At 46.2% G+C, this 128,968-nt stretch overlaps 2 protein-coding genes, 2 long non-coding RNA genes and 1 other non-coding gene across 5 annotated transcripts; 3 read left to right on the top strand and 2 right to left on the bottom strand.

Moving 5' to 3' along the window:
- Positions 1-10,099: 10,099 nt before the first annotated feature.
- On the top strand, positions 10,100-10,205 carry LOC142842754 (U6 spliceosomal RNA). The gene has a single exon (XR_012909435.1). It is a non-coding gene; the product is annotated as a U6 spliceosomal RNA (small nuclear RNA).
- A 23,660-nt stretch (positions 10,206-33,865) lies between these two features.
- On the top strand, positions 33,866-57,705 carry Nr2e1 (nuclear receptor subfamily 2 group E member 1). The gene is made up of 9 exons (XM_075944637.1): positions 33,866-34,027; positions 38,567-38,712; positions 42,047-42,134; positions 43,466-43,701; positions 44,848-44,994; positions 47,223-47,319; positions 47,707-47,856; positions 51,578-51,683; positions 56,319-57,705. The coding sequence occupies exons 1-9, from the start codon at positions 34,003-34,005 to the stop codon at positions 56,479-56,481; spliced, it is 1,158 nt and encodes a 385-aa protein (XP_075800752.1). The 5' UTR covers positions 33,866-34,002; the 3' UTR covers positions 56,482-57,705.
- A 2,891-nt stretch (positions 57,706-60,596) lies between these two features.
- Positions 60,597-63,183, bottom strand: LOC142842488 (uncharacterized). Its single transcript, XR_012909394.1, has 3 exons — positions 63,012-63,183; positions 61,871-62,011; positions 60,597-61,306 (listed from the first exon to the last, which is right to left on the bottom strand). It is a non-coding gene; the product is annotated as an uncharacterized LOC142842488 (long non-coding RNA).
- Positions 63,184-79,837: 16,654 nt separating this feature from the next.
- Positions 79,838-113,786, bottom strand: Snx3 (sorting nexin 3). Its single transcript, XM_075944641.1, has 4 exons — positions 113,373-113,786; positions 86,665-86,760; positions 82,940-83,064; positions 79,838-80,555 (listed from the first exon to the last, which is right to left on the bottom strand). The coding sequence occupies exons 1-4, from the start codon at positions 113,532-113,534 to the stop codon at positions 80,450-80,452; spliced, it is 489 nt and encodes a 162-aa protein (XP_075800756.1). The 5' UTR covers positions 113,535-113,786; the 3' UTR covers positions 79,838-80,449.
- A 1,200-nt stretch (positions 113,787-114,986) lies between these two features.
- On the top strand, positions 114,987-119,608 carry LOC142842489 (uncharacterized). The gene is made up of 3 exons (XR_012909395.1): positions 114,987-116,634; positions 118,550-118,830; positions 119,439-119,608. It is a non-coding gene; the product is annotated as an uncharacterized LOC142842489 (long non-coding RNA).
- Positions 119,609-128,968: the final 9,360 nt, after the last annotated feature.

A 128,968-nucleotide genomic window follows, 5' to 3' on the forward strand; every position in this document is an offset into this window, starting at 1 on the left:
ATGCAGTCACCATTGAGGACGGCCAGGCAGTAATTCAGGGCAGGAACTAGGGCAGAGACCCTGGAGGAAGACTGTCACTCACAAGTCCTCGGGGCTTGCTCATGGTTTCTGGTGCAGCCCAGGACCGCCCACCCCCACACTCAGGGTGGCACTGCCCACAGTGACCTGGGCCCTCTGTCATCTCTCGTTAATCAAGGAAATGCTCTACAAACTACAAACCTATGGGCGATCTGATGGCGGCATCTTCTCCACTGACGTTCTTTCCATTTGACTCTCGCCTCACAGGTACACACAGAATGATGTCTTGACTAAGTCTACACAAAATTAACCTTCCCAGTTCTCAGTCATGGCTTAGCTTCACAAATCCGAACTTGAATCCCCAGGGAGTTGTTGTGTTGTTTTTTTTTTGTTTGTTTGTTTTGTTTTGTTTTTAATGTACTTCACTCCAGTTCTGCTCCAGAAAGTCTCACATTCTCCTTCTGAGACAGAGCTCTCCTCAAGAAGATTTCAGGATGCCACCAAAAGACCAGACCTCAGCAAGCAAGGTTAGGGCAAAGAAGCTGCGTAGGCACTGTGAGTGGCTCAGCCCCGGAGTCCCTATCAACTATGAAGATCTCCCATTGGGCGAGGCATACATAGTTCAGAGGTAGCGCTCAATCCCTGGAACTGAAATAAATTGTCTGGCGCACACTCTTGTAGCTTCAGAACTTGGGAAGTAGGTCGTAAGGTCTGCATCAGCCTGGACCACATAGTGAGCTTGAAGCCAGGGCAACACAATGAAGCTGTCTCAAAAACCAATGGTGATGATGAAGATAAGTCGAATTCCTCAGAGAGCACACAGCTACTATCTGGGAAATGAAAAGGTTAAACCACAAACGCAAAACAGACTTGAAGTGGTTTTAAATGCTACTTTTTATTGTCAATTTTTAAATTGGCATTTTAAAAAGTAATAACAAAGGCAGTCAATCTATGCCCCCACTACCGAGACTGAAACCGTGCAGGCTTGACTGTCCAAATCAGAAATTCTAGACGAAAATGGTGAGAAAAGGGTGGAAAAAATTTATGGAAGGGGGTCATGTCTGTTTAGCCTCCATCAGGGACCCTGCATGAAGGGGTTGGCTGCCTCGCTGGGCTGCACCGGACAGGATAGGAGTCCGGGGAGGAGTGGCCACGGAGAGGGAAGGCCGGGCCCCCCACCGCGCCCAGCTCCGGGGAGCAGGCTGCAGGGCCTTGGCGGTCGCTGCACCCGCCTCCTCCCGCTCGGCCCGCTGGGCTCTCGGGTTCAATGAGGATTACCTCATGCTGCAAGTATGCGGGGCAGCCTGAGAATCAAAGCGGGCGCTGGGCGGCTGGTTAACTGCCCCGCGCCTGAAACCCATCCTTCCCGCCCCCTCCCGCGCCCTCTCCCCACCCCGGCCCGCTGCTTTTGGTACCATTAAGGGTAGCAGTCTGGGGGAGAGGAAAATCTGATCAAAACTGTGCGCCGCCACCGACAGATTTTCTATGGATTCTATAGAGGCCACCTGAATGATTTCCCTAATTAATGGATGACATCTTTGGCTGAAGGAGAGGCGATGGATTCGACTCTGTCTTCGTCTTTGTTAACCTTCTAATTAACTTTCGTAGGTCACCCAGGTCTCCCAAACCTAAAAAGTGAAGAGGCCCATTGTGCCGGGAGCAGTAAACTTACTTTTGCTGGTAGGGTACTTAAAAGGGAGACCGATTATAGCCTGAGAAAAATAACTCCATTTAAAAGCTTTGTGGCTGCAGAGAATACATAGGCCCCTCCCTCAGAAAATAATTGAAACACCTTTTATACCAATATTTCTATGCATAATAAAAACAAATTAGCAAAAACGCATCTAAATTCAGCAGCACTTTCAAGTTACCTTTTTTGGAATGTAAGTCTCGGCAAGCCAACAAAGGGGAGTTGGTTTTAGAGCGAAAACTGCAACTGCAGCAGCGCCCAGCTTTTATGAAGAGGGACAGCAAGACAGGCCAGCCAGGGGCTTGGGTACCTCGGAGTCACCTCCCCAGGAAAAGCTCTCAACATACCACCCTTGCAGAGGCTGCCTTCTGACTCGCCTGAGGGGCGCAAAGACGGTTTCAGCAGGATAGCTGCCGCTTTTTCTCCATAGGCTGAGACTGGGGGGGGGGGGGTTGAGCTTTTAGGATTTTGTTCTGTTCTTTTTGAGACAAGGTCTGTAGAGGGTGGCCTGGAATGCCGGGGCTCAAGACATCCTCCTGCCTCAGCCTCTCCGCGGCTGGGCGATGGCCGCGGCCACACAGCCTTCCCTGCAACAGGGTGGGCATCTGCTTCTCCTGACCCTCTTCCTCCTCCCAGCACTTTTCTATTCTGCAAGCTAAACACACACTCTACCACTGAACCACACTTCCCGCTGCCAGAAATAATTCTAAGGGTGTAAGTGAAGAGCAGACCACTCTGAGTGCCAGAAGGGAGGATGAACTGGAACTGTGAACGTCAGCAACCAAGGCAGGGTGGGGTGGGAGCCGGGAAGGGTGGAGGGGAGGCTCAGTGATAGAACACCAGCACACATGCGCAAGCCTCCTGTTTGATTTCCAGAGAGATCGAGAGACAGAGAAAGGAAGGAATCATTTTTTTCTGCACATGCCCCCAAATTTTATACGATTGAAATTCATGTCTAAAAGAATACCGAAGCCAAACCCAGTAACAAAAAGCTATCCTGGCTATTCTTCTTTCATTCTTCCCCCCTTCCCCCCAAGACAGGGTTTCTCTGTAGCTTTGGAACCTGTCCTGGAACTAGCTCTTGTAGACCAGGGTAGCCTCGAACTCACAGAGGCACCTGTCTCTGCCTCCCGAGTGCTGGGATTAAAGGCAGGCGCCACCACTGCCCTTTTCTATTTTTCTGTCTTATAAAATGGGAACATGGAGCATTGTCTCAGCGGTTGAGAACACTTGTTCTTACAGAGGACCCTGGTTTGGAGGACCTGGGTTTGGCTTCTAGCACCCAGAAGGTAGCTTACAACCGTTCATTATTCCAGTTCCAAGGGATCTGATGTTCTCTTCCGACCTTCAAGGGTACCAGGAATGCTTGCAGTACACAGACATGCAGACAGGCAGAACACCCACATGTGTAAAATAAAATAAATAAATTCAGAGAGAGAGAGAGAGAACATACAGGCTGGTGAGACTATTCAAGTAAAGGCACCAAACCTGGGCTAATTTTAGTCTTTGGAAGCCCCATGGTGGAAGAAGAGAAGCAAGCTCTGAACACTTTCATCTGACCACACACACACACACACACACGTACATACACACACTGTGCAATGTGTACACAGACAATTAAGAAATAAATGCGGCTGGGAAGTAGTGGCACATGCCTTTAATCTCAGCAGAGGCAGACAGATCTCTGTGAGTTCGAGGCCAGCCTGGTCTAAAGAGCAAGTTCCAGGACAGCCCAAAGTTACACAGAGAAACCATCTTGAACAAACAAACAAACAAACAAACAAACAACAGTCAATCAATCAAACAAACAAAAAGGAAGAAATAACTATTAATTTTTAAAAATTCTTTTACAAGCCAGGTAGTAGTGACAAGTGCCTTTAATCCCAGGGAGGCAGAGACAGGCAGATCTCTTTGAGTTTGAGGCCAGCCTGGTCCACAGAGTGAGTTCCAGGATGGCTAGGACAGAGAAATCCTGTCTCAGAAAACAAACAAACAAAGAAACCACTTGTACAATTAGGAACACACTCCTTTTGGAGTCCTGCCCACAAGCCTAGATATAAGGTGAGCGGCAACTTGAAGACCTCTCTTTTCTGGAAAATAGCGTCTGCCTTCATATGTTGCAATGGGAATTTAAAAGACTGTATAGTCCTATGGGTGGTTAGAATCCATTATCTGCCAAAATTCTGAATGCATACATTCAGGGCTAGGGGTTCAGCCTAATGTTAGAACACTAACTGTCGTGAAACCTTGGGTTCCATCAACGGCACTGGAGGAAAAGTACAACCTTTATTAAATTAGTTGTATTTTCACATGTTCAAAATATGATGTGCATTATTTATTCTTTGTAGCATAAAGGATCAAACACTAAATATCTACCAATAGGAGTTTGATGAAGAAAACCTAATACCTCAATAGACTGACTAAACCCAGGGTTGAGGGTACAGTTCAATGACAGAGTGTTAGTCTAGCTTATGTAGGACCCTTGATTCAATCCCAGCAGTAGATAAGTAATTAGATGAGGTAGATAGTAAGGAGGGAAGATGTTGACAATCTCAAGTTCAAGGGCAGCTTGAGCTACACAGCAAAAAAGCCTGTATCTAAATAGAAGAGGGATGAGGAGATGTCTCCAGGGGCAAAGTGCTTGCTGGTCAGGCATGAGGTGGGGTCCCTCCCCATTACCAGCATCAAGCAGGACACAGCAGTGCACATCTGTAATCCCAGGCTATTCTGCAAGCAAGAAGGCAGACACGAGACCTCCTGGAAGCTCTCTGGAGCAGCTGTCTTGCCTTATGCAGTAGTGAACCAGAGAACTTGCTTCAGGCAAAATGGAAGACAAGGACTGATGCCTAATGTTGTCATCAGACCTACACACACACACACACACACACACACACACACACACACACACCATGGCACCTATGTACCACACACATCACCTAACACACACATGTAATTTAAAGAATATAAATAATCCAGGCAGTGGTGGTGCACTCCTATAATCCCAGCACTCAGAGGCAGGCAGATCTCTGTGAGTTCAAGGCCAGCCTGGTCTACAGAGTGAGTTCCAGGACAACCAGGACTGTTTCACAGCAAAACCTTATCTCAAAAAACAAGACAAAACAAGAGGAATAAAAATAATATGAGGTTTCTCAGCCAGGCAGTGGAGGCACATGCCTGTAATCCCAGCACTTGGGAGGGAGAGGTAGGCGGATCTCTGTGGATTTGACACCATCCTGCTCTATAGAGCAAGTTCCAGGATTGTCAGGGTGACACAGGAAAATCCTGTCTCAAAACAAAACAAAACAAAATAAAAAAACAGAAAAGAAAGGGAGGAAGGAAGGTTTTCATCATCTATCACTTTGGGATAATTTCTAGTCTATTAAATGAATAAAAACAACAATAAGAGACCATGTGTAAAGAAAGCTGCCATGCATAGGCTGAGTTTGACATGAAATCCTCAAGATAGATGGGAATGGAGTGCCTGGAGAATCACTGTGAGAAGAAGGGGTCGCGGTAACTTGTGCATGTTTTGAATTTTATACTGTGCCAAAATATTTATTATTTAAAAATGGAACTATAAATTCAGAAGTACAAAAGAGAATGGCAAGCCTGGACAGATGGCTAAGAGAGCTACAGCTCTCTCAAAGAGCCACAGATCAGTTCCCAGAATTCACAGTAGCTGAAAGCCACCTGTGACTCTGCCTCCTTGGGCATCCATGTATACACACACTTGCACACATGCATGCACACTACACACACACACAATAAACCTTTAAAAAAGAGAACATGGCTACCAGTCTCCAATGCGTCTGTGCATAGCTCAGCACAATTCCAAGACAGCCCAGTCTAAGTACCTGTCAATTCCATATGTACAAGTAATTTGTATCAGATTTCTCAAAGTATGCCTAGACTAAGACTCCTGAAATGGAAGACACATAGTCATTTTTTTCTTTCAAATCTTCAACAATTTTGAGTGAAAACTAAACAATGCATTCTCTGATTTAATTGTTCAAAAATAAAAGTCAGCTAACCACTAAGGCCGCATCAATACGACAGTGACCACCTTCGTCAGCATGTGTGTGAGGCCAGGTGTTTTGGATTTTGGTGGGGGTGGGGAGTGGGGGTAAATGTGGCCTAGCATTGGAGACAGTTAAAGAGATGTATAAAAAAGAAGAAGAAGAAGAAGAATAGACATCAGTTAAGATCTTGTATTATGCAAATTCCTCTCACCCACAGGGGTCTGATTTACTTGTATCAATCATTCTGAGTGATTCACACTTCATGAGCTATCTTAAGTGATTGAACTAAACCTGGGAAAATATTATTTCCATCCTGTCCCTTCATCAAATCTGTCTGCCTAAATGGAGCTGGGAATTATTAGGTTGGGCCATAGGAAATTAGTGTTGTGTCAATCGTTCAGGGGAAGCAATTTTGAGATCCCACCCAATCTTTCCCTTCTCGTGATGCTGTAGCCTGTACTGAAGACACTGCCTGTTGCCGAGGCCAACATCCATTTCCCCTGCTCTGTTAGCAGAACTATCATTTGACTCCCGTTGAATTACTTCAGAATTAGGGAATTCCTATTTCTTTTGCCAAGGATTAGATCCAATTAGATCTGGGCATGTGTATAGTTCTTGGTCACTGGGATGTAAGAAAAGACCAGCCGAAGTTCCTAGGAGACATTGTCTGGTCCAGCTGGACTGACCAGAACTCCTGGAGCCATCTGACTACGACAGAGCAGTAAACACACAAGCAACATGTGCACAGTGAGGAGCTACAGCAAAGGGGGAACGTGGAGCTGGGTGATGCTGTGGGGCCTCTGCACCGAACAGCTCTGAAGCTGGACTTCTCCCCATGTCAAAGAAGGGGTTTCCTTGTTGTTTAAGCCACTTTGAGCTGTTTTTCTGTTACATTTGAAATGCCTGTGATTGGTCTGACAAATGTTTTCACCACACTGAGAGCAGTGTGAGTGATACCCGGGGAGTACGTGCAAAAAACCCTCCAGTGACTCCACAGCACTGCCCTGGTCAAGATTGTTCTAAGTCAGAAGAAGAAATGCCTCAGGGCTGGAGAGGTGACTGAGCAGGGTGGCTCACAACCATCGGCGACTCCAGCTCTGGGGAATCCAGGGCTCTCTTCTGACCTCCCTGGGTACTGGACACTCACACGACGCACAGGCTAAATACCCACATACATAAAATAAAATAAAGTAAGTCAAAGAAGAAAAACAAATGCCTCCTCGATGTCATTAGTCACTGGAAATGCAAATGACAGCCACATGAAACCCACTGTACTTCACATCCTGGCAACCCAGAAGACGGGCAAGAGCCAGTGTTGGCAACAGATGGCCATGCCTGTTCATGTGTCGTTCCTTAAAAATGGAAAATGGTGTGGCCATTTTGGAAATAGTTTGGCAGGTCCCCCAAAAAGGTAAACAAGGAGTTTTTCTGGAACCCAGTAGTATGCCCAAGAGAATTAAAAACCATATCCCAGAAACCCGTAAGAATGTTCAGTCAAGCCGGGCGGTGGTGGCACATGCCTATAATCCCAGCACTCGGGAGGCAGAGGCAGGCGGATCTCTGTGAGTCTATAAGAGCTAGTTCCAGGGCAGGCTCCAAAGCCACAGAGAAACTGTCCTAAGTGGTGAAATCATGCACAGAAGGACTGAAGATGGAATTCATCAGCAAAGCCTTGGACCACCACAGCAAAGCCTTAGGTTCAACCTTCAATGTTAATTTTCTTAAAAGTTGGGAACTAGGGGCTGGAGAGATGGCTTCTCATTAAGGGCTAATACCTCCCAGCACCCACACTGTCTGTAACCCCAGCTCCAGGGAATCCGGCACCCTCCTCTAGCTTCCAAGGGTATCTCCCCACCCCCAACACACACTCACACAGACACATAAGTAACACACACTCACACAGACACATAAGTAACACACAGCGGGGGAAAATGATTTGGGGCCAGGCATGATGGCCCCTTTCTTTAATCTCAGCACTCAGGAGGCAGAGGCAGGGGGATATCTGGGAGTCAGTCCAAAGCCACTCTGGTCTACACAGCAAATTTCAGGCCAGATAAGGCTATATAGAGAAACCCTGACTCAAAATAAAGTTTTTTAATGATTTTTTTTTAAGGTGCTACCTCCAAAGTTGGCTTGGTAGTTAGCAGTGGATGTAGCTTGGTTGCTGGAGTTCTTGCCTCGTGCGGAAGCAGCCCTGGGAGCAAACCCCAGCAGTGTGCACACTGGACGAGGTGGCACGTCCAGAAGAGAATAAAAGCAAGATACAGTCGAGAGCCAGCTTTTAAAAATAACTATGGGCAATTGGATAAATTTTTTTGTTTGTTTTTTTGGTGGCCATGGTCGTGTGTGCCTGCAATCCCAGCTTTCTGGGAGTCTGAGAGGGGAATTATTACTGAGTCCAGCTGGAACAACACAGTGAGACCCCATCTCAGAAAGAACAAATAAAGTTTAGCTTAGGGGGAAAGACCTTTCCTAGTGTATGCCAATCTCCCTGGGCTTTATCACAACACCACACACACACACTCACGCATGTACATACACATGCAAATATTTTTCCCTAATTTTATTTTCATGTGTGCAGTCATTTAAGCAAAACTGAACAAAACAATTCCATCCCTCAGCAGACTGTGTCTTCTAAGACTAATGTTCATCTCTGTCTTGGCACAAGCATCCTACACATTTCATAAGTTGTCTTTTTGTTTTGTTTTTCGAGACAGGGTTTCTCTGTGTAGCCCTGGCTGTCCTGTAGCCCTTGATAGACCAGGCTGGACTCAAACTCAAACAGCAGAGATCCACATGTCCCTGCTGGGACTAAAAGCCTGCCCCACGACAGCTCTTGTAGTCTTACACATTTTGTACAGTAAGTGAACGAATGGGCCCTGACATACCTTAACAAACATGGGCTTCGTCTCTAACGTGGGCCTGCATTCTCTTGTCTGTCATTTCCTCAGGGGTGGGAGTGGGAGTGGGGGGTCCACATACAACAGCTAAAGCCCTGCCCTGTTCCCAGCACACACGAGTCTGCAAGAGTCAGGCAAAGTGGTCCACACCCTGCATTCCAGCACTCATGAGGCAGAGACGGGTAGATCTCTGTGAGTCAGAGGCCAGCTTAACCTACATAGCAAGTTCCAGGCTAGCCAGGGCTACAGATCGAGATGACATCTCAAAACAAAACAGAAAACAATGAGTCGATAAAAGCTGGAACAGTCATTACTGTTTCACCTTGTTGTTATATCTGGGATCTTCTACCTACTCATCACAAGTGTCAGAAATCCTTAACCACCAGTCGGCAAGCATAGATATGGGCGATTGTTTTTTAAAAAAAAATCGACACTTGTAGGCTGGGCATGCTGACAAACGCCTTTAGTCCCAGGGCTTGGGAGGCAGAGGCAGACAGATGTCTCAGGGCTTGAGGCCATCCTGGCCTACATGTCAAGTTCCAACCAGACAGACACCCCCCGCCCATGTGTATGTACTTATTTTATTACACAATTTTTTATATGAATGAGTGTTTGCCTGCATGTATGTCTGTGCACCACTGGTGTGCATTACCCGTGGTGACCAGAAGGGGGCACTGGATTCTAGAACTGGAGATCAAAGGTTTGGAGCAGCTACTTGAGTGCTGGGAAATGAACCCCACTGCCCTGGGAAAGTGCCCAGTCTCTTTAGCCCCCCCCCCCCAGTCATCTCTCCAGCCCCAATTACTAGACAATTTTAAAAAGGTACTTTCAGATGCTGGAGAGGTGGCTCGGTGGTTAAGAGCACTGGCTGTTCTTCCAGAGGTCCTGAGTTCAATTCCTAGCAACCACATCCATCTGTAATGAGATCTGGCACCCTCTTCTGGCGTGCGGGCATACATGGAGGCAGAAAGTTGTATATATAATAAATAAATCTTTTTTTGAAAAAAAAAAGGTACTTTCAGATTTTGATGCAAAAAGGTTTAGAAGTTCAGATTCATCAGCCTGAAGATTTCTTAACAGTTTACATGCTTGTGAAAATACATAAACTATTGAATTTCAACTTTTATAAATAATTTAGTTTGAAGTATCATTTTTCCAAAGCCTACCTCTTTTTAATTACTTACTAAGTTTAAAATTCTGAAGTCTGGGCCAGTGGGACGACTTAGTGGGTAAAGACTTGATGCCTGGTGTCCCGAGCTTGGGCTCCAGGGCGTACATGGTAGAAAGGAGACAGGACCTTGCAGGAGAGCTGTGGCATGCATGTGGGGGGTGACACCTCCCACACACAAAATAAACGAATGAGTAAATGAATGAAGGAATGAATGGATTTTAAAAGTATTTAAAATTAAAATACTAAGGCCCTTAATGATGATGTACCTTAAGACATTGCTAATATTAAAAAACAGACTCAAGTGCTTGCTTCGGCAGCACATATACTAAAATTGGAACGATACAGAGATGATTAGCATGGCCCTGCACAAGGATGGCATGCAAATTCATGAAGCACTCCATATTTTTAATGTAACCCTTGTATGATTGTGATAGAACTTTGTCTAGATTTTAAAAATGGACTCAAGATACTTGCTATCACATCTGGATTGTAAACTACTAACTGAATAGTGAGACATCACTCATTTCAAATGTACTAACTGGCAGCAATTGATATAAAAATTAGTGAAAAACACAGATTATAAGGGAATCTTAAGAATAAAAATGAGATTAATTTCTTATAATAGTATTGACAATTCTGTTTGAACTCGAAACCAGCAGGACCACAAAATCTATAGGATTGGCTGATAAAAATCTTCAGGTTGGCTAACTCTAGTTCTTTTAATGTACAGTCACCTCTTAGTTCATGAGTCCTGTAACCTGGTTCCCTAACATGAGGCAGCCTGTGTTGGATAATCTCAGTTGTCCACTTGACACACATGGAAAGAAGGACTCTCAGTTGAGAAACCGACTCATCAGATTGGCTTGCGGGAGTGTCTGTGGAGCCTGTTCTTGGTTGCAGGTTGATGTAGGAGGGCCTAGCCCACTGTGGGCAGCAGCATCCTTAGGCAGGTGGGCCTAGGCTGTGTTAGAATGACAGCTAACGTGAGCCTGGGAGCAAGCCAGTAAGCAGCATTCTTTCGTGGTTTCTGGTGCTGTCTCAGCTTCAGATTCCTGTAACCAGTGAGATTAAAAAATGCATTTCCGCTCCAAGTTGTTTTTTATCAGAGTGGTAAATCACAGCAACACAGCAGGAGCTAACCAGAACACAGGCTCACATACTAACCGGAACACAGGCTCACATACTAACCAGAACACAGGCTAACATACTAACCAGAACACAGGCTCACATACTAACCGGAACACAGGTTCACATACTAACCAGAACACAGGCTCACATACTAACCGGAACACAGGCTCACATACTAACCGGAATCACATACTAACCGGAACACAGGCTCACATACTAACTGGAACACGGGCTCACATACTAACCGGAACACAGGCTCACATACTAACCGGAACACAGGCTCACATACTAACCAGAACACAGGCTCACATACTAAATGAAACATAGGCTCATATAACTAACTGGAACACGGGCTCACATACTAACCAGAACACAGGCTCACATACTAACCGGAACACAGGCTCACATATTAACCAGAACATAGGCTCATATAACTAACTGGAACACAGGCTCACATACTAACCGGAACACAGGCTCACATACTAACTGGAACACAGGCTCACATACTAACCGGAACACAGGCTCACATACTAACCGGAACACAGGCTCACATACTAACCGGAACACAGGCTCACATACTAACCGGAATCACATACTAACCGGAACACAGGCTCACATACTAACCGGAACACAGGCTCACATACTAACCGGAACACAGGCTCACATACTAACCGGAACACAGGCTCACATACTAACTGGAACACAGGCTCACATACTAACTGGAACACAGGCTCACATACTAACTGGAACACAGGCTCACATACTAACTGGAACACAGGCTCACATACTAACTGGAACACAGGCTCACATACTAACCGGAACACAGGCTCACATACTAACCGGAACACAGGCTCACATACTTAGATGGAAAGTGTCAACTTTACACACAGTAAGAGCCATGGCTCTCCACTGGTTATGGTGTCTGTGAGGCGAGCCCTTCTGTTTTGGCAACTGGGATGCAATAGCCTGGATAATGTGGCAAAGCAGACGTAACTCTACCTAAATCACTCGTGTTCTCCACTGTGTTAATTTACTGCAAGTCATTATGAGTCATCTGGGATGATAATTTGTATTTCTAGTGTTAGAATTAAGATGAAATCTTGTAGAGGTTTGGTCTTTTCCAATGTTAATGTCTCTTACATGTATATAGCATGCCACACACAAAAAACAAAGGGAAACTAAGAAGTTTAAATCAGCCAGAGGTTGGTGGCTCTCAGGAGGCAGAGACAGGCTGAGCTCTGTGAGTTTGAGGCCAGCCTGGTCTACAAAGTGAGTTCCAGGGCCATTACACAGAGAAACCCTTCTAAAAAAGGGAGTCAGTGGTTAAGAGCACTCACTGCTCTTCCAGAGGACCCAGGTTCAATTCCCAGCACCCACATGGCAGCTCGCAACTGTCTATAACTCCATTTGCAGGCGATCTGACACCCTCACACAGACATACATGCAGGCAAAATACCAATGCCCATACAATAAATAAATAAAGCACTTAAAAAACAAAAAAAAAGTTTAAATCAAAATAACAAGACAGATAACCAGTTAAAAGCTACTGAAAATTTGTTTCGGTGAAAATATTTACATGTTAAGAAGTAAAGCCCAAAACTGAATTTGAATAGTAGTAGATTTCATGCAAATAAAAATGGCTAAAAGTTTCAAACACTGTTAGCCGTCATTTTGCCCACTGTAACTCTCCATAGCCACACCCACTGATGATCCTACAAATGTACTGTGTTTGCGTGCAAACCTTTTTACCTTCATGGAAGGTAACACATACTGCAGGGCTCTGGATTGAGGCAATGGTTACATGGGGATAGGAAGACTGTACCCAAGGCCAAAGCACGGGCCCCACGATCCTCAGAGAAGAGCTTCGTCAGCAGGTACCCGGCTAGTGCGGCTTTGCAAAGGAAGTCCAGAGGGGACAGGACGATAAATTCTCTCTATGGCATGAATGGGCAGGACAGGACACCACAGTGCAGCGTGTCCCCCCAGCCACCACTTCTGGAGATGGGCAGGTCTGAGGGAGAGATAAGTAACCTTGAGGTGCGTTCTTCTAGGCTGGGGCCATTTGTGTCTCCAGCAGTTCTAGATCAGCTTGAGTCAGTGTCCCGCTCGCTCTTAGAGTGCCCACCAAAACGGGAGGATGAGCAGAGAGACCAGGAAATCTGTGATGTAATAGCGTCTATGTGTTCACGCCCTAACTGTCCCCTTCACCTCACTCTATGTGACAGAGAACAGAAAACAGAAATAAAAGGAATTTGCAGGGTTAGACATCACCCAGCAGGCAGTGCCTGCAGAGGCCAGAAGAGGTTGGCAGCTCCACTGGGCTGGAGTTCCAGAAGGTAGTAAGCCATTGTGTGGGTGATGGGAATCAAACCTGGGTCCCATGGAAGAGCTGTCAGTGCTGTTAACTGCAGAGCCCTCCAAACTCGAATTCACAGAGATCAGCCTGCCTCTGCCTCCTGTATTGGGATTACAGGTGCGGGCCACCACGCCTAGCCTCTAGAGTGATTCTGTAATGTTTGACTTGGTATACACGCAATTTTTGTGTACAGACGCACAAAATCATGTTCTGAAGATGAGCGTTGACCTTTGGATTTCTGCTACATGTTAGTATCTCTGCTAATCCAGGGGCCACCTGTTCTTTGTGACAGACACTAGAGAAGATCGTGAGCAGCATCCTCATAACCTCCCAGAGACCAGGGCAATGTCAGGCAGACCCCTCCTTTTTCTCCTCCTTCTCTTCTCCTGTTGCTTTTCCCCTAACCATTTAGAATTCTTTTTTACTTTCCAGCAAATGCCAATCTAAAGGAAGAAGATGAAGAGGAGGAAAAAGCAAGGAAGGAAGAACAGGAAAGAGAGAGAATGGAGAGAAAGCCAGTCAGGTCCTAGGAAGTCTTAACACGCCTCAACCAGCGGGTCAGTCAGCTGTCACTCAGACGGTACCGTTCCGTCCACGCTCTGCCTCTGCACCAGGAGCTGCCCACGTCGAGTCCCTGTTCCTGGTGAACAAGTCCTCTGACCTTTCAGGGGTCACTACGAAGTGTCACGGTTTTCACAAATGCACTCACCTCCTCTGGATTCTCAAAGAACAGCCAGCCTCTGTGACATCAATGAGGACTTGAAAGAAGTAACAGAAGTTGCCTGGCAACTACAGAGTGCGTGCGTGCGTGCGTGTGTGTGTGTGTGTGTGTGTGTGTGTGTGTGTGTGTGTAGGCCAGAGGTAACATCAGCTGCCTTTCCCAATTACTTTTTTGAGTCAGGGTCTTGCACTGAATCTTGAGCTCAGAGACTCAGCTAGCTGGCTAACAAGACCTAGGGTTCATTCATCTCCCTGAAGCTCTGGCTGTCCTGGAGTTCACTATTTAGACCAGGCTGGCCCAGAACTCACAGAGATCTGCCTGTGATAGGCACATATCTCTGCACCCAGCTTTTTAAGTGGGTGCTGGGATCCAAACTCAAGTTCTTGTGCTTCCGAGGCAGGGATATATATCACAGGCATCTTCTTAGCTCTGTGAGTGCATATGACTGCCAACCAACTGTAGTTTAAATTGGGAACATAAGTGTTTTTAACAAAATGTGCTATTTCAATACTTTGCATAACTTAAAATTTCCAAAATTTGTGAAAGTATCTAAATTCGTTACTACTTACTAAGTTTTGTTAACATGAAAAACGTTTTATTGTTCTTGTTTTTGATTTTTCTGTCCTGTGCTGGGAATTGAACTCAAGGCATTAGAGGTACTGGGCAAGGATTCCACCATTGAGCTAAACCTTCTGACTAAAAGCAAGGTTTTTTTTTTGTTTCTTAATTTGTTGAAATGGAAATAATTTATTTGGGTGTAATTTTATAAAACATAATGCCTAGCTTTTATAAAACATGCATAAGAAAATCCCTTTTATGTTTAAAGTTAAAGTTCCTCAATGTTCCAGGTCTTTGCTTTGTGAATTTAAAGACAACCCAGGATTTTAAAAGACCATTTATGAGAGAGTTATGGCCGAGAGACAGTTCAGCAGTTCAGAGCACTGACTGCTCTTGCAGAGAGGACCAGACTAGATTCCCAGCACCCACATGGCAGCTCACAGCCATCCTCCAGCTCCAGGCCATGAAGAGTTCTGACCTGCTTGAGCACTACGCACACGTGTGCTACACATCCATACATGGAGTCAAAACATTCACACACATAAATTAAATAAATATAAAAAATATATTGTATGGTTATTATAGAAAAGTTGAAAAGCACAGAAAAAGCATAAAGAAGAAAATGATTGATAATCCTACATCCAGACAACCATTGCTTATAGTTTCTTCCACCCCCTTGACTATATAGAAAGAAAAATTTTTTGGACATTGGGTATTGTGTTTTAAAGAAACGATTCAACTTTTTGTTTGCTTATTTCTGAGACAAGGTCTCACTATGGAATTTATCATGTAGAACAGGCTGGCCTTGAACTCACAGAAATCTGCCTGCCTCTATCCCCCAAGTGCTACAATGAAAAGGTTATATGTGTCTTGGTGTTTTCAGTGTTAGGCATACAGTCTGTGGCCTCACGCCTGGTTTTGTGGGACTAAGCAAGGATCCAGCCTACTTGTGGGATCTACACTAAAGACCAAGACACATGTAAGGGAAAGACACGGTTTTGCTATGCTATAGAATTCAAGGCCATTGTGTGTAGCTATCTATTTTCTCTTGCACTTCTGCAGGGAAGAGCACAGTGCATGACTTGCAGCTCATGAAACTGAAAGACCAGTCTGTCTATAAGGGGGTTGGGAGTGGGGCTGAGTTAACTGTTCTTACATTATTTATTTATTTTGCTCCCTTGTGTTGTATGTATGGGTGTGAATCTGTGGAGGTCAAAAGTCAAGGGCAACTCAGGGAAGAGTTCTTTCTTTCCACCCTGCAGGCTCCAGGACTCAAGCTGTCTTGGCAGCAAGTGTTTTCACCCAGGGAGCCTCCCGGGCTTCATTTTACTGGTATCGCTAAGCATTCTGTCCCTGACCACACTGTCCTTTTGTCATAAGAAATTGTGGCTCTGCCTTTGTTTCCAGCATCCCGGTCGGTTAAGGCAGCAATGGTCAAGCTAACTTTATGTGTCAGCTTGGCCAGGTTACAGTGCCCAGCTCTTTTACACTGAGGTGAATGTTTCTGGGAAGGTGCCCACAGACAGTGAAGCTAAGTCTCCAGGGTGGAGGGATATATCTTAAAGATGCGAATGGGACTACGGGGCTCTCGGCTTTGGAACTCACAAGTAGTGAACAAAGCACCTGTCTCTCCTTTCTTCTTGGTTTTCGAGACAGGGTTTCTCTGTAACAGCTCTGGCTGCCCTGGAACTCATTCTGTAGACCAGGCTGGCCTCGAACTCACAGAGATCCTTCTGCCTCTGCCTACTAAGTGCTGGAATTAAAGGTGTGTACCACCACCACCCGGCACAACTCCCATTTTTAAAGCAAGCAAAACATGAGGTGGCGATTACAGTTAGCTTACGCAAATGTAAGTGCAGCAAGGGAATACACCTGGCGTTACATCTTACCAAAATTGTTCTTGGCACTTATCACATTTGGTTACCACCTTTGGTCATGTAAAAAAAGAGCCAAGAATAACTTTTTTTAGGCATTTTCCTTTTCCCCAGAGATAGGGCACTTTTTTTTATGTTTTTGTTTTTAAATTTATCTACTTATCATAATTTATGCAATATTTTTAGAAGGCCCCCTTGTGGTAAGAACATCTTGTACTCTGCTCCATTTATAATTTACAGCAAGTTCACACCTCTTTTGCATAGGATCCTATGGTACCTCTGGATGCGGACAATAGTTGAACATTTAAAGAGGCTTTGAAGCAGAATGCCTTTGCGTAACAGGCTACCCTCCATGGTGTGGGCGAGTCTCATCCATTCAAGCCCTTGAGAGAAATGACTGACATATGACAGGAAATTAGAAGGGAAGCTGGGGAAAGGAAGAAGACTAGCAGAAAGTGAGGGGGGATGAGGAGGAAGGAGGAAAAAGATTTGGCACAGGGGAGGGGCAAGTGCGTCAACAGAAATGTTTCTTAACGACATCAAATACTGACTTTTTTTTGTCAAGTGTGATGGCACATGCTTACAATGCTAACACTTAGAATGGGGAGGATAAAGGACGGGGAGTACAAGACCAGTCTAGACCGTAAAGGAATACTCCCACCCCTCAACGAGGCATTATTTGATAGCAAATACAAGTGCTCTCCGCTTCATAAAACAAAATAGGAGCTCGTGAATGTTAGTGAGCAGGGTCAGCGAGAGGGCTCATTACACAGACTGTTTGTGGGGCAAGCCTGAGGACCTGGGTTGGAGTCCCAGAATCCATACAAAGGCAGAAGTGGAGATTTGACCCCACGAAGTTGTCCTCTGTTGTAATGAGGAGCAGTGGGCTGTGTTCTCACCCGAAATAATTACACGAAAACTGTATTCTTTTAAACACTGCCTGGCCCATTAGCTTCAGCCTCTTACTGGCGAATTCTCATATCTTGATTAACCTATTTCTAATAATCTGTGTAGCACCACGAGGAGGTGGCTTACCGGGAAGGATCTTAACCTGGGTCCATCTTGGAGAGGAGAGCTATAGTGTCTGCCTCACTGCCTTCTTCCCAGCATTCTGTTCTGTCTACTCCACCCACCTAAGGGCTGGCCTATCAAAGGCCAAGGAAGTTTTTTTATTAACCAATAAAATTAACACATTGACAGAAGACCCACCTACATCAGTCCTCTGACCTCTACAGTTACACCATAGTGTGGATAACCTCCCTACACACACTGATGATGATGAAGATAAAATTTAAAACCTTAGCAAGATGGGGCTGGAGAGATGACTCAGCAGTTAAGAGCAAATATTACTCTTCCAAAGGATTTGGGTTCAATTCCCAGCACCCACATGGCAGTTCACAAGCAACCCCTAACTCAAGTTTCAAGGGACACAAAGTCCTCTTCTGGCCTCTGAGGGCACCACACACATCTAGTATACATCTAAGCACACAGGCAAGTATTCATACATAGAAAAGAAAACAGTAGCAAGAAACAGTCTATAAGAAGCATTTCATCAGCTCTGAAGTGGGTCTAAATAACACTCCAGGAAGTAAAAATGTAAACAATCCAAGTTTAAGATGGGAGTTATTTTCCATTTAGACAGCAGAGAAAAATCAGTGAGCTGGAAGCCAGAATGCAGCTCAGAAGCAAAGAGTGTGAAAGCATCTTCCAGAAAGCAGTCTAGAAAGAGTTCAAAATGTGAAAGACGTTGAGCTTAATCTACTCAGAGCCAGGAAAGGCACATTCGAGAGATGTCTCCAGAGAGACAACAGCTGACACTTCAATGAAACCAGTCCATGGATCCAAGAGCCCAGGTCCACACCGAGCAGGGGACAGCGAGAAATGTTCACAGAGGACAAGGATTGTAAAAGTGGTATAGGAGGTCCTTCTGTATTTGTGTTGCTCATATTGGTTGCATAAGGAAACTGCCTTGGCCTTTTGACAGGGCAGCAGCTTAGGTAGGCAGGGAGACAGAATGGAATGCTGGGAGGAAGAAGGCAGTGTGGCAGAGGCCATGAAGCTCCTGTCTGAGACTGATGCTGGTTAGGATCTTTCCTGGTAAGCCACGACCTCGTGGTGCTAAATAGAGAGTTGGCCAAAAAGGGGCTAGATATAATGGGCCAGGCAGTAATTTAATTAATACAATTTCCATGTGGTTATTTCGGGAGTTAAGCTAGCCTGGCGACTGGGCAGCTGGGGGCCAGGCAGCCTGGGCAAAAAGCAGGCCCACTCCTCTTACAACATAAAAGTGCAGAACTCCCAAAGCGCAAGAACTCAGCACCTGTGTGTCCCGTGTGTGTGCAGAATAACATATAAATGATATAACATGATAATAAATAAAAATTAAGAAAAAAGAGTCAGATGTGGTGGTATGTGACTTTAAGCTCCACACTCATGAGGCAGAGGCAGGCAGATCTTTGAGGCCGGGCTGGTCTCTATAATGAGTTCTAGTGGCTAGCTATAAATGTAGCTGCCTCAATAAAAATAATTAATTAAATAATTAATGAGAGAGAGAGAGAGAGAGAGAGAGAGAGAGAGAGAGAGAGAGAGAAGAAAAATAAGAGTGGCTGCTGGTATGGCTCAAAAGATTAGCCCAAACATTACTAGAAATGAAAAAGAATTGTTACCTAATTCGCTAGAAAGATGCACAAATTTGATACTGTATGCGCCCTAAATCCTCTCCTTCTTGGGGTCTGAGAAAACAGTTCCTGTGCACTCAGAGCTGTATCAGAGCCTTACAACACGCCAAGCACAGGAAACAAGACCAGCGTTAGAGGAAATGAGAAAGATCCAGACTGCCATATGCAAAGGATGCTACTGGTCATGCAGAAAACCCCAACAAGGTAAATTGTTATGATCCATAAAGGAATTTGTCAATCAATATACATTTTCATACAGTAAAAAATTGTAATATTTAGAAAAATGCCATTATAATGGCAAAAATGTACTGTTTAAATCTAACAAAAGTTATATAACACTGGTATAGAGAAAAAAAATATATCTTGCTACAAAGCACCAAAGAAAGCCTTAACAAGATTGAATTGGAGTCAGGTGAGATGGTCTGTAAGTAAGGACTTGCCTCCAAGCCTGACAACCTGAATTTGCAGCACGAATTCTAATTGGTCTTAATAATAAAAACCCAGAGTCAGACATAGGGGCTAATCCTGACGATCAGGGAAGCAGAGAGGCCAAAGAGTTCTTTTATCTCTACCAAAGGGGTGATCCTGTCCTCAGACTGCATCTGTCTCTACCAAATCTGACTGCAATAGCTCCTATCTCCTCCCACCTTGTATTCCTCTCTCCACCCAGCCATACCCCTCCTGTCTCCACCTCCCTACTGCTGGTAGGGATGTGATCCTTTGTGTGAACTCTGTTTCTCTTTTAGACAGATTCAATCTTGCATAGCCCATGGTGGCCTTGAACTAACATAGCTCCCTCTACTTCAGTCTCCCAAACCCTGGGATTAAAGGTGTGTGCCCCCATTCCCTGTCCTTTAATGACTTAGCTCTGCACTCTAATTTCAGGCAAGTTTTATTTGTTAAAACACAAAATATCATTACATGAGTTTGATTCCTGAAGTCCACATGATGGGATTTGAGAATCAATTCCTGCAAATTGTCTTCTGACCTTCACACCCATGCCATGGCACACATGTGACACCCCCTAAATAAATATAATAATAATGATGATGATGATGAGGATGATGATGATGATGATGATGATGATGATAAAAGATGCAGTCAGTGTTCCTGGAAAGACACACCAACCCTATATACCACACACAAAACCAAGTCTAATTGGGGTGAAGACTTAAGGGTAGAAGGAAAAACTATAAAATTCAGTAAACAATTTAGGAGAACATTACTATACCCTCAAAATGAGTAGAATTTTTAAAACAAGACAAAAGCTGGCTATGGTGGTGCACACCTTTAGTCCCAGCATTCAGGAGGCAGGGACAGGTGGATCTCTGTGAGTTTGAGGCCAGCCTCATCTACATTGTGAGTTCCAGGATGGCCAGAGCTACATAGTCAAGCCCTGTTTCAAATAAAATAAAATAAAATAAATAAAAACAAGACAAAGATATCGATTCAGCAAGCAAAAGTTGAAAGATTCTATGAGACAGAAACAGGAGGAAAAGCAGCAGGAAGAAGAGAAGTATAGACGGGGACTGTGCTTCCGTTTCCCAAGTGCCCAGACCCAAATAAGCACACAGAAACTATAGTAATTGCAATATTCTTTAACCAATGGCTTAGGCATATTCCTACCTAACTCTTACATCTTAACCCATTTCAATTACTCTATGCATCACCACGAGGCTGTTGCTTACTGGTAATATTCTGGCATCTTTCTCCTTTAACAGCTACATGGCATCTCCTTGACTCTGCCCCCCCCCTTTCTGATTTCTCACCTGACTTTACTCTGTTAAGCCATTGGCTGAAACAGATTTGTTCATCAATCAATAAACACAACACATATACAGAAGGACATCTCACATCAGAGGAGCTGGAGGAGAACAAGAAGCATCAAGAAGAGGAGGAGTTGGAGAAGGAGGTGGACCAGGAAGGGGAAAAGGAGCTGGAGAAGGCAGAACCTCAGTGGGCACCAACAGTAAGGATTAATCAGTTGAGTCGTAGTCCCACGGAGGACATCTATTTATACAACAAAGAGAATGACCACACCACATGGTGGGAATTGCCACAGTTAACTTGATACCAATATTAAACCTCTTGGGAGGGAAGAAAACATAACCCACTGAAGACAACATAATGTTTGCTTTTTTATATAAAGGTGATTAAAAAGTAAACTTTACAGTATCTTAGGGATGTGTAAATGTAGTTATAATGCAAGCAACGGGTGATGTTGTCCCAAAGTGGCCTCAAGGTGGACAGTAACTTTCCCATTTTAACGTAACTACTAAATGTGAGCACACATTTCATTTCATTCTCCCCTCGCATTCTTTTATTTCATTACTTTAATTGTGCAGATATTCAGGAAGCATTTTATTGATTTGATACATCTCACTATCAAAGGCTAAATCTATGTGTTTTGTTTGTTTGTTTTTCTTAAATCTTATCTTATTTCCATGATTGTGTCTAGTGCCCCAAGGCTCCGACTGTCTCTGCTTTGCTTCTTGGAGGACTAGCTACTTGAAGCTTCACTCTTAGACCGGGGTGGAGCTCAGAGGTAGAAGGACTGAATACCTAAAAAGTGCAAGGCCTTGGAAATAGACTCCCCCATCCTCTCTCTTCCTCTTCCTCCTTTTGTTGGTCTTCAGATGGAGTCTCGTGTAGACTAAGCTGTTCTCAAACTCAGCGCTGAGGCTGAAGATGACTGCGAACTGATGGGCCTCCTGCCTCTACCTCCCAACAACTAAGATTGCAATCTGGTCACACAACCATGCGTCATTCTGGTGTTGGTTCAGTCTAGAGGACCTTGAGAGGCAGGCTTTCTTTGTGGTTTGTCACTGCAGTGTTCCAGATCTGGTACTGCGCTTGCCCCTCCCCTACCATTTCTGTACTTTTCTGGCAACCTGAGCCTGAGCTGCCAAGACCCACTTCTTCCTTGCCAGTGGGGTTCAGACCGTAAGGACCTTCTCTGCTCTAATGATGTCCACATTGAGTACCCCAAAATAATAACTTTTTCCTAAGAGACAAAGTACTTAAAATTTAGTTCGAAAGCAAGCAAAGGAGGGTTAGGGAGATGGCTCTGCTGTTAAGGGAAGGTGTTATGCCTGTCGTGATGGTTCACCCTTTAATCCCAGCACTCGGGAGGCAGAGACAGGCAGATCTTTAAATTAGAGGCCAACCTGGTCTATAGAGCAAATTCCAGGACAACCAGGGCTACACAGACAGCCATGTCTTGAAAACAAACAAAAAGAGCAGATCTGAGTTTGATTCCAGCACCCATGGTTCATAACTGCCTGTAACCCCAGCTCCAGACGGATCTGACACCTTTAGCCTTCACAGACACTGATATTCACAAGCACACAGATCCACACATATATACACCATTTTTAAAAATAAAAAATATGCTTAAAAGAAAAAAAGCAAATGGGGTCACAAGAAGGCCTGGTACCAGTATGTCAGTCACCCTTTGTGATGTTGAACCCCTCGAAACTCCCTTGCTCAGCAGACCTGCATCCATAACACTGATGTGAACCAGGATGCTGGGCGTTCTTAGAAGCTGTGGCCACGAGCCTCCCGCGAGAAGCCAGTCCACACTATCAACACACACATTACTTCCGTGTGGAGGCTCACCAGATGGGTTTGTTCTTACATCCCATAATTTATGATTGCAGGCTTTAACCCTCCTTCTATTTCTTTCTTTACTTTTTTTTGGGGGGGGGTGTTTCAAAACAGTCTTTCTCTGTGTAGCTTTGGTGCCTGTCCTAGAACTAGCTCTTGTAGATCAGGCTGGCCTCGAACTCACAGAGATCCACCTGCCTCTGCCTCCCGAGTGCTGGGATTAAAGGCATGTGTCACCACCACTCGGCCCCCTCCTTCTATTTCTCCTGGAGAGGAGACACTCACCATGGAGTGTTAAAGGTCAAATACTATATTAATTTTTGGCAGGAGTTAATAGCTTTCACAATAAGCTGAGATTCTCATCATTTGTTTGTTTGCACTTGCAAAAGGCACCAACAAACCAAAAGATAGTGTACTGAGAACTGGGGGAGGAAAACTGTTGACTCCCAAATTCCTCTTTCAGGAATTCAAAATACACAATAGTCGCAGCTGCTCTAGATCCCCACCAGAAATGAGCAGATAAGTTATCATTGAAATTCAAAGTTGTGACATCTTTAGATAAATATTTGTCCTTGATTTTTTACAGCCTCAGATTCAACAGAAATCTGGAAGGCTTCACTGTCTGGCCCGGAGAAGATCCTTTCAAACTGACAGCTGTAAAATGTGGCTGAGACAGAGCCTAGGCTGGATCTTGGCAGCAGATCTGCCCACCACTCCTGTTTTGGCACCACCAGGTCCAGGCCTTTTCCTCTCGCCACCTTCGCCTGTTCCTGATGATCCCTTTACCCCTTAATACCACGGACTTGGTACCTGTTATCAGAATTGCTCTCCTCCTATGCCCACCTGGAGTAGTGCCAAGCTGCTAGCCAGATGTCTTAAGAAGGGTGCCGCAGGAAAAGACTTCTGTTAAAGACTTTTAAGCTCAAAAGTCACTGTAGGGCAGACTGCTCCCCGCAGGCACAAGAGCAGAAGCAATTCCCTCAAATAATCTCTCTTCCCTCTTGTTAGCTGTTGTCTTCAGCCCTCGATCCAACTGGCCACTTCCCTCAGACAACACAGGTAGCTCCTGCCCAGCTAGAAGTCAGTTCTGGCTGAGGAATGAGGCCTTTGCCTCTTGAGCAGGTGTCTTGTAGGACACGCCCACCTTCACACACCGCAGAGGCCAGCAAGCTGAGGAGAGCAGCCACGGTTAAAAGAATTTTCCCCTCATCTCAGTGACAGCCAAAGAGGCCTCTGCACCCCTCCCTGATCTCTCATCCTGAGAGGGGAGGAGACAGAGAACCCAGTCCTGGGCTATCCTCTGCCTGCTGTGTTCAGACCATGGACAATGTTGAGTCTGTAATTTATGTTTGTTTTAAATCATTTTCACTTCCCCAAGTATGTGTCTACAGAGGAATTAGGTATCTTCTCCCTCATGTCACTCTTTCCGGTCCATGTCATCGGTTACAGGGGGTTACTGATTTTCCCATTCAACCTCCCAGCTACCTCACCCCAACTCTCTCTCTCTCTCTCTCTCTCTCTCTCTCTCTCTCTCTCTCTCTCTCTCTCTCTCTCTCTCTCCTCCCCTCCTGCCTTGCTCTCTCTGTTAGACAATGCTCTCAGTAGCTCAGGCTGGCTTCGAACTCTCAGTGTGCTGTCTGCAGCCCTGTCAACAGACAAGTCTATAGCCCTGTGGTACCAGACCTCACATTAAAGGCTAAGGCCCCCTCTGTCCTCCAGTCAGGAACATAGTGGCTGCTCAATACAGAAGCTACAAGAGTGATCAAATCTGCCAGGTCTGGAGCACTAATTGGGGCGTTTCTCCCTGTGTCGCCCAAGTCACCTTCCTGGACTCCTCCCCATCCTGGGGGCCGCTCCTCATCAGGGTCAATGCCGCTACCCCACGCCTTTCCTCAACCACTCTCAAGACCCCGCGCTTGTGTCCCACCCCGCCTGGTGGGTGTGGCAGGGAGGCTGCACCACCCTTGTGTCCAGAGGCAGAGGCGCCAGGAGGGCCCGGGACAGGGTCCTGGGCAGCCACACCCACGTCCCCCTCCATCCTTGGTCCCCTTCCCTTCAGGGTCTCAATCCCCTGAGACCCCTTTCCTCTTCCTCCCAGGATCCACATCCCTTGATCCTTTAGAGTTCCGGTCCCTCTGTGGTCCCCTCAGAGCTCCTGCTCCTTAGAGGTCCCCATCCCTCTAGGGTGCCCATACTTTAGGAGTCCTCGTCTTTTAAGGGTTTCTGTCCCTCCTGGGTACTGTTCCTCTGGGATTCCCCACCCCAGTCCCGGTTCCTCCAGGATCCCCGTCCTTCCACCCTGGTCCCCCATCTCTCCAGCACACACCCCCCAACCTCACCCCTTACCCCATGCAAGAGCTCAGCAGAGAGAAGCGGGTGAAGAATCTCGGCGGCCGCCCCCTCCCCCGCCTTATAAAAAAGAAATTGACTTTTGTTTGGAGTTTGTGAAAAGTGGGGCTCGGGGCCCAGTCAATGGGGCGCCCCGCGGCGCGGGCTGAGTGGGGCTGGAGCGCCGCGCTCCGCCGCGGCCCCAATTAATCCGCCCTTTGTGCGGCCCGCGCCGCCCCCGGCGCTCAGCCCGCGGCATTGTTCGGCCGCGCCGGCCGCGGGATTTACCCTTTTCAAACAGCGGGTTTTGTCCAGCGCAGTTCGAGCGGAAGTTTCTCACTGACAATTTGCCCCAAATAGATAGATTTGTCAGCAGCGACCTTCGGGAAGGAAGCAAAAAGCCACCGGCCTGAAGGTTGGGCCCCCAGACCAGGACTCGCCGCCCCACCCGGGACCCCGCGCACCCGCGCCGCGCTTTTACCCATCTGTGAAATGGGGCAGCGTGCGAGCCGGTGGTCCAGACATCGGCTCCGCGGGCGCCCGTCACCTGGTTTCCTCTCTTTCCCGACCCTACTTCTGCAACTGAAGGCCAAAGCACCAGCCAGGCCTCCCAGCCACCGCGCCGCAGCCGGAAAGGTGGGTCACGCTGACGTGCTCAGAGGGTGCACGTGCGGCCCCTCTTCTTCCCTTCTTAACAGAGATGTCAACCGAGTTAAGTCACAGGTGGTGCCTTTGTAATACCGGCTATTGTCTCCTCATAAGTCAAGATAGAAAACGCTTTGTACTGCTCAGCCATGATCTGCAGCTCTCAACTTGGGAGTCAGCCTGTTAGATTCCCCCACCCCCACCCCCCAGAGACTTGCTTCTACCCAATGACCTTACTTAATAAGCAAATTTTAAGTGAGGCTAACACGCTGTTGATGAGAAGAATAGTTACTGATTTCTTCACTTAATGACGAGCTCGAGTCTTAAAATGCACACCCCACAGATCTGCGAGTGCTCCAAAGACCTGAGCTGTGCTAATTCGATGGCCCCATTTGCTCATTTTCTATCTCGCCGTGAAAAATGCAGGCGTGGGGGTCTCCACAGTATGTTTCCACTGTACCCAAGCGATTTTTTTCCTCCCTTCCAGAAAATTTCTTACTTGTTGCACATGAGAGAAAAATTGAAACGGGGGAAAAAAAAATCTGTTTTTTGTTTATCCAGCAGGTGAATACACGCTTCAGCACCATGCGGAGGAAGCCCTAGGTGGTCTCAACAACATTTCAGCGGTTAAGAGCTACAATTTAGAGACGCTGACAATAAGCACACAGTGTCAACAGTATTTAAACAAACATCCCAGACAACAGAATAATGGTTATTAACAATGATGTTTGAGCTCCTGACAAATTTCCTATGACTGTCTGCAACTCAGCAGCTGCAAGCCACCCCTCAGTCCCCCCAACCGGGGAAAAAAAAACCTAACCTGTTTCAGTGCATCATTTTAACATCTCATTAGCAGTCCTGTGTTCCAGAAACAGCCCCTTTGAGTGCATCCCAAGTGAACTGCTTAGCAGAAGCCATGGAGCCAGCGGTAAGGATGTCTTCCATGCCCAGAAGACTGTAAGCAGTCTGCTGACACCGAGATGCACAGCCTGAGCTCCACCCTGCTCGCACTAGCTCGGGTGTTTTCAAAACTGGTTAAAAACTGTGCTGCTGCACTGGAGCACACACCTCATGGAGTTTGAAGAGACTAAAGGAAACAAAATAGCAAAATAAGATTATCTTGTATAATTTCTTTCTCCCTCTTCCAAATACTAAATTTAAAATTCATTTTAGCTCAGTGGCAGAGGATGCTAGGCCCTGAGCTTGAACGCCAGCATGGCAATCCATCGACAGAAGCAACTTTAATGAAGACAGCATTTTTAGAGTGGATTCATTCCTTGTACACCCCACATATACATATGATTTGAGCCTCAATTTAACTAAAGCAACTGGAAATGCCTGAAGTATAGAATACTGGCTAAGTACACATTACTGTAACTAAGCATAAATTCAGGAAATAAATTCTAAGTACCTTCATTGTTTTCACTATTCTTTTGCATAGTTATTTAGTATATCCACTTAGCACTAAAAGATACACAAAACAGTCAAGAACCTTAAGGGAACCTGAACATTTGTGTCCTGTCTTGCAGAGATACAAGTGAATTGTATGTGGTGAGGGTGAGCATGGAGAAACTGTTTCAAATATTCCACTAGTTAGTATTCTGGTCTGATAGAAACGTTAGACTTTTCAAATCATTGCTTCACCTACCCCAAATTCCGTGTCCATTTCACATGAATTTTCCAGACAGAGGAGAAGGTCTTGCAACCTCAGTTCTTGCATTGCGAACTCCTGTACCTGAAAGGCCAAATCCTGTGCTCCCAGCAAGCAATCATCGCATGCCCTGAAGCATGAGATCTGATTACCCCTATCATCATCTTGGCTCTCCTAGATACAGATGTTATTAATGGCTGTAGTTTAGCCAGCCCTTTTTTAAAGCGCAGCTGCAGCGTTTGACTTGGGGACCTCCTGGGAACCCCACTGGTTGACTCCTCTGAAAGCACTTGGGTTTGGGGGAAGGGAGAGGATTGGGGAGGTTTGTTTTGTTTTGGAGAGTGGATTTTTTTTTGTTTTTTTTTTTTGTTGTTGTTGTTGCCGTTTTTTTTTAACAGACTTCTTTAAATAGCCACAGTGTCTCTTTGTAAGTGATGTAGATAATGAAATTACTGAGGATAACAGAGTGCTGTATGAACTGTGTCTCTTGGAAACAAAGCATTCTAGGGTGTTGGATGTCTCACTGAGATTGATATTAAAGACTGTAAATATTCTCCAATGTGTTAGCCACATTTCAATCAAGCTGCCAGTTTTAACATAACAGTTGTTTCTGTTAGTCCTGAAATGTGGTTTTTGTTTTTGTTGTTTTTGTTTTTTAGCTAAGACTCTCAGTTTGTCAACCCTCATTGGTCAGATTTGGTGATTAATTGCTTATTCTAATCATTGGCCTCTTCAGAATATCCATGAATAGTACCTTTCAGTGTTTCTCTTGTAGATTATCACATCAGTCCATCCACATGACAGAAAAAGACCTGACTAGCCCTTAGGACCCAGCACATTGCTAGTAGAGAGGGAATTTGAAGGAAAGTGCGAAGCTGAGATTGCAGAAACACTGCACCATGCCTTCAGGACGCACAGGACACTCTCCTACTTCCCAGGGGGCTTCAGTGGGGACTGAGTGAAGCTGTTTTAATTGGAGGCTCTAGAAACCTTCCTGAAGGATGAGGGGTGGCTTCCCGCTGTGGAATGGGTGTTCCAGAAGCATCACGAGATCTGGATTCTTGGGTGGTCTGTGTTTTCAGATGCGTGACTGAGGGCAGAGTTTGTCTTTTGAAGGGCTCCAGTTCCCTCATCAGTGAAATGAAGGAGAGCAACGTTTTTTTCTGATTTGCATGCTCTGAGAGTCTGGGGTGCAAGAAAACCAAACTGACTGAGTGAATCTTAGGAAATGGAGAGGCTGAAGAAGGATGGAGAGCTGGTCTCTCTCTAGATGTGGAGCAACCTTTGGGCTTCTCTAGTCAGTCTTTAATCTCAGAGAGTCAAACTCTGCTGAGGTTTGGGGACCTTGAGCCTGTTTCTATACCTTTTCACCCAGCTCTGTCCCATTGTGGGGCTTTGTGACTCCCACCAAACAGGCTCGCTTATACAGCCCACCTTTCTAAGTCCTATTGGAGCTAGGCTGACAGCAGGCAGGTGCTTCTATTGTATTGTTAGTGCAAGGTGCAGTGAGACTCGAGATGAGTTTCTTTTTAACTGACTCTAGAACTGAATTTCTTCTACCAAGTGGTGTGTGTGTGTGTGTGCATGCAGAGACAGGATTTGTTTGTTAAGGGGATGGGGCTGTCACACATAGACCAGTTACATGCTTCTTCCCATTAGTGTAAAGTGAAGGACAGTTCTTAACACTGTTCTAGATGAGAAAAAGTCTGCAACTCAGTGCTCATTGTATTCTGGGGGAGCTGAGGTTGCTTTCTGGATCGGTCTCAGTCTTTCTTTTTGAGTAGAGCTCGCAGCCAAGCAAAGTGTGAAGAGGCTGGAGAAAGAATCAAAGAACCAGAAGCAAGCCTGGCAACAGTTCTCTCAGCCTGCCACTTAGCCAAACCTTACTGTGTACCTGCTGGTTGCTGGGCTCTGCCCCATGACCCCACCCCCTGGGCAAGCCACAGTCAGGAGCTGACTATCAATACAACTTAGAAGTTGGTGAAGAACACAAGTCTCCTTCATGCAAACAAACATCCAGATAAGAGGGAAAGGGCTCAGAGTTCCCCACCAACTTCAACAGATCTGCTTGCTGGGGAAGTCACCTTTCTCTGCTCTATAGGTCCTTTTCATTTAGAAGCATGGAAGAGGGGCAGGATGGGAAAGAGTGGCTCCATGGGGGAGGGGGGAGCCAGCGAATGCCAGCATTGGCATCACATCCAGAGGGCCCCAGGGCTCAGGAAATCTTCTCACCTGCTCTCCTGCAGCCTTGTTAGCAGGAATTGAAGCCCTGCTTTAAGGTGGCTGGATGGCTCTCTTCAGGAGGAAAGAGCTGCAAGAGGACCAGTCCAGAGGCTGCATATTCAGAGCACGCACTGAAGCTGAGGGCAGTTTTCCAGGGTCCCTGTGTAACCCACGGTGCTACTCGCTGATTGAGGCACCCTTTTATATCTTTTCAGAATCTCCTGCATTTATCTAATTCTAAAAACCATTTTAAAAAATACTGTTAGCCCGGCGATGGTGGCGCACGCCTTTAATCCCAGCACTCGGGAGGCAGAGGCAGGTGGATCTCTGTGAGTTGGAGACCAGCCTGGTCTACAGAGCTAGTTCCAGGACAGGCTCCAAAGCCACAGAGAAACCCTGTCTCGAAAAAGAAAAAAAAATACTGTTTGTATGGATGAATGCTTGACCTTGCATGTATGTGGGCACCACAGGCATGTCTGGTGCCTGTGGAGGCCAGAAGAGGGCGTCAGATCCCCTGGGACTGGAGTTACAGATGGTTGTGAGCTTCCAGGTGCCACTGAGAACTCAAACCCAGATCCTCTGAAAGAGCAACAAGCATTCTTAACCGCTGAGCCAACCCCCAGACCCCTAACATCATTTTTGATGGGTCTGTTTCCCACAATCTCTTTGAGTAAGAAAGGGGCCACGCTATTAATCTCCTATGGAGGGTGCTCATATTTGATGAATCAGGTGAACTGGTGGTTGCTCCCTCTTATTTTTTTCTCCTGAACCAAATGCAACCATCTGGCAATGAAATGTTGCAAGTTCCAGCTTAGTGGAGAGCAGCAGGCTCATGATGTGTGAGGGAGGGAGCAGAGCGTAGATGGTGGTCCACGCCTTTAGTGGTGGCTTGGGGAAGGGGCTGGCAGAGGCAGGCAGATCTCTGTGAGGTTAGCCTGCTCTACACAGTGAGTTATAGCACAGTTTGGGATACCTATGGCTCTTCCCCTTTGCCAACCTGTAAACTTATCTTTGTCTCCGTTAAAGATGTTTCTGAGATGAGTGATTCATCTTAAGAGCCTCAAAGGGGAAATTCTTGTAAGTGAGAGTTAAGCAAAGTCCCAACCCTTTTTTATAAATCCCAATCTGGAGGCCAGAGAGGTTTAGCCACTTGCTCAAGGTTACACAGCTAGTTGGGGCAGGGTCTGAATTCCTACCTCCCGGTTTCCTTGCAATGCCTGGAGCAGGTTCCCCCCCCCCCCCGGGAAATCTGCCAATGACTCCTTTCTTTCCCACATTCTGAGGCACCTCCTATGAGGCGGGCAGCGCGTTGAGGCCAGTGGATGGGAAATGAAGTCAGTCTTTGCTCTACTAAAGGTTTTTTTCTTTGAGCTGTGTCCCAATTAGCTCCAGATTTCCGCAGTTTAGAGCCAGGGTCCCTGTGGCCTTCAGCCGGTTGGCGTGAACAGAGGCCAGGCGGCCTTTGGGCTCCCGGCTTCTCTGCCGATCTGGGGGTTGAATCTCAGACCCGCCAGTCTATTCTGGAGCTAGTTGCTGCCTTTACCACCAAACCAATCATGCCAGAAAGTCATCACTATGATTTCAGAACTGTATTGTGAATTATGCAAAGCGCGCGGATAATTGCAGTCGGACGCCCAGAACACAGAACGCATATGCGGCGGGGTGGGCAGCCCCTATGGTGTTTGCCAGAATTGAATCATTCTCTCTGTGTGGGGTGGGGGTGGGGGTGCACCCTTGCCTGTTTAGCGGGTTTCTTGGCACCTAGTTCGATCAAGAGTTAGTGCCTGCAGAAAGAACATCCCAGTTTTGGTTGGGGGACAATTTTGACGAGCTTGGGGATATTTTCTCACAAGTTTTGATGTCTTTAATGAGTCACCAGGCTCCTGTTTCATGCAAGAGAGGTCCTTTGAAATCCAGGGCAGTATGTCCTTCTACCTCCCAGCCTGGACACCTGAAACCCCCTAGCTCTCCTCCGGCCCACACACCCTTAAACTTCTCCCTGAAGACAGACCCGGATCTAGTCCCCATCACCATTTGCCCTCATCTTTGCCCGTGACAAATTAGTTCCACTTGAAGTTCTTTGTCCTTGACCAAGCGCCCCCCTTCTGCCACCACATCCCGATGGTGCTGTTGGCGGCAGCAACAATTGGATTTCTGGCGAGAGCTAGACCCGACGACCCAAAGCCGAGCCTGGCACCCTGTCTCTAGCCGAAATGCCTTTCCCCTCTGGGCACCGAGTTCGAGTTTAAGCTGTACTGAGAGCAAGGTTGGCTGGCAGCCCAATTGGCTATCAAGGGGAGGGGGAAGCAATTTTCTCTTCTGTCACCTAAAAATGCCCACCATACCCTAATCTCGTCCGAGTTTGTAAGACCATAGAGGAGAGATGGCACGGGAAACCGTCACCCGCCTCTCTGTTGTTCCGGGTGGCCGGCCCCGGTGCCAGGTGACTGCTGTGTGTGGTGCGCAGGGTCTCTTGCCTGGGGGCTCGGGCAGCTGGGGAAAGTTGCGATCACGTGCTGCGGCCGGCGCCCCTAGCGCACAGCTCTTGTGGGCTGGGACCCGAGCCGTGGACCTGCAGCGCCAGGCGGGCACTCGGGGGACGCCACTAGGCACTGCAAGCACACTGCGGCCGTGTGGACAGGGAGCTGCGGCGGGGGTGGCCAGCGCCCTGTGGGAGAGAGGACCACTACTCCCCTCCCCCACAATTCTGTTGCATAGCCAGAGGCGTGACCTCTGACCCCTGGCCGGGCCCACGCCCTGAGAAGAGGCTGGCAAGCTCTTGTTCGACAAGTTCAAGCTGCCGAGGGAGCTTAAATAGAATTAATCTCTTAGAGAACGGAGATCACCGCTCCCTCGGCGCGCGCTGTCCCCGCGCCGCTCCACGACCAGGACGCCAGAGAGCTCTGGAATTCCAGAAAGATGATCGGGGTCGGGAGGAAGGTGGCGGAGCTTTCCGGAGTCTCCAGGCCTACAGGGGGAAGCCAGCGATGCCCGCTGGGGACCAACCGCTGGGGGAAAGGCTTCGCCACCCTGCAGCTCCCGTACACATAATGGAGGCAAGAGGACTCCGCCAGCTCCGGGTGGGCCGGTTTTGCTTGCAAGAAGCTGGCGAAGCCCTCCCGGAGCCCAAACCCGTCACGCCAAGACCGAGGGACCGCAAGACCCCAGCCCAGGCCCTAAGTCCGCATCCTCAGCTCTGGCTTTCCATAGATAGTTGCAAAATGAATAAATCACTCACCTCGGGCCAGATCCAAGTTTTACCCAACAGAAGGGGCGCGGTACCAACAATGAACCAACTCACATGACCATGTCCGGGCGCGCACAATCACACACAGACACAGCCACCCAATTTCTTCCACGAATCTATCTGTCTGGCACTCTGGAGAGAGGGGGGAAAGCGTTTTGAGAGAGACCCGTCACCCCTCCCCTTCTCCCTTGCCGTGAAATATAAAAATTCATTTTTATTGTAAGAGCGGCACCGTCCTCACCATCACGCACGCACCGAGCCGTATTCACACTCTAACTCGTCAGCTTCCAGAGCGCCTGCATTTTCTTGGGAAGCCGCTTGGAGGTTCATTAATATCATTAGCATTTAACCCCCTCCCTCTTCCCATCTCCTCCCCGCACATGGCTGACGTCAGACCCCGCCAGGAGTTGGGGGAAAAGCTAAGTGGGCCAGGGACGCCCTATTCCCCTCCCCGCGGCTGCCTGTCAGAGCGCTTCTGGAGATATTACCCGAGACCCGGCCCGCCGCGGCAGGCACAAAGTCACAGGGTAATGAACTTCGGGGACCCTTCGCTGCTGCGTGTGCGGCTGTCCCCGGAAACTCGGACCTGGCCACCTCTTCCCTTGGAAGATCTCCCAGCCATCTAGTTTCCCCTCTCGGCGTCCGGGTTCCGGCAGCGCGGAGCTCATCCGCCTCTGAGACCGCGACTGTGGTTTTCGGCTTTCCCGTTGAAGATCAGCGGTCTGTAGAGATCTACTCCTGGGCACGCCTGTGTGGAGGGAGAGATTGGAAACTGAGTAACAGGAATGGGGAAAGACAGGCATCTCGCTCTTTTCGCTCCGTAGGAAAACCGTTTCCGTGTCTCCATCTCCATCCTTCAGCATTCCCCTCGTGCTGTCCTCCCTCTCCAGCCCGCCTGTCCATCTCTCCATCTGTCCGTTCAAGTCCGTGTCCATAACAAGCCGCATCCCTAGCAGTGGCGGTTTTGCTAGAGCCGGGAAGAAACTTAAGGATGCTTCCATTTCCACTGTGGAACGAATTCTGATCGCCCGGAGAGCAGGGCGGCGCGCAACCAATAGCCACCTGTCCCGTCCGGGAGCCTTGCAGGCTGGAGGGCGGCTGGAGAGCCGCGGCGCCCGGCGGCGACGTGGGCGCTGCGGGCCGGGACACCGGAGGTGCCCACCAACCGCTGCGCCCCGGGACCGCCAGCATGAGCAAGCCCGCCGGATCAACAAGTGGGTACCTCTCCGGCAGCCGCGGGGGTCCCGGCGCGTGGCCTGGGGAGGGCAGGCTGGGAGGCCGGGGAGGTCCTTCCCGGAGCTCTGTGAATTTGAGCCCCAGCTTGGGACTCTGTGTCCGTTGGCCTAGCTCCCCTCAGACTGTTGCTTTGGAGCGTTTCGAGAAGCTGAGAGAGCAATTTTGTTGCTTCTGTATGCTTGCTTTCCCCGGTCTCCCCGGCGTGTGGGGAAGGTTGCGACCCTTTGCAGCCCACCGGTCCAGCGAGTGGTTTCTATTTAGCTGCCAGGTGCTGAGGGTGGGAGGGGTGAGGCGGGGGCGGGAACTGGGCCGCAGCTCCAGGCGACCGCACAACAACGCTGCTGCTCAAAACTCGAAGCTCCAGAGCGCAAAAGCAACTCTGCAAAGCGGATTTTGAGTGGAATGCTTTGCACCCCGTTTCTAGCTATTTAAAATAATCCTGCAAAACTGGGAAGCAGAAACCATTTAAAAGTCACATTTTTCTTAATCCTAAATCCGCGTAGGTCATAACTGGGGAATGTAAAGTATGGCGAGCTACTCTAGCAAAGAAAGGACCAAATCCCTAATCCCAAGGACTTTCCGAGCGGGAGCCCAGCACCCGCAGAAGTCCGCGGCCTGCTCACTCGGGACTCTTCTTCCCTTCCTTCCACTCCCTCTCGGGTGGAACCTTCAGCTGCGGCAGCTGACCTCTGCCGACTTCCCGAGACAAGACAGGAGTGCAAGGCTACTCGCACGGGCTAGCGCATTTGCGGGCACAGAATCTGCGGACCCTGGGGGAAGCGTAGGCCCGAGCGAGCCGGCCTTGGGAAGGAGTCTACAGGGTGCTCCAATCTCCCGGCGGCTTTTCAGTTCCCGCCTTCCGCGAGCGGGAGGCTGTGAGTTGTAAGGTCTGTGCGGAGTACCCACGCACCCTGGACCTCTGCAGGCATCCGTGTTGTTTTCTCCTATAGTATTTTTGGCGCTCTCCGTGAGTTCCTTCCCGCCTCCTCCCCCCCTTCACTCGCCCTCATTGTCCCGAGTCTTTGAAAAGTTGGGAGAGTCCTAGCTACTTCTGAGGACTGGTAATGAAGTCTCACTTAGGATGGATGCAATTCCGGCCTCCACCTCCCTACCCCGTAAGAAGTAGGGTGTGTTTTCATTTTGTGCGTTTGTTTTGGTTTGAGTGCTGAGTTAAAAAATTAGAATAAAGCGAACGTCAACAAACCGAGAATAAAGGAAACGCTCAGAGCTAGAGCCTGGAGAAGGACCCTTATTCACAGTCACAGGGCACAGCCGACTCGTGCAGGACCGCGGTTCTCATTAGTTTCGGCCTATCCGTGCCCTAGCTGTTCGGATTTCTGGGAAGTCGTACAGGCTCCAAAAGAAAAAAAAATTAAAAAAAAAATTTTCTGGCTGTGTGCTTTCCCCAAGGGAAGCAGAAGAAGGAGGCCATTCCCGTTGCATTATAAAAACTATCCATTGCAAAAAATGAAGTGGAAGGGCCTGGGCTGGCCTCTTGACACGTTCACCCTGGAACAGCTTAGCATAGGTAACAGCTTAACAGGAAAGATCTTTGGGACTTTTGCTCTTTTAAAGCGCGAAGCTTCCAAAGAACTTGAAAAGGTGGGACTTAGGAGATGAGGAGAGTGGGCGCGAATCTCAGCTTCCAGGTCTTCACCGGACTCTGTAAGCTAGACAGACGCAGGCAGACTACCCGAATTGGGGGATCAGAGTGGGCACTTGTTGTACGAGGACGCTTTCTAAGGAGTTTTCTAACTTGCTAAGCCCGAGTTTGATCTTGAAGGCCTCGAGGGCTCGGTAGAAGTGGCTCTCAGGGAAAGGTGATAAGTCCCTGGCACTCTCGCCGCTTCACCTAGGAGGTTTTCTGACCGTGGCTGCGGCTAGCAGGAACCTAAGGCCCTGTGGCCCAGGCTGTGAGAGTCTGCTGGCTGCGGGGCGGGCGGGTCTGGACCCTGCGGGGCAGGGAGGTCTTCGTCTTAGCGCGGCTGGAGAGCAGAGCGTTATCACCGGGATCCCCGCCTGGGTGGTAACAAGACCCTGGCCAGTCACCCTTGCAGTTCAGACTAACTTCTTTCAACAGCCTCTGATGGTAATTACAGTAATCGAAGCTGCCATATATCTTTAGGCAATTATGACACACAAAAAGCCCTGAGGGGACCCCCTGGGGAGGGAAGTTAAGAACCGTTTTCCAGCCTCAGGAAACTCGGCTTGACTCACGTCTGAGCTCGCTCTGCTTGCTAAAAGAGAGGAGCTTTGCAGCCATCAACCAGCTTGTCTGTGACCCCAAGTCACCTTAACGTGGCTGGGTGGCGGAGTTTGAGGCGTCGACCTTCCGTGCCCTGGAATTTTCGCTTCTCTCCCTTCCGTGCTCCGCCCCAGTCCAGCTCCCTGTTTCTCCTCTGCTGGGGCTGGGAAGTCATCCTTAAACAAGGCCGACCAGCAAGACCAAATGGTGACAGTCGAGCATCCTGACCGATAAGCCAGTAAAGGGTCACCCACCCGGCGCTGGTCTTCCTGCCCCACTTGGGTTCTCTAGAAATAAATGACCTTAGCCTCCAGTCTGGATGGGAAGCCTGGCAAGAGGGCCCACCACTGCTTTCTCCATGGGCTCATTTGTCATCAGCGTCAGTGCGACGGGGAAGAGGAGAGCAGCTGGGGCGACAGTGCTACTGAACCCTTAGCACGGACCCCAGGCGACCAGAGCGTCAGGGTTATGCCGAAAGACGTGAGCCCCTCGTTGACTGTTTTCAGAGGGAGTGCTGAGCAGCAGAGGTTCAGCAGACCGAGGTTCAGGCGCGACTGTGACTTGTTTGGGGGAGTAGTGACAGGCCCCAGGGGGTGGAGGACAAGACCCACGCTTGGTTCTCTTCAGCCTCTCCCTCCCCCAACAATCTCCGTTCTTGCCCTGCGGTAGAAGGGGCGCCGAAGCGGTGGCCGCAACGCCGAATGCCTCCCCCGCCAGCCTTTGTCGCCGTCCGAATTCCCATGCTACTCTTTTTGACGGGTCACTGGTGGCTCTATAGGCAGGTGCTGCGGCGGGGTTGTAATTACCCCGGCTGAGCCGGGTCCTCACCGACCTCCCCCTGCCGGGTCCCCCGCACTGCCCCCCCCCCACCTGAGGTTGTGGCCAGGGCTACGCGAACAAGCCCGCCCAGGCACCTCGGGATCCCGGAGTCAGTTCCTACCCTGGGCCGCCTCCCGGCCTCGGCAGACAGAGCCCTCACTTCCCCAACTCTGCTGGCTCAGTGCTTCCCACTGCCTCCTCTCCTGCCCCCAATCTGGATGCTCCAGGAGCGGTTGCCGGGTTCCCACGAGGGCCAAGACAGTCAGGACCCGGACTGGGAATGCCTTTGACCCGTGTCGATGGGAATAATTGTTATTAACTATTTTTAAATGATGTTAACACTTTTTTACAAATATTCCCTTTGTTTTCGGAAGAATTTCTACATCAGTAAATTGCTTCAGGCACTTGTTGGACTGAAACCTGATAAAACACACACACACACACACACACACACACACACCTTCCTATTTTCCTCTACCTAACGCCCCTCTCAGAGCTGAGGCCTCACCAGGCTTGGAGAGTCCAAACATAGTTCTTCGGTGGGGGGTAGCAATCCCAGAAAAATTGAAGCCATTCCAAAAAAAAAAAAAAAGCAACAAGCCCCCTTCCTCCAGCAGCAGAAGACTCAGAGGAAGATGCACCCAGGACAAGGGAGGAGGGAGGAGAGACCAGTGTTCAGAGGGAAAGGACTTGGGGGTAGAAGAAGCATAGGTGACCCCCCCCAGCTACCCCATCTGGAGAGCCACAAATCGGGTAGCTCTTACTCCCAGACCGGTGGTTACTTCCCTCCCCCCTCAACTTATTCCCTAAAAGAAATACTTTCTCAAATGGGAAGCACTAAGCATTTTTCCATAGGTAAAGAGAAAGTTGGGCAATTACCACTACCCTTATTATCATTAATAATCTGAAGATTAGCATCACAATAATAACCCTAATAATAACAACCGCTGGGCTCAGCTCAGAGAAAACTCGATTGCCTTCCAGCTGCCATCCCCAGTTCCAGCCGTGTTTGTTTTTCTTCTTTTTCTCCCTTTTACATTTCAAGTTTGTCTCCTTGCGCGCTCACTAACAACTTTTTTTCCTACTAAATGCAAGAACGAAGGAGGGAGGCGGCCAAACTTTCGGCGGAGCAGAAGGCAGCAGCGGGCCGAGCTGCTGCCCGGGCCTGCTGTAATCTTTTATTCCAAAATGGGTCTCGGCGATTAGAGGAGACCCAAATACATGTAGCGGTGCATGAATAATGCTCATTGTAGGAAGCTGACACTTGCTCGAGGAAAAAAAGTTTGGCTATAAAATCTCTTCATTATTTGCTTTTACCGCAGCTCCGCTGCTAATCCGCTCAGAGGTCAGATTGCTTAGCATCTCTCTCCCCCTCTCCCCTTTCCTCCCTCTCCTCCTCCCCGTGCTCCCTCTCACCCTTTCCCTCTCTTTTTGGTCTTTCCTGCGGTTTCAGGCCGCATTTTAGATATCCCCTGCAAAGTGTGTGGTGACCGCAGCTCCGGGAAGCACTACGGGGTCTACGCTTGCGATGGCTGCTCTGGGTTCTTCAAGAGGAGCATCCGAAGGAATAGGACCTATGTCTGCAAGTCCGGAAACCAGGTACTCCCTGGGGTTGAGCTGACCGGCTCCCCTTTGTGCCCCATCCCATCCCACCCCATTTCCTCTGAATTCCCTGACCTGGGTCCTCTTTCCTCCTCCCCACCTCAGCTTTGGGTGGCCCTTTGGCTCTGAAAAGGCCACATAAGGTTAAGGGAAGCAGATGAGTTTACAGAGGAAAGTCAGAGCTCCCACGGTTTTCCTACACTTTTTTTTTTAATTCCTTGGTCACATTTTGACTTTGAGTAAAGAGACCTTGCCCGCACTCAGTCTGAAAAGCCTGTATGAAGATCTCAAGGAATTTTAGAATCTAATGCCCAAGTAGCAAGCAGAAGAAAGGGCCCATTAGGTTGCCTGCCCACCCTCCACTCCATCCTTAGCAGCATCCTCGGATAGTGCATCTGAGCCAGGGTCACCACTATCTTTAGCTAAGGCCTCAAAGTGAATACTGGGTACTTGAAAGCCATGTGCTTGCAGATGGGGGGGGGCTGCTCTGGCATGGGCAGGTGTAAGGGCTGAGCACCTGCGTGGCTCAGAAAAGTGCAGGGTGGCAGAAAGAGAAGGCTCAGAGGAAGTTAGGAGCCCATCAAGTTCTCCTCACTCTTCCCTTGTCTACTCACAAGATGAGTTGGGAGTTGTGTTTCAGTCTGGTCCAGGCTGAACTAGCTCACAGACACAGGGCTGTTATGGTATGAACTGAGCCCACCTATAGCTTCCAACCAGAGCTAACAGAAACCACCTGTGACTCCATTCCCAGCTCGGTGGCTCATGGCAACCCAGGAGATCAGCCTGCTGGTCCCACACTTTGCTCATTCTCTGCAGAGGCATGTAGTACTAAGATGCCCAAGAGTGTCCTAGTCAGGGGACAGTCTCTGGCAACCGAATGATGAGAAATACCCACTAATTGTGTATAGGATACATATCAGCTCACGTAGCCCTCCGGTGCTGGAGAGTTACAGTTGCTCAACTGGAATGTCTGCTCTTAGCCATTTCTGATAGGTTTTGATTGGCAGAACACACAAGAAGGCATATGCATTCAGATAAGTTGTTGTGACCTCTGCACCCCTGTTACCTGCTTTCTTGGGTTCTCAGTGTCTAGCTCATTAATGTGACATTATGCACATGCTCCATAGGTATGAGATTCTGTGGAGCAACAGATTTGAACGGGGATCTACTTAGATGGCTGTTGTTTGTCTTGACCCAGCTTAGGGTGGCCTGAAACTCTTGATCTTCTTGCCTCAACCTCAGGTTTGGGTCACCACACCAGGCCATATTGTCTTATACTTGTATGCAACAGACAGAATTGGGAAATCTTTTTGCTTTTTAAGGAGATGGCTATCAATTCAGAGACATTTGTATCAGTTCAAAGAGCTTGCAAAGTGGTGATAGCAAATCTATCTGTTCTGTGTAACCTCCGTGGTGAAAAGAATACAGGAGTCAAACGGAGGCTCCCTCCCTCTGTCTCCCTGGCCCCAGGTACTTATATACATTGGATGTGATTTGAAAACCCACTTGAGGCATTTTGTTTTTACATGTTTGTCATAATGCTGGAGAAGACATCATTCCAATTGGGTATTCAACTGCATCTAATAATAAATAATTTGAAACTCTTAACCATGAATTATTTTGCTGCTGGCCAAATATGCTCTAATTTTCTCCCAGGTACTACAAATTCATGTACTTCTTCTCTTGCTCTAAGACTAAGTGAAGACCATTCCATTTTCTTATTAACAGCAATGCTGACATTTAGAACTCATTATGGACTTCCATCTACCTTCACTTTAAACAAATTGGCACGTCTTGCGTTGGTTTGGTTGGATGTGTATGCATGCTGGGTATGTACTATGAATTACATCCCAGCCACCCAAGTCAACCTGTTTTTAATTGCACAAAGAAGACTGTATGAAACCGTGTGTTCTCGCGTGTCATTTTCCTTACAGATATTTCAGGGAGGAAATGCACTCATTCCTATTTCAGTGTTTATGAATATTTAAAATTAGAAAGCAAAATAAGAATCCTTTTCTGTGTATAAAACACTTACGCAGAAGGCTAGGAGTGTCACTTGGTTGAGGGATGCTTGACCAGCCCTGGTTCTATCCTCAGCTCTTCCAAACAAAAACTCATACACATGATGTATCTGTAGATATTCTCCCTCAGTAAAGACACAAACAAACACTGAAAGAAGCATTGTCTGAACTGGCCATAATGGCAGGGCAAAGCAGGAGGGTCACAAATTTAAGACCAGTCAGTTCATTAAGACAGTAAAGTCCAGGTCATCCTAACTATAGCATGGGAAGACTCTGTTTCCAATCCCTGCCATTTGAGGATGCAGCTCAGTGGTCAACACAGGCTGCTGCCAACCTCTGCACTAAATAAGGAAGGGGGAGCCTTATCTGTCAATGCTTTTTTTCTTCTTCAAGACAGAGTCTCACTATGTAGTGCTGACTAACCCGGAACTCACAGAGATCCACCTGCCTCTACCTCCTCAGTGCTGGGATTAAAGGTGTGCACCACCACACCCAAATAGGGGCATTTACCTTTTTACTCTGCAGAAAATCACATTAGACATTTGATTGCTTATTCCTGTGAGATAAATATTTGTAAAGCAGCAACTATCTTTTTTCTACCCATTATCTTGTTAGTTACTGCCTGTATATAATCTTTTGTTAGGTGGTGTCTCCCTAAGTCCGCCTGAGTTTTTCTCAGGCCCCCACACTCTCTCTGCAGGCCTTGTCCTTCTAAACATCCTGGCTGCTGACTCATTCCAAGAATGGCTTCTGCCAGGGACCAAGGCTCAGGGTTGGCTCAGCTTTGTGGTTGTGTAAGAACGGCTTAACTACAAAAGCAAAGGAAAGGACATAGGGCAGAGAAGAATGAGTAGTGGAGGTTTATCTGTCAGAGCAATGGGCTCACTCAGAAGATGGCACCAGGCTTAGCCTACAGGCAGAGGCCACTTCTTGCAGAGCTCAGGACCCGGTCGCTGTCTCCGGTCCTGAAAATCATCCCCCACCCCCCACCCCCACCCCCACCCCCCGCAGCTGTTTCTTTCTTTTGCTTCTTAGTCCCAGCAAGATCTTGGAAGTCAGGAATGACCATTCTCTTTGACCAACTCTCTGAGGTCAAGAACTGGTCTTCTTGTCCCAACCCTGGGGATCCCAAGCGCCTTGCTTACCTGGCCCTGCCAGTGCTCAAGGCTTTCCCATTTCACTGGGTCTGAACCTCCGTGCTGGGTCGGTGGCTGGCCAGAGTCCCCACGCTGGGCCTCCCCACTCCAGGACCTGGTTCCTGTGCCCACCTAAGGGCCCTGGGGTCTCTGACTGCCTGTGATCTGTTCCAGGGAGGATGCCCGGTGGACAAGACACACAGAAACCAGTGCAGGGCGTGTCGACTAAAGAAGTGTTTGGAAGTCAACATGAACAAAGATGGTAATCAGTACATGTCTTTATTCTTCTAATGTTGATTGAGTAGTAAGTAAATTATATGTACAGCAAATAGACGGCACTCCTATGCATGTAAATCATTTCCCCGGCAGATCTCTTCTCTCCAGATGCTGGAAAATGGCCTCAGGCTGTCAGTTGTAGGCCCCCTGAGACTCAGCAGCAGTCCCCAGCTGACCTAACTGTAGCCCAAGTCCCAGGCCCAGACGGGGAAACCTGTGCCCCAAATCACACTAAGGGAGTGTTAGAGGGCAGGCATCCGAACTCAGGTGCATATTTCCTGCCTAGGCTCCAAACCCCATTTGCAGTCTTTAGTAACTTTTTAAGGTCTCACAGTCGCTGAAGTCTTTCTGGAACTCTCCAAGCTCAGAGACAGGAAAACGGGAGATTTCCAGTCCTCATTGGCAAATTCAGTATGGCCAGTGAGCTGGCCCTAAGCATCTCAAGAGTCTATGCTTGGTGGACAAGAAGAGAGAAAAGAGGCTAGAGAGGCAGGATGACACACCCTTTAAGGGTGAAGTCAACACCCCGTTTCTCTGAGGCCCAAATTCGACCCAGACCTGGGTCTTCCAGAAGTTCAGGGCCCAGAAAGTGGTCCAAACTGTACTTCCCGCCTTTTCCCGGGTCATAACTTGGCAAGAGCACCCGGGGACTGGGGGAAGGTGGAAGAGAGCCTGGGGACACCATGCAGAGTGAGCCTTGCGGTGGGGACCTGCTTGAGGGGGAGCCTGTCTGGAGTGCACCCTCTCCCGCCCCTGCTGTGGAAGCAGGAGGGAGCATCCAACCTGTTGAACTTGTGTGTTGACAAGTTGTCACGCTCTGCGGAGGAAGATTACCCTGAATTAATTTGTTTGTTTAAACTGGTGGTGGTAATTGTCACATCTCCCTTGCCTTCCTCCGGCATACTCTCCCTTCCATCCCCCAGGGTTTGTGGGCTCCGGTCCTTTCTCTTTGGGCCTTGGAAGCCACAAAACCATTTGTGGGGGAGAATTGCGGACCTGGTTGTGAGTGGTGCTCCCTTTTTTGGTAATGGGAGGAGGGCAGCTTTTTCTTCCAGAGGCCCATAGGATGCCTGGTTTCCCTGGGAATCCCTGGGTGGGGAGGACCGCTGAGCATCTTCCTGACTCTTGTCCATCTCAGACCCCTGCTTCCCACCTGTATCGGGGAAATCGTGCCTAAGTGCCCTGAACCACGAACCCTCTCTTGCTCCTGAGTGACCTTGAGGGGCCCAGACGGGACGATGGAGGGGCAGCTGGGTGGCATCCAAGTGTCAGCGTGCCTGTGATCCCAGGCCTGTGCCCATGTGCTTGTCTCTGTAGCGGTGCAGCACGAGCGGGGGCCTCGGACGTCCACCATCCGCAAACAGGTGGCCCTCTACTTCCGTGGACACAAGGAAGACAACGGGGCCGCTGCACACTTCCCCTCTGCAGCGCTGCCAGCTCCCGCTTTCTTCACTGCAGTCACGCAGCTGGAGCCGCACGGTCTGGAGTTGGCCGCAGTGTCTGCCACCCCCGAACGGCAGACCCTCGTGAGCCTGGCTCAGCCCACACCCAAGGTTAGTGGCTTTGCGGGGTCCAAAGAAACTCCTTTTTGAGGAAAGGGAGGTGGAGTAGATACGCTCTGTTCAGAGCTGAGACGCGGCCAGGAAAAGGTGGGGGCAACTGACGTTTAGTGCACAGTAGACCACCCTCGGAGCAGCGACAAATGCGCGCTCCCGAGAACGCGGGGTGGATGTCAGAAACCTGCACCTTTAGGGAACTCTAAACCGGTTGGTGAGTGGAACTGTCTAATCCGAGTGCAGCCTTAGATGCCCCCACAGGCCGGAACCAACTAGAACACTAGTTCCTCACCTGGGGGAAGGAGCCTCCCAAGGCGCCCTGGGGTCTATAATATAAGAGAGAAAAATGCAGAAATCACTGTTAGGAGGGCTGTTTTATTTTTTCCCCGGTGCTGCCTGCCCACTTTTAAACCACTCCCAGGACTGGCCCTACCAGCAGAGACACGCCTGAAGTACCTGGGAAGGCTGCCACCTAAGGACTGCACTCCAGGCCTCGAGTTGATCCCTCCCAAGGCCCCCACTGAAGGAGAACCCAGGATTTCCCCCAGAGGAGGCCAGCTGCAGCTTCACACTGCAGGGGAGCCAGACACCTGGGCACATACACACGCACAATATTTAATATCGCTTTCTTACCCTTGATGTGTATAATAAGCTCTGGAAAGTAGTGTTATGAATATGTTGTCAGTTATGAATGGGAATGCTCTGTGAATGATTAAGATGTCTAATTGAAATATTTCCATAATATACTAATCCTTTCTAAAAATACTCATATGCATATTTGTGTTTGGGATGCCTATTAATTTATACTTTTTTCACATCTATTTTTATTTACACAAATGCAAGCAGTTCTTGTCTAAATTGGGAGCCAGGCCTGGTACTTGGCTCAGTCCAAGGGAAATTTACAGCAGGGGACAGAATAGCCAGGCACCCCTTTGGGGGCCCAAAGAACAGAAACATGCCTCCCCCAATAAACACCATTCCCCGGATTCTGTCGACAGAGATATTTGGAGGCAGCCGAACACCAATACAGAGCACCAGATTCTCTCTGCCCCCTCTGTTTAACCAGCACACTGAAATGTCAGCTGTTGGGGCAAAGCTGAGGTTCCATCACTCGCAGGTGTTCCTCTTTCTCCCTCCCCCCAGTACCCCCATGAAGTGAACGGGACCCCGATGTATCTTTATGAAGTGGCCACAGAGTCCGTGTGCGAATCAGCCGCCAGGCTTCTCTTTATGAGCATCAAGTGGGCAAAGAGTGTGCCAGCCTTTTCCACCTTGTCATTGCAAGATCAGGTATGACCAATCGGGTGTCAGGGGTTGGAAAGGAAGCTGGGTGTTGCCTGCAGGAATCGGCAGGGCAGGTGTATATTCTGAGCATGGGGAAACCATTTATCTTTCCCAACATCATTCTTGAGGTTCAAATATCTACCTATGGAACCTTTGTTAGGAATGTAACTATGTTATTTCAGGGTAGCTGAATGTGCTCTAAGTAAAACACGTATGGAAGTACATTATCTTTTTTTTAAGTTTAGTTAAAGCCTCCAAATTTAAAAATCTTAATGTTCTCTAACACTGGCGATGAGCCAAGAATTAGGACGCACATCTGTAATCCTAGCACTTAGGAGGCTGAGGTAGGAGAACCTGGAATTTGAAGCCAGTCTGGGCTACACGGAAAACTATTGATGAAATGATGTTTTCTTGTGAACACTCCAGCCGAGAAGAATAGAAGGTGATAGAATGTTCACTGGTGGGGTTTTTATGTCTTTAGCTTTTTATTCTCCACTGTGATGTATCACAGCTTGGGCTAATGGCTTGTCGCCATGGAGAACCAAGAGGCACATCTCTAGTTGACTAATATTGTGTTGTATTCTTGGTGGTCTGCTTGGGGGCATTGCTGGGAATCAGATCCATGGCTTTGTGTGTGAGGAAAGTTTGCTCATGGCATACCACATCCCTGATTCTTTCACTGCTTTTGGAACTTTTGGAAACAAAAAAAAAAGCATTTTTACTTAATTCTTTGGTTATACATGATGTTCAAAAGTAAGAAAATTATGTGCATCTAAAAAACCTGCATTTTAGCAAACCCCATAAAATTTCCTACTAGGAATATTAAAAGTTGTCCTTTTTGTCAATGTATTTTTTTTATTCATAAGAGGAAGAAAGAAACAGAGTAGGCAAAACTATTGGCTGCTAAGGGTAATCACAAAAATTAATGACTTTTTTTTCAAAAGGCTAATAAGCAATTTTTTGCTTCTTTTTCTTTTTTGGATAGTTGGAATCAAACCTGGACCTTGCATTGCTCAGGGAGTGCCCTGCCTCTGCCTCACACCCATAGTTCTGAGAGCAGAGGGCTCAATTCTCTTCATACCTAACTAATCATAGCATGAAATATGGCCACAATTATTGTTCACCTCTAATCTAAAATTTATTTTCTGTACTCAATGCAATAAGATAAAAAAAATGAAGCATTTTAAAAATTAAACATTTTGGTCTAATTGTGAAAATAGTTGCAAACCTTCATGATTCTTAGCTTTCGGAAGTAAATTCTTTCATATAAATCATCCAGCATAATAATCTAGAATTTTTTGGTTTTTGAAAGATTTTTAGACATAGAGAATTGTTTTCAAGGTTATAGGTAATGTCTTTGACCAGGGTTACCCGTTGCCCTTTAATCTTTTGCATGAATGCTCTCTCTTCTCCTCTCTCTCTCTCTCTCTCTCTCTCTTTCTCTCTCTCTTTCTTTCTCTCTTTCTCCCTGTGGGTGGGTGAATGTATGCGTGTAACACACTCACACACATATATGTATATATAAAAATTGACTACTTTTTTTTTCTGAAAACAAGAATTTGTAGACTGTAATCCAAATAAAATTCACTTCCTGTCTGGCACTTAGCCTTTTGCTGGAAACCCTTCAACAATAAGCAAACTACGGTGAAGTGGAATCCAGGACATTAATTTGGGAAAGGAGCCAGATTTTCATTTTAAATATTCAACAGCACATTTTATTAGAATGAAAACGACAAGCACCTTGATGCTGTCCACTTATGAGTCTCAGAGAAATCAGGCTGGGAGGCGAGGTAAACTCAGCAAAACCCGATTAACATAATTACACCCTGATTTCCCCCCTCCCCCTCCCCCTCTCTCCCAGCCCCCTCGGCTCTCTAGGAAGATGGGGACCCTGACCTACAAGCTTAGGCAGGAGTCTTACTGGTTTACACCAGAGCAACACACCTGCTCAGCCGCGGGTGGCATTTTATGGATTTTCGGTCTCTAGAGAAGTTCCTAGGTGGTGGCAAGGACGTGAAAGGCAAAGCCCGCTTTGACTCTGAGCCGCATGTGGGTGTCTATAGGCACAGCTTCAAAACAGGAAAATGGGGGAAATAAGAGGAAAATAGATTATTTGGAATTTTTTTTTACCAAGACAGGCATTTAAAACACTTTAAAGGAAATTTACATATGGAAATTGTTTATAAATTTATAAATTACACACTATATTATATTATACATCTATTGTATGACAGCTGATGCTTTTGGAAGACGCGTGGAGAGAACTGTTTGTTCTAGGAATAGCACAATGGGCCATTCCGGTTGATGCTAACACTCTACTGGCTGTATCTGGTAAGAATTGCACAATTTAATGACTTTGTTGTAGAAATTACCATAAAAATACATTACTGAAAAAAGAACAACATGTAAAGAATAACAAATTCCTGCTGAACAATAGAGTATACCTGTCATTTATAAATCTATATTTAAATGCAAATAATGTTGTTTTGTTGTATTCATGACTGCTTGCATTGTTATTTAAATGCAAATTACTGTGTTTGTTATCATCCAAGGGAAGATTTTATATTAACTTTCATACAATATAGCCAGTTTACATGGAATCACATATCTCAGAGTGACAATTGAATAGATATTGATATGCAGGATTTTGTCAAAAATCAATATTAAAACATGAAAATGCCTTCATATTAGAGTATTTATCCCATATTTCAATTCTAGGCATGAATAGTGACAACACAGACTCCCAGAAGCTGAACAAAATCATATCTGAAATACAGGCTTTGCAGGAGGTGGTGGCGCGGTTCAGACAGCTCCGATTAGACGCCACTGAATTTGCCTGTCTGAAATGCATTGTCACTTTCAAAGCTGGTAAGCAGACAGAGAGACCCCTGCCTCTCCCTCCTCTCCTTTTGCCACCCCACTTGTTCAGCTACTTCAAGGTCCATTTCTAGACTGGAGGGGGGCGGGGGAGCAGTAGGTACAGCAGTATTTTCTTGGGGGTGATACTCTGAAGTTGGCCCAGTCTTTCACAGCTGTGGAGACCTGCATGCTTTCAGGGTTACCACCCACTTCCAGTGTCCTGGGAGCCCATAGTCCTCCCTATTCTCCAGATTGTCATCCACCTCCAGTGCCCTGTGAGCCCACAGGCAGTCCTCCCTATTCTCCAGATTGTCATCCACCTCCAGTGCCCCGTGAGCCCACAGGCAGTCCTCCCTATTCTCCAGATTGTCATCCACCTCCAGTGCCCTGTGAGCCCACAGGCAGTCCTCCCTATTCTCCAGATTGTCATCCACCTCCAGTGCCCTGTGAGCCCACAGTCCTCCCTATTCTCCAGATTGTCATCCACCTCCAGTGCCCCGTGAGCCCACAGGCAGTCCTCCCTATTCTCCAGATTGTCATCCACCTCCAGTGCCCTGTGAGCTCACAGTCCTCCCTATTCTCCAGATTGTCATCCACCTCCAGTGCCCTGTGAGCCCACAGTCCTCCCTATTCTCCAGATTGTCATCCACCTCCAGTGCCCCGTGAGCCCACAGGCAGTCCTCCCTATTCTCCAGATTGTCATCCACCTCCAGTGCCCTGTGAGCCCACAGGCAGTCCTCCCTATTCTCCAGATTGTCATCCACCTCCAGTGCCCTGTGAGCCCACAGTCCTCCCTATTCTCCAGATTGTCATCCACCTCCAGTGCCCCGTGAGCCCACAGGCAGTCCTCCCTATTCTCCAGATTGTCATCCACCTCCAGTGCCCCGTGAGCCCACAGGCAGTCCTCCCTATTCTCCAGATTGTCATCCACCTCCAGTGCCCTGTGAGCCCACAGGCAGTCCTCCCTATTCTCCAGATTGTCATCCACCTCCAGTGCCCTGTGAGCTCACAGTCCTCCCTATTCTCCAGATTGTCATCCACCTCCAGTGTCCTGTGAGCCCACAGTCCTCCCTATTCTCCAGATTGTCATCCACCTCCAGTGCCCTGTGAGCCCACAGGCAGTCCTCCCTATTCTCCAGATTGTCATCCACCTCCAGTGCCCTGTGAGCTCACAGTCCTCCCTATTCTCCAGATTGTCATCCACCTCCAGTGTCCTGTGAGCCCACAGTCCTCCCTATTCTCCAGATTGTCATCCACCTCCAGTGCCCCGTGAGCCCACAGGCAGTCCTCCCTATTCTCCAGATTGTCATCCACCTCCAGTGTCCTGTGAGCCCACAGTCCTCCCTATTCTCCAGATTGTCATCCACCTCCAGTGTCCTGTGAGCCCACAGTCCTCCCTATTCTCCAGATTGTCATCCACCTCCAGTGCCCCGTGAGCCCACAGGCAGTCCTCCCTATTCTCCAGATTGTCATCCACCTCCAGTGCCCCGTGAGCCCACAGGCAGTCCTCCCTATTCTCCAGATTGTCATCCACCTCCAGTGCCCTGTGAGCTCACAGTCCTCCCTATTCTCCAGATTGTCATCCACCTCCAGTGTCCTGTGAGCCCACAGTCCTCCCTATTCTCCAGATTGTCATCCACCTCCAGTGCCCTGTGAGCTCACAGTCCTCCCTATTCTCCAGATTGTCATCCACCTCCAGTGTCCTGTGAGCCCACAGTCCTCCCTATTCTCCAGATTGTCATCCACCTCCAGTGCCCCGTGAGCCCACAGGCAGTCCTCCCTATTCTCCAGATTGTCATCCACCTCCAGTGCCCCGTGAGCCCACAGGCAGTCCTCCCTATTCTCCAGATTGTCATCCACCTCCAGTGCCCCGTGAGCCCACAGTCCTCCCTATTCTCCAGATTGTCATCCACCTCCAGTGCCCCGTGAGCCCACAGGCAGTCCTCCCTATTCTCCAGATTGTCATCCACCTCCAGTGCCCTGTGAGCTCACAGTCCTCCCTATTCTCCAGATTGTCATCCACCTCCAGTGTCCTGTGAGCCCACAGTCCTCCCTATTCTCCAGATTGTCATCCACCTCCAGTGCCCCGTGAGCCCACAGGCAGTCCTCCCTATTCTCCAGATTGTCATCCACCTCCAGTGCCCTGTGAGCTCACAGTCCTCCCTATTCTCCAGATTGTCATCCACCTCCAGTGTCCTGTGAGCCCACAGTCCTCCCTATTCTCCAGATTGTCATCCACCTCCAGTGCCCTGTGAGCTCACAGTCCTCCCTATTCTCCAGATTGTCATCCACCTCCAGTGTCCTGTGAGCCCACAGTCCTCCCTATTCTCCAGATTGTCATCCACCTCCAGTGCCCCGTGAGCCCACAGGCAGTCCTCCCTATTCTCCAGATTGTCATCCACCTCCAGTGCCCCGTGAGCCCACAGGCAGTCCTCCCTATTCTCCAGATTGTCATCCACCTCCAGTGCCCTGTGAGCTCACAGTCCTCCCTATTCTCCAGATTGTCATCCACCTCCAGTGTCCTGTGAGCCCACAGTCCTCCCTATTCTCCAGATTGTCATCCACCTCCAGTGCCCTGTGAGCTCACAGTCCTCCCTATTCTCCAGATTGTCATCCACCTCCAGTGTCCTGTGAGCCCACAGTCCTCCCTATTCTCCAGATTGTCATCCACCTCCAGTGCCCCGTGAGCCCACAGGCAGTCCTCCCTATTCTCCAGATTGTCATCCACCTCCAGTGCCCCGTGAGCCCACAGGCAGTCCTCCCTATTCTCCAGATTGTCATCCACCTCCAGTGCCCCGTGAGCCCACAGTCCTCCCTATTCTCCAGATTGTCATCCACCTCCAGTGCCCCGTGAGCCCACAGGCAGTCCTCCCTATTCTCCAGATTGTCATCCACCTCCAGTGTCCTGTGAGCCCACAGTCCTCCCTATTCTCCAGATTGTCATCCACCTCCAGTGCCCCGTGAGCCCACAGGCAGTCCTCCCTATTCTCCAGATTGTCATCCACCTCCAGTGCCCTGTGAGCTCACAGTCCTCCCTATTCTCCAGATTGTCATCCACCTCCAGTGTCCTGTGAGCCCACAGTCCTCCCTATTCTCCAGATTGTCATCCACCTCCAGTGTCCTGTGAGCCCACAGTCCTCCCTATTCTCCAGATTGTCATCCACCTCCAGTGCCCTGTGAGCCCACAGTCCTCCCTATTCTCCAGATTGTCATCCACCTCCAGTGCCCTGTGAGCCCACAGTCCTCCCTATTCTCCAGATTGTCATCCACCTCCAGTGCCCCGTGAGCCCACAGGCAGTCCTCCCTATTCTCCAGATTGTCATCCACCTCCAGTGCCCCGTGAGCCCACAGGCAGTCCTCCCTATTCTCCAGATTGTCATCCACCTCCAGTGCCCTGTGAGCCCACAGTCCTCCCTATTCTCCAGATTGTCATCCACCTCCAGTGCCCCGTGAGCCCACAGGCAGTCCTCCCTATTCTCCAGATTGTCATCCACCTCCAGTGCCCCGTGAGCCCACAGGCAGTCCTCCCTATTCTCCAGATTGTCATCCACCTCCAGTGCCCTGTGAGCCCACAGGCAGTCCTCCCTATTCTCCAGATTGTCATCCACCTCCAGTGCCCTGTGAGCCCACAGTTCTCCCTATTCTCCAGATTGTCATCCACCTCCAGTGCCCTGGGAGCCCACAGTCCTCTTTATTCTGTCTCTCACGGTTTCCTGGCCTTCGTTTCTAGTTCCTACACACAGCGGTTCTGAACTGAGAAGTTTCCGGAATGCTGCCGCCATTGCAGCTCTTCAAGATGAAGCTCAGCTAACTCTCAACAGCTACATCCACACCAGGTGACCGCTATTTGCTGTGAACATGTACTTAAGCAAATTGCCTCCATTGTGAATGCTCCAGCAGGCAGTAAGAAGCCAGTTCAAACACTGTGACTAATTATCCTGTTGCCAGTCAGTTAATTTAGTTAGAATCCGTGTCCTCACCTGTCTCTGGGAGGAGGGCGAGAAGGGCAAATTGAATTAGGTGATGAGAGAGAAGGCTTTGCCAGGCACAGCAGGCTATGCCGGCTGAATGAGCTGACCAACAAAAGGCGCTGCTCATATTTGTGAGTCTGGGCATGGAGGGAGTCAAAAAGCAGCCAGGTCTGAAACACAGGTTGCTAGATTAGAAAGTGTTCTGATAATCCTTGGACAGGTACCCTTCTTTAGAGGCCAACCCCAAGTTCAAGGAACGCAGGGCTTCACAAGACCATCTTGGCTCTGGCCCCCACTATTGCTTGGGTTTGGTGATTGGTGTCTGCTGAGCTATCTGGGGTCCCAGCACCCACCACGTTACTTCTGTCTGGGCAGGGTCCTCTGACTGACATTGGAAATTGGTAGAAACTCTTAGATACTCTCCAACATGGGAGCTCAATAAAGTTCCCCCAACCCAGCACCAGTGTGAGCTTCCTGATTCCATTTTCAGAAGAAACGAGCCAGGTTTTTAAAGGAGTAATGAAACCTCTCAAGCTTCCTAGGTTGGGACTGCAATGGATCTGAGATTGGGAATAGAATTCAAAAGGGATTCATGGAAGCCTGTCTACATCACTTCAACACTAGCCACCGACACCATGGTGGTGTCTATAGACACCTTTATGGACAGAGGCCGTTAAAGTCTTCCCTCACCCGAGGGGTCAGAGAGATCCCAAGTCAGCAGTACCTGTGGGCGCTAGGAGCTCCTTATTTCGGTCACAAATCACCCTTTGGATGCTGAACGAGTGAAATTGTTCTGTGTTTATAAAATACCATTGAAATGGCATTGCTTGGTAGCTCGTGTAAATACGCTTTTTCAAAGTAAAGTTCGATGGCTGGGAAATTTAAAACCCACCTTTGAACTATAGTATAATAATTGCAGGCACTTAATTTTGTAATTCAGATTCACAAAATGAAACCATACATAATCTGGCCATCAAAGCTGACTGTGTACCACAGCTAACCTTTGGCACTCAGAGCCTGGAGAATATTCAGAACACTAACCAGAGAACATGGAACTTGGTTTTTGATTCAACCAGGCCTTTGCTAGGGAGTCACCATCCATAGGCGAGCGATGCATTATCAGAAAGAACTAGGCGAAATGTGGGAAGTGGGCAGAAACGTCGCTTCACTCAGGAAAGGGGAGGCCTGAACTCTAATTGGAAAAGAGTGAGGAAGGTGCAGGAAGGAGATGGCACGTGAAATGGTCCTTGCATGGCAGAGGGATTTCAGTAGGGAAGGGAAGGTGTAGCTCCAGGGGGTGGGGTCCCCCCGAGATGTGCTGGAGGTGTTCTGTAAGCTTCTGCAGAGATAAGCAGGGAGACTCTAAAGTGACCTGGGACTCCAGAGCTGCTGACAGGGGGACCTGGGAGAATCCCACCGCAGATGATCACAGTCTGTTGTTGAGACACAGTGAGGACACCGCAGCTCACCCTCAAGTATCTGTAGGTGACTGGAAGGCGTCTGCTTTGCCAGGGAACTTCCAGCTCACAGTATTAGCTGGAACTATAAAATGTCTAGAGTTAGATACATGACAAAAGAACTGTTCCTTTTTGTCTTGGCTCTTTCAAATCAGTGCACACTCTAAGGATGTCCCTACCTGGAAAAACAACACGTGGAATGGAAAAATTAACATGCAAACTTACATATCTGTTAGTGTTTTATAATCAACTGCTCTAGTTATCCAGGATATATGGCGCTGGCTAGGAACTGGAATATTACAACGCCATAGTCTAGCTTCAGATCCTGAATCTGTGATAGGCACAAAACATTTAGAATGTTAATGGGTGAAATCAGGGGTACATATTCTACAAAATAATTAAAAATGTATCTTTATTCTTTAATAATTTCAAACCCATTCCCATTCACATCTCCCTCCCAATTTCATGCACTCTTTAAAAACAAAAGAAAACAAAGCAAAGCAAACCCCATCAAGTCCAGTTGGTAGAGCCTGCATGTGCTAAGGCTATCCTCTGGAGCACAGGCAACGTACCTGGGGCTGCTTCCCTACAGGAAATGGTGCTCCTTCTCCCAGCATCCATCAGCTGCCAAAAGCTCCTCATCCAAGGTCATCCAGGGATGAGATTTCTCGAGCCCCTCCCCATTCACATTGGGATTTCGGCTGACTTGATTTTATTCAGGTCTTACACACGCAGCCACAACCACTGAGTTCATATGTTCAACGGGACTGCATGTCTGGAAAACACAGATTCAAAGCAGTCTCCTGCAGCCTCCAGCTCTTCCTGTCACTCCACCCCACTTCCAAAATGAGCCCTGCCGTGTGTGGTATCCTGATGATGGCTGAGTGTTCCTCAGTCTGATTCTCTACCGTCGATCTGTGTGGGTCTCTGTACTAAGCGTGGTATAGTGGAAGAAGCGGCTCCCCTGGTGAGGGTAAGAGCTGCACTAGTCTATGGCTACACAGAAAAGTATTTAGAGAGCAGTTTGATACTGTGTCCATTTCACAACACAGTAAGGTAGATACTCCCTCAGGCCCAGGTTCTTAGCACAGTTGGCAGTCCCAGGCATGACTTCATCTAGTGGAGCGGTCTTTATAACCTTGAGCAGTCAGACACACTGACGCATGCGCTGGCATTGTTTCTAGGTGGCACTCTACTCCACGTATAATAAGCCGTTCCTGTTGACTAAGTGACCAGCTCTTGCCCAACTAGAGAATAAAAGAGGTGGGAGAGAGGAGTGGCGAATCCACCTGCAGACAATCAGGAGTTAACTCCTGGGCTTGGAGGCAGTTCAGTGGCAGAACACTTGATTGCCTCGCATGCAAAAGGCTCTGGGTTCATCTCAGCAAGCCGAGAAAATCAAACCCACGCAAGGCGGTTTAATTGTCCGTGGTTTCTGGATTCTCCCGAATTCATCCTTTCCAGCCTGTGTTATTTCCTGCAACAGTTTCCCGTCACGGGAAAGGTTCCGCATGTTGGGTGGATGCCACAGACACAGCAGCAACTGTCTAGGCATCCGCTGCCACCTCAGCTCTGAGGAGCTCTCTCTGGGAAAGGAAGCTGTCAAGGAAGAGAGAAGCAGCTAAAGCTGAAGGAAGCCTGGCATATTGCTCAGAGATGATGTTCAGGTGTCTTGCTTTTCTAGTTGTCAGAGCTGTTGGCTGGTGTTTTTGTTCGGTTGGGCTTCTTTTGGTTGTTGTTGGTGGTGGTCTGAGAGAGTCTCATTCTATAAGCTGGGCTGGCCTGGATTCACTATTACTATGTAGTCCAGGCTAGGTTTGAACTCACAGCAACCTTCCTGCCTCAACTTCCTGAGTCCTGATATTTCCGTATGAAGCACCACCTCTAACATATTTATTTTTTACTGTAGATAAGCATCCTTATTTCCACCCCAACTTATTAAGTGTCATCGGGTGCCCTGTCCAAGAGTTCCTATGAAATTTGATTATGTGAGGGCCGAACAGGGTGGCCAGAGTGGATTAGAAGCTTTATGTGTGGCTGAGCGGAGTTCTTCATCCAGACCTAAGAGACAAGTGTAGAATTGTCCTAGACTGTCTCTGTACGGTGGGACGATCAGGCAATTAAACACAGTTAACAAGTCCTGCAGAGGAATTTGATGCCTCTCAGTTTTCGGCACCTGTGGCCTAGGTGGAGCATGGTTCAGTCACACGTGTGTCCCTGCAGCTCATTTTTAAGATGACCTTCTCCCAGTGGCAGGACGCTGTCCTGTAGAGGGTGTTGACGCCCAGCTTCAAGCCATTGACTGGAGTAGCACCAGGGCGTGAGAGGTGGGATACAGCATCTGAAGACAGCGGGGATGGAACACGTACATCGGAGTACAAATGTGTGTTGGGCATCAAGTAAGGAAATTGTTAAGCAATTTCTCCCATCTTTAATTATGTGCCAATTTCATTGACATGAAAGCTGGGTGGCATTGCCGCCCAACAGGACTCAGTCTTTAATTTGCAGTGTAATAAGGGCGGAATTATTCCTGAGAGTGACAAAGTATAATGCCTGAATAATAATTGGGAGAATTGGTTAGAAAAAGAAGCCATTTTCTTTGAGAGGAATAGTCTGTTCAAGAGCGTTGGGAATTTAAAAATATGAATTCCCACCGCCGGCTTCATAATCAACCCTATGGTCATCCCCCACAGTGATAACGTGACATTTATTCTTTGCTTTAAAATTAGCATCAGGTGTCTTAAAGCTGATTTGTCTAGAATTGAAAATGTACTCCCCTTGCTGATGTTGAGAGAGAGAGAGAGAGAGAGAGAGAGAGAGAGAGAGAGACTGAGCACATGTGATTGGGGCAGTGCCGGTTTCCAGGAATTCCAGCAGTCTACCTGTACCACAGTCTGCTGCCGCATGCTTCTGCAGCAACCTACAGCATGTTACTGAAGAGGCCCGGTCAGGAAGGCACCCTGGGCTGCTGTGTGTTCAGGTATGAGATGGCTCCCTGCTTGTGCGGACTCTGACATCGCTTTCGTGGCTTCTCCCATTGCAGATACCCCACGCAACCCTGCCGCTTTGGGAAGCTCCTGTTGCTTTTACCAGCTTTACGTTCAATTAGCCCATCCACCATAGAGGAAGTATTTTTCAAAAAGACCATCGGCAATGTGCCCATTACAAGACTGCTTTCAGATATGTACAAGTCCAGTGACATCTAAGCTCTTCAGCACCCGCTTTTCAAGGTGGGACAGTAGCGGACGGACTTCTGCCTTGCAGGACAAGCCTCAACTAACAAACCCTCCTGGAAGGAGAAACCTGGGGAAAACAATGCCAGTGGACACAAAACACTAGCTATGACCTGCTGCTCCACGGAAGTGGGGTGGCTGGAAAGGCCGTGGTACACACACTGTTGCCATGCCCTGGGGTGGGCGACCTGGGGCCACCACAGGCCACGCCAGTCGTTCTGCCTCTGACCCGGAAGATCCGGCTGAACTCTTCCAAGTGGAAAGACAAGTCCCACTTCCTTTTCCCTTTTAGCACACAAAGTCAGCTGATCAACAATAGCTTTGTGTAACATCATCCTGCGGCCTTCAGAACTCGGTCGGGTTGGAGCATCTACTTTAAAAATAATGCTTAGGTTTTAAATCAAAAGTATTATCAAAAAATTCCCTTCTATCATAATACTTCATTAAGTGGCCTTCAGAACCAAGTGAGTAAGTGAAACGTAGCTTATGCTGTGTAATCCCCCTCCCCCTCCCCTGTTCCGTTCTTTCTCCTTCTTTTCTTAGCACCACGGGCCAGGCAACCTCATCAAAGGAACAGACGACCAAAAGGAGTTTCCCACCAAGACTTCCGGTTGGGCAGCATCTCAAAGCAGAAGACCTCTACAGAAAGAACCTTAGTCCCGGCAGGAGAACTCCAAACAGCAAAACCAAATCCAGTGGAGCCAGGAGACTGGTGAGGCTGGTCGCTGTCCCGCCGCCACAGTGCTGAAGCCCAAGGCTGCAGGGACAGCAAGTCACACCAGAGGGTACATGAACATGCAAGCCAGAAGGAACTTCAAGGAGGTGCATGCTAAACAGGTTCCTGACCATTCCGTTGCTAACAGCCTGGGACTCTAGAATGCCTTTCAGAAAATCCTGGTTTCTAATAAAGCCTCAAATGCATATACACACACACACACCCCACATCGTCCTACGCACTACGCTGCTCCTTGGGTATGAATCTATACTTACGGAAATGTAGAAACAACCCTTTTTAAATAGCTGCTGTCCTTTTCACATTTATTAGGTACTAGCACCAAGGGGAGGGGGGAAATTCAGCACTTGGACTAGCATAGGATGAGTCAAACTTCTCTTGTACAAAGTGAATTAACTAATTTGTGAAGTTAAAAGGTTGTACTCATTGTATTTACAAAGAATAAAAATATATTGAATTTAAGTAAATTCTGCCTGATTTCTTTCCCACCTCCCTGGCTCGTTCCTCCCTGTCAGCAACAAGGTGGCGGTGGCCCCAGCTGGGATAAAAACCAAAGCTTGGAGCCCTCCAGCACGGAGCAGAAAGAACTGAGCTACAAAGGCAATTTCCTTTTTACAGTGAAACCCATTTGTAAAATGATGAATAAAGAAATAAAACATAAGATCTCATTCTCCACGGCACTCAGATGTAATTGCATCTGTTAGGAAAATTGCTGTGTGAGGAAGAACAAGGCCGATGAACGGTCCTTCATTCCCTACCGGTTTCCAGCCCTCACGCGTCCTGACCAAGAGTTGCAATCACTGTACCGGCGAGAAAAACGGGGAGGGAGCAATAGGAAGGTCATGCAGAAGTCCCAGGAGATCTGAGAGAAATGCCCTTCTGCTGGAGCCCCAGGGTGAACAGCATGGACTTGCAGGTGGCAGGCCAAGCAAGAGTCGGCACGCCTCTCTTCTTGGCTGCAAATGACCCTGCAGATAGGATGCATGGAAGGGCAACCATCCCTGCCTTGTCTGATGATGCTTCAGAGAATGGGAGTCTATCTTGAATGGGTAGCATAGGGGTAGGAGACTTTCCCATTGTGCACACGGCTCTGGGGTCTAGACCCAGGACCATATAAGAACAAAAGGTCTTCAGACAAGTATGTAAGAGCACCCCTTCATCTTTCTATATCTCACAACTCAAATGCCCATCATCAGAGAATAGACACGCCATGGCAGATAGGGAAAGACTAGGCCCATGTTTAACTGGGGGTAAATTATCAGAGTTGTGGAGGAGAAAGGAACGAATTGTATGGGATACGCATGACTTGGGATTGTTTATATAATCTGGCAACCTCCAGACCACACACTCTTTGCAACCATTTAAATGTTGGAGTGAACATTTAATGCAAGTATGGGAGGATTAAATGCTAACTCTTTGGAGACAGGTCAGATCTGGGAAGTGATAAGATCGGTACGGAGTAACAAGGGGACCTTCAAACATCTGTATAATGGCTTAATTATTAAGAAACAAAATCAGAAATACCTGTGAGATCCAAGACAAGACCTGACAATACTGGCTGACTGGCCCAGGTTGTTTATCCATATATTAGTCACGTTTTTGCTTCAGTGCTGCTAGGTGACTATTCCCAAAGACTAAATAAATAAAAGGTCTAACCTCTGTTATCTGATGGAAGGAATATGTCTGAAAACAAAAATAAATAACCTTTGCAGATTTAAAAACAAAAACTTATCTGTCAGATGAGTCACTGAAGCTTTGTTGATTTGACTTGAGCTGGGTTTTGTTGTTGTTTGTTGGAGGCAATGCCTTGCTGTGTAGTCCTGGCTAGCCTCCTCAAACTCACAATCCTCCTGCCTCAGCCTCCACAGTACCATGCTTTCAGGCATGTGCCACCACGCACTGAAATCGGAGAGGGTTGGGTCTGGGGCTCAGTTCCAAGAGTGCCTGCCTAGCATGTATGAAGTCCTGGGTTTGAGCCCCAGCACTGCGTAAGCCAGAAGTGTTTCAGCACATGAAGAATCTTGGCACTGGGGAGGAGGAGGCAGGCAGAAAATGGTAACTCTTGGCTACTTAGCAGTTTGGAGGCCATTCTGGGCTCTGTGAAAAACCTATTTCAGAAAAAGAAAAGGTATGGGAAGAAGCCCATCTTCCCATCTTGAGGCTGCCCCTGCAGAGATTCCAAAGGGAAGGAAGAGATGTTGCTCTCTGTACTGATGTTTTAGCTCAGGACTTTTGCATAAGTTAAGAGTCTGATTTGATTCTCATTTGAAATAGCAGAGAGAACCAAAACAAAGACATCCTGGTGAGAACCCGTGTTCTGTGGCTTGTCATACAAATCTTGTTCCTCTTCAATGTTGGTTCCTCTTTAATGTTACAAGAACACTCGGGAACATTAAGATAGATTACAATTGTACTGGGTATTATTATGATGCAGTTCGTCGCCTCCCACCCACCCGGAAGGGAGCTCATTCTCCCCTGAGCTTAGATTTGACCACGGGTCTAGGTTTGACCAGTGGAAAGTAAACTGACTCAAGAGTCTCACATTATTTCATTGATATCTCAAGGCTTTAAATCTAATTTAAGATACCATGAATTGAACGCACTGGCCAGAGACTGGACATTGCTGCCTTCCTTGAGCTCCTTTTGTTTTCAAGAGGGGCCTCCTATGTAGCCCAGGCTGGTCTCAAACTTCTGACCCTCCTTTCTTACCTTCCCGCAAGCTGGGATTACAGGTATGTCCTGCCATGCCTGGCCCTTGATTATTTTTATTGAAACAGGAGCACTCTTTACTTTTCTCATGTGTCTAGCTGTCCCCTGGCTGTCTCCTGGCTGTCCACCTAGTTGGATCTCTTCCAGTGTAGCTGCTTTGGTGTCTTGGGTTTCAATGGCTGTGATAAAACGCCATCACCAAAAGTACCTTGGGGGAGGAAAGGGCTTATTTCCTCTTATAACTCTCAGGTTACAGTTCATCACCGAAGGAAGGCAGAGCAGGAACTCAAGGAAGGAACTGAGGCAGATGCTATGAAGAAACCAGGCTTGCTGATTCACAGGATTTACCTGCCCAGGGGTGGCACCGCCCACAGTGAGCTGAGCCCTCCAGTGTCAATCACCAATCAAGAAAATGTGTGTGTAAGTGAGCCACCCTGGGTGGTGGTGGCGCATGCCTTTAATCCCAGCACTCGGGAGGCAGAGGCAGGCGGATCTCTGTGAGTTTGAGATCAGCCTGGTCTACAAGAGCTAGTTCCAGGACAGGCTCCAAAACCCTGTCTCGAAAAAAAACAAAAAAAGAAAAAAAAAAAAGAAAATGTCCCACAGGCCATGTAGCAGGGGCATTTTCTCAAATGAGGTTCCCTCTTTCCAAATGACTGTAGCTTGTGTCGAGCTGACATAGAATAGCAGGCACACTGGGTATCCCATATTAGAAATGGTTCTCGGATTGCCTCTTTGTTGATTGACCTGGGTTGTTTGCAGATTTTCACTACACCACACTAAACTGCAAAGAACCAAACTTCTATATATACTTTTTGTGGCTTTGCAGGGTATTTCTGCAGGATAAAGGCTTAGAGTGGTGTTTCTGGGTCAAAGATTATATGCATTTTTAATTTTGATGGATACAGCCAAATGGCTCTCCAAAAGAGTTGTATCAATTTGCACTCCTGCCAAGAGGGTCTGAGAGGGCCCATTTCTCTGCTCAGATTTTAAAAGTGCTTAATCAGACAAAGGCTTGATGAACACTTCAGAAGCTGTTAGAAAAAATAAAGAAAAATGCATATGTTCCCATCATGAATATGCCTCCGATATGATGCTATTGCTCTGGCTAAGTGGGTCCTGCCCGGCCCCCATGGTCAGAGCTGCATTGCTAGGCCACTTCCGTGAGCCTGAGGAATGTCCATGTCACAGTGAAGGTCGGGAGAAAGCAGGTGAATGCAGACGAAGATGCAGTTCGGCTTGTGTCTTCTACTGCTAAGGTCTTGCCACACAAGCCAACCTACTTGGGGCTGGAGCGTCGCTTGGTGGTAAAATGCATGCCTACTGTGTGTAAGGCCCCGGGTTCAGTCTTCACTACTGCAACAAACAGAATACCAGATGCTCATTTAAAACGAACATTTACAAAATAATCACCTCTGAAATCACAATCTCTCTCTCTCTCTCTCTCATAGGGGAGAGGGACAGTGGATGGATGGTGGTAGGGCGAGGGAGGGGCATGGAATTATTGATCAGTCTGCGGGGACAGCAGGCTGGGCAGTAACTCTCCTTAAACTGAGTTAACTCCAGTACCCTTATCACAAATGACAAATGGCTTATTTCCCACGTGGTCTGCATTTTTAGCAGTGCTGCTTGTAGGTTTTTGGAACATGTGCTGGCTTTTTCTCCAAATGCTGCTAACCTCCACAGGGCCTGCTGTGGAAAGGCCTCAGCCCTCAGCTGCACTCAGCCAGCTGGCCCTTCAGAAGTGTGGCACCAGACGCACTCTCTGTCCCGGCATCTCGGTGTCGTTCTGAAGTGCTACCATGCCCTAACTGGAAACTCCCAGTGGAGTCAGTGTCAGGAGGACACCCAGGTCCCGTGTTTGCTCTTTAGACCAGCAGGGAGGCCATATTCCACCCATGGTACCGCTGTCACTGATACCTTTTGATTTCTGTGTTGCAGCACACTGAGCCAGGGTCAGGAAGACTCAGATTCCTTCTTCATGAAGGCTAGAAGACAGACACAGTCCTTGTCCCCGCCAATGGTCAGCCTAGGTATCTCCTCAGTCATGAGTCTGTGAGCCTGGGGAAGGAGCATGAGCCAAGGTCACGAGGCTGGGCTTCTAGTTGTGTCCACGCGATGCTGGGCACATCACCTGCCCTCACTGGGCTCCAGCTGAAAGGAGTGTTCCGCTCAGCAGGGCCTAAGGCGTTCCTTCCGGTCTAATAGCATAGAGTCACTTTTCTCAGGTAGGCCCAGGAGGCTCCCAGAACTAGAAGTTCTCCTTGGTGGCAAGACTAATCAGATTAAGCCCATTTCCAAATGTGCCTAACCTTGGCTGCTGGTCTCCCAAATCCGTCCGTTTAGACAGGTCCATCTCCATCTTAGCTGCTCATGCAATCACCTGGGAACTTTAAAAATCCCAATACTCTGGCTGCAGCCCAGACCAATTACATCAGACCCCTGGAGAGAGGGCCAGGTTCCAGAGATGTATGTGTGTATGTGGTGTTTGTGTGTGTGTGTGTACAGTGTATATGTGTGTATGTACAGTGTGTGTGTAGTGTGTGTGTGTGTGTGTGGTGTGTAAGTGTGGTTTGGGGTGTGTGTGTGTGGTGTGTGTGGTGTTTGTGTGTGTGTACAGTATATGTGTGTGTGTACAGTTTGTGTGTAATGTGTGCATGTGGTGTGTGTGTGTACAGTGTGTTGTGGTGTGTGTGTGTGTGTGTGTGTGTAACCCAGGGCTTTGTGCCAGGTGCCCAGCCACTGGGCTAGACCCCAGCCTGACACAGCATCAAACTACCGAGTGCCTCCAGCGGCAGCTAAGGCTAGCTGCCCCAGCAAGGATGGGGAAGGAGCATCTTCCGGCTCCAGGATAGTTGGTGAGTCTGATCCCCTGTGCCTGGTTGCTCTCCCCCTACTCTCTGGTGACCTTTTAAGAAGTTAATTCTTCCCCTCTTCTCCTGCTCCGGCCTGTCATTGAGCTCACCCAGCTGATTGCGGAGCTTGTGATTGAGGACCTCTTCTGACCGATTCCCTTTCCCCCAAAATTAACGTGATCATTAAGGCTTATAATTTCACTCACCAGTGCTATCAATCAAGGGGCTGCGAGAACGGAGTTAAGAGTCCTTTTGTAATTGGCACCAGCCTTGGATCCTGAGCAGAGCATTCATGGTCTGTGGGGAGGCTGGAGGAAGGGGGAGCTGGTAAGCAGAAGAGAGCTGTACCCCTGAACTGACTCCCAAGGCTTGCTCCCCCACCTCCCCTCCCTCAGAGCTAGTAAGCTGCACTCTCTCTCTCTCTCTTCCGTGAATGTTGAAATGAGGAAGCCAGATCTTCCCACCCCCCAAGTCTCTCGGAAGTGTAGCAGGTCTCTCTGGTACCCTGAAATAAGGAAGATGAACAGATTCTTTATACAAAATGGAGAACTCAGTCTATTTCGGGAGGAGCAGTTAGTCTGTATCGTCCATTGTTCAAAGTGGGGCTGCGGTTGTCAGATCCAAAGGACTGGCACATCCTTGCCTGCTGCCTCAGGACCTCAGACACCACAGCTGAGCCCAAAGCAATGGCAATGCATGTTGTATCCCCTCCCCCTTCCCAGGTAACTCTATACTGCCTCTGCGTGTAGGAAACCATGGGTCACACCAGCCCCTGACCAGAGCTGTGTTCTTCCTGGGAGAGCTTGGGTGTCCCAATTCTACCCTATGCAGTGCCTCATGGAACATTTGATACAGACACGCTAGGTGGGGTGTAGGCCAGACGTAAGGAGGCAGCTATTTCAAATACATTGTGCTGTAATAGGGAAGCAGAGGCAAGAAGATCAGGAGTTCAGGGTCATCCTTAGCTACACAGCAAGTTCAAGGACAGCCTGGGCTACAGAGGACCCTGTCTCAAAAACCAAACAATGACAGCAATCAAATACAATTACAATATCATAACAACACGAAACATCTTTTTCCTTTTTTTTTTTTTTAAGACAACACCATAGGAAAATCTGGAGGAGGGGGAAGCACCTCTAATCCATCTCCTTAAGGCAAGCATTTCAGCTGTGGCTTGATTTCCTAGTCGCTGCACACACACACCTATATATGCTACCATAGCTGCAATCAGTGAGCACACTTTGCATTCTGATGCCCTCACCATCCTAGCACTTTCGTTTTCTACTTGGAGTTTATGGGCTCTCAGAACTCCTTCCTCTGTTTGCATAATAATTCTGTTACGTGGTGTGTGCCAGGATGGCCTTGCCATTTGCTGTTTGGGATAATTAGGCTTAACAAAAATGCTTAATAAAATAAACGCAGAGCATTTGAAATAGCGCGAACAAAGCCTGCTCTGGGTGCTGCTTACATCATGGACTCGGGATAAAGAGACAGCTCAGAGGTTATGAGCACTGACTGCTCCTCCAGAAGACATGGGTTCAAGTCCCAGCCCCCACCTGGTAGTTCACAACCATTTGTAACTTCAGTTCCAGGGGAATTGCACTTTCTTCTGACCTTCACAGGCACCAAGTGTACAAGCGGCACACAGACACACATGCAGGCAAAACATCTATACCCACAAAATAAAAATAAAATCTTAAAAAACAAAACAAAACTCTGTACTCCCAGTTCCTCCTTCCTGAGACAGGGACTCAGGAGGAAAGTGGACTCTGGGGATCTGCAGTTAGCAACAGTTTCCCCCATTTCCACGCTTCCCTGAAATATTGCTTGGCCCTTGGTCTGAGTTTCTTCTGGGGCCACAGTGATACCAAGAGACATTTCTTTCCCTTCTGAGCTTCCAGTCAGTGCCAAGGCCGGACAGAGAACAACTCTTTAAAGAGGTGGGTCATGGGGCTGGAGAGATGGCTCAGTGGTTAAGAGCACTGACTGCTCTTTCAGAGGTCTTGAGTTCAATTCCCAGCACCTGTACTGAGATCTGGTGCCCACTTCTGGCCTGCAGGCATACATGCAGACAGAACACTGTATACATAATAAATAAATATTTAAAAAAAACAAATAAAGTGTCCTTCTCCATAAAAAAAAAAAGAGGTGGGTCATGGCTGGTGAGAGAGAGTTCAGAGGGTAAAGGCGCTTGCCCGAAGCCTGAAGCCTGACCGCATGAGTGCGATCTCCAGGATCCCCACGGTAGAAGCTACAAACCAGCTACAAACCAACTCCCAAAGTTGTCTTCTAACCTCAGGCACATGATGTGGTGCACACACATCCACACATTTGTACCTCCAAGGAAAAAAAAACTATGGACCAAACTGGGTTTGGAATGTAGACCTGTAATCCCACCACTTGGGAAATGGAAGTAGAGGGTCAGGAACTGAAGGCTAACTTTGGCTACATACCTAGTTAGAGGCTAGTCAGGGCTAGCTACAGGAGACCCTGCCTCAAAGAACAAGAGGCGAAACACACAGAAAGTGTGCGCCACGTTGGAACTCCTCCCAACACTGGCTGTTTGTCGGTGTCTTCTGTACGTCTGTTTTCCTGGGAGGTAGGGTCACCTGAGACTGTCGACATTGTTCAGGTTCTACTCAGCAGGAGCCAAAACCTTTGTTCCTGGTGCCTAGTTGCAGGAGCTCAGCAACCTGTGAGAGGCTGGTGGACAAGATTGGTTGTCCTTCCATCTGGTCTGCCTGGGTGGTGGGGTAAGAGTCCAGCCTGCGGAGGGGTCGGTGCAGAATGGTTTGGCTCAACACTGGGTTCACTATGCATGATGAGAATGTCCCCAAAGGCTCATACATTTGATTGCTTGGTACTCGATTGGTGTAACTGTTTAGGAAGGATCAGAAGTATCACTGGGGTAGACTTTGGGGTTTCAAAGGATGCTGATATTCCCAGTGTGCTCTGTTTCCTGTTTGCTGTTTGAGATGTGAGGTCTCAGCTGCTGTTGGTGCCGCCTGTTAGCTCTACTCCTCTATGGACTCTAAGCCTCTGATAGCATCAGCATCCTCAAAAACCTTTCTTCTGTAAGTTACCTTCATGGTACGGTGTAGGAGGTCCTTCTGTTTGTGTGTTGCTTTCATTGGTTGAATAAAGAGACTGCCTTGGCCTTTTGGTAAGGCAGAATTTAGATAGGTGGAGTAGACCGAACAGAATGCTGGGAAGAAGGGAAGTGTGGCAGACGCCATGAATCTCCAGCCTGAGACAGACATAGGTTAGAATCTTTCCTGGTAAGCCATGACATCGTGGTGCTACATAGGTTATTAGAAATGGGTTAGATCAAGATGTGAGAGTTAACCAATAAGAGGCTAGAGCTAATGGGCCAGGCAGTGTTTTAATTAATATAATTTCTGTGTGATTTTTTTTTGGGGGGGGTTAAGCTAGCCAGGCGGCCAGGAGCTGGACAGCGGGACATGGCCTGCTCCTCTTACTACAATGGTATCTTACCACAGCAATATAAAAGTAACCTAAGATATTATGGCTTCTGGAAGCATAGCCCTTTCCCCACGTCCATACAAGCTCTTAATGTTGCTTTCCTTTGCTCTCAAGTCACGCCATAAGGGTCTCCTGATCTGGCTAGTTTTATGTCAGCTTGACACAGGCTAGAGTCATCTTGAGAGAAGAGATCCCCAATTGAGAAAATGTCTCCCTAAGATCAGGCTGTAGACAAGCCTAAAGAGCATTTTCTTAATTAGTGATTAGTCGGAGGAGGGGGGTCTCATGGTGGGTGGTGCTACCCCTGGGCAGGTGGTTCTGGGTTCTATAAGAAAGCAGGCTGAACAAGCCACGAGGAACAAGCCAGTAAGCATCCCTCTTCCATGGCCTCTAGAACAGTTCCTGCCTCTGGGTTCCTGCCTTGTTTGAGGTCCTGCCTTAGCTTCCCTTCATGTGACTCGGGATATATAAGACAATTAAATGCTTTCCTCCCCAAGTTTCTTTTGTCACAGTGTTTCAACACAGCAATAGAAACCATAACTAAGGCATATCGTCATGGCCTTGCCTTAGTAATGAGGCTCGAGGGGCCAGGGAAAATTATCTGCTTCATTTCCCATTGCTTATATTAAACCCTGTGTGAAGACTTTTTGCTGCTTAACAAAATGCCAGGAATAGACAACTCAAGAGAGAAGGATTTACTTTGGGCTCATGGTTTCAGTTCACAGTTGTGGTCCATGGGGGCCATGGTGAGGCAGGACACCATGGTAATGGAGGGTGTGACAGAGAAACCCCCCCCCCCCATGGCAGACAGAAGCACAGAGAAAGGAAGGGACTGGGATCCAATATGACTTTCAAGAAGATGCTCCTGCGGACATCCTTCAACTTCCACCATCTCTCAAAATAGTGCCAGCTGAGGGACCAAGCTTTCAACCACAAAGCTGTGGAAGACATGTCAAAGATGAGCCATGACACCCGCAAGTCTGGAATTGGTGCATCTGCAAGCAGGAAACAGGAACGAGACAGACGGTGTGACCACCCAAAGCCTGGCTCTGACTCCAGCAGCGTGAGCAGACAGTGTGACCACCCGGAGCCTGGCTCTGACTCCAGCAGTGTGAGCAGTGTGACCACCCGGAGCCTGGCTCTGACTCCAGCAGTGTGAGCAGACAGTGTGACCACTCGGAGCCTGGCTCTGACTCCAGCCCTGCCTGGCCAATGGTCATCTGCCCCACCCAGAACCTCAAAAGAAGCAAGGCAGTGACCAGCTGGCTATCCCTAGTTGTCTAGCCCACATTTCAAGCCTTTCAAGCACAAGCCAAGGGGGAGTTTATAAATGATGGTGAACATGATTTTCAGACTTTAAGCATGTATGTGTGTGTGTGTGTATATATATATATATATATCAGCTGGTTTCTAAAGATAGGAAATGAACCTGTTTCCCAATCAACACCACATCCCTCACATTGTCTAATTTTCATCTGCTTTTAGTGTTCACTCTTCCTTAATTGCTCATTATTGCAACTTCAAGGCACGGGACAGTTTGGTGACAGACTGCCACACCTGAAAGCCTGTCTTTGAGAAGTCACAGGGTTTCTTGCTAGAGCTTTGGACTTTTAGTTTGGGAAGTATTCACATTTGAACAGCGCTGGTAACTTGCCTAAAGTCTACACTCTCTTAGTGTTGGGTAGTGCGACCTTCGGGGCCAGCAAGAGGGCTCCGTGGGGAAAGCACCTGCTGACTAGAGTCCTTGGGGCTTGCCTGGTGGGAGGGAACCCTCCTCCCTGGGCTGTTCTCTTACCTTTGCGAGTGCACCATGGCACGCTGACCCCCACCAACAACTAATGTAGAATAGTGTATTATCACACACATGAGCGTCTTTCAGAGACACTTTCCCAGTTTGTGGGTACTGGGGGTGTTCAGAAGAACAGAGGAAACATCATGAGAGAGCCTGAGGTTCGGGGGGGGGGGCGGGCAGAACTGGCCCTTTATTGGTGCCTCCTTCCTCAGAAGAAGGCAGGCAGAGTCAACAAGCCCTGAAGACAGGGGCTAACCAATTTGAATTCGGGGGCAGATCACCCTAACTTTCTCTTTCGTTATGAACTAGAGAGGAGGGATTGTACGTAGTAACTCAGCTCCGACATTTTGTCACCTAGACATTCATTTGAATTAATGCTCCTTTCAAAAGTGCATATTTTTGGTGCTGACCAAGTCTGCCGAGTCCCCCAAATCTTGTCAGCCTCCGCCACCTGCAGCCTCCGGGCCTGGCCCCTAGCATACATCTCAGATGTGCTCTATCTCAGTCCAATAGTTAGCTTGCATCCCTCACCAAAGAAGGGGTTTTGCTTTTTGTTGTTTTGTTTTTGCAGCAGATGGTGATCATTACAGAAAGCTACAACTTGACTCTGGAATGCCCTGATCTATCACTACACCTCAGGCTCAGGACATGTCTTGGAAGTGGGGCCAGAAAGACTAAGATCCAGAGAAACAGGAAGTCTGTTGTAGGATAATCTCTTCTATCTGATCTGCACCCATGAAATCTCGACTGTACAGTCACCTAGACAAGACCTGTACAGGACACCCCCAGCTGGTACGCCCATGTTGATGGGGGAAATCTCACATGGCCCCACCTCAGGATGCAGTGCTATAGGCCATCATTGAGGGCTGAGAAAGGAAGAATCTTCTCCAGGGATGGGATCCTCATAGATTATCCCACCCCAAGGGGGCAGCCCTGAACACATGTATATACAAGAAACAGTAAATGGGCTCAGCGAGTAATATTCAGACACACACATACATGTGTGGATTACTGCTACTGAAGAGGGGGAGGATGTGAGCTAACTCCAAGATATTCCAGTTAGATTTCCTTTATTGTAAGGGACAAACTCAACAGAACAGGAATGAGAAGTCCAGCCTCAGGTGTTTAGCATGGGAGCGAGAGAGAGAGAGAGAGAGAGAGAGAGAGAGAGAGAGAGAGAGAGAGAGAGAGAGAGAGTGCAGGCTCTGGGTGGGCAGGCGGTTTTCTCTGGGTACCCAAAAGGTCATGCATGCCTTAACCTGGTCCAGCCTCTTAAAGGTTATTGGCTGAAGGAGGTTACCCATCACCTCCCCTCTTTTTCTAAATAAGAGAGTTTTATACCCAATACAAAACTATATACACTAGGAATAGGTATTAAGATACATTTAGACTTACAACCAGCATAATCAATATTGAGCAAGGAACATATGCTAAATGTTTTAATAAACATTCTATCCTAAAAAGTTTAAGTGTTGCATTAGAAATGGCTTGGCCAGATTATTCTTGTCTTTGTCTGGCCTGTGCATCTATCCATCTGCCCCACATAAAAATAGGGTTTGTTACGAGAAACGGAGGCAGTGGTGGTGCACGCCTTTAATCCCAGCACTTGGGAGCCTGTCTCAAAAAAAAAAAAGAAAGAAAGAAAGAAAGAAAGAAAGAAAGAAAGAAAGAGAAAAAGAAAAAGAAGGAAAGAAAGAGAGAAAGGGAGGGGAGGTTTGATTCTGACATTAAAAACTGGTTAGGAGGGGCTGGAGAGATGGCTCAGCGACTAGGAGCACTGTCTGCTTTTCCAGAGAACCAGGATTCAATTCCTAGCACCCACATGACAGCTCACAACTGTTCAACTGTCTGTAACTCTAGTTCCAGGGGATTTGACACCCTTACACAGACATACATGCAGGCAAAACACCAATGTACATGAAATTAAAAAAAAAATGGTTAGGAACCAGCGGACTGACTCAATGGCCCTGTGCGTGCTCAGCGTGAATTACTGGGCTGGATCCTGTATTAGTTACTTTTCTATTGTTGTGACAAAAGCAACCTGAAGAACAAAGGGTTCCTTTGGCTTACATAGCCCAAGTCATGGTCATGAAGGAAGCTAACGCAAGCATTCAACCTGGATGGGAATCTGGAGACAGGAGCTGATGCAGAGGCCATGGAGGGGTGCTGCTTACTGGCTTGCTCCTCCTGGCTTGCTCAACCTGCTTTCTTATAGAATCCAGGACCACCAACCCTAGGGTGTCCCCACCACACTGGGCCGGGCCCTCCTCATCAATCACTAGTCAGAAGATGCTCTACAGGCTTGTCCACAGCCCGGTCTTATGGATGCATTTTCTCAGCTGAGGTTCCCGCCTCTCAAGCAACTCCAGCCTGCACTGAGTTCACATAAAATGAGCCAGCGCTGCAACCAGTATTAAAGCACATGGGTCTATGGGGGCCGTTTTCATTCAAATCAACACAGATCCCCAGTGCCCCCACCCCACACACAGGGAGGGAGAGGGGAGGTTGGCTTAAGGAGTGTGACACATGCCTGTAACTCCACCACTCAGGAAACTGAGGCAGAGAGATAAGGAGTTCAAAGTTAGCCTTGGCTACATAGTGTGGCCTACATCACCTAATAAAGCCAGCCTGCTGCTTTAGTATTCCGAATTCTTCTCCCTCGTCCTTTCTTACATCTCAATAAACTCTGCACTCAAACTCTCTCTGCATGGCGTGCTCTGTCACCTGTGTGTCCCCACCCGCAGTGGGACTGCCAGGGTCCACTCACACTGTATCCTAACAGGGAGGGACAGAGAGGGAGCCACTCTGGGCTTAGGGAGACTCCCAGAAATCCACAAGAACTGGCCTTCCCCTGTAATTCTATGATGACTATCCTAATTGTCATCATAGAACCTTGGTCCAGGAACTGATGGCCGCAGATCTACAGCCAAGCCAAGCCACTGGGCCAAGCTGTGGAAGTCCAGTTGAAGAGAGGGAGGAGGGACTTTATGAGCAACGCGTGGTGGTGGGGGCAGGTCAAGATCATGGTTGGGAAACCCACAGAGACAGCTGACCCATGGGAACTCACGGCCTCTGGATTAACAGTTGGGGAGCCTGCATGGGATCAAACTAGGGTCCTCTGCATGCGAGTGACAGTAGCTTGGTCTGTTTGTGGGGCCCCTACCATTGGGACCAGAATCTATCCCTGGTGCATGAGCAGGCTTTTTGGAGCCCATTCCCTATGGTGGGATGCCTTGCCCAGCCTTGAGCCAGGGGGAGAGGCTTAGTCCTGCCTCAACCTGATATGCCAGGCTTTTGAGAGGCCTTAACCTCTCTGAGTGGATGAGGGACAGGGTAGAAAGGAGGTGGAGGAAGGGAACAGGAGTTAAGGAGGGAGGGGAAACTGTGGTTGGTATATAAAATAAAAAATTTTAGCCGGGCGGTGGTGGTGCACGCCTTTAATCCCAGCACTCGGGAGGCAGAGGCAGGCGGATCTCTGTGAGTTTGAGGCCAGCCTGGTCTACAAGAGCTAGTTTCAGGACAGGAACCAAAAAGCTAACAGAGAAACCCTGTCTCGAAAATAAAAAAAAAATTAGAAAAGGAAACCACATGGTCCAAAATATTGTTTTGCATTTATACTAACACTACATTTAAGGAGCTACCTAAAGGTTCAATGGAATGTACAAAAATAAAAGTAAAATTTATTTCAATAACTGATAAAAATACTATATTATATGAAGCAAACGTAGATTTAGTATAAGAAACCAGACAGAAACAATACCAGGGATAGCTGGGTCTGAACTCAGGCCTGTGCACATGCGTGCATGTGTGTGCGTGCGTGCGCGCGTGCGTGCGTGCGTGCGTGCGTGCGTGCGTGCGTGTGTGTGTGTGTGTGTGTGTGTGTGTGTGCAGGTCCACCACCTGGTCTGCTTCTTAGCCCTTTCAGTTTCTAGCCCAAGTTCTGGGGTCTGGTGGGGTGGTACTCTTGAGAATTCCTTTCCACATGGGAAAGAGAGGACTGACTGGGTTGTTTCTAAGACTCCTTGTGGCTCTAATGAGCCTTTCTCTTTAAATTTTTACTTAGTTTTGAAGAGTTTCTGTTCATGGTCCAAAGCTGCAGAGACTCCGCAGGTCACAGACTGCAGATGGCTAAGAAGTCACCACACTAATGTAATGCAGGACTGGCAGGGGAATCTGGGACAAAGAATGTTAGAAAAACTAGCAAAAGGCAACGTTTGGAAGTAGTTAGTGACATACCAGTACTGGTTTCCCACTTTTAGCAAATGTGCTATGGTTGGTCACTCATTACCACAGAGGGAAACTGGACCAGTAGGCTTTTGGGAGTTCCCTGTAATGTCTTTGCAATGTCTCCCTAAGTCCCAATCATCCCAGAAAAAAAATGTCCTGCTGCTTGTTTGCTTGCTTGCTTGTTTTCTTTCTTTTTCTTTTCTTTCTCTCTTTCTTTCTTCTTTCCTTTCTTCTTTTTCTTTCTTCCTCCTTCTCCTTCTCCTCCTCCTCTCCTTCTCCTCCTCCTCCCCTCCTCCTCCTCCTCCTCCTCCTCCTCTTCCTTCTTCTTCTTCTTCTTCTTCTTCTTCTTCTTCTTCTTCTTCTTCTTCTTCTTCCTCCTCCTCCTCCTCCTCCTCCTCCTCCTCCTCCTTCTTCTTCTTCTTCTTCTTCTTCTTCTTTCAATACAGGTTTCTTTGTGTAGCCTTGGCAGTCCTAGAACTAGCTCTGTAGACCAGGCTCTGCCTCTCGAGTGGTGGAATTAAAGGTATCTGGCTGCTTTCTTAAAAGGTGAAATGCTATTGGGCACTGTGGCACACACCTTTAGTCCCAGCACTCAGCAGGAGAGCCAGCCAGACCTATCCTCTGTGAGTTTGAGGCCAGCCTGGTCTACACAGCTAGTTCTAGGACAGCCAAGACTACAGTGAGACCCTGCCAAAAAAATAAAAATAAAACAAACAAACAAAGGTGAAAATATTCTCCTCTCATCTCCGTCTTTGGGCTCCGGGAGCAGTGTTGTCAGTTCTGACATGATACAGGGATATTCAACTAACACTCGAAGAGTATGTACTATGAAAATCATTTTACAGTTACTGCAACTTGTCCCTCAGGGAGGTACAACAATTCATCTCCCGCAACATCTGTGAGGAGCAGCCAGCTCACCAAATCAAACCTGAGACTGTGTCGTGTCCCTCACGAGCAGGTGAAGTCAGGCTGTCAACTCTCAAAATGCTCTCCAGCAAAACCTTTCTAGAATACTGTCCCAAGCGGCAGGTCTGTCCCTGAGGAGGAAGCAGGTACAAACCAGAAGCTGGCTGAGGTGGCAAAGAGCAACAAGGTCCAAAAGAAGAAGCAGTTACAGGCTTAACATTCCTGCCATCAATGGCCACCGTCCTTCAGAGCTGCAGAGGCCATTGTCTTGGGTCTACAGCGCACAAAGGGTCAAGCCTCACAGATCTGTGCCTAGGGGGAAAACACCACAGGTCAAAGTGTTCAGATTACGCCCCAGAAAATCCCCTTGCAGAGAGAAGGCAGCAAATCCCAGTCAGTTGAAAGGACAAAACTCTCTTTACCTCAGAGACACTGCACTGAATAAACCGGTTAAACATGGTCTGGATTTACCGAACATGAAAACAACTGGATTAAAGTATAATCTGGCACTAAAGGAAAGGGAATGTACCAAGAAAGCTAAGTAATGATGAGGCTAGTGTTTCCTTCTGCCCAACAGAAATGGCCAGTCCAGTCTACAACACCTCAGACCGATCCTGAGAGCACTCCCCTCGCTTCAGACTGTCAAAGCAAAACCCGCTCTCTAGAATACTGTCCCCAAATGGCAGGTCTGCCCTTAAGGCAGTTAGAAGCTGCAACTGTATCTGCCTGCATCCCAGCCAAACTGCCTTAAGATGCTCCTGCGTTAAGAGGCAGCGTCTGCCGCGTGGTACAGGTGCAGGCTTGAGGGTCACCAAGACTAGGGCTTCCCTTTCTACTGGCCATGTGACCTTGGTCGAAGTAAAATTCCTCCCAGCTCTTCTCTTGGCAAAGTGAGGAGTCTAAGTTTCGCTCTCTGTATTATCCACCCACGCTTGCCTGTTGTCCGCCTTTCCCACGAGAACGGTTAACTCACTAATCTGAGACTTCTAGCCGATATCCCTAAATGCCTGTGATGCACCTCTCTGGTTTTGACTGGTTTATCTCTTCAGACTTTTTCCTTGCATTCAGGCCAAACTTGTTCCTTTTGCCAGACACGCTGCACCTGGTAATACAAACCTAAGACAAACCTTAAGAGGAAGACTGTGTGGCAATCTGGCCAGAGTTACTGTTTGTGGTAGTATTTATTTATTTATTTGGTAGGTTTGTTTTGTTTTGTTTTTTTTACCTGCCCCACTGGTGTGTGGAAAGGCCACTATAATGTTCAGATCAGATCTTAGCATTTACTTCGTCTCTACCATACACAAATGTGTCTCCAAGGTGATGCAGGTTTTAGTTTGGTGGCCCTTAACTTCCTTCCCTGGCCGCAGCGGTTCCTGCTTAGTTCCAGCCCTGGCGACATGGGGAGGCCGGAGGGGTAAGAGAGCCTGACCCTACTTGGTATAGAGCTCTGAAGTCTCACTTCGAAGGCCAGGCAAAGAAAGGAGGTTCTGGCTGTTACCTCATGGTCTGTTCTATGTCTTCACTGTATCTGGTGGGTTCCTGAAGGTGTGTCCCCACTCCTCACAAGTATGACTTCTTAGTCTCTTGTCAGTCCATAATCAAGGGTTTTGCTGGAAGCTCCACCCCAGCCCCTGGCATACATATACCCAAAGGGTCTGGAATGGTCTGGTGGGAGCTCCACCCCAAACCCCTCCCCCATCTCTCTCCAAACTCTACCACATCTCTGAAAGCCTGCCAAAAGATGATCCTCTCCCCTAGAGATGTTCAAGACCACCCCCACAGGGCATTTAAACTGCCCCCCAGAAAACAAACACGTGATTTTCTAACTCTTTTCTGCCCTCTCTGAGGGGCAAGGGACTGGAAAATCATCCCAGAGTGTTTTATCCATTAAATCTGTGTCTTCTAATTTGGTGTGATTTGATTTGGATTGTTGTGTCGGCGGAGAAGCTTATGGGGTGCAGAAACTTCTCACTCAGCCCCTAGCAAGCCATCTGCATTCTCTTCTAAAAAACAAATGCACACATGCACGCGCGTGCGCGAGCACACACACACACACACACACACACAAAATCCACACTATTTACTTGCATGTGACTGCACGTATGCTGTGGTGCACACGTATGAAGATCAGCGGACAATTTGGGGGAAGTCAGTTCTCCCCTTCTACCACGGGAGTCCTAGGGCTTGAACTCATGTAGTCAGACTTGGCAGCAAGCTCCCTACCGTGTGAAGCCATCCGATTCGGTTCTTAAGCAGGCTCTAGCTCCTGTGACCCCTCCCAGCAGTCTGACTGCAGTTAGTTCTTAGATGAGCGACCCTGGGAGACCCTGGGGGAGATAATTTGCTCTGGAACCCTAATTCGGAGGGGTCCAAGGAAGGACTGATTTGGTCCAGCTTTTTGATTTGAGGTGTGTGTTACAGATCAAGCCTAGGCAAGTGCTCTACTATGGAGCTACACCCCTCCCCCATGCGTCTCCAGGTTCTTCTGCTTGGAGGAGTGCCAGCTTACATGTTCCCCAGCAGCTCGCCTCTGAGCAGTCACCCCTGTCCCTCCACTTGGTCCCGTGTCCCTTTCTTGTCCTCACATCTGCTGTTTACTCTCCTTGAGGAAAGGGCTGCCGTTCATTTGACCTCGGTGTCATCGCTCAAGGACAGTTTCCAGGGCCACTGCCATCCATAGCAAGCACTGACCGTGAAGGAGGCTCTCATTGCCCTTCTGGGGTTGCTGGGCTCCTGGGCTCCAGACCTCTGAGTTTAGAAGAGGAGAAGCTTCACCCAGTTTACACCATGATTAACAAAATCATTTCTCAAGGTCTGATTCCTTAATTTCCTGATTTTAAAGATGAAGTTGGCCAAATGTAGTTCAAATACTGCCAACATCATAGGATCTCTCCTCTCAAGCGAGTGCCCAACCTATCTGAGGATTTCCTGGGGAGTCCTGTAATATTTACTCACTTGAAGCCAAACTTAAATCCAAACCCACACATTCATGTCCTCTTCATTCATGCTCCGCTCAGAATGGTGGCCTCTGGAAACTGCATGGAAAGCCATGGCCCTCGTCCACAGAACAGGTCACCGTGTGGGGGCCCTTTGATGTAGGCATCTTCAGCCAGTCACCCATCCTGAGCCCAGTCAAGGAAATTCGGGAGCCTGTCCTCATCTGTCAAGGGGAATGCTACCTACACGGGATTCTGTACTCATAGCGAGCACATTGGAAATACCGGGGCCATACTCTATCCTAAAACAGTTTCCAACGCCTTCCCCAGAGGAACACTTGGGTGCTGTACTAATCAACACCAGCAAGCACCAAGTATGTAATCTTCAGGCCACAGCACGCCGTACTATCTGTCCTCCCACAACACTAGTGTATTTTATCTGTACTGGCTCAGGGGCCTCGCTCCTCTTTGCACGGGCTTTTTTGCTTTTGCTCCTATAGAGGGAACATAGCAAAACACCCTAGGTCACAACCACAGGGTCCTGGTGGCAAAACACCCAAACAAGAAACCAAATGCCAGTACTTGCAAGAGGCTGTGAGACCAATTTCTAGGATGCAGTTCAAGGCTTCCCGAGTGTTAGGCCAGGACTCCACCAAGTGAGCAACAATCTCCAAGCCCAGAATTTGGTCAGCTACAAGGAAGTTCTTCCACATCCCAGAAGCTGCTGTTCCACAGATTTCCAGTAAATCCTATTAATAGTTTTCATGTCCCTAGGACCAAAGTTCTTCAGAGAAACAACTTCGTTAAGGGCTAATAAAAGGGTCTGACTTGTGGCTGTAGGGGTCATGGCTCTGTTGTGTTGGGGAAGGCAGTGGTGTTCTGGTAGCAGAGATCTCACAATGGCACTGGCCACTCACGCAGCCACCCTGGGAAGCACAGAGCTCCTGAACTAGGGACTGGCCTAATAACCTTCAAGAGCAAGCCCCTACTGACCTAATTCAAGCCACTAGGAACACATTTGCTGATATCTCCCCTGACCCCACAACCAACCAAAACACAAAATCCACTAACATCAACAGTTGGGGAACAGATACTCAAGACATAAACCCATCGGGGACATTTGAAACCACTGTCCCTGGGCTGGAGAGATGGTTCAGTGGTTAAGAGCACTGGCTGCTCTTCCAGAGGTCCTGAGTTCAATTCCCAGCAACCACATGGTGGCTCACAACCATCTGTAATGAGATCTGGCGCCCTCTTCTGGCATGCGGGCAGACATGGAGGCAAAATGTTGTATACGTAATAAATAAATAAAACCTTTTTTTAAAAAAAAAAGAGAAAGAAAGAAAGAAAAGAAAGAAACCACTGTTTCCAACAGGCCTATGAGTTATTAAAGGCCTTGCTGATACTGACTGCAGCAGGCAGAAGTGAGCACAAGGGATAACTGGGTAGGCAGGGCCTGAATGTGCCACAGGTACCCATCCACAGCTTTGGAACCCACATAAAGTGTGTTGGGGAGTCTTGGGCCTTTGGGGCTCTTCTCCATGTAGTTAGAATTAACAGCACCTGCGTTTTACTGTCAAAGGTTCAAGGTGTAGTTTTACTACCGATTACAGTCTTAGGAGACAATGTTGAAAAATTCCTCGTACATTAGGCAAAAAGGTTATTAATTGGAACAAACAACTTCGTGCCCATTTTAAAACCTCTGATTTTTCTAGGAGCTGGAGAGATGGTTTAGCAGTTAAGAGAATGGACTGTCCTTCCAAAGGAGTTGAGTTTGGTTCCAAGGACCCAGGTCAGGGAATTGTAACTCCAGCCTAAGGCAGCTGACATACATCCTCCATAGACATGACACTTACAGGCAGAAACACGCACACACACTTCCTCCACAGGCACTGCACTGGCATGCAGACACACGTGTGCTTGTGCACACACACGTGTGTGCGCACACATGCAGTCTTAAAGAAAAGGCCTTGAGCAAAACAAGCAAGCCCTCTGGCTTCTCAAGAGCATGCTTATTCTGAGGAAAAGATGAAAGACTAGAAACAAGCAAGCAGTACTACCACCCTAAAACACATTATACCTTCTTTTCGAGGCTCACAACTGAGAATTCCAGCGAATGGGGACAGCCGTACTTTCTTTCTGGTGAGGAAGACTGCCCTGTGCATCGCAGGCTTGCTGTACTGATGACCCCTGAGGACTCCATTTCTCAGCTGTGACAGCTCACAATGCCCCCACTGAGGGGAAGGGAGGTGAAAGACTTCATCCCTACTTGTTTCCTGGGTGTCACCTGGCTAGGCTGGCCTCTGCTTGAGTGCTGGGATTAAACATGTACCACCATGCCTGGCTCCATTCTCAATTTTTTTAACCTCAAATTTTGCCTGTGCACTTAAGCGTGAACCTACCATGTGAACATGTGGTCAGAGGCCAGCAGGTAGCAGTGGGCTCTCTCCTCCTATACCATGCAAGTCCCAAGGATCAAACTTAGACCCCCCCCAAGCTTTACAATAAGCATATTACCTGAGGAGCCATTAGCCCCTTATTTCTATGTTGTCTAGCAAACACTGACAGCCTTGACATTAATACTTGGCTCATGGTAATCAATTCTGCACGTTATTTTATAACTTTGTGGTGTTCATGTATATGTTAGAATCTGTGTATGGGTGCAATGAGCATGTGTGTATAGAAATGTGGAGACCCAAAGTCAAAGCTAGGGTCCCCTCTTTGACTACCCTCCAATATTATATATATATAGTGTGTGCATGTATGTATAAGTACATATATATGGGGCATTTCACTTCCTGTGTGCTGGGATTACAGGCAGCAACACACCCACATGGGTTTTACATGGTTCTGGAATTGGAAGTCTAGTCCTTACTGGGCCATCTTCCCAGTCACCTTATTTATCTTTTTAAAAGATAACTGATTTTTATTTTAAATCATGTGTCTCTGGGGCGCTATGCGTGAGTGAGTTCTTGGAGGTCAGAAGAGGATGTTAGATCCCCAGAGCCGGAATTCCCGGCAGCTGTGAGCTGCTGGATACGTGTGCTGGGAACCAGATCAGGGTCCTTTGGAAGAGCAGCAAGTTCTTAACCACAGAGCCATCTCTCGACCCCCAAGGTACATACTTTTCTTCTGTGATTGAAAGAGAGTTTTGCTATGTAGCCAGAATAACTCTGGGATTCTAGGTGTTCACCACCATGCCTGGCCGCTTCATAACATCTTTATTTAAAAATAACTGGTTTTATGAAATTGTGAAATACTGTTTTGAGCAACAAGCGGCCTTCTGCTGCAGCTGTGACTTCTTTACACACTGCAGTCTGCTAAGTCCCAGCAAGCCATCCAGGCACCCGGGGAACAACTGCTGAGAACTGGGAGGCACAACGCTGCCTCGCTTAAAAGGCCTTTTGAAGAATGACCGGAGACTACAGAGCATTTCTCAAACAGTCCTTCCCAACAGCAGTAAGCCTTGAGGAATGTTGTCTCTGAGCCTCACTTTGCTGTTGTTTAAGAAAATACCCCATTCACGAGGTGGTGGCGCATTTGATATCACCACCGTTTAAAGAGGAATGGAGTTACGGAACAAGAAGTATATAATTAGTATATAATCCCTCTTAGTGAGGGAAGAAAGCACAAAGCCATGGAAGAAAGGACAGGCTCTGGAGGCCAGGCAATCAGTGCACACCAGAAATGCATTTCAACTTTTATTTGAAAACAACTTAAATTTTTAGACAAATGATTTTAGTATATAAATTTGATTTTGCTTTTATACAGAATATAAAGATTTCCCTCATTAATCTTCCATGTGAAGGGGATTACAGGCCAGAAGAAAGACGCACTCTGCACACAAAGTACACCTCATATGTGTGGCACCGGAGACAAACGGTGTCCTGCTCCTGCACATAAATTAGGACCAAGTGGTGACATCACACATTAAGGGGGAGGAGAAAGATTCTAGCCAATCAGATTCAAGAAGCAAACAGGACACAGAATCTGCAAATAAGACCAAGACAGCAACTTTAGTCAGGACAGTGCAGGTCTATGGGGCTTGTGAGGCTACAATGTGTATACAGACACAACAAGGAGAGTTAGGTAGAGAGGCTCAACGAGGGAGTTTTCACTAAAGCAAATGAAAAACTTCTTGTCAACTGCCAAAACAAAACAAAATGAAAGGGAGCCTGTGAGTGCTAGAACACCCAGGGCGTGTTAGAGCAGCGCCCGTGCAGCATGCTAAGTTAGTTACAGCTTCTTCATTGGTGTGGAGCAATCATTAATGGTCTCGTTTTGCCTCTTCTTTCCAAACTCAGGCATGTCTTATTTTAGATGGAGTATAGCTTTTATCTATTATTTCATCCTGTAAAAACATGTGAAGACAACGTTCATTCTGGGCCAGAGGATGACCAGCGACCCTGGGAATAAAAAACACAAACTTTTAGTCCAGTGTTTATTAAAATGGTGTAGGGGGGTCAAAAGAAACACATTTTAAGGTTAGGAAATATGCAAAATTTCTAAGCATTATTACGAACTACCCATAAAGCTATGCTATCAAATACTGGTCTTTAGCCGGGCGGTGGTGGCGCACGCCTTTAATCCCAGCACTCGGGAGGCAGAGGCAGGCGGATCTCTGTGAGTTCGAGACCAGCCTGGTCTACAAGAGCTAGTTCCAGGACAGGCTCCCAAACCACAGAGAAACCCTGTCTCGAAAAACCACACACACACAAAAAAAATACTGGTCTTTTCCTTTGGTCCACAAAGTGATTTAAAAACATTCTCGAGACGGCAAGATAGTGCGACAGGCAAAGATGCCTTTGGCCAAGCCTGATGACCTGAATTCAATCCCCGGAAGACCACGTGGTAAAAGGAAAACAATGATTCTGCAAATTATCTTCTAACCTTCACATATACACTGAGTTGGCAATATACAAATACTCAAGTAAACTCAACAACAGAAAAATAAAGTAACTTTTAAAACTTTGTAGTGTTTCTGGAACATCCACTTAGTTTCTCAACTAGGTGGTACATGCCTAAGAAATTGATATTTTATTGTTACACATGAATAGTTCACTGGATTTTAAGGATCTATTTTAAAGACACAGAATCTAAACCAGCATGTTAGCCCACACGTTTAATCCCAGTATAGGGGAGACTGAGCGAGGAGGCCCTGAGTCTGAGGCTAGCTTGAGCAAATATAAAGAGCTAAAACAATAAAACGGGGTATAGGTTTTGACTTAGAAATACAAAAAGCTCAATGGTAAACTAACACTAAGAAACAAACAGAACCATTTAAGTCCTTTGCTTTTTCTCCTCTTCTTCCCTTTCCCCACCTCTAAGTTTTCCTCTGTAACTGGTGATCTGACTTATATTCAGTCCAAGTTTAGCTGTGCCTTCTCAAAGAGCATGTTCACAAAAATGGAACTGCAGGGATGTGATGGTGAACTGCTGTCATCTCAGCACCTTGTGGAGAGCTCAAGGCCAGTCTAGATTACACTGTGAGACCTCGTGTACAGCCTGGGCTTACAGTGATATCTCATGTACAGCCTGGGCTACACTGTGAGACCTCGTGTACAGCCTGGGCTACACAGTGAGACCCTGTATACAGCCTAGGCTACGCGGTGAGACCTTGTATACAGCCTAGGCTACACGGTGAGACCCTGTATACAGCGTGCTACAGTAGGTAGCTTCTGTTCACGGCTCATAGATACCAAATCATTAGTTAAAATCAATGTGTGTGCTCACATGGCTGCATGTGCTAAGATCTGGCCAATCCTGTAGAACCTAACGTGGGCACATAACCACAGTGGGCGCAGTGGTATGCACGCAGTCTCACTACTCAGAGGAGGACTGGAGGACTGCCTCAGCCCAGGTCAGGGACAACCTCCTTCCTCCTCCTCCCTGTAGCCCCGGTGGGGCTTGACCTTACAACACTTCCGTTTAGCTTCTTAAGTGCTGGGTCACATAAGAAAAAAATAGTCAGGCGTGGTAACACACATGCCTTTAATCCCAGTGCTAGGAAGCAGAGGCAGGCAGATCTCTGAGTTCAAGGTCAGCTTGGTCTACAGAGCGAGTTCCAGGACAGACAGGACTACACAGGCAGATGCTGTCTCAAATAAAAACAACAACAAAAACAACAAAAAACAAGAAAAGAATATTGGTTTGAGCTTATCAATAGTTACTAAAAGACAAACAATTCTAAATTTTCTTACTTTTTTTCAAAAAACATTTTGCTATGAAAAAAATTTTAATGTACACTTTTACATAAAACATGCTGGTAATAATGCTACCTGCAATCAAACAAAATGATTGCAAATGTACTGTACATTTTATTATTCACATGAGAATATACCTTAAATCAGAATCACGAGTAAAACTATTGCCTGAATGATGCAATTTTAAATGTAATTTGCATAAATTGTTCAAGAACAACAAATACAAAACACGGGTCAACACAAAACCCTCACTTCAGCCACTCAAGAGTGTCAGCATTTACGGCATGGTATTCAACATGGAGTCTTCCACTTCATACTAAAAGTCAGGAAATGGCCCAAGGAAAGGCAACATGGATTAAACTTAACATTTAAATGACAAGTAGTCAGGGCTGAAGAGCTAGCTCAGCAGTTAGAGCACTGGTTGCTCTTGTATAGGACCTGAGTTCGATTCCCAGTTTGTATTGGGAACCAACACACACGCAGGCAAAATATCCAACACACAAAATAAAATACTGCAATAATGACTAGTATCATCAAAGTCTCACGGCACCATTCTCCTCACTCCTTGAGGAACAGCAAGTACTTACTTGTTTATAAACTGTTCCAGCCCTTGCTTCCTTTCCTCGATGAAATTGTCATCAAATATTCCATCATCTCCTCTAAAAGGAAGCTGCCGCAAAAACGCTTTCCCAGGGAGTGGGGGAACTACAACCTAAAACAACATCAACAGAGTGAGTTCCTGATGACGACCCAGGAGATGCTCAGTAAGGGAGTGAGGTGGCAAGCCTGCCCACCTGAGCTTATCTACCTCGGGACCCAGTGTGGCATCCATGTGCCCACACACATTTATTTAGGTGGCTGGATGAATATGGACAGACACACACACACAGTGAATAAATGTAAAATTTTATAAAATGGAAAATTTATGGGGGTGAAAGATGGATCTGTGGTTAAGAGCACTGACTGCTCTTCCAGAGGACCCAGGTTCAAGTCCCAGCATCTGCATGGCAGCTCATAACTGTCTGTAACTCCAATTCCAGGGAATCTGACAACCAAGACAAAACACCAATGTACAGAAAATAATTTTTTTAAAAAAAGGAAAATTTATAAATAAACCCATGGTTATGTGGTACATGCTTTTAATCCCAGCACCTGGAGGCAAAGGATCTCAGCGAGTTCCAGGCCAGCGAGGGCTACATAATGATCTTGCCTGCAGGAGTGAGGTCCACCAGGTTCAGGTGGACAGCTTGTGGAAGACAGTTCTTTTCTTCCTGAGTTTCTGAGGTTGACCTCAGGTCATCAGCAAGTGTCTTTGCCTGCTGAGCATCTCACCAGCATTACAGCCAACAGTTTTTGTTTAAATTGTATGAAAAGATGCAATTAGGCCGGGCGGTGGTGGCACACGCCTTTAATCCCAGCACTTGGGTGGCAGAGGCAGGCAGATTTCTATGAGTTTGAGGCCAGCCTGGTCTACAAGAGCTAGTTCCTGAACAGGCTCCAAAGCTACAGAGAAACCCTGTCTCGAGCCCACCTCCCCTCCCTCACCCCCCCAAAAAAGAGAGAAAAGATGCAATTAGAATTTCTTTTCTGTCCTCTTTTTTGAGACAGGGTCTCGTGTAGCCTAGGATGACATCCAATTTCACTATGTACTAAGGATGACCTTCCACTTCTGGTCCTCCTGTGCTGGGATGACCTGCATGTGCCACCACACTGGGTCTGTGCACTGCTGGGAACTGGGCTAAATCGGGGCCTTGTGCATCCTAGGCAAGCACTCAACCAACAGAGCTACACATCCTCAGCTAATCAGAACTCTTATCAATTTATAGCCAAGAGTAATGGGGCGCATGTAGAGGAAAGAGGAAAAGACCTCAGGGGTATCTTCGGTTACATAGTGAGTTTGAGGCAAGCCTGGGCTACATGAGACCCTGTCTGGAACTAATGAACAGATACTTCTTAAGTTAAAATCTGTGAATCCAAGAATATATTTGTGCATGTGGGTAAAAAGGAGGTGGTCTGGCGTATGTGTATGTATAAATATATATATATACACACACACACATATATAGTTGAAAACAAATACAGATACTGAATGACACTTAAGTTTCTACCTCAGGCCTTATTTTATAAAAGAATAACCCACATGCAATGCTCTTAGCAATGATGAGAGTAAAACTTCCCTGGACCCTCAAGATGCTTAACTAGTCCGTAAGTGCAAAGTAAAACAGCCTACAGACAGACTGCACAGCAGACACACAACAAGGGACCTTGAGTAAGGTCCTTTAGAAAGAACACTGTAAGTACTTTTAAAACTACTGGACTGCCGGGCGGTGGTGGCGCATGCCTTTAATCCCAGCACTCAGGAGGCAGAGGCAGGCAGATCTCTGTGAGTTCGAGACCAGCCTGGTCTACAAGACCTAGTTCCACGACAGGCTCCAAAACCACAGAGAAACCCTGTCTCGAAAAACCAAAAAAAAAAACAAAAAACAAAAAACTACTGGACTAATAAGAAATGGTATTTCTATACAATAGGCTACGATTTTGCAATAAAAATAAAATAAAGGGGCTGGAAAGATGGCTCAGCAGCTAAAAGCACTTGCAGCTCTTGAGGGGGATCCAGGTTCTGTTCCCACCACCTATATAGCAGCTCATAAACATCTGTAACTCCAGTTCAGGGGAGTTGACCTCCTGAGTGCCAGATAAGTATATACATGCAGGCAAAATAAAATATATGTAAAATAAAAATCTTTTTTACAAGTATGATATGTGTTATAATGAGATAAGACCTTGAAAACATGCAGAGTGAGAAGCTACATATAAAAACATCAGGTATTCTGTGCTTCCATTATACAGGCAAGGTCATAAAGAACATTAATGATTGCTCAGGGAGAAGTGAGGAGGAGCTGGGGAGAAACTGGTCATTATTAGCCACAGACATCGGATTTTTTTCTTATATTCTTTACTCTTTCTTTCCCTTTCCCCTTTCTTCTATGCTTTTATTCTGGAGATGGTCGTGCCATGTTGCTCTGGCTGGTCTGGAACTTTCAATAATCCCGCCTCTGCTACCTGAGTGCTGGGATTAAACATGTGCCTAGTAAGTTTCTCTTAAAAGGGTGATTGATGATAGTAAGTTTGAATCTTAATTTATTCAGCGTTACATCTGCAACTCCCAGAACAGGGCAAGTCTCCATCGGTTATGGACTCATCAGTCTTCAGATGTGCACTGCACATCAGACATCCTTGGGTCTGCTTCCTACCTCGCTCTTCCACTTTTAGGATTTTTCTTTATTTCCTTCCATTTTTATTTTACTAAGCTTTCATCTACTTTAGTTAACTTCATTCTACTACATTCTAGTAATAAAATAACCTTAAAATTTTTTTAGCAAAATAGACAATGGTGTCTTTCAAAATACAGGCAGCAGTGCACTGGTGAATCGTGCTCATCAGTTAAATTTAGGCATGGGAGGTAGCTCAGTTGTAGAGTGCTCCCCTCACATACACATGCCCTGCTTGATCCCGACTGCACATGTCCCTAGGTATGATGACATATGGCTGTATTCCAGCATTCAGGAAGTGAGACAGATCAAGAGGTCAGTGTCATCCTTAGCTACCCAGAGGCCATTCTAGATTACTCTGCTTCAAAAAATAAACAAATGTTTACCTGATCTGGGGGCTGAGGTGTAGCCCGAGAACCTGCGCTTAGATCCCTAGTGCCCACAATGCCAGAACATGGAGATGGAGGAAGTGGGTCTAGGAGGTTGCTGGCCAGCCAGCCTAGCGGAACCTGTCAAACTGCAGGTTCAGGGAGAGACCATGCCTTAAAAGTAGGGTGGAAAGTGATAGAGGAAGGCATCTAAAGCCAAGCCAACTCTGGCCTTCATGAGCACACACACACATGTATGTCAGTCCCTGATACCCACTGCCAAGTACATCTAAAGAATACTGATGTATCATACAGTAAGATAAACATTTTCTGAATCTTCTACATACATGTGGGATAATAAAAATGGTGACTATGAGTCAAACAAAATTGGAAAATATATTGACAGAGGAAGAGGAAGGAAGGAACAGCACAGAGGACTGAGAAGTGTCACTCAGCAAAGGTTTAACTGCACTACTGAGCAGAGAAGAAAGAGCTGAGACCAAGAGGATGATGAGTCTCCACTCAGGGTACAGCCTGAGATGGACCCATTGACACAAGTCCTGCTCTGGCTTTCACCCGTTTCAGATGCAGTCTGGAGACCTAAGTTAGAACTGGCATGTTCTGCTTTAACACTGTAAGTAAAAGAACAGCTACATTAGAAATACTTCTTACCTTGCTCTCTCTTTCTAGTTCACTTCGAAGCCACTCAAAGTCACTGTATCTTCTTCTAACAGTAGATTCCTTCAGCTTGAAGATAGGAAGATTTGTCTGAAATCAAAACAGTCACTCCTAAGTTGAAGCACATTAAGGCATTTTCAAGAGAGAAGACGATGTCTGTCACTTGAATAATAACAAGCATAGTAGCTTCACGGTTCTTATAAGGTAATCAAGCTCATTACCAGTAACTGTCTCCAGCCCTCCTTTCACAGTTCATTTGGAGACAGGATCCACTAGGTGATCACCACTCACTGTGCCGTCCAGGTAGGCCTTGACCTTGCTACTGTCCTGCCCTGGCATTAACGCTTCTTTCTGCAGTACCGGGAATGAGCCCACAGCTTTGCACACTGGGCAGAGCCACATCTCCAGTCCAAAACACAGCCTTCCTTTTTTGTCGTTGCCTCCCTTGAAACTCATGTGCCTTGCATGTGTAGAGCATGGAGGTCTGAAGCCAACACTCAGTTCTTTCCTTCTATCGTGGTTTAAGATAGGTTTCTTGTTTTAGCTTCTAAGCTGTGTGTTCCTGACTTTCCGGCCTGAAAGTTTTGAGTGATTCTTATGGCTCCACCAGGCCTGCCACTATGTCATCCAGCTTTTTAGCATGAGTTCTGGGAAATGAATTCATGTCATCAGGCTTGAGAAGTGAATGGCTATCACTTTGATTTGTGAAGCAGATCTCTGTGAGTTCAAGGCCTGCCTGCTCTACATAGTAAGTTCCAGGACAGTCTCCAGAGTTCTACATGGAGAAACCCTGTCCTGAAAAACAAAACAAACAACAAAAAGAATGATGCCTACTATGCTGAGGTTAGTCATAATGCAACATAAGTTTTGAACTGCCTAACATAAGTTTTGAAGGCTACTTGTTGCTATTTTTGCCAACTCTTTTGAGGGAGTGGCTAGGTGTGAGGGTGAAGTTGATACAAGGCCTTTCTATGTAGCCCTGGCTATCCCAGAATTCACTATGTTGACTTTACAGATATCTGCCTCTCTGCTTCCCAAGAGCACTGGGGTTAAAGGGGTGTGGCACTATGTCTGATCCAGGGTCATGGGCAAGTAAAGGTGCACTTTCTACCAAGCCCAAATTCAGTCCCTGAAACTCACGGCAGAGATGAGAACTAGCTACTGCGAGCTGTCCTCTGACTTCCACAGGGCTACTGGGCACGCTGTGCATATTAAGCACACATAGATGAGCAAATGTTAAAAACAAACAAACAAAAATTAGCTGGGGTACAACTCAGTGGTAGAGGGCTAAACTGGAAAGCTGAGACCCTGGGTTCAAGCCCTAGGAGAGAAAGAAAAAGCTACTAATCCATTAAAATGAATTATGATTTAAAAAGTTAGCAAAAGAAAATATTTTTAATATGTACGTAAGAATTGCAATCCTTGTATTCAGGAGGCAAAGCAGGATTGTCAAGTGCAAGATCAGCCCGGGATGCACAGAGATGCCCGACATCCACAGAGATGTCTGTAGAGTTCAGAAACCATTCAATATAGCAAATGCCAAGCTCTATCAAAAGTCCACCTAATACTACCCACACTCTTGGGTGAATTTTGCTCCTAACTCAGCATTTGCACTTGGGGAACTGTAAACTGTTGGAAAGACTTCCTGACTTGTAGACAAGGCATCATGCTGTAGCATCCCCCTGCTAAGAAAACGCTCCTCGTCTGCTAACCTTGATGCCACCAGTGAACAGCTGTCATTCAGCAGAAGAAAGGCTTTCTCTTCAGGACCTTAAGTTCATTTTGTAGTGGTGTCAACTTTTTCCAAAGTGTGTTAACTTCTAAGTTGTATACCTTAGAGCATGGAGCCTTCTACAGATGCTATTAGGAATAACAGTGTATAGGTTTCACGCATGAAACCAAATCTCACAAGAGGTTTAAAAGCACTTGAGTTTTCTTTCCCAGGTAACCACAACATTTGTTCATTGTATTAATGACTAGGAGCAAAATTGCACCTAACAAGACTCTTATTATACTAAAAGTCAAACTTGTATTTAGAGACGCTGGCTTGCTATACAGAGGAGCATTCTCATTCTTCAGAAGGAAAAAACTCAGGTCCCCTGGAGAGCACGATGATAATTCCCAGAAAGAAAGCACTGGATTATTTCTCTCTAATTTCACCCATTGGCTTTTTAACCAGGTTCACCTTCCGCATTAAAATATTAAGTCTTTGTAAGTGTCTAAGACAGAAAGGTCTTACAGGGCTGAGAGCTTTCTGCAGGTGAGATTTTACATTCTGAATTCCCTCCTCTCAAATTACTTTACAAAAGGGATTAACTGCTCTCTTTATTCAGTATGTTAAGATCAAGCCTGTGAAAAGAGGTCCCCAAGAATTTTCATACTTCTGGGTACGGAAGTCTATAAAGTTAATCTCTGAAACAACATATCACGCTTACAGGTACAATGTTGAGGGAAGAGTGCCAACTCAGCTCACTTTCCCTTCCATTTTCCCTTTTGAACTTTTGACACAATCATGATTATATCTGATTCTCTCTAGTTGAGTGAGGAACGAGGGGAAAGGTTCTTCCCTTCTCTATTAGCCAGTAGTTTATATATTTGGGAAAGGATCTTTTAGGTTTACTCAGCTGGCTCTAATTTTCTTGTACAAGTGCAACTCGAGTTCTGACAAAGTCTCGCAGGAACTCTGGCTAGGGTGTAACCAGTGATGGGAGAGTACTTGCCCCGTACACACAAGACCCTCTAGCATTCTAAAAACAATTCAATTATTTCTTTCCCACTACACTTAGCACACTGAGCTCATGTAAGGTGCCTGCCAAAGTTTTTCCTAATTAAGTGTGCTGGCATCTAGCAATCCCAGAATTAGAGAAGTTGAGGCAGGAGGATCAGAAATTCAAAGTTTCCCTCAGCAACATAGAAAGTTTGAGGCCAGCCCGTGCTGCATGTCTCAAAATCAAGTTTTCCTGGGGCTGGAGAGATGGCTCAACATTTGGGAGCACTGGTTCCTCTTCCAGAGGACCCAGATTTGGCCCACAGATCCTACATGGTGGCTCACAGAATTCTGTAACTCCAGTTCCAGGGAACTAAAGTCTTCTGACTGATGCGGACAAAAGGCCCACGTACAGTGTACACACACGCACGTGCACACACAGAGGCAGAAACAACCATACACATAAATCTAAAAAAAAGTCTTGATCACTAGAAGATCACTTTAACTTACTTAATCAAAAGAAAAAAGATAACTGCAATGTTTTTGTATGAAGTACTGAGCTATCGCTATTTGATTAAAAACTTTTTGTTATTTGTTTGGGTTTTTTTTTTTTTGAGATGGGTTTTCTCTTTGTATCTTTGGCTGTCCTGGAAATCATTTTGTGGACCAGGCAAATTCACAAAAGATTTGCCTGCCTCTGCCCAGTGCTAAGATTAAAGGTATGCTCCACCACGCCTGGCTGATTGCAAACTCTTGTTAGATCACTTTCAAACTGTTTAATGCTTATAAACGGCCTGAAGCTGGATACTCTCCTGCCTCCCAGTTTTGGAAGACGCATCTGTTGTTTACCAAGCTTCCATAACTACAGCGCTAACCATGGAATGTAAAGCGATGACTCAAATGCAGTCCTGGCCCTCATGAAACTCTGAGCCACCAAGAATATAGCCAGCAGTAATATAAAACTCTCAATCTGTGTGCTTAAAACACTACAAGGACTGGACTTTAGTTCACTGATGGAGCCTTGCCTAGTATGTTCAAGGCCTGGGACTGATCCCAGTGCTTCCTGCCTCCCCCGTACCTCCCACCAAACTACCCACACACCAAAAAAATTTAAGAAGGGAAACAACAACGGTCAAAAACTAACAAGCAATTTGGTCAGATGATGACAACTGTGGCAGACACTCAGTATGTAGCCTGAGGTCTTCCCCTCAGAGCTCTCTCATCCCTCCCTGCTCCCTAGTCTTGGGATTTTGTTTTGTTTTGTTTTTTAAGATTTTCTTGTGTGTGTCCCCAGAGGTACTGGATTCCTTAGTGCTAGAGTAACATGCTGTTATGAGGTTCCCATGTGGGTGCTGGGAACCCAACTCCAGTCTTCTCAAAGAGCGCGTATGCTCTTAGTTACAGGTGTGAATCTTAATTACCTGGATTTCCTAGGGTGAGATTAAAGTGCCTCTAAAGGAAAGCTGGAAGCTCTGGCATGGTTGTGAATGAAAATAATCCTGATGTTTGGTAAAGACATCTCATCAGAAGCAAGGGGGGAAAGGCTGCTCTGTCCACAGGGACAGCCAGGAAGGAGCAGGAAGTTCTGCTGTGCTGTCCCAGCAGGGTGACTAAAGACAAATTCTAATACTTCAAAGAGCTACACAAAACTATTTTTAATGTTTTTGTCAGGAAAAAAAGGTGTTAGAACTCTGTTTAAACTGATTTAAAGACTGTGTACTAACACATATCCAAACGTCATATTCCATTAATGCTATTTCATTATGTAAATTTTTTTTGTTGTTTTGAGACAGATGTTCACTGCATAGCCTGGGCTAACCTCAAACCACCCTGACACCCTGGCCTGGCCCTGAATTCTGCTATTCTTGCAGTAGCCTCCTGAGAGCTAAGATTACTGGTGCATACCACACACCTCTGTATGACCTGCCCTTAATATGTCCAATCATAAAGTATTAGACAAAACAAAACAAAAAAGACAGATCAACAAGACAGCTCAGCACGTAGGGCGCCCACTGCCAGCCAAGCCCAGGGACCTGGTGATGATCCCTGAGGCCCATATGATGAAGAGAACCCACAGGCTGTCACCTGATCTCCACATTTGTGATGTCACATGTGAGTGCACATGGGCATGCACACATGCATGTGTACAGAGTAAATAGAAATGCAATTACGTTTTTTTTTAAAGATAAAGACAGGTTATATTTGCCTAAAAATGTGCATGTCAACACAATGATTTAGGAATAAATCTGCCTGTTTACATACTACCTTCCTTTACTGAGAGGTAGCCACTTTTTTTTTTTTAACAGATTCTGTCTTGATGTATTAGGTAATAGACCTTTCTATTACCCAAGGAACCCCCATGGTTTCTAAGCACTCAGTTCTTTTCTCTGCAAGTCAGTAGCAGAGACAAGCAACGCACCTTTGTGTCACTCATCTGGCAAGTGGAGGCCAGAGGTCAGCTTTGGTTACCTGCTTCCATCCTATTTACTGAGACAGGGTCTTCCACTGAAGCCGGGAGATAGCTGATTGGCTAGACCAGCCAGCTAGAAAACCTCCAAGATCTGACTGTTCCTGCCCACTCAGTGCTGGGACCTGATCTTGGGTCCGTATGCTCTACAACAAACCCTTTACCCACAGGGCCATTGCCTCCGTCCCAATGTGTCTCTAAATAGGAGACTTCTGGGAAGGATGTAATGTAACTCAGTGGCTGGGAAAATAGGTTCTTCAAGACAGGGTTTCTCCGTTTAACAGCCCTAACTGTCCTGGGACTCACTTTGTAGACCAGGCTGGCCTAACTCATTGAGATCTGCCTGCCTCCGCCTCCCAAATGCTGGGATTAAATGTATATGTCACCATGCTCAGTCCAATATTTTTTAAGATTAAAAAACCTCTTAATTTAACGTATGTCTGTGTGTACGCATGTGTATGTATATGAACATGTGTGACGGTGCCTGCAGAGGTCAGAAGGAGATGGAGGCCATGGAGTTTGAATTGCAGATGGTTCTAAGCTGCCCTGATATGGGTGCTAGGATCCAAATGCAGGTCCTCTGCCAGAGCAGTATACATTCTTAACTGTCTCTCCAGCCCTCCTTAGTACTAGCATTTGGCTTTGCTCCACCATGACTAGTTCCGTGTCAGGCGTTTTGGCAGGGATACTAATGCTGTCCACTGCAGATGTGCTCAAAGCACACCTGCTTCACTTTAAGGTACAGTCTCTTGCTTGCCTGATTTCTCCAATGAAGTAACTTTTAGACTCCTTCCCCGATCCACCAACCTCTTTTTTTTTCTTCTGGGGATTGATATCTAGGTACAAACTAAACCACACTGCTGCCCACCCAGTCCCTTCTTCTCTTTCAAGCATCTGTCCCCATCCTCTAAAACCTGTTCTTTATGTTGTTCAAGACTTACAAAACTACCAGAGAACAAAATGAATTAATTCTGCTTCTTGGGGAAACCACATATTTGGGTAAATTTGCCTAAAGATTTTTTTTAAAATAGTACTTAGGACTGAACACAGGTCTTTGCATGCTAAACATACATTTATTTCACTAATTAGTTACACCACCAAATCCATGTGTCTGACTTTAAACCACTAAGAGAGAGATTAGTTTTTACTGCAGAAATGGGGCATTCCCTGAGAGACACTATGTGAATAAACACACTTTATGTTCACAATCTGTTCATTAAGCACACGGTAGGTACATAAAGAGGCCTTAGTGTCAAGTTGGCAGAAAGAAGGCATAGGTATCGTCTCTGTCCTAGATGAAATTCAGGGTAATGAGTAGGTTTCTGTTTTCTCACCTACTCATTTGTAAGTTGAACTCCTCTTGCTCATGAAAAAGATGGACTAGCTTACAAAACCACAGAACACAGAACCCAGAAAACTAGAAGAGTAGGGCATGATGGTGCAGCCTACAATCCCAGTGTGTGGGAAGGAGAGGCAGGAGGATGAGGAGTTCAAGGTGATTCTTGGATATATAGCAAGTTTGAGACCAGTCTGGGCTACATTTGACCTGTCTCCGGGACCAAAAGAAGTCTAGAAAAGAACAAGAACAAAAGCCAGAAGAAAACTGTGCAGCACTGTCTTGCTGGTAATGCACTTCAAACAACATTAGAAACAAAACTGTGTCAATGTTATGGAAGATCGTGTGCCCTGTACTTTTAATTTGCTACTGAGAGAGACCCTCCCCCCAACTGTATTATTAATTACATGGATAAGATCATCAGGGCTCCAAATGGACAGCGACAGGACAAACTTTGGAAACCACAGGACAGAAGTCTAAACAAGCATTCCCTTCAAGTCTAAGCACAGTAAGCTCCATTACTGTCTCACACACTTACACAGGCTCACCTACTGAAGTCAGCAGCTCACACACACCCTATATGTAACCTGATATCACTGATACCAAGCAGAAAAACCAAGCTTTAAAATGCAATCAACTGAATATAGCTTAACAATAGATAGCAGAAAAATGTTTACCAGGTGTTTCTAGTATTTCCTCAGCCAGTGTCACGTGTACATTTGAAACAGACTGGCAACAACATCAAAAGTACACTCGAGAGACCACAGTCTATTCAGCCACTCCTCAGAGATGTAAGTGGACGCCCCACTCCAGGCTCTCGTTCAGCAGTTACATTTCTTCAAATATCTGCACTAGAGATAAAGGATAAGCCCAAGGGCTGAGCCATTACCTCTCCCTCCAGGGTTCCCGATGCTTGTTTTACCCCATCTGGAACAGCAAGAATAACCAGCGATATGGTTTATAACCTAGATGAACTCCTAAATATGGCTGGAGAGAAGTCACTTAAGTGAAGAATAAGCTTTTAGTCTGAAGACCCTTTGAAATGGAGATTGTGACTAGGCCAAAGTATTTAGTTTCTTTCTTTCTTTCTTCTTTTTTAAAAACTAAGGACATGGCCTTCCAATGATACAATTCCTCATTATTTTAAGCAAGTATCCTTTATGGTATAATTTCCAAAAAGGACAGCAAAGAGTTATTTAAACTAGTTTAATGCATAAACCAAGTAATTCCAAACACTCTTCCCACTTTGTTCTTAGTCTTCACTTGTGAACTGCCAAGAACATACATTTGTGAGAACATGGAAGGCTTTTGAGGGACAACTTTAAACAGAAGTGTATAATAATCCACTATAAAAGAAAGTCATGTACATGTTTACAAACAAGCACAGAATTCTACAGACTTACGGGGGAACACACCTACTAATTAACATGCCAGTTACTATTCTAACTTTTTTTGTACATTTTAGTCTGAGTAAAAACTTAAAAATTTTTATTTAATATGTATCTTTCCAACTTCTAAAAATCATACCTAAAAGTGATGACCACCTAGAATCATACTCCAATGGCCCAGGGTGGGGTAGTGCTCACTTCTCCACTGCTGCCATAACACAATGGCTGAAAGCAACTTAGGGGATAATGAGTTTATGTGGGCTTAGGGTTTGAGAGGGCTACCGAGTCCATCACGGCAGGAAGGCTTGGCATCAAATAGCAGAGTGGCAGGAGCAGAAATCTGAGAGTTCACCTCTCTCCCCCTGTGTAGACCAGGCTCACAGAGGTCTGTCCGCCTCTGGCTCTGGAGTGCCGGATTAAAGGCACGTGCCACTATGCACATCTTGAACCACAAGTACAGAGCAGAGACAACCAACTGGAAGGGGCTTGACGCTTTAATCTCAAAGTTCACTCCAAATGACAAACCTCCGCCATCAAGCCTGCATCACCTAAATCTACCCCAAAGGATACCAACCCTAAGCCCTCTCAAAACCTAAACCCAAATAAACTCGTTATTTGGTAAAGTGCTCAAATGCTCATGGGGATGGGGCCGTTTCTCATTCCAACTACCACAGGCAGACTCTTAACCATCAGCATTTTAAAGGAGCACTAGGGTATGGTCAGAGTGGAGAACTACTGGCCTAGACTTACTACATATGAAATACAGCAGAGACTCATGAATCTGAACATCACCTGATTCTGACTTAGTGAGATAAATATGAACAATATTTTACCTTGGTAAGGATAATCCAGAATACAATGAGAAATGAACTGGGAATGATATGCAAGCATCATTGTAAGTCAATCTATGATGTAAAAGAACGGGGAAACAATAACTGGCTCTAATCTTAAAATTCTTAGGGAATCACAAAAGACTTTGAAATAGCTAAAACAATTCTGAAAACAGGAAAAGTTGGAGGCATCACACTTTCTGATTTATGTAATCAAAGCTGCATGGGCTAATAAGTACTCAATGGGTAAAGGCACTTGCTGCCAAAGTGACCCTCAGAACCACATGGAGAGAACTGACTCAGTGCACACACACTCACACATGAATATTTTTAAAAAATGAAAAAAGGAGGCAGAGACAGGAGGATCCCTGTGAGTTCTGGGCCAGTTCTAGGTCTACACAGCAAGTCAGGGCAGGCTCCAAAGATACAGAAAATCCTGTTTAAAAAAAAACCTTTAAAAAAATAAAACCAAGCTTGCCGGGCAGTGGTGGCGCACGCCTGTAATCCCAGCACTCGGGAGGCAGAGGCAGGCCTGGTCTACAAAGGGAGTTCCAGGACAGGCTCCAAAGCCACAGAAAAACTCTGTCTGGAAAAACCAAAAAAAAAAAAAAAAAAACAAAAAAACAAAAAAACCAAAATGTGGTCTCTGTCACTCTCACAGCTCTTTGCCGACTGGTGGTGCACGACTTTAATCCCAGCACTTGGGAGACAGAGAAAGGCGGATCTGTGAGTTTGAGGCCAGCCTGGTCTAAGAGTGAGTTCTAGGACAGGCTCCAAAACTACAGAGAAACCCTGTCTCAAAGAAAAGAAAAGAAAAAAGGGGAAGAAAAAAAGGGGGCAGGGAATCCAGTAAATGAAACCCAGAAATAAATTTTAAAATATTTTTATTTTAAAAATTATTTAAGCCGGGCGGTGATGGTGCACGCCTTTAATCCCAGCACTCGGGAGTGCAGAGGCAGGCGGATCTCTGTGAGTTCGAGGCCAGCCTGGTCTACAAGTGCTAGTTTAAGGACAGGAACCAAAAGCAATGGAGAAACCCTGTCTCGAAAATCAAAAAAAAAAAATTATTTAAAATAATTTTTAAGCTATTTTTACAAAGGGCAAAAAAGATACAAATGAAAAATAAGTCTCCTCAATACACTGTGCCAGGAAAATTGTTTGAGTTTATTTAAAAGGATGAAACTTGCCTGGCAAGAAGGGCTCAGTGGGTAAAGGCCAGGTCTACTCAAGCCTGATGACCTGTGTTCAATTTCTGGAACTCTCACGTGAAAGTTCTAGAAGGGGGAAGAGACTAAACAAAATTCCTTTAACTCCACATGTGGGCCGTAGCACAGAGTAGATAATCCTCTTCTGACTCCCACACAAATGCTTGGGCATACAAACCTTCACACAGGAGCATGTACACCACATCACTCACCCACCAAAAACAGTATGAGTAAGAGCTTTTATCTTCAAAATGTGGAGCATAAGAGAACTGTATAAACTAAACAAAAGGCTGGGCTAGGTCTTAGTGACAGAGCAGTTGCCTATAACAAGCCTTGGATTTGATTTTTTTCATTATAAAAAGTAGGCAAGGGTTACAACTGCTACACTGCTGGAATGAGCTCAATAAAACCTCTTCCCAAAAACTGCTAGATAAATGAGCCAAAGACAACAACATTTGGCCTCTGGAAATTGGGCTAAGGCATTAGACAAACTGTAAAGGATTTACTCAGGACAAACTACTAGCTGGGCATGATGACTGCCTATAATCATGTCCTTGGGAGGCTCAAGTAGGAGGACTTTTGAGTTTGAGGCCAATGTAGACTACATGAGAACCTGTTCCAACTACAGCATACTACTGAAGAGAAGTATGGCACTCTGGACCAGTTCTGTTACTATCATTACCATGCCATCTGAATCCAGAATGGCAAGGATAATAATAAAGCTACATTTGCAGGTATACTGCTAAAAAAAAAATAGTGTTCTTGACAACAGAAAACTGGGGCAGGTCTATGCTGCAGGATACCAAGATTGAAATTCTACGGTAAGCAACAAACCAACAGACCTGCCAGAACAGTGGGAAAACTGGAGAGTTGCACAGCCGTGGTGAGCCTTAGTAAGTTTCTACCTTGGGTGGCTGGAAAGGCCATGCACTTGCATAAAACTATTGAGCATGAAAAAGACTGGATGTTAGGAATGCTGGTTATCTACAGAGCTACAGCTGAATGTGATTCCTTCCACAGATAAAGGATTGAAACAGACAAGAGAATCTTGATATATAAAGGCTAGGGTTAAGTTATAAATTGCCCGAACTTTGAACATATTCCCCCAACCTACACACCGATCTCTTCCAAAGGCAGAAGTTTTCCTAGTTCAGGGTATTTATGTATGACCTTTGACCAGTGGCTAATCACTAGTGTCAAGATGATCCAGGAGTGATCCCCAGGAGGCCAGGCTTAAAACCTCTTCAAGAAAACCCAAATATTCTGCTCACAGAAACAGCAGTTTCACACTACAGACTTACATGCAAATCCTTAAAATAAATAATGAATAATAACACCAGACATGATATGTCTCTGTCAAATGTCTTTAAAAGTATGCATTTTTTTCTCCATAGATAGGCAATGCTCTCAACTTTGAATAAGAGATTGTTTTTGCAGTGGGCAGTATATACAAGACTCATAACTGGTCAAAGTATTAAGAATAAATGATTATTGTGATGATGGTGGTGCACACCTTTAATCTCAGCACCCGAGAGGCAGAGTCAGGTGGCTCTCTGCGAGTTCAAGGCCAGCCTGGTCTACAGAGCAAGTTCCAGGACAGCCAGGTACACAGAGAAGCCCTGTCTCAAACCAAACAACGACAACGAATAAGTGACTGTTGAATGCTCACAGAATGGGGGATGCTGAATGCTCAATGGCAGAGTGCTTGACTAACATAACAAACACTTTTCTAAACAGAGCCTCTTTATCACCCTGAGTAAGGCTCAGGAGCATCACGGAAGAGGGGTAGGCGGAGAATAAAGAGCCACAAGGGTGGAGTGCTTTGGCATGCTACCTTGCTGGCAATGACAGCTGCTGTATTTTCAACCAACCTGTACAAGAGTGGGTTCATCAACATTCCATCCTGGAAGGGGAAGAGCTCAGGAGGCACTGTATTCTGAGGATATATAGGTACTTAACAACTGCTGGGGTATGGGGGAGGTCCAAGAAGCCCATCCCTCCCTGAGGATCTCTAGGCAGTTAATTGATGGTTTCTGGGAAAGGCAGACATTTCTTTTCACTGTGTAGCCAATGGCATATTGTCCATGTTCCTATAAAAAATCCCTTAGCCATGATCTTGTAAATAACTAATTAAACTATAAAACAAAACAGGAACATGAAAGTACAAAGGGTCTCACTGGGAAAAGAAAAAAATAAGAGGGACAAGAGAGGATAATGGGAAGTGGATATGATCAAAATACATTACATACATGTATAAAAATATCGTGAGATCCATTAAGTAAAATTAATATATGCTAATAAAAATTTTAAAAATAACCGGGCATGGTGGCACATGACTTTAATCCTAGCACTTGAGAGGCAGAGACAGGTAGATCTCTGTGAGTTCCAGGCCAGTCTGATCTACTGAGTTTCAAGGCAGCCTGGACTACAGAGTGAGACCCTGTCTAAAAAATAATAACCTACTGGTGAGGGTCAAAGATACAGCTCAGTGGTAAACAGCTTGTCTAGCCTGAGCAAGGTCTTGGGTTTGACACAAGTAGGAAACAAAACATCTCACCCCCGACACACACACACACACACACACACACACACACACACACACACACACAATCTATTGGTTAGCCATCTAAAGGTATTAAGTTTGAGAACTCAGTTTCTCATTATGGTAACAGCAGAGGCAATTAATCAATAAAGGAAAAAGGCTTGATATGGTACAGGGCTCTGACTAAAGATATGTACCACCATTACCAACTAAAAAAGTCTTTAAAGAAATCCTTTTCTTTTTATAAGCATTTACTGCCTATCAATATGACAGTCAATTTTTTCTTTTCTTTTGGTATGTGTGCATACAAAATGTGTGCGTGTGTGTACAAAGTACAAATGTACAGTGTGTTTGCTTTTAGGTCTTCTTCAATCATTTACATTGTTAGGTTATATTATTTTATGTGTACAAGTGTTTTGTCTGCATATCACTGTGTGCTCAGTATCTGGGGAGACTGGAAAACAGAGCATCAGATCCCCTGGAACTGGAATTATAGATCATTGTGAGCCACCTGAGTGCTGAGAATCAAACCCAGGTCCTTTGGAAGAGCAGCCAGCACTCTTAATCACTGAGTCATCTTTCTCCAGCCCCTCAATCACTTTTCCAACTGTATTTAAAGCAGGGTCTCTCACTGACTCTGGAGTCTGCCTCTCAGAGGCTTCTGGAGAGCAGGACTTAGGTCCTCACGCTTGCACACCAAGTGCTTTATCCACTGAGCCATCTGCTGTCTTGATACACATATTTCCCCCCTTGGCTTTTCAAGAAAGGGTTTCTCTGTCTAACAGTCCTGGAACTCACTTTGTAGATCAAGGCTGGCTTCAAACTCAGAGTGTGAGGCATGTGTCACCATACCCAGCATTTTAAAACAAGTTCTCTCCTTGAATTCAATTTTATTTACAAATACATACATGGATGGATGTGTGTATGTGTGTGTTTAGTGAATGTGTATGTATGTCATATGTGTAGGTGCCTCTGAAGGCCGGGAGGGCATGGCTCCCTTGAAGCTGGTATTATAAGCAGTAAGCCACAACACTACATGAGTGCTGGAAAGAGTTCTGGTCCCGTGGAAGAGAAGCAAGTGCTCTTCACTGCTGAGCCACCTCTCTACACAGATACTCAACATTTTTTTTATGAGAAAAAAAAAAGGCTTGTTTTTGCAGATTGAATACAGATATGCTAGGCAAGTACTCTATCACTATATCCCAATCCAAGGGGGAAAATAAATATCAAAACAGGGTCTTGCATATTCTAGACTGGTCTCAAAGTTACTATACTATACAACTAAAGCTGATGAACATTTTTAGCTGGCCCTAGGGCTAGTACTCAGTATTGCCAACTGAGCTACCTCTCCTGCCCCGAACATGAACTTCTTCTTATCCTGTTCTGTTGGATTACAGGTTTGGCCTGATTTATGCAGTAATAGGGATCAAATCCAGAATTCTGTATGTTAGGCAAGTACTATACTTACTGAGGCCCATCCCCAGACCTCCAAAAAATTTTTTTTTAGAATCCTTGACCAAATATCTTGGCTTACCAGAAGGAAAGAGACAAAAGCCAATCATGATAGACAGATGGGGAAGAAATAATGTACATTTCCACCTTATGATTAATGGTCAGAATTAGGTTTGGGTCCAGTCAGTCCCTACTGGCTCTCAGCAAGACCGTTGGGAACATCTCTAGGACAAAGGCACAACCATTATTAGCCTTCTGCTGCTCCTAGAACAACCTTACAAGAGATTTAACACCTTCAAACAACCAAAGTTTACTATCTTTAAGGAAGTTAATCCTAGGGGCTAGAGAGATGGTTCAGGGGTTAAGACACTGCCTTCTCTTCCAGAAGACCTGGGTTCAATCCCCAGCATCCACGTGGCAGCTCAGAATTGCTGATAATTCCAGTTCTAGGGGTTTGACACACACAGGCAAAACACCAATGCACATAAAATTGTTTAAAAAATCATTTAAAAAGTAAAAATAATTAAAACTTAAAAAGAAGTTAGTTCTGGGCTGGAGAAATGGCTCAGCGGTTAAGAGCATTGCCTGCTCTTCCAAAGGTCCTGAGTTCAATTCCCAGCAACCACATGATGGCTCACAACCATCTGTAATGAGGTCTGCTGCCCTCTTCTGGCCTGCAAACATACACACAGACATAATAAATAAATAAATAGATAAATAAATATTTAAAAAAAAAAAAAAGAAGTTAGTTCTAACATCAGTCTCACTGAAGCTCTTTTAGATGATCCAGGGGAAAACCCGTTTTATCTTTTTAGCTTTTACAGGCTGACTGTACCCCTTAGCCCAGGCAACTTCTCCATTTTCAGATCAGTAATCCCCTCACTTCAATCTCTGCTACAATGCCCTTGCTCCTGGGACTTTCTTGCTTCCCTGTTCCACTTCCAAGGACCCTTGTAATTACACTGGGTCCTGTCTGGATAATTCTGGACATCTCCTTATTTCAAGGTCTTTCAGGACCAGGGACGGGGCTCAACCATCAAACTGCTGTCCTACCAAGTCCAGAACAACAACATAGCACATGGCATCACCACACATTACAATCCCCGAATGCCTATAGTTGGGTAGAGAGCAGAGACAGAATTGCCTGAAAGTTCACAGACCAGCTAGCCTGGAATGCACAGCAGCAGAAACAAGAAAGACCCTGCCACTAAGTACCATAGACACTGGAAATTTCTAACTAACACACATTGTGAAGGAGATACATTCTGTCACAAATGCTCTTTAGTGGTGCTGGGCACTGAACCCAAGGCCTTGTGCATGCTACTCTACCGTATGCTTGTGCACATGTGTGCCTGGAGTCTCTGGAGGCTGGAGGTCCTCTCCAGAGCAAGTGCTCTCACCCATCGAGTTCCTTCTCTACCTTTTAGAAGGATTCTGGACTGGGAATAAGGTGCTTGCCTAACATAGGGAGGCCTTAGATTTACTCTCCAATACCACAAATAAAATAGCTTCTCCCAGCAAAGAAAACAACCACCACAGTGAAAAGGCAGCCTTTTTTTTTTTTCACAGGATGGAAAAAAAGCTTTACAAACTACACATTTCACTTGGAATTATTATTATTATTATTATTATTGTTTTTTTGAGACAAGGTTTCTCTGTAGCTTTGGAGTCTTTCCTGGAACTAGTTCTTGTAGACCAGGCTGGCCTCGAACTCACAGAGATCCACCTGCCTCTGCCTCCTGAGTGCTGGGATTAAAGGCGTGTGCCACCACCGCCTGGCTCACTTGGAATTATTATGTATAAAGAACTCCATTTTGGGGGGAGCTGGAGAGATGGCTCGGCGGTTAAGAGCATTGCCTCCTCTTCTAAAGGTCCTGAGTTCAATTCCCAGCAACCACATGGTGGCTCACAACCATCTCTAATGAGGTCTGGTGCCCTCTTCTGGCCTGTAGGCATACACACAGACAAAATATTATATACATAATAAATATTTTTTTTTAAAAGAACTCCATTTTCTTTTTTCATTTTTGTCATGCTGGTGGTACACTCCCTTTAGTCCCAGCACTCAGGAGGCAGAGACAGGCAGATATGAGTTCAAGGCCAGCTTGGTCCAAAAAGTGACTTCTAGGCCAGTCAGGGCTATGCAGAGAAATCCTGTCTCTTAAAAAAAAATTATTTTTCATTTTAAACAAGTTTATTTAAACAACAAGATGCTTGGATCGATAAGAAAAGAATCTAGGATTCACTTTTATGAGTATGGGCATTTTCCCTTCATGTTTGTCTATATACACACCTGTATGCCTGGTGCCCACAGAGGCCAGAAGAGGACATTGAGCTCAATGGAACTTGGAGTTACAGTTGGGAGCCACCATGTGGCTGCTGGGAATTGAACCCAGATCCTCTGGAAGGGCAGTCAGTGCTCTTAACTGCTGAGCCATCTCTCCAGCCCTGACTCATGATTTTTTGAAAAAAAGTAATTTACCCCTCCTTAAAGACAAACTGCAACCTGGAAGTGGTGGCAGCAGCATTGGCTGCACCTTTAAACCCAGCACTTAAGAGGCAGAAGCAGCAGGCTGAGTTCAAGGCCAGCCTGGTCTACAAAACTAGCTCCAGGCCAGTCAGGGCAACATAGAGACACCTTGTCTCAACCCCCCCCCCAAAAAAAATCCCCACAATCACCTACATGTAAAAAGCTATTTACAAAAGCTATAGAGTCATCCCTGGTTTTATAATGATAAATATATAATGATAAATATAATGATAAATACAAGGTATGCAAGGATTTTTATGTTGTTGGTTTAAAAAAAACAATAACCACTAAAATATAAAGGGAAGGGTTGAATAAGCATGCCACTAAATGGGGAAAGATGCTGGTTTCACAGAACCAGTACTCTCCAAACCACCATTTAAAGCCAACCAAAACAGAATACTCAGTTAAATAAAAAAAGTACAGCATGCTTGTGCAAAGACACACAAGCTATTCTATGTTCAATAAGAGAATGGAGAAGGAGAAATTAAAGACAGAAAGCTATTTTGTAGTAATGAGGACGGGAACCAAACTGTACTCTCTGCAGATGTATTCTTCCTCTGTGACAGGATTCTGGAAGAGCAGGTTCCCGTCACCTCTTGACTGCTTCTGGAACACATCAATTCTATTTTTATACAACATTTCCAGCTGTGCAGATCTGTCCGGTTCATCGACTGACTGTCCATCAACTGGAATCTGACCTGCCTCACTGACAAACAGTAGTTCACTACATGGTATGTGCCTCTTAATCAAGAGAATCACAGAAACATCTGCCCTACCGCTTTCAAGTTAATACAACCATTATTCTCCGTCTTGACTCTTTGCACCCGTCTCCCCAGATGAAGCTTCACAAGAGACGTAGCTGGTCCACAGCAAAGGAGTCTTCCAGGCAGCACCAGGAGCACCAGAGCACGAGGAAGCAGCAGCTGCGAGCACATGTCATATGTTCTCTCCTTTCACCCAGCACAGAAACTCCAATAATTAAACACCAAAAACCCAAATCAAGGGGCTGGAGAGATGGCTCAGCGGTTAAGAGCATTGCCTGCTCTTCCAAAGGTCCTGAGTTCAATTCCCAGCAACCACTTGGTGGCTCACAACCATCTGTAATAGGGTCTGGTGCCCTCTTCTGGCCTGCAGGCATACACACAGACAGAATATTGTATATTAAATAAATAAATAAATAAATAAATAAATAAATAAATAAAATTAAAAAAAAACAACCCAAATCAACCAATCAATAAGTGGTCAATAAGCTGAAAAGACAGTTCTCAAGGAAAGAAATGCGAATGGCCAGTGAAGTGCTCAACATCCTTAACCATCAGGAGAATGCAAATGTTTTGAAGGCCAGGGAGATGGCCCAACAGATAAAGGCCCTTGTCCCCACGTGTGACAAGCTGATTTCAATCCCCAGGACCACATGGTGAAAGAGAACCCCCAAATAAACCATGGCACACGGGCACCAACCACCCCCCCCCCCGAACAAACATGCTTTGAGATTCTCTCTCACTCCAGTCAGAATGGCTGTCATAAAAAAAAAAAAAGAAGGACACGGAGTAAAGAGGAAGCCTTATGTACTGACGGCAGGAATGTAAGCTGATGCAGCTGTATGGTGTTAGAACACGGACAGCCTGGGAAGGGAGGGTCTTCGATGAAGTCATCCAGGGTTCTACGCCAGCACACCAGAAGTAGTTGCACATCCTTGTCCGCTGATCATGATGTCTAACTGCTAGTGTGCAGAACCAGCCTTGGTGGACATGAACAGATGCACCAATAAAGGAACTGTAGTACTTACACGCAATAGAATCAGAAATGGAATTTTATGAGATTTAAACTGGATTCATAAAGACAAATACTACATTCTCTCACGGGAACAGTCGGATTCTAAGTATTTATGTGTATGTGCATGGGGAAACATCAAAGTGAAAAGGGGACTAGGAGCAGAGAGAAAAGGCCTAAAGTGGATAAGGAACAAGAGGGTATGTATAGAATACCTGTGACGAGGCAGAAGGAAGGTTTTCTAAAGGGAAGAGGGTAGAGAACTGTTTCGGTCAGTCTTGGGGAACCAAATGGTCAGAATCCACCATTATTGTATGACCCAGGCAGGTCTAGAAACCAAGATGCTGGCAGAAAGGACAGACAACAGAGGTGCTCCCTCTACTGGCCCGCCTTCTGCACTCATACTCCGGCCGGCAGACGGGCACTCACTACACATCATGCCCATTTCCACCATGCCTGCACCAAGCTGGACTTGAACTTACCACCCCACCTCCAGTCTATACACACTGAGAATGTGCATGCACTCAGGTGCATATGGAGGCCACAGGTCAATCTTTTTGTTTTGTTTTGTCTGAGACAGGCTTTCTCTGTGTAGGCCTACCTATCCTGGAACTCGCTCTGTAGACCAGGCAGGCTCGAGCTCAGAGATCTGCCTGCCTCCAAGTGCTGGGATTAAAAGTGTCCACCACCAACACCAGGTCAGAGGCCAGTCTTGTGTACTGTTCCTCAGGATCCATCCACAATAGAGACAGGAGTCTCTCACCAGGACCTAGGCCTCTCAGATCAGGTGTCTTCCATCCCTACCTCCCCAGTGTGATGACTAGCTTTTTACATGGGTACCAGAGAGCTAACTCAGTTAGCCATGCTGGGAATACAAGTGTGTGACAACATGCCCAACCCCAGCCCAAGTTTTTCAGGCAATTCATCCTTTAGTCAAGCATCTGACGAATCCAGTACTTACCACATACAAGAGTCTACACAAGTTCATCTACTGGATGGTTTTGAAAACAAAAAACTTTCCAGAGCAATCTAGTCCTGTTTCAGGATGGTGCCAACCTTTGTTTTTTCAGAGTCTCACTGAACAGCCCAGGCTTGCCTAGAATTCACTGTGTGGCCAAGGCTGGTCTCAAACTCTTACCAATCCTGCCAGCCTCCCAAACGCTAGGATTACAGGTGTGAGATGCCATGTCTGGGTATGAATTTAATGCAGCAACCATGTGGTGTGGGAGGTCCTTCTGTCTGGGTGTTGCTTTTCTTAGTTAATGAATAAGGAGAAACTGCCTTGGCCTGTTGACAGGGTAGAACTTAGGTGGGTGGGGAAGATGGAACTGAATGCTGGGAGAAGGAAGGCAGAAAGAGAGTCGCCATGGAGCTGCCATAGTCAGACATGCTGAATCTTTGCCGGTAAACCACTGCCATGTGGCGATACACAGATTAATAGAAATGGGTTAAATTAATATAAGAGTTAGCCAATGAGAAGCTAGAGCTAATGGGCCAAGCAGTGCTTTAATTAATATAGTTTTTGTGTGGTTATTTCGGGGCTGGGCAGCCAGGAATGAACAAGCAGCCTCCTCCTACAACCATGTCTAAACTAAGTATTCTAAGCATCAGTCAAGCAACAGGCTCATAGAAACTACTCAAATCTAACATCTTTTTCTTAACTGTGGATCTGTCTTTTCTTGACTTCTGGCTTACTTTCATGACACAAAACAGACATGCCTAGCAGCAGAACCACCAGGCTTAGGAGAATACTCTACACCTCCCCTTTTCAGATACTCAAGCTGTAGGGGCTGACATTTTTTAACCTAATGTTTAAATTGCCTCTCCTTCAAAACAAGCTTTCCATCTTTGAAAATCACCCATGGTTTTCTTCACTGTTATTAGGGCCTACTACTTTTGTTTAATGTATTTATTACAACTATTTCAGAACCGTCTAACCCCAGCAAGGCTCTAACAACTCTAGCTGTGCTTTCTCAGACTTCCCCACAGAGGCAGCACAGCTCACACTAAGAACATTTCTAGTTAGGCTGCTAAGTGCCTTGCTGTGGGTGCGTGTTAAACTACCACTGCCCACACTCCATCTACCCAGTGCAGAGCATCTTTAATGGGGCTCCAAAGCTCTCCACGTGACATGAATGTGTGAGGGTGGAGGACAAGTACGGTCTCCATCAGGAAAATCGAGATTGAAATCCCAGTTTCATCACTAATAGTTAGGGCCTTTGCAAGTTACTGTCCCTAACCTTCACTGTCGAGGTGCCTACAAGGTGCTGAGCATGGTGTCTGGTGTGGAGCAGGGGTGGCTATGACAGTCTTGACTTTAGGAGCATCTAGTGTAAGACACAGGACCCCAGAAAGCCACAAACATTAAACAGGGCAACTAAGGCACATGGAAAGTGAGAGATTAGTGTGAGAGGATCAGCAAAATCTCTACTAAGGAGACATTAAAGCTGAGTGTCATGGGGTAAGTCTTGATAGCCAGACAAGGCTGCTGGAGGGAAACTTCTTAAAAAGAGGAAGTACCAAAAGCTCTGACTACAACAGAACTCCACTTACCAGAGGCAAGCACACTGACAGAAGCTCTGACTACACAGAACTCCACTTACCAGAGGCAAGCACATTGAGGCTGAAGCATTAAGTAAGGCTGAGGCAAGCTGCTGGGCATGGTGGTGCTGGGCAGGTGGATCTCTCTTGAGTTAGTGGTCAGCCTGGTCTACAGAGTGAGACAGGCATAGTGAATACCTGTTACCCAGCACCCACCAGGCTGTAGAGGCAGCACAGCTCAAGCTCAGATAGGTTTACAGTGAGACACTGACTCAAAGAAGCAAAACTGTAGACTGTGGAAGACAGCTCAGTCAGTAAAGCACCCGCCATGCAAGGACCCAAGCTGGGCCCCGAGAACACAGGAGAGCTGAGAAGAACACAGAAGAGCTGAGCAGAGTTCTGGTGAGGCAGAGACAGGCAGACCCTGGACAACAAGCCTCAGGGATCAAGCTCTAGGAGCCAATGAAATACCCTGTCTCCAGGTGGGCAGTGGTGGCGCACACCTTTAAGCCCGGCATACCTTTAATCCCAGAGGCAGGCAGATCTCTGTGAGTTCGAGGCAAGTCTAGTCTACAAGAGCTAGTGCCAGGACAGGCTCTACAGAGAAATCCTGTCTAGAAAAACCAAGAAAATAAGAAAGGAAAGGAAGGAAGGAAAAGAAAAGGAAAGAAAGAAAGAAAAGAAATACCCTGCCTCCAACAAAACAAACAAACAAGGTGGTTGGCTGGGTGTTGTGGTGCACACCTGCAATCCCTGCACTAGGAGGCCAGGGCTACACAGAAAGATCCTGTCTCAAACAAAAACAACAAAACAAGGTACACAGCTCCTGAGGAACAAGACCCAGCTGAGGTTGACCTCTGGTCTCCGCAGCCATGTGAATATCTGCATCACTGAGACACACACTAGAAAGACCCTCTCTCAAAAAAAAAAAAAAAACCTACAGAGAAAGACCCTGTCTCAAACAACAACAAAAACAAAATTATGTCTAACTGACTAACTTAAAGAGCTATGAAGATGGCCTCAAAACGACCTGATTAGGGCTCAGGAGTCTACAGTACTTGTTGCTCTTATAGAAAACGTGTGTTCTTTTCCAGCACTCATACAGTGGTTTACAGATACCTTAACTCCAGTTCCAGGGGATCTAAATCCTACTCTGACCTCCACAGGTACCAGACATTAAATGTAAGGCACAGACATTCACACAAATAAAATAAATATATGTTTTAAATGGCCTTTCACTTGGGCATAGTGGCACATGCCTTTAATCCCAGTATTTAGGAGACAGAGGCAGGTGGATTGCTATGAGCTCAAGGCCAGTCAGAGCTACATGAGACCTTGTCTTAAAAATACAAAACCAAACCAAACAGCAACAACAACAACCTTGATTTTCTAAAATACTATTTTGGCCAGGAATGGTGGTGCAGGTCTGTAATACGGCACTTCAGAAGTGGAGAAGGATCAGTAATTAAAAGCCTTCTTCAGCTACACAGTGAGTTGGAGGCCAGCCTGGTGAGCCATATAAGACTCTGTCTCAGATATCACAATAAATATCATGTATTTAATAAACTACTCGGAGTCTTAAATATTGATTTCCAAATTTAGTATTAGAGGACTGGCCCAAAGAAAAACAACTTGCCGAGCAGTGGGGGTGCACACCTTAATCCCAGCACTCAGGAGGCAGAGGCAGGTGGATCTCTGAGTTTGAGTCCAGCCTGGTCTACAGAGCGAGTTCCAGGACAGCCAGGGCTACACAGAGAAAAACAAATCAAAGGGAAAAGAAGAATCTTTAGGATGGTGAATGCTATCGAGCTGCCACTAGAGACAGGGTCACTGTGTAGCCCTGATTGGCCCAGAATGCCTTAAGTAGACCAAGCTGGCCTCTGCCTTAGGTGCTGGGAAAAGAAAAAGTATGTTAGAAATCTTGCCACACTGCTACTTCTACCAAGCATCTCCTTTCTTAAAAAAATTTTTTTAATCAACCAATGTTAGTATTAAGCTTTAAACTTGAATGCAAGATTCTAGGGCTATTTGGTTAGGTACTAAACACCGCTCCTTTTTATAGCACACTTGTCTCAATGACTTCCATGCTAAGTAGTCTCTTTGATAAGGAAGTCCATTAGGGTAAAACAACCTAAACCAAGCTAAACAAAAAATGCAATTGCTTGCAACTTCATTTAGAAGATATTAATATTCAGAAAAGGCTAGACTCTGGGTGAAAACTGGATGTCAGCCACTGTATTATCCACTCCTGGAGGTGGGTGTGGCTACCAAGGATCCATTTCATGGAAAGGAAGTAGAACTGTAATTTTTTTGTAACTTGTCCTGCCAGGAAATGGTACTTATTCTTTGAACTCAAACCTCAAGGAAGAACCTCATACCTATTCCTGCTTGATACAATTGTCTCCAGGTACTACAGTAGATCTTAAGTAACTGAAAAACCCAAAGTATTAAATCAAACTTCATAAGCAGTGGCTGAATTTCTTTCAGCCCTCTCTTTAATATGCCAAATAATCCAGACCATGGGCTTTCCCAGACCTTTAATCATTTATGGTGTTCCTTGCCATACCTACCCATTAGAACGATTTTAAAAAAACACACTAACACTGTGCCAATTATTTTCAGAAGCGGAGCGATACTAATCAAGAGATCCTAATGGTCTTAAACACTATTCTCAAACGAGAAAAGATACATGGAGATTGGGAAACTTGTATTCTAAAGTGCCACCATCTAGATAAAATTACCCTGTGAATTGGAGCAATTTCAATCAGACCGTGTAAAACTGAACATTTTTCTCAAGACCAGAATTGAAGAGTAACTATAAGATAGTTGAAGGGCCTGAACTCTGAAAACTAAAAAGGCTTTCTACATGGCAAACCCATCAGCAAAAGCAGGGAGTGGAAACTAGCGAGAATATCAACAATTTAGAACAGTGATAAATAAAATGACAATGGCCATTCTAACTTTTTTTCCTTATCCTGGAACTTACTCTATAGACCAGGCTAGCCTCAAACTCAAAGAGACCCGCCTGCCTCTGCCACCCAAGTGCTGGGATTAAAGGTGCCATCACATCTGGCTCATTCTACCTTACTATAAATAAGATCATAACTACTTTCAGCTGGGTGGTGGTGGCACACACCTTTAATCCCAGCACTTGGGAGGCAGAAGCAGGTGGATCTGAGTTTTTGAAGCCAGCTTTGGTTCAAAAACTCAGTATGAGTTCCAGGACAGTCAGAGATATACAGAGAAATCCTGTCTTGAAAAACCAAAAAAAAAAAAAAAATCATAACTATTTTCAAAAACCATATCCTGCTTAAATAAAGCCTTAAATGTCTTACTACATGATGTCCTGAGTTTTCAGTCAATACATTACATACTAAGAAAAACTCCAACAGCATTTTCTTTTTATTTTTTATTTTTTTGGTTTTTCGAGACAGGGTTTCTCTGTGGTTTTGGAGCCTGTCCTGGAACTAGCTCTTGTAGACCAAGCTCGCCTCGAACTCACAGAGATCCGCCTGCCTCTGCCTCCCAAGTACTGGGATTAAAGGTGTGCACCACCACCGCCCGGCTCCAACAGCATTTTCTAAGTATTAAAAACTCAATTATGTTTTATTACTGGGTACTAGCACTTCTATTAGTCATTAACACACAACCAACTGGTTTATAACAAAAATAAACCAGAGTAGGTACACAATTTATTTAATTATCTAACTCACAAATCATTTTTAAAATGACTGTTTGCTATGTACACAGCCAGCCCATTAATAATTATATCCAAATGTCATATCCACTATTTAGTAATAAGTGCTCATGTATTTTTGGAAAGAGCATTATCACACTTAGGATCCACTCAACAATGTACTCAGCAAGATAAGCACTAAATTATTAAGTGAAGGAAGTGTAGGCGGATCCAACTCAACTGTGTGACAGGAAGCACCAGCTATGGAAGTTTAGAAACAGGAATACCAAGTTTCATGCTAGCACAAGGAAAAAACATGCCGGTGAATAAAGACAGAAGAGGAAGTTCTTTTCAGCAAAAGACTATATATTAAAGACAAAAATCATCCCCAAAGTTAAAAAAAAGTATCACTTAAAAATTTATTAGTAAAAAAAAAAATGTGTGTGCGCGCATGTGCGCACACACATGGTGCATGTAAAGGTAGTCAAGGAGACCAGAGGAGAGCAAGGAGTTACAGGAGGTACGATCCATCTATGTGGATGCAGGGAGCTGAACTCAAATCCTCTGCAAGTGCAGGGAGGGTTCTTAACCACTGAGCCATCTCTCTAGTCCCTAAAATTATTCCCTTTTAAAACAGGCTTGAATAAGAGTCCAGTCCCCAGCCGGGTGTGGTGGCGCGAGCCTTTAATTCCAGCACTTAGGAGGAAGAGGCAGGAGAATCTCCATGAGTTCCCCGATAGCAAGGTTGTCACACAAAGAAACCCTGTTTGGGGAAGGGAAAAAAAGGGAGGGAAAGGCCAAGGTATTTCTCCCCAGGTGCACTGGAGCCTAAATTTTACAGCGCACAGAGAGGAAGACACTAACTTGGCTCATGGTTTACACACCTAGGGGGTTTACAGAGCAACTCGCAAGATCAAGCCATTAAGTCATTAATCTTAGAACTTTGTTGATTCGACAGAGATGGTGACATCCAACTTTAATCCAAGCAGTTGGGGCCAGCCTGGTCTACAAAGTTCAAGGCCAGCCAGGGCTATATATGATCCTGCCTCCAAATAAATAAATAAATAAATACATAAATATATATAAGCTTGGCAATTCGCCTTTTCCCAGGTCATTCATTACTTCAGCGTCATTCTTAAAAAGTGTGTAAGTTTCACAACCTAAGTATATGTAACAGTACTGAGCCACACAACTTAGAAATGACTAGGTTGGCAAATTTTGTTCACCACACAAAAATGCTTATGTTAATGAAAAATTGCTTCCCTTAAACACCAACATATGATTCCTCTAAGGCCAAAATTATTTTTTAAAATAAATAATGTTTAGTGATGAATTGCTACAATAAAAAAAAATTCCACGTGGACAAAACCTTTACTCCTGAAATGCCGAGTAAAAAGCAAAGCAGTATTTTCATTTAGCATCTTTCAAGTCATCTACATTACTTATTGCCTAAACTCACTAGCTATGAAAATCTAAGTGTATGTTTCTACGTCAGCTGATTCGTTCACTCAGCTGAAGTGAAAATCTAGAAATTAGAGAGCAAGACATTTAAATGGATAGGTTACACACACACACACACACACACACACACACACACACACACACACACACGGGCAGTTGTTATTTAGGGTACTGAGGTAGGTGACATTCCCTACTTAGGCCCTCAACAGGACGACAGCCATGAATGCTAAGGTCAACCATTTCCCATCCCTGCTAATGCACCCTACCAAAAATCTGTCACGCTTTTGTGAACTCCCGTCAAGTTCTGCTCAGAGAAGTGTACGCCCCAGGTTAGTGCTGCAGTTTGAAAAAGGCCTGGAAAGACTAGCTAAGCTTGGCTTGGCCACGTCTTGGTAAGCGTCCAGGGGGAGAATAAAAAAGGAGAGGGAGGGCTTCAACTTTGCACAACCCCCTTTTTCTCAGTCACACCTAGCTTCCTTTCCAGAGAAGAGTGTTCTCGAAAGATCTACCTCTTCAACTCAAATGTCATGGCAAGATCAGCTGCTCCAGGGGCAAGCAGAGCTCAACCCACGCCCTCATCTTCCAGCACCTTCTACCAGAGCCAGGCTGGTCCCCGTACAAACCGTCCACGGCGACCCCGGCTCACGCCTCGCCGGTAGACAAGCTGCCCAGGGCGTCAGCAGGGGAGTCCGGCCTGGGCCGCCGCTGACACCTCAGGGCCCCGCGCCTGGGCCCGGTGGAGACGAGCGGCCGCGAACCGACCGAGGGACGGGGGAAAGGAACGGACACCTCACCTTGACCCTGATCTCGTAGGTGGTGAAGCGGCCCCGGCCGACCCCCACGGTCTGCGGGTTGCTCACGTCGATCTCGAGGAAGTTGCTGGGCGGCCCGTAGGCGTCATTCAGGTTTTGCGGCTTGGTGATCAGCCGCCGGGTGTCCGCTACGGTCTCCGCCATTTCGCTGTGGCCGCGGCAGCCGCGGGCTCTCTTCACCGCCTCCGCCTTCTGCCAACGCCGCCGCCGCAGCCGCCCGCCGCGGGGACTCCGGGCTCGCGCGCAGCGGACGGGGGCGAACGAGCACGTAGGGCGAGCCGACGGGCGGGCGGGCGTTCGCTCCCTGCGAAGCTCCGCCCCAGGCCGCTTGGGCTTCCGCCCTTTGCCCAGGAAGAAACAGCTGACTAGCTTGAACGCCGCGCCCCGGTACGCAGGCCCCGCGGCGCCCCGGAGGGACACTGCGGGGTGGGGCTGTGGCGCAGCGGTGTCACGGGACTGTGAGCGCCCAAGATCTGGCGAGACTACAATGACCACAATGCACCGGGTGAGCGCGCCGCCGCCGAATGTCACGCAGGCGCAGTAGGGAGGGGTGCTGGGGAGTTGGGGTGAGTTCCGGTTTTTCTGACTTAGCCTCGGCCCGGAGGGACCCCCGGAAATGATTTTAGCAGTCTTGGCGCATTGAAGGTAGTAGTTGGTACTGCAGGAAGGAGGCGAAACTGCCTACACAGTCAGCTCAGTGCCTCACTGGGATCCCTGAAAATTCACTTCTAGAAACCTTAAAATAAGCGTCTCAAACGAATCAGTGCACATTTGTAATCCTGACATTTGGGAATTGGAGACCAGAGAATGAGTTCGAGGCCAGCCTGAGCTATATGAACCCCTGTCTCAAAAAACAAAGGAGCTGGTGGTGTAGTTCACTAGTTAGATTGATTGCCTGGGATTCGCAACGCCCTGGTTTCAATAGGAATGCCAAGTCCAACACTTGAGATAGTGGAGCCCTGAGGATCAGAAGTTCAAGGCCATACTGTTCCACTGGTAGGATTCAAGACTGTAAATAAGGGAGTGGAATTTTTAAAAACCTGATAAGATAAAACTAAGGTCAAATTGTGTCTAAAGACAGGTCTGCCCCCTAAAACAAAATAATAGTGGGCAAGCTGAAAACCATGTCGGGAATCCTATCTGGATAAGCTGCCCCTCTTGTTTCCTACAAATCCTAGTAAGTTGGTTTCGCTCTTATGTGGTAAATATGCCTGTGTTACACTTGGAATTCAGCTCAGATAAGCCTTTAAACAAAATGGAAGAACCACAGAAAGACTCTGGAGGGGGTGAAGTGAGAGATAGGAAAATAGGGGAATGCCAAGAACTCAGACCCCAGGAGTCACTGCATTGTGCTGTCATCCATGACCCCTGACAAAGCTGGCACGTCTCCTAGGCAGCTTCTGATGGGTTCCTCAGAGACCCTTAGGCCAGCCAATCGTAAAGCTAGTCAGTTCCGGAGCTGCCAGTTTATTTTTGTAGTACAGGAGATCTGAAAAAGATAAAGAGTTGGAGGCGTGGTTCCTTGGTTTCTGTACCAGCACGAGGACTTGAGTTTGCAACAAACTAGGCTTGCTGGTACCACTACTAACTACAACACTGTGTGTGTGCAGTGTGTGTGTGTGTGTGTGTGTGTGTGTGTGTGTGTGTGTGTGTGTGTGGTGGGGAGACAGGAGAATACTGGAGTTTGTTGACTCTCAGCCTGGAGGCTGGAAAATGACAAAAGAATGAGTGTGTTCCAGGTTCAAGGAGAGACCATACCTCAAAGACCAACACGAGAGTGACAGAAGAGGACACTGGTGGTGGCTTCTGCACACGGCAGTGTACACCACACGCATGTACACCACATTAACACACACAGAGAATAAACTAGAATTAAGGAGAATACAGTGGCTGAACGAAAATAACAGTTTTTTTTCTTTAGACAAATGCCTAGTGATGATGGAAATGGAAAACATTTTAAAGGAAGCGAACAAAAAGAAAATAATAAATCCTCCTCATACCAGTGATCAAAATTATCAAATCGGAAAGGCAGAAGTATCTGGACTTCAAGGTCAACCTGCGGATTGGATTTAGATTTACATGAGACCTTTGCCCCAGAAACATGGGTTCAATATTTAAAGGTCAGAACTTAAAGACAGGGTCTAAGATACAGCTCAGTTGGAGTGCCTGCCTAGCATGCCATGGAGCCCCGGGTTTGATCCCAGCACAACATTAAATGGCTGTGATGGCAAATGACTGTAATCCTAGCACTCAGTGGAGGAAGGAGAATCAGAAGTTCAAGGCCAGCGTAAGCACCTGAGACCTTGTCTAGAAATAGATGCTAGACGTAGTGGCACATGCCTATAATCCTAGCAGTCAGAAAACAAGCTGCAGACTGAAAAAGTTTTGCATCCCAATAAACCTCTCCACAGACACAATAATTCAAATCAGACCAAATCAAACCGAATTAGAGAAAGCCCAGGTTTAATGGATACTAACTCTCCCAGGTGGCCTTCCAGGCTCTCAGAGAGGAGGTGGAGAAGGAAGACCCATATTGTTCTCTGTGGGGTGGGGGGCAGTTTAAATACCCTGTGGGAGTGGTCTAGAGCATCTCTGGTGAGGGGTCTTCGTTTGATGGACTTTCTCGGGGGTAGAGTCTGGACTGAGGCAACTCCCAGGGAAAGGGGCTGGGGTAGAACTTTCCACCCAAACATTCCAGACTATTTGGGTATAGGGGTGCCAGGGGCTGGGGTGAAGCTTCCAACCAAACCAAGTCCTTCATTGGAGACCAGCTTGAGATTCATATGGAGACCCTGTCTCAAAGAAAATTAGAGAAAATTGAAAAGTTGTATAACCCTGAGAGAAGAGTATGTATCTTAAACAATGTGGGAAATGACTATATTAGTTACTTTGAATTTTGCTGTGATAAAATAACAAGAAGCAACTTGAGAAAAGAATTCATCTTGGTTCATGGTTTAAGAGCGCACAGTCCATCACAGTGGGAAGACATGGCAGAGTTTCCAGTGGCAGGAGCATACAGCTTCTACATCTGGAAAGACCTGGAAGCAGACAGCAGTATATGCTGGTGTTCCTTTTTTAGTCTGTATTTAGCCCTGGCTCCTCACCCATGGGTGCTGCTGCTTATGTTGGAAGTGGGTCTTCGTCCTTCAGTTTAACCTCCTTGGAAAATACCATCACAAACTCGTAAAGCTGTGTATGTCCTTTCTGATTCCAAATTCAGTCAAGTTGACAATGAAGATGTCATGTAAGTACATAACTTTTGAATAAAAAAACCAGCAAAAAAATGTTCTAATGAGAAATGGGGGGATGGCTAGGGACTGTGCCTGTTGTAATTGAAAAATGCCATGAGAAGTCACACCATGCAACAGGGCTTACATGGAAGGTTTATTGAAGGAGGAGAGAAGGCAGAGAAGGGGGCAGAGAGAAAGGCAGAGACCAGTCCCTGGGGACAAGAGTGGTGGAATAGGGAGAGAGAGAGAAGAGGGAGAGAGAAGAAAAGAGGGAGGGGGAGAGAGAGGAGGGGGGGCAAGGCCCACCTTTTAAAAGGGAATATAAATATAGCAAATGTGCACAGGAGGTGCTCTTAGTGGCTGCAGCTGAGGACATATCCTGTCAGGACCCCAAGGGCAGGCCAGTACAGATGCCTGAATACTAACAGTGCCACCAAAGGTTATGCAAGAGACAGAGTGTAAAGGAGATGTGTGTTTAAGTCAAGTTGGATAACAAAGGTTAACATTCCTAATATTACAAAACAAAAAAGAAACAGTCTTCCTAATTTGACACACAAAGACAGAAGCCATAAGAAAAGCAGGAAAAATGACCTACAAGATGGTTCAGCAGGTAAAAGTGTTGGTGCCGAGCCTGACCCACTGAGCTCAGACTTCAAGAACTACACTGTAGAAAGGGAGGCTCTTGTGAATTGTCCTCTGACTTGGTTTCAGAATATAAACAAACAACCATAACAAAAAGTTGAAAAATATGCATAATCTATGGATTTTTCAGCTTTGTGTGAATGTTTTGCCTGCATGTAGAATGTGAGCCACATACGAGGTCAGAAGTCACGAGACCCCCTAGAACTGGAGGTAAGGATAATTGTGAGCCACCATATGGGAACTAAGCCCCAGTCCTCTGCAGGAGCAGGAAGTGCTCTTAACTGGTGATCCATCTCTCCAGACTCCCAGAAAAATATTTTAAAGATCTCTCCACAAGTATCAAACATAGCTCTAGTGCTCTGGGTGTGTTGCATAGAGGCAGAAGGCTTGCCTAGCGTGTATAAAACTCAAGCCCTAGCACGACAAGCAAAAGAAAACAACCAACACCAACACCCATTTTTTGTTGTTGTTAAAAAAAGACATAATAAAATAAAAAATAAAGATCTGGGAGTTTTGTAAACCCTTAATCCCAGCACTTGAGAGGCAGAAGCAGGTGGGTTTCTGTGAGTTCAAAGCCAACCTGGTCTTCAAAACTACATAGAGAAACCCTGTCTTGAAAAAACAAAACAAAACCCCGAAAAACAAAAAACAAAAAAAAGAGTGTGCCCAAATATTTTGATCAAAGAAGTGCTGCTGGTAGAGGCCTCGCCAGCACACCCGATTTGTAAGCTTCATCTTCAATGTCAGTTAAGGATCGATTTCATCAACTGTTTCTTTTTTTGATTAGAATGTCACATCCCCAAACCCAGACATCTCCCAGGGAAACAAGGAAAGCAAGTAACTGGACCTCCAGAGTCAGGATCTGAATCACGGTACACCTAAGGCGTGCAGTTGCAAAGACCAGCCTAGTCTCTTCTAGGCCACTTGCCAGTTCAAAGCACCGTAATGCGCACACTCTAACCTGTTTCCCAAACCCCTGCCTCCCAGGCTTGAGCATTCCAGAGGAAAATTCCAGAGTGAATAGCAAGCAGCTTAGCAAATGCAGGGGTTTCCAACTTCATTTGAGCTCCAGTGGCCTTGGGAACTTTCTTATTACCCTGGTGCTTCCTCATTCCTAACAGGTAACCTCGCTTCCTTCTCTACAAAGAGAAGTTAGAAAAAGGAAAAGCTGGGCATGATGGCACAGAGCTGTAATTCAGAACTTGGAAGGTAGAAGCAGGGAGATCCAGGATTCAAAGTCATCTTCAGCCCACACTATTAAGAAGTTGTCTCAAAACGAACAAACAGAGCCATCAAGACGACTCAGCAGTTCCGGTGCTTTCTCTGCAAGCCTGACACCAAGTTCCAGCCCCAGAACCCAGATGAAGGTGGAAGGCGACAACCAGCTCCACCAAGCTGTCCTCTGAGCGCCACAAGCTGCTGTGGCACATGTACACCTGCACACACATTACACATACACTACCAATGACAGAATTTAAAAGCAGAGGCAGAAATGAAAACCCCGGAGCCTAGTACATCTCCATTTTACAGCACAAAGCTTCCCAGACTATGAGGCCATCTTAGGCCACGTGAGTCCTTTGAGAATCTCAAATACATATATTTGCATGTGCTATGGATGTATATTATATATGTATATCATATATATATATATATAAAATGATAGAAATGATAAAACTGTGCTTTGTACAATAGCAAAGTATTGTGATATATGCCATATGCTTAACTGCTGACAGACGTCTGTAGTGATTCAGCCTGTCTTAGCTAGGGTTCCTGTTGCTATGAGGAAAGGGTATAATTGGCTGAAGGACCAAATCAGGAACTAAATCAGAGACCATGGAGGAATGCAGTTAACTGCTATGCTGCTTCAGGTGGCTTGCTCAGTCTGTTTTCTTAAAAATATATTTTAAAAAGGTTTCTATGTATGAGTGTTTTGCCTGTGTGTATGTATGTGCACCACTTGCGTGCCTGGTGCCTGTGGAGGCCGTGTCTCCTAGAACTGGAGTCACAGATGGTTGTGAGCCACCGTTTGTGTGGTGAGAAGGTGTCTAAAGGTAAGCAGATGGAATCTGATGAAGGCATTTTCTCAATGGAAGTTCCTCTTTCAGAGAACTCTAGCTGTGTCAGGCTGACAGAAAAACTAACCAGGATGTCATGTTTCCCTTTTATAATGTTACAGTGAATAACCCGGAACATGGCAGATGTCACATGTGTTTGTAGGATGAATCTGTATAGATGGAGTTCCTGAACCAGAAGATAAATGCATTTATACGCTATAGAGAGCCTGCAAAATCTCCCTCACTTTCTAAAGTTGACTTGATTAATATTTATTTATTTAGGTTTTTTCTAGACAGGGTTTCTCTGTGGTTTTGGAGCCTGTCCTGGAACTAGCTCTTGTAGACCAGGCTGGTCTCGAACTCACAGAGATCCGCCTGCCTCTGCCTCCCGAGTGCTGGGATTAAAGGCGTGCGCCACCACCGCCCAGCTCTTGATTAATTTTTAAATTAAAAATGTTTAAATTTATTTATATATACGAGAGTGTTTTGCCTGTAGGTGTATGTATGCAGCATGAATGTGCCCAGTCCAGAGGGGGTCAGAAAAGGGCACTGGGTCTCCTTGAACTGGAGTTATGGTTCTAGGAGCCAAACCCTGGTCCTCTGAAAGAGCAACCAGTGCTCTTCACTGATGAGCTCTTCACTTTAGCAATGCATGGAAGTGCATGTTAGTCTGTAGCTTCACAAACACAGTACATTATCAATTTTTTTGGGTACATTATCAATTTTTAAAAGCGTTACTAGTTTGAATGCTGTCTTGACTTGAATTTTCCTCATTTTGAATGCCTGTGAGCATCTTTTTAAAATTTTATGAACCATTCATATTTCCTTTTCCCACTTGTGATCTATTCAATTTGTTTGTTTGTTTTGAGACAGAGTTTCTCTGAGTGGTTCTGGCTGTCTTGGAACTCACTGTTTAGACCAGGCTGGTATCAAATCAGAGATCCTCCAGTCTCTGGCTCCCAAGTGCTAGGATTAAAGGTTTGCACTGCCACCCAGCCCTGTTACAATTTTTTAAAAGATATTTTTAAAAGTTTCTCCCCCCCCCCTCTCTCTCTAATGTTATGTATGTCCGTGTGTGTGTGCATGTGTGTGGTAGTGTTGTTGGGAACCAGAAGAGGTTATTGGGTCCCTGGCACTGGAGTTACAGGCTTTTGTGAACTACCATGTGAGTGCTTGAAACTGAATTTGGGTCCTCTGCAGAACAGCAGGTGTTCTTAACTACTGAGCCATCTTGATAGTGTCCTTTTCTCAAAGGGTACTTCTTCAGAGATATAAATCACAATTACTTGTAACTGGAGGTTTCACTCCCTTCCACTAGTTTCTGAATAAATACTAAGAGACTTAGTATTAATTATAAAAGTTTGGTCAATGACTCAGGCTTATTGCTACTTAGCTCTTACTTTTAAATTAGCCCGTTTCTATTATTTTATATTTTACCATGAAGCTCGTGGCAAGTTACCTCACATCTTGCTTCTCTGGCGGCTGCTAGTGTCTCCCTGACTTTGCCTTCTTTCTCCCTATGTTCAGTTGGGCTTTCCTGCCTAGCTATATTCTACCCTGCCATAGGCCAAAGCAACTTCTTTATTAACCAATGGTAATAAAACATATTCACAGCATACAGAGGGGAATCCTACATCATCAGGGGTTGATGAAACTGACCAGGTATCAAGACTGAGGGTTCTCTCTAAACTGACTTAGCAATGGATTCCTCGGAAATGGGCATGGAAAGCCAAGATGAGAAGGGCAGAGAAGAGCTCCAGGATGTGACTGTGGTCTGTCTGGTTGTGACATCTGTCACTCCATTGGTCACTTGGGCTGATCTGACTATGCTGGTGTCCCCTTCCTCCCTCTTGAAGTTGCACTCTGGCCTTCTCGATGGAGGTGACCTTTCTGCCAACTAACAGTATACCATTAGTTGTGTTCCCTGCTAGACTCTCCAGATCTCTCGGGAGAGCTCAGCGGGACCTCTCTACAGTTTGCTCACTGGAAGATGCTCCCAGTAGTGTTAAGAAGGATGCCCCAAAGAACTATGAATTTCAAGGAGCAAGCTCAGGGTTTTCTCTGACCTGCCCCTCCAGTTCCACAATCATTGCCAAAGCCCAGGGAGATAAGGGGTCGGACTTTCCTTCCTAGGAGGAATGCAACTCTTAGGAATTCCATTTAAAAAGAAAGATTAACCACCAGAGAGAGAAGAGGTTAAAGGTCTCTTGTGAGAACGGCTCCAAGAGCTCACCTGAGAGATTTTATCTACATAAAGCAACCTTCTGCTGTGGGGGACAGAGATAGGGGAGGAAGCACGTGCCAAAGGCCAGTGGTCCCAGTGCTCAGGAGGATGCAGCTGGAGGATCACGAGTTTGAGGTCAGCCTATACCTGCTAGTAAATCCCCGGTTCAAAGTGGGGTGGGGGGAGGAGTGTAATTAAAAATGAAAAGAACTTGCTCAATAGAGCAGGTTGGCCTTGAACTCACAGAGATTCACCTTTCACTGCCTCCGAAGGCGTGCGCCACCACTTCCTAGACAGTCCCATTATTTACACCAGTTCCCTGGTGCTGTCTTTCTGTTGATTGGAATTTGGACTTTAGGGCACTGCTTTTCTTTCTCTCACGAGCCCTCACTCCTCTGCAGTACTTTAGTTTGGCTAACCTTACAATGTATAAGGCTCTGCCCCGTCTGCTCCCTACATTAGCTCCAGCCCATTGTGCATAACCCTAGCATGATCTATATATTACAAGTCTAGTATTTTGGCTTTTGTATTATAAATTTATCATGTCTGAAATTTTATATTTTATGCAAAAATCTATTTAAGATGGAGGCAACACTATAAACAAGGGAGGAAGGAAGCTGACTTCCAGTGTTGCCTCTGGTCTTCACATGCAGATGCACACACACATGGACACATACAAAGTTAAATACCTAAATAAATAAAAACTAGGGGTGCTAATAGTACTACTTCAGAGGATGCCAAAAGAGTTACTACTTTGAGAGTGTTTGACACTGTTTGGAACAGCATCAGACTCCTGAGATCTGTATAGAAGTCAACAAGAAAATGGGCTTATGTACAGAGACTGTAGTGTTGAGGTCCTAAAGTGAGACCTGTGCCGCCGTGACTGGGAGTGATCTTGGTGGAGTTTGGTGGGGTCCGAAGAGGAAGACAGTGCCTAACTGAACCACAGTGGGACACACCTTCATTTGACCCTAACAAACCTGAGCTTAAATCAGGTGGGATGATGGGATGTCTGAATACCTCAATTTGTTTACCGTGATTTGAGGTTGAAAACCCGAGTTTTCATAAGCACATCAGCTGAACGCAGAGTCAGTCACTAAGACCCTAAACAAAGTAGTGTCCTTAAAGGTTTATATCACCAGAGTTTGCATTTAAAAAAGTCAGAATTTCCTAAGTGTGGTTAGTTTCAAAGTAATTTTTTGATAAACCAACTCGAATACTGCATTGTGGGTAACAAGGTTAAATAAAGGTTCTAATAAGACAAACAGTGACAATTTAAATAAATCAGATGTTTTTGTGGAAGATTACTCTGTGATTTTCTCCAATTATTCATGACATTTCACCCATTCATATCGTGATCTGCTTTAATAGTGGAAGGGAGAAAAAAACCCTCTTGTCTCCTTGTTTATTCTTTGTTCTCAAGGAGATAAGCTGTTTATAAAGACACGTTATTTGTTATTTAAATCACTTTTACTGAAGTTGTTTATTTCCTTGTTTCAGTTTCTAAAAATATTGCAACAATTGTAATGCTTCTTAGAGATGTCTATTCAATTCAGAGTGATTTGTACTGAAATCTTTGCTAAATGGGCACAGGTGCTGATGTGTAGAACATTCTAGAGTGAGTCAAAACCAATGTGCTGAGAGATGGGGGAGAGAGATTGGGTCAACTTTTCCGGTCGATCTTTCAAAGTCTCACACAGTAGCAAAGGTCTAATGCTGCATGTACCATTTTGTGAGTATTTAACAGCAGTAGTACTAATAATGATAATAATAAACCGGGTCTAATGCTAAAACCATAAGCAGAAAAATCGTGTAATTTAAATCCGGAGATCTATTTCTTAGAAACTGCCCTTTAATCACTTTGCAGACTTTCAAGATCATAATTAGTATATAAAAGTAATTACATTAAAAGATAATTTACCAGGTAGTAAAGTATCAAATTAAAGCTGAAAAGCCCTGCTTATAAACAGAATTAAATATGTACTTTTAAAAATCGTTGAACAGCAAACATGAAATTACATCTCTCCTACTTCTTTTCTCCTTGCTGTGCACAAAATTACCACCAAAATAAATTTTGGTGTGGCCCTAAGCTGCCTCCTGAGAATATATCAGACGGTCGCTTTACATCAACCTGTGAGACTCAACTGTGGCTTTTCTTAGGTAAGCTACAGAATTGGTGTGTGACATCAAACCAAGTGGATCTGATATGAGAAGGGACTTTTGATTATTTCCCAGAAGGAACAGTTCCAAATCCAGCTGGGCTGATTTGTCTAAAAAGAAAGTGAAGGCTGCTCTCGTAATTTACAGTCGGGTTCCCGCTGAGTGAGTCTGGGTACTGCAAACTCGGGTCTGTGGGTGCCCTTCTCTCCCTTTGAAGCTGATGAGAATTGCTTGTGCTAAGTGAGATACATGCTGGGAAAATTGGGCCCTTACGTTGGTGTGTGTCGACATGAGCAGTCTCACGACTCTTTCCTGATCAGGTCCCTGTGTTTTTTTTTTTTTCCCCAGTCTTAGTTTTGGCAGGAGATACTGAGCTTTGGAGTGAACGTTCCTTGAATAAGATAATGCCCATGATATCCAGGATTAAGAGTTATTCGGGTTTGTCATCCTAGAGACTCACTTGAGAACTTCTCCCTTATCCGTGAAGTTGCATAAATAAAACTTCCCTGACTTAAATCTTATCTAAATCATCTCAGACATCCATTTGAAAAGCAAACAGAACCAAACCCACACGATTCCTTTGAAGTCCAGGCCAACTCCTGGCTGGTTCCCAGTGTAGCCACCCAGAGCAGGGGTGCGAGGGTTCCTGAAGTTCTGTGATGAGTTATGAAGACCGGCTGCCCTGCAGGCCAGCTTCAGTTTCGGCATAAGTGGGTTGCATAGAAAACAGCTCGGTTGTTTTCATTGCTTGGGCGCATCCATTAGTTACAAAAATCAGTAAAACTGCAGTGGTTACATTGTCAAGGAACAGTTATCACAGTCCTACATTACAAGGTTGTTTGCTTTGTTTTGAGACAAGGGGTCTTTGTGGTTTGACCCAGAAATGTTCAGGTTTTGATTCTTTTATCTTTATCTTTTTTATTTTATTTTATTATTTATTTATTTATTTATTTATTTATTTTTGACCTTCTGTTTAGCCCTGGCTATTCTGGAACTCATAGTGTAGACCAGGCTGGTCTTGAACTCAGAGATCCACCTGCCTCTGTCTCGAGTGCTGTGAGAAAACTTAAGTACCACCACAGTGCCTCAGGGTGTGAATCTTGTTCCCCAACTGCTGGTACTTTTCTGGGATCTGGGCCTGGGAACATAGGGCCTGGCTGTTGAAAGTGCTTTTAAGTGGAGGCCTTCGAAGGGGGTTGCCTGGCTCCTACTTCCCTCCAGGCCTCGCACCAAGCTTTTCTTTTGGGTCTACTGTGAACAGCAAGGCCACGTGGTGATCTAGACACCTTGCTTTCTCTTCCTTGATAAATGGAAACTTCCAAAACCACGAGCTAGAATGAGCCTCCCTGTTTTAGGTTATCCTGCCTGGTATCTTTTCTGCAGCTACACTAAGGTAAGGAAAACAGTCTTGCTAATGTCCTGACAGCCTTGAACTCATGACCCTCCTGCTTTAGCCTGCCAAGTGCTTGTAATGGCAAATGCCTGTTGCTACCCCTCAACACCCAGCTGTTGAAATCTATTTAAAATCCCACCATAGTGGGCTGGAGAGATGGCTCAGAGGTTAAGAGCACTGGCTGCTCTTCCAGAGGTCCTGAGTTCAATTCCCAGCAACCACATGGTGGCTCACAACCATCTGTACTGAGATCTGGTGCCCTCCTCTGGCGTGCGGGCATACATCGAGGAAGAATGTTGTATACATAATAAATAAATCTTTAAAAATAAATAAATAAATAAATAAAATCCCACCATAGGACTCCAACAATGGCCTGCATAGTTACAGGAGTGTGTGGGGCCATGTAGGTGTGTATGATCACACTCACACACAACCACACAAATAAATAAAAGTTTAAAACAAAGAAACAAACAAACCGGGGCTGAAGAGGTGGCTCACCCGTAAAGAGCACTCACTGCTCTTCCACAGGACCCGGGTTCAATTCCCAGGACCCACAAGGCAACTCACAACTGTCTGTAACACCAGTTCCAGGGGCTCTGACAGCCTCACACAGACATACATGCAGGCAAAACACCAATGCATATAAAATTAAAAACAGGTCAACTTTTTAAAAATTAAAACTCCCACTGCCGGTGTCACTTTAGCCTGTTTATATGCATACATTTTCAAATGTCCACTCAGAGCCATCCAGACGCTTTCCCATCTCTACCACTTATCTGTGGCAAATACAGATATGTCTCCTGTCCCGAATTTACAGTATGAAAAATATTCCTAAAATTTATTTTTGGATTTGTTTACTTTGTATTATGTATATGAGTGTTTTGCCTGCGTGTATGTGTGTTTGTCACATGCCTGGTGCCCATAGAGGGCAGAGAAGGCAATGAATCGCCTAACAATGAAGAACAGATGGTTGTGAGCCACCAGGTGGGTGCTGGGAATTGAACTTGAGTCCTTTGAAAGGCTAAGTGTTCATGATAGTAATCCTTTTTTTTGTTTGTTTGTTTTTTTGTTTTTTGAGACAGCGTTTCTCTGAAGCTTTGGAGCCTGTCCTGGAACTCCGCCTTCCTCTGCCTCCTAAGTGCTGGGATTAAAGGCGTGTGCCATCACCACCCGGCCCTTAATAGTAATTCTTCATAGAATTAATCGGTAGGTGGAGTTTTTCTGTGTCGAAGTTGCTCTCAGATAATTACTTAGAAACTTAATATTAATTGTAAATACTCAGGCTTGTTACTAGCTGAACTCTTATACTTTAAATGAACCCATATTTCTTATCTATGCTTTGCCATGTGACTCGGTACCTTTTCTCAGTATGGCATGCCCATCTTCTCTCTGCATTTGCTCTCAGCTCCACACTCTGCCCTTCTTCATCCCAGCATCCTTGGTTTGGTTGTCCCACCTGTACTCCTGCCTGGCTACCGGTCAATCAGCTATCTCTCCAGACTCTGAAAAGGATTCTTTAGTCTGGTCCAGTTCTACTTATCTTCACTGTTGGTAGTTTTTGGAAACGTTTCCCCCTGGTCCTCCTCTGGCTAGCATCTATTTGTTCCCCCTTGATCAGTCCTCCCAACTGTCCAGACTAATCAGGAACTCGGGCCCAAATCATTTCCTGCTTTGCCCCTCGGGCATCCAGGACTGTAGGCATGGGACCCTGAGCCTGGCTTCTGGCTGGCAGATATAAAAAGCTTATTTAATTCCTTTATTTCAGAGATTCCCAGCTTTCTGAGTTCTAATTGAAACATAGATACTCAATGTACATAAAGTATGAGACCTGACATATCCTTGGAATTGCCCTGGAGATTTAAAATTCAGTTAGTTCCTTTAATACTTACGTAAAAAAATTATACAGCTCCAGCTGCCCACACTTGTGGTGATCTTCCTGCCTCTGTGAGTGAAGTGTTGGGATTACAGGTGTGTGCCACCATATCTGACTTAAATTGTGGTTATCTTAGGAAAAACACAACAACCCACAAATAGTATCAGAATACATAATTAGGAAATGGGGGTGGTAATTGGTAAATTGGATCACTATTTTACTTTTCTTTCTTTCTTTTTTTTTTTTTTTTTTTGATTTTTCGAGACAGGGTTTCTCTGTGGTTTTGGAGCCTGTCCTGGAACTAGCTCTTGTAGACCAGGCTGGTCTCGAACTCACAGAGATCCGCCTGCACTATTTTACTTTTCTATCTTTTCTGGGATTATTAATGCATAGAAGCTCATTTCATAAAAACAAGATAGTTGGTAAACCACTGATGACACTTTCCAAGCCCAAATCATTGAGCCGAGACAGGAGCCATGCCTTGCTGTTCTCAAGACCTTTTATAAAGAAATTCTGGTGGGTGTGGTGGTGAGTGCCTTTAATCCCTGCACTCAGGAGGCAGAGGCAGGGGGATCTCTGTGGAGGCCAACCTCCACAAAACAAGTTCCAGGACAGCCAGGGCTATAAGGTGAGACCCTGTCTAAATAAATAAATAAATAGTGCTTCATTCTTTAGTCCTTAGGCCCAGAGGCCTCGCTAATTGAGGTGGTTAGAAGGGCTTTGCTCAGGCTGCAGCTTGGGAGAGATACACATGGTAAGACTGGCCTGGAGAGCAAAGAGACTACATCAACTCTGGCAGACCAAATGACAGTGGGTGGATTTAAGGTATTTTAAAACAATAGGGCCTCTCAGAGTTGAGAAAGGATTGGATGTGAGGGTTGAGGATCAGACATTAATTGAAAGTGGCTCCTAGATTCCACATTTATAGCTGGAACGCATGCAATGAAGCTTGCACGTAATCCCAACCCACTCCGTGGGAGGCTGAAGCAGAAGGATTACTGCTAGTTCAAGGCCACTTTATGGTACCAGGTCATGGAAGGCTGCTAAGTGGGCCAAAAGGTACTGGGCTGGCAAGGTCACGGCCGGAGGAATGCACAGCTGAAAACTCCTTAGCTCCCTTCCCTGCTGACACAGCTCCTTCTTTGGGAAGTCCCACCGCCTCTCTGTCCCAGGTTCTACAGGATGACTAGAAACATTACACATTGTGTTCCACAGCTGTGTGGAACCAGAGGGGCTGGGGAGGGCATCAGCTCTCCTGGAGGGGAGGCCAGAAGCCAGCACACAGAGCTCTGAGGACACCAGCACTCTGTGACAGTGGTCCACGGTTGATGCTGGAAAGAGATCATGCTCCCCACATTCTCCAGAGTGGATGCTCAGTTTCCTGATGCTCCTTTCTTCCCACAGTGGCGGGGTGAATCATGGGGGACTGTACAACACTTTTCCGTTTTCCCAGACAACTGAAAGCTCTTAGAGTCTTTCAACAATACACTTTGTATTTTTACTGAAATTACTCATTCAGTTTTTAAAAAAATATTCTAATAAGATAGACAGAATTCCAGGTCCGGGGATTCAGCTGTGACTATAACAGACACCGGTGGTATAGGAGGTCCTTCTGTTTGTGTGTTGCTTTCATTGGTTAATCAATAAAGAAACTGTTTGGCCTGATAGGGCAGAACTTAGGTAGGCACAGAAGACAGAACTGAATTCTGGGAGAAAGAAAGCAGAGGGAGAGAGCCGCCATGGAGCTGCCAGGTCAGACATGCTGAATCTTTCCCGGTAAGCCACGACCTCATGGTGACATACAGATTAATAGAAATGGGTTGAATCAAGACGTGGGAGTTAAGCCAATAAGTGGGTCCCAGGGGTGGACTCGGATCATCAGGCTTGGAAGTGGGTTCCTCTACCCGCTGAACCATCTTGCCCAGTCTCCCTGATCGGTATCTTGAAGTAGAGAACATTCCAGGTAGAAAGACTAGGACATGAAAAAGATTTAGGTGTAGGA

The sequence above is a fragment of the Microtus pennsylvanicus genome, chromosome 1, assembly GCF_037038515.1.
Source record: "Microtus pennsylvanicus isolate mMicPen1 chromosome 1, mMicPen1.hap1, whole genome shotgun sequence".
Lineage (NCBI taxonomy): Eukaryota > Metazoa > Chordata > Mammalia > Rodentia > Cricetidae > Microtus > Microtus pennsylvanicus.

Coding starts and splice junctions, on each gene's coding strand:
- Snx3 (XM_075944641.1), bottom strand. CDS start 113,534: ATGGCGGAGACCGTAGCGGACACCCGGCGGCTGATCACCAAGCCGCAA. Junction 83,065..86,664: donor AACTAGAAAGAGAGAGCAAG/GTAAGAAGTATT, acceptor ATGTTGTTTTAG/GTTGTAGTTCCCCCACTCCC. Junction 80,556..82,939: donor CTGGAACAGTTTATAAACAA/GTAAGTACTTGC, acceptor TTTTATTCCCAG/GGTCGCTGGTCATCCTCTGG.
- Nr2e1 (XM_075944637.1), top strand. CDS start 34,003: ATGAGCAAGCCCGCCGGATCAACAA. Junction 34,028..38,566: donor CAAGCCCGCCGGATCAACAA/GTGGGTACCTCT, acceptor CTGCGGTTTCAG/GCCGCATTTTAGATATCCCC. Junction 43,702..44,847: donor TGGCTCAGCCCACACCCAAG/GTTAGTGGCTTT, acceptor CCCTCCCCCCAG/TACCCCCATGAAGTGAACGG.